Here is a 122,115-nt window from a genome sequence, read left to right as displayed (position 1 = left end):
CAGAATAAAATCCTGTCAATAATAAGAGGCATACAAATCCAAATAAAAATAGAACACATATATTGTAAACCCCAAGCATAAAAGCATTCTTCATATCTTCCTCAAACCAATTGAATGAATTGGTTTTCTCAACCAAGCACTATTGCCCTACCCAATTGAATGAATTGACTAAGAAAAGATATAAACAGGTAACCTCTTTATGTTAACCTAGCACCTAAGTTAACCTTGTGTGGTACTGTGGTTCTATTTTCTTAGTGGTTTTCTTTGTTGAGGTTCTCTGCTCTGTAGGGTTGAGTGATATGCTATAACTAGTAGCAATACCCCGCATATGCACATCACGAGTCCTCTAGTCCACATGATTCTATGCTGTAACACTTATTGAAGCTTTTCTCAACCAGTGCCAGTTATTGAAAGCTATTTTTTTAGTAAAAATAATACATTAAAAATGGCTCTAGTTTACCCTGGTGGCATGGGTTCACAGGTTGCTGGGATAAAACTTGTTCCATGAACAACAAATGAACATGTAGACATGATTCCAATAATACACAAACATGATTTAAAATTCTTGCAATTGCCCAATAATACACAGACATGCATGGTCCAACTATAAAATCACAAAAGATATTTCTCAGACATGAATGAGCAACTACAATGGGATTCCAGGAACTTTTTAGCCAATATTTTGTATCCAATATAGGGTGAATTGTCGGTGCATAGGCTGCCAAATATTTCTCTCTTTTCCAGCATTCATTGAAATAATCTTCAATTTGTTTTCGCTTATGGATCGCCACGGCCATTGCATACTTGCAAGGAGTACCACTAATGTCCCAAACTCGACAACTACAAGAAGAATTTTGTAAGTAAACACTCTCCCATATGTCGTTATATTGCACCTCATACTCCAACTCCCCGGACCTCAAGACTTGGAAATTCCTTCAATTCAGCAATTACACTAATGCGAGTAAACAAGAAAAAAAACCAAGAATCTATATATGAATGAGTACACAAAGATCAATCCATACCTAGCAAGCCGTTTTTTCTTCTCAACCAACCTAGCAACTTTTGGTAAAAGAGTATTTGTGTCTTTCAATACTCTATCATGTTTAGATTTAATTTTAACCATCCACTTACGTCGTATGTATTCTAGGAGAGGAACAATAGCTTTGAACCTGGCATCCATAACCCATTTGTTAAATAATTCTGACATGTTATTAGTCAAATCATCACCTTTTATGTTAGTGTTGAATGCATGTAGGCTCCATGTTTTTGTAGGAATGTCCTTTGCCCAATCCCAAGCAGATTGGCTTAGGGCCTTCATCTTCAGTAATGCATTATTGGAATCGTGTATTGTGTATGCCCTTGCAGCCTCCCAAAACACATTTCTTAAAGCAACACTTGTGTGTATGTTGTGGGCGCGTATTGGGAGCAGCAGTAGCAATGATCCGGTGTTCTCATCATATCCAATTCGGCAGCAATAGTCTTATCCATTCAGCATATTAGATTAGACTATCTTGTTATTCTTATCTTATTAAGTTAGTAGATTAGATTATCTTATCTTATTAGATTATGATTAAGAGAGACTTATCTTATCTTATCAGTCTTATCTTATCAAGATAGAGTTTGAGGTCTCCCTATTCAGCAAGGAGTCTCCCTAAGAGCAGGACTTTTGTAATCTCCTATTTAAGGAGCCACTATTATTGAATAAAGGCATCCAAAATTTCAGTCAAAGAGAAGAGTAAAGGAGAGTTAGGGTGATCTCTTGGACAAATCACCCCTTAGGTCACCACGATAGGGTCAGCACGCAAAGGGAGGGGCAAGGGGAAACTAGAGGTTCTCCCTGTGGACCGACCCGTGACGAGATCCTACACTCGGGCCCATAACATTTTGGTATCAGAGGAAGGCGTCATGGGAGATCTGGAGTAGCTGCCGTCCAGGGTCCACGATCTCAAGCACCAGCTCGTGGAGATCAGCTCAGAAGTACGTGAGATCAAGGACGAAGTCAGAGAGCTTCGACATCTGATGGAGTTATTCCTTGCTAGCAAGGAGAAGAACACAAAAGGGGTGACAACCACTAGTGGCCGCTGACCAGATCTGCCGGAGTCTTCCGGCGAACAACAGTTCGTCAACCAGGGGTCGCAGTCATCCCCAAGTACAGCAAGTTAGAATTCCCATCGTACAACGGCAACAGAGACCCCTTGGGCTGGCTATACTAGTGCGAACAGTTTTTCCAAAACCAACAGACAGATGACCGAGATAAGGTAAACCTATCCGCCTTTCACTTAACGGAAGAAGCGCAACTCTGGTTCTATCGTTTAGAACAGGAAGAACCCGGGCTCAGTTGGCCCCAGTTCAAGCCCTACTGCCTTCTTAGGTTTGGGCCCCCACTGACAAGCAACCCCTTAGGCGAGCTGATTAACCTTAAACAAACAGGCACAGTGGCAGAATACCAACGCCAGTTCTAGACCTTCCTTGCAAGGGCATCTTCAATGCGACTGGACCAATAGGTAGACATGTTCACCGCTGGGTTAGCAGAACCCCTGCGGGTGGACGTGGAAATGCAGAATCCCCCCAACCTGGTTACAACCATGAATATAGCTCGCGCCTTCGAACGCAAACTACAACTCAGCCGCGGAACCTTCAGTATGGGGCGGCCTCCATCAGCATGGGCATCCCCGGAACCACTCGGAATGGCTCCATATTCCGCAGCCAACCAAGAACGGAAGCCATAGACGAGCAACAATTCCAGATCAGCATCCAATGTGGGGAGCAACGTCATTGCACCCCCTATTAAGCACTTGTCCAGGGCTGAGATGGCAGAACACAGGGCGAGGGGACAATGTTTTAATTGCGATGAACTCTACTCAGCAGGGCACAAGTGCAAGAGACTTTTCTGCCTCCTGGTGAAGTAAGAGGAAGATGAGGATGAACCATCTTCATTGGAACCCGATCCAAGAGGGCAAAGTCATTCCACCTATCCGGGATTCCTTTAACGGTGCTTCCTGACACCCATCCCGAATTCGAGCTTGAGGACAAGCTCGTAGTCCAAGAGGGGAGTAATGATGTGGACGCGTATTGGGAGGAGCAGCAGCAATGATCCGGTGTTCTCATCCTATCCAATTCGACAACAACAGTCTTATCCATTCAACAGATTAGATTAGACTATCTTGTTATTCTTATCTTATTAAGTTAGTATATTAGATTATCTTATCTTATTAGATTAGGATTAAGGGAGACTTATCTTATTAGATTATGATTAAGGCGGAACGTAGGGCACGAGGACAATGTTTTAATTGCGATGAACTCTACTCAGCAAGGCACAAGTGCAAGAGACTTTTCTGCCTCCTGGTGAAGCAAGATGAAGATGAGGATGAACCATCTTCATTGGAACCCGATCCAGGAGGGCAAAGTCATTCCACCTATCCGGGATTCCTTTGACGGTGTTTTCCGACACCCATCCTGAATTCAAGCTTGAGGACAAGCTCATAGTCCAAGAGGGGAGTAATGATGTGGACGCATATTGGGAGCAACAGTAGCAATGATCCGATGTTCTCATCCTATCCAATTCGGCAGCAACTGTCTTATCCATTCAGCAAATTAGATTAGACTATCTTATTATTCTTATCTTATTAAGCTAGTATATTAGATTATCTTATCTTATTAGATTAGGATTAAGAGAGACTTATCTTATCTTATCAGTCATATCTTATCAAGATAGAGTTGGAGGTCTCCCTATTCAGCAAGGAGTCTCCCTAAGAGCAGGACTTTTGTAATCTCTTATTTAAGGAGCCACTATTATTGAATAAAGGCATCCAAAATTTCAGTCAAAGAGAAGAGTAAAGGAGAGTTAGGGTGATCTCTTGGACAAATCACCCCTTAGGTCGCCACGATAGGGTCAGCACGCAAAGGGAGGGGCAAGGGGAAATTAGAGGCTCTCCCGTGGACCGACCCATGATGAGATCCTATGCCCGGGCCCATAACAGTGTATTGCTTTAAAATTTGAGTACATGTGACGGACATAGAACCTATGATCTGCATTGGGCATTACATCACGTACAGCTTCAACAAGGCCCTATTCAATCAAACAAAAAGATATATATTAATAAACATATAATCATATCCACAACATAAAACAAATTTGAACAAATTAACCCACTTACTTTTTGCCGGTCTGACATGAAGTACCATCCATGGCCACCATTTGTGATATCAATAGCATCTTCTAGTTGCTGCAAAAGCCAAGGCCAACTGAACCTGTCTACAACCTCAACAATAGCAATTCCAAGTGGAAAAATGTCATTATTGCCATCCAAACAAACAATAACAAGCAAAATTCCCTCATATGGCCCCTTCAAGTGACAACCATCCAAACCCACCAATCTCCTACATCTAAGTAAAGCTCCTCTTTTCATTGTATCATAGTAGACAAGCACTCTTTGAAAGGTGGGAGGTGAGTTAGGAGTGGGCCTATCCACACATATTCTAGCAGTACTTCTCGGATTCTCTTTCAATATTGCTTTGCAGTAGTTTGGTAGCTTAACCATCCATGCTTTGTGGCACCCTTCAACTTGTTTCATTGCTTTAGACATTGCTCTATACACCTTGCTCCTTGGAACTTCTACATCAAACCTCTGTCTTAATTCCACAATTATGGAATCTATCTTCCAAGTGGGATTTTGACGCAACTTTTCTCCAATCTTTTTAGGAATCCAACTATCAATTGCTTGTTTGTTATGATATATACGTGAGCAATTGTGCTCAGTATTAAGTGTCTTAATACAATAAGTGGGACCGTCTTGCAGTGGTGAAGCATGTATACGCCATGGATAGTCTTCCCATGCACATTGAGCTGTGACACAAGACATTTTCATTTTTTATGTACTTGATTTGAAACTCGTTTGTAATAATATGCTCTTTGAGATAGCAGCCCTAAATTCTTTGACACTTGGAAAGCACATACCCACTTGCAAATTAGGCACTCCAATATTGAATTGTACTTTAGGCACATGTCTTGCATTATCATCATCTGAATCTACTAGGCTGTCATATTCTGATACGGGTTCATAGTCTAGTAGGCCATTATCATCCTCTATTTGAATCTTGACATCCTCCTCATTCATCTCAGCATCAAAAATAACATCACCCTCATCATTAACTTCATCTTCACTAAACTTATAATCAAACATTTCATCTTTACGCTCCTCATTAGGCACATTTAGGTCAACATTAGGCACATTCATGTCAACATTGTGAATTATTTCTTGCTCCTCATTATCAACATGATGTCAATATAAGATTCCATTTACCTAGACAACTGAAAACAAGTACAGGTAAATTACTAAACACTAAAAAATGCATACGCATATAACAATAATTTATTAGGGATGTACTGACTTCTAACCACTAAATCTTACCTATATTTGTACCATGCATTACTAAAAGAAGTTTTCTACATTAATTTATTAGGGTATACTGTTCAACCTTGGTATTGACGTAGTGGGGGACCGATTTCAATATTGTAAGATAAAGTATCTGATGTAACCATTCCTGGTCACGTATCAATTTTTTTGTGATGCATCAATTTTTTGGCTAAGTACCTCGTCAATGACGTCTGCTCCCAAGTGGTCTGTGACTCAGAGATTGAAGTGGAGCTCCCTAGTGGCGAGCTGTTTGGTGGAGAGCTACCTAGTGGCGAACTGCTTGGTGGTGAGCTGCCTGGTGGCGAACTGCCTTGTGGTGAGCTACCTTGTGGTGAACTGCCTTGTAGTGAGCTACCATGATGAGCTACTTGGGGTGAGCTACCTAGTGGCGAATTGCCTGGTGGCGAGCTACCTAGTGGTGAACTGCCTGGTAGTGAGCTGCCTGGTGGCAAGCTACCTAGTGGCGAGCTGCCTGGTGGTGAGCTGCCTGGTGGTGAGCTACCTAGTGGTGAGCTGCCTGGTGGTGAGCTGCCTGGTGGCGAGCTACCTTGATGAGCTACTTGGTGGTGAGCTACCTGGTGGCGAACTGGCTTGTGGTGAGCTACCTTGATGAGCTACTTGGTGTCGAGTTGCTTGGTGGCGAGCTGCCTGGGTGCCGAGCTGGGCAAGATAGGTGACGAGCTTCCTTGCTCTTTAGAGTCCTACAAGGAACCAAATGTCAGAGGACCCGGGGTGGCTAACCAGGCGAGGTCGCTCTGATGCTTAAGTCAGTACTCTCATAGTAGACTGCGAGCTAAAAATCATAAAGTATGAGAGCTAGAATATGCTTACTTGCTTACTTGCCCTCTCCATGCCCTTTGGGGTTGGTGCCTTTATAAAGGCATTGTTTGGCGTGGGCTTCACGCACCATATCTGAGATTTCTGTGAGGTCATCTAAGTGGTTTGAGATTCCTGGAGGTAACCGCCATGCACGTTGACCACCCTCCAGATCGTTCGGCACGTGGGCCAACTTCCAAAGATCGTGGGAGTATTAGGATATGCATGTTGAATTCGTCGGCAAGCACGTCTTGTAAGTCGCCAGGTCAGTGCCTGGGCCAGGTTTCCAACTTGTGCTTGTGCTAGGTCGTGCCTGTGCCAAGCCGCGCCTGTGCTAGGTCGCGCTTGTGCCAGGTCACCAGCTTGCGCCTGTGCCAGGCTGCCAGCTCGTGCCTGTGCCAAGCTATCAGCTTGTGCCTGTGCCAGGTCGCGCCTGTGCCAACTCGTGCCTGTGCCAGGTCGCGCCTATGCCAACTCGTGCCTGTGCCAGGTCACCAGCTCGCACCTGTGCCAGGCTGCCAGTTCGTGGCTATGCCAGGCTACCAGTTCGTGCTTGGGCCAGGCCGCCAGGTGGGACTCCATCAACTTGGCTAAGGCAAGTTGTTGCCAAAGTGGTTTTGGGTGTCACCTAGTTGTTCTGAGGTGCCATGTGTCACAATATCATTGGAGGGCCAAATCCGCCATCATCAGTATCTATACAAAACATAAATAGAAAAGAAAAGCGACAAGCACAAAATTGAGTTCCTACAAGAAAACAAGAAGAAGAAAATCGATTTCTATCACTTATATATAAGAAATCAAACTTAAGAAATCAAGGAAACATGGCACAAAATCAAGCTCTTACAAGAAAACAAGAAAATAAGAAAATCAATTTCTATCACTCCTATCTCAGAAATCGAACTTAAGAAATCAAGAAAACATAGCACAAAATCAAACTCCTAATATAAAACGTAGCAAAAAATCAAACTCCTAATAGAAAAGATAGAACAAAATTGATTTCTATCACCCCTAGCAAAGAAATCGAACTCAAGAATAGTCGCCATTCTCTATCACTCCATTATGACCTACTTACAGTAATTATCCAATATTGAAGCACAATCATCGTCTGGTGAAGAATAGTCGTCGAAAATTTTGGAAAGTCATAGATGTCGTTCGGTGAAGAATATTTCGAACACAACCGCTGCAAGATGATGAAAACAAACTATAGTGAAGAAAAAAAAAAACTCTCGTGAAGAAATCGGTCAACAAGATGTAGCATGGCCGTCGTCCGGTGAAGAATCGTCACTGGAAGATGTACAGAATATTCCAGGAAGTGGAATATTATGAGTACTATGTCTGCTTGCAACTATTAGGGTTAGGGTTCGACTGTTTTCTCAAGGGAGTGTAATTTTCGAGTGGAATATTTCGAGTACTATTCCGACTGTTTTGCAAATAGCTCAGATGATGTATAAGAACAAAAATGTAATTTTCAACATTTTTTGTCTAGATCATTGACGAAAGGAAGGTTTTTTGTCGATTTTTTGAAAATACAAGAAAGGTTATTGCTAAAGTTAAACTATAGGAGAGGCTTTTATTATTGTCAAAAATTTCATGGAAGGTTTTTATATTTTACCCTTTAGAAAAAGAAAGAGAAAGACTTTAAATTTGAGAGGATACTTTAAATTCCAAACCTTTGACATGCATTTAGAATTTACGTTAATTCTCGTATTCATGGCACTCTTTAACATATAGGCTGATTTGACTGTGAATATTCCCTTGAGATTGGATCCCTAAATCATTTTGTCTTCAATTAAATTCGTGGGAATAAAAATTGATTTAATTTTCTGCCAAACATACTTAGGGACCATAGCACAAAATTTAACCTTATTATCATTACCGTCCAACAAATATCATGGGTCTCGATACATTCACTTCAATATTCCATGCCTGGTTCACAACCTTGGTGATGTTGGGGTGCATGCACCACATCGATTCAAACATGAATGGCTTAAAGACCATTTTGACATGGGTGCTAATTAAGTATGGAGAAGTAACGGAGAGTGGTCTGACGCTAACACTAGGAAGGGTAAGTTAGCGAGTGTGGCATTTGGGTAAAGTTCCCTCCGATCATCATTAATTTACAAAGATCCAATCAATCCTTTCCATTCTCTCACCTACTTCTAGGTCACCTTCATAATATTAACCTATGCATTATCTGGAGGGGGCGACTTCCTCAGCTTTATCTCTCTCTTTTGAAGATGAGAGGAGTAATATCATTCACTCTTGGAAGGCTGAAACTTTCCTGCTCCATGGGCCTATACTTGTTTCTAAGTGTCTCTTTAGTTTTCATGAAAGCGTCTGTTTGGCATCAATGCAGTTGTTCCAGAAAACGGTGATATATCAGCACCGCACCAGAAAAAAATGGTGTTTCAGGAAATGTCTATTTGTTTAAAATTGTTTTTCCATAAAAAACAGTGCTCTAAGTCACGTCTTAGAAATAAAGCAGGCGTAGTTTGGAGCAATGCTGAATTTGGCATTTTCTCATATTGCAGCTTGTTGCTTCCAGTGAGGACGTGATGTGGCTGTGACATATTTTTATAATGGGTATCAGTGCTGAAAACATACATTGAGTACTGATACCAAACAGAAACTGTTGTTGTTGCTCCAGAAAACGTCATACCTAATAGAAATGTTTCCAAATAGAAAAAAAAAGACACCATTTTTTGAAAAACGGTGTTGTATCAACAACATCGATGCCAAACATATACATAATGAAAGTAGATTTGCAAGTTTTCAATTTTGAAGTTTATGAAGTGGTAAAATTTATTTTTTATTTCTTTCCACTCCCTCTACCGTTCACCTTCCAGCCTGATGGTTTTGTTTAGGAATAAGTAAACGTGCTTTTCCCTAGAAGATTTCTGTTATGATTCTAGGTAAGGGAGTTTCATGTTTGTACTCTCACCCATACATCCTTCGGATGTAGAATTCGACGAGGGGCTGGTTCTTCCTAAGATATCATGCTCTTCCACAGATAGGGTCGATTAGACCCGATACCCTCCTTATCAAAATGATGTTTTCCTTCCATCTGAGCTGGGTGACCTTGCTTAAGAAACATAGTGTTGGCACCCCTAGTTTTTTTTTAGGGTGTTGTCTCTCACATAATAGTTATTTATGAGAAATAATATTTTATCATAATAGTTATATTGAAAACAATAATATTTTATCATAACTATTGCTTCACAACAATAGTTATTAACAACATTATTTTTTCCCATTATTTATGATAACTATTGTTATGATAAAATAGTTATTTATAAATAACTATTGTTTCATAATAATTTTTAATTGGGATAAAATCATAGACCTAATTATATTGAAAACAATAGTTATTTATTCAAATAATAACTTAAAATTTAAGTTTTGATAATATAGCCTTAATAAAAATGAAAAAATACTAAATTATTTTTATGTTAATAAGTTAAACATTTGTAATTAATATTATCTTATTTATTATCTAACAAATTATTAACCGAGACAAAATCATGAAACTAGAACCATTATAATTATGTTCAGTCAATTTAGCTCCATTATAAGTTCTAGACAGGTAAGAAAGACAACGACCCAGTTACTAACCAAGACAAAATCATGAAACTAGAACCATTATAATTATGTTCAGTCAATTTAGCTCCATTGGGTAAACCTAACCCATTGGTTCAACCCTAGTTTTTCTTAAATAAATTAATATTATATAATAATTTATTAAATTGAATAAAATTCATAAATGAATAAATAAAAGTTTATTGAGATGGGACTGGTATAAGCATCTCGAACTAGAATGACTTGTTGACAACCCATATTGGGATGATCAAGGGGAGAGAATAATTTGTTAGTAAATTGTTTCTATATAAATAAATAATTTAGTAATATAAATAAATAAATGCTTATTAAAATTTTTCTCACAATGTCAAACCTCCTTTATTTTACTGATTTATTTTTTAAAGTAATAATTCATTTACTTTTATTATAAACAAATGTTTAGATAATAATAATAAAATAAATGAATGAATAAATAAAAGTTTGAGATAAAGAATAGGAGGAGAGAGAATCAAATAAGAGAGAAGAGGGATGACATTTTATATTTTAGGATGTCATAACCATAATAATTATATGTGGCATTCCTGTAAATTTTGAATGCCATAGAGTCAATTACATGAGGAGGTTTGTCTTATATGTGGCATTCTTGTATTTTCAAATATCATAGCGGTAATTACATAGTGAGGTAAAAATGGTACATTTGTCTTATATGTGGCATTTCTATGAATACTATAGAATCAATTATATAGCGATATTTGTCTTATATGTGGCATTTATGTAATTTTTAAAAAGCATAGAGGCAATTATAGAGGTAAAGAGAGTAAAGAGAGAGTATCTAGAGGTCGAGAGAATTGAGAAGTGAGAGAGAATGTAAAGAAAATGAGAGAGGGAGAAACACATAAATGTTAGCCGCCCAATGCATGCTTTAAGTATATACTTATAGATTTGCAATGTGACGCTTGGGGTACAGCTACCCCCTATTTTGTATAGCTCCTCCTATTATTACCCCCCCAAAAAAGACAAAGTAGTAAATATATAACCTTGGGCTTGGACTAGATTAGAGTTGTCAATGGGTCTGATCAAGTTTGGAACATGTTGCACTAGTTCCGAAAAGATAGACCCTGAAACCAATTGTCAAAATCAACGTTTTAAAAACCAACTTGGAGGTTGAATTGTTTTTGCCTCTGGGTCACAGATCACCGGTTTGATCGGCCAAGTCGAATGGTTCAGATTGTGCCATGTCAGCGCATATATGTATTAAGTATATATATATATATATGTGTGTGTGTGTGTGTAAATATATATTTTAGCAATAAATAATGCATAGATATGTTATATATATTATTTTATATTTATTTTTTTAATTCAGTTTTTAATTTTTTTGCATGCATTGAGTGTGCAACCCACAACTCGACCATCGGGTCGAATGGGTCAATGGTCAAATCGATTGGGTCAAACTGGCTGGGTCAAACGATTCTTAATCCAGTCAAAAGTTTTTGACAGTCTGACGGGTCTCGATTGAATCGGACCCAAAATCCTGGCCGGGTGATGGTTCGAATGGTTCGACTAACTAGGTCAATGACAGGTTGAAAACATTGATAAGAATAATTAGATTTGACCTAATTATACTTGAAATCTATAATTGCCTATGATAATTGACGATGAACGATTTGACAGCTCCCTACTGGAAGGTGGCTAGGATGCCATGGTGGCTAGTTCATCAGGCTAACCTGTAATAGTGTCAGAGTGCCCATATTGCTTTATCCGGGGTGGGCACTTCGATGCTTAAGTTAGCGAATTGGAGATTTTTGAGAGAACTAAAAGTAAGAAAGCTGTGACAAATAAATTGTGCATACCCTCTGAGGTTAGAAATGAGACCTTTATATAGGCATTGTTTGGCGTGTGCTTCATGCACCACGTCTGAGGTCTCTAGGAAGACATGGCTAGCTAGTTTGAAGTCCTTGGAGGTAGTGGCGTACATAGACCAGGCTTTATGCCTTATTCGGTTCCTCTAAAACATTTGGTGTGGGAACTAACTTCTAGATGACCCAGGAGTGGTCGCCACTTGGGCCTCAGTTAGGTTGGCAAGTTTTCATGGAGGTCGCTCCTCACATCAAGGTCTCTTGGACTGGTAATGACGAGGTACCACAGGTCGGCCCTAAACGAGGTGCTGCTAGCCGCTTTGCTGAGGTGCCCGAGTTGTGTATGAGGTCGCCAGTTGGGATTCCATCATTTTGGCTAATGCAAGTCATCGCCTTTGAGGTGTCAAGGTGTTGTCTAGCTGTTTTGAGAAGCCACGTGTCATAATGTTAGTGGAGGGCCAAATCTACCATTGTCAATTGCCCCGCACTCCCGAGCTGAGGTTAGCTCGGCAAAGGGAATAGCTTGCTATAAGTCCTTTGGCCCAGAATGACTAGTTTGATGAACTTGTAGGCGTCAGTCCAGTTTGCTCCCCAGGTCGGAAGAGTCTAAGGGTTGAATGCAGCCTTACACAGAACCGTCGTCTTGATTGTCAAGGCACAGGAGCACACTCATCCACTCGAGGAGAGGTGAAGCAAGCACCCCAAGGACATCTACCTTACTAGGGATGCAACCGTCAAGGAGTTCTGCAATTCGGCCTAATACCTCAACAACGAAATTCGTCTTGCCATCCTCAAGAGCGAAGTTTGGCTACTCCTTTGAGAGCTGGCTTGAGGGTTATTCCGTTGTAATCTACCTAGTGGAGTGAACTAGTTTTCCTTTCCTCCGTTTCTCTTTCCTTCTTTTTTTTTTATGTACAAATTTACTTTCTAGAGGTTCTTCCCAAAAAATCTACTAAGTGTAGGTTCTCCCAAGGTGAATGTGAGCCGAGGCGAATAGGCACGATAGGGTACGTCACCCGAACTTCCTATGTGCTGATAAGGCATAAATATGATGTTCCTAAACTATCCATATGCTTAGAAGCAATTGGGTCTTATTCATAATGGTGCCGAGGTCGTTAGCAGCTTGGCACTAGGGCCCTTAGGCTTAGAGTGATTCGTCGTCCACTCTTTAATGTATGTCTAGCCAACATGCGGCCTAAGCAGTTCGTCGAAGCGGGTGGTCACTTGTACTTGGTAATTTTTTGATGTGGTAGATGCTTGACTCCCAAGCTTATAAGTAGTACTTTTTTAAATTGTCGATGTTCCAGGCGTGGGGCACTTGGCTAAAAAGTGAGGTGGTATTGCCCCTCTTGTGATAGCATTACATGTCACTGCTGGCGCTTGAATGGCGAATCGGTACCACAACTACACTGCATCAGCCCCCAGAAATGCTAGCCGTCTTCTCCTACGATAAGCTGTAGGGGGCTCAGCCTATAGGGGTGGCTCTACTAACTGTAGGTTGCCTACTCGCACGGGAACCTTAAAAGGCTCAACCTGCAAGGGCGACTGCAGAGTCCGTTGGCCGCCGACTCCCGCAGGAGCCATGAAGGGCTTGACCTGTAGAGGCGACCTTGCGAACAGTGCTGATGAAGCTTGTTCGGGCTTATTACTGTTTGAGTGCGAATTTAAAATGAGTTGAGAACCTGGCTTTTAAGTGCGAATTTAAAATGAGTTGAAGTCGGCATGGCGACTCCACAATTTGTTGGCCGTCAACTCCCATGGGAACAATGGAGGGCTCAACCTGCGGGGGTGACCTCCTAGTTTGTTGGAAGTTGTTCGGGCTAATCATTTTGTTGGCAACAGTGTTGGTCATTTTGACAACTATTTTGCTGATTATTCTGTTGGTCGTACTACTGCTGCTGGGCCATGATGGGCCAAGGTGGCAACGAACGCTAGAGTGGCGTTGGACGCCGAGGTGGCGATGGACACTGGAATGGTGTTGGATGCCGAGGTGGCTGCGGTGGCATGAAGGCTCCGAACCTCTCCTCCCATGCGTGCCTCTGGAGATTCATGCTTCGAACATATTGCACGTGCACATAGAACTGCCACGCATCAATCCTTGTGGGAACCATATGGCTCTACCGTAGGGAGAGGGGCGTTCACATGAGGTAGTGGTGCGTTTACTTGGGGTAATGGGAGCGCTGGGTTCGGCCCTATTGCTACTCCAAGAAGAGCTAGGGGCACTATGAACTGTCCGATTGTCATAGAGGGGATCTCAAGGTTCATTGCAGATTGCTCTTGCCCCCTAGTGACTGGTACTTCTTCGTTGTTGACATTGGTGTTACTCGAGGATGCCATTGAGTTGGTGAAAGTGAAAATTACAAGGTGAGAACCTAGATTTTTGTTGCGGTTTCCATAGACAGCGCTAATTGATGATGAGCGATCTGGCAGCTCCCTACTGGAATGTGGCTCGGATGCCGAGTTGGCTAGTTCGTCGGGTTGACTTGTAAAGAGATAGTGTCAAAGTGCCCGGGTTGCTTTACTCGGGTGGGCACTTCGATGCTTAAGTCAGTGAATTGGATATTTTTAAGAGAGCTAAAAGTAAGAGAGTTGTGACAACTAAATTGAGCATACCCTCTGAGTTTAGTAATGAGACATTTATATATGCATTGTTTGGCATGGGCTTCACACACCACATCCGAGGTCTCTAGGAAGACGTGGCTAACTAGTCCGAAGTCCTCGGAGGTAGTGGTGCACGTAGACTAGGCTTCATGCCTTATTCGGTTTCCTTTGAAACATACGATGAGGGAACGAACTTCCGGAAGACCCGGGAGTGATGGGATTCACACAGAGGAGGTCAGCGAGCACGTGTCGTAGGTCACCACCTAGACCTCAGTCAGGTCAGCAAGTCCTCGTGAAGGTCGCTCCTCACATCGAGGTCCCTTGGACTGGTAACGACAAGGTACCATAGGTCGGCCCTAGACGAGGTGCTGCTAGCCGCCCTGCCGAGGTGCCCGAGTTGTGTATGAGGTCGCCAGCTGGGATTTCATCATTTTGGCTAAGGCAAGTCATCGCCTTCGAGGTATCGAGGTGTCGTCCAACTGTTCTGAGAAACCACGTGTCATGATGTTAGTGGAGGGCCAAATCTGCCCTCATCAATAATAATTTTAAAACATTATTTTTATAATACAACCCTATCGAAATGACATTAAAACAATGTTTTCAAACCGTTGTTTACTTGGCCTGTTGAATATTTCTTAAGCCCCATTTTTACTTACCTAGGCAATAAGTACATTTATCCAAGCAAGTGTTTCCGAGGTAAAACTTGCCGGGTTGATGAGGTTTTAGTGTTCTTGTGCGATATAAGTTATCTGGATAAAGAGAGAGCGTTATCAACACACAAGTAAATTGCTTACCCACCTTATAGGAGGGTATTAGTTATTTGGGTAAATGATACTCTTCAGAATCTTCGATTATCAACAAATTGGGCAAATTGACCAACTTACTCCTAGCTAAATACGACAAATGAACAAGGCCTTATTATATCACCTGGCCATGATTCCAGGTATAATAAAGATTGGGAATTGATCAAAATTGTTAATCAGGTCAAAAAGTTGTTTGACTTGAGCGGTTGGATTGTTGAATCATTTGACCTAATGACGAGTCATGAATTGCACACTAAATGTGTATGCAAACTTTTGAAGGTCATAATTTTGCACTCCAATGTCTTGGGATAGTCTTTTTTTTTTTTTTTTTAATTTTTGGGTAACTTTCAAGATCTATGTGTCCCAATACGTCTTGCTCTACTATTTTTGCCAAAAAAAGGGAGAATGACGGTTCAGCCTAGGGTCAAAATTTTTAGGCCCAAAGTACAGTTGGGGTAGGTGCCAGCTCGGAATTGATGCCAATTCACAGGTCGGCACTGGTGTGTTTATAGCTCTGCAATGGAATTCAAAAATCTGCATTGGGCCTGTACGTACTTTTCCAAAAAAAAAAAACATTTTTTAGTTTCAAATCACAATCTTTAATATTGTTTCACAAATAAAAAATAAAAAATGGTGACCCACAAACTGGAGATAAAAATGGTTTGGTTCATGGTTTAAGTTTTAAAACATTGCAATAAAATAGTGAACTGTTTAGCAAAATTATCATATATACTGTAAAATTTCTCCTTTTAAGCATAAAATATAATAGAAAAAAACCAGTAGAGGAAAATCTATGCCGGAAAGACATTGTACGGGAAAAAAATAAAGTAAAAGATTTCGATATTAAGCATATCAATAACATTGTGTTCCATCAATCGAAGAAAAGCTCCACTCCGACAAGGGGAGAGAGAGAGAGAAACCTAGATGTATGAGGAGCTGCTGCTGCAGATTCGGAAGAATAAAGTAAAGTTGGTTGGTTGAGCTTGAGCAGGACGGACCCCACCCCTAGAACATGGTCCAACCTGGTTGGCGTCGATCAACAGATCAAGTACGCAAGCTCGTTGCCATCAGCCCAAGCATGGTCACCACCGACAATCACCATAGCCAAATAGTGAAGCCACAACCGCTACAATTCAACGATAAACGTAAAAGTAAAAGAACAGAACTCTACAAATGGAAGTCGCCAAAACTGGTTTTAGCTTTTTAACCACTTGTCTGTCTTGGGGACTTTGGTAGCAATCGAAAGAAAGTTCATTCTCCACAAATGCATGTCGCCGGAAAGTTAACAGAAGAAAGATTGCGGTTGGTTTCAACACCAGTTGACTCGGTATCGTTATTTATCTTCTAGGTTGTGATTTAATAAGTTGAAAGAATAGATCTCTATTTGAAAAACAATAATGGAAGCATTTTTTATCTCATTCACGACTCACGAGTGAGACAAGGCTACATTAATCAGTATCTTTTTCATCATTTTTACAAGATTTGGAAGCCAAAATTATAACTAGCTTTCATTTTAAACAGCATTCTTCAGAGAAATCAATCAGACCATTATATTTTGGAGCTTTTATCACGTTTCCATCTCTCGGCATTGGGGACGATTAAACAGAGAACCACACAACAGGAACACCAACATACCAAAGAGGCTAACTTGCGATCGAGCACAGAGTTTTATTTTTCTCTTACTTATTCGATCGGTTCATTTCAGGTTTGCCAATTTTGACTAAACCATGTCATGCCATTAATATGCTGAACGATCATGAGCGAAGCTACCGCGGTGAATTGAAAACTCGATGAATAAATAGGGGTATTGTGGTTGTGTTTTGCCGGGATGACACTGGGGGACAGCAGTCGAGCCGTACTACGTACATGGGGCTCGGCCGTGCCATCAACTCCGACGACGGACTGGAACTTAAACAAACAACAGGCGAAATCAACAAACTATAGAAGAGCAGCAGCAGAACAGTCGAGAGTCGACACTAGTATATCACAACAGATAACAGTACTAAAGCGACACGCTCGTATATCCTGTTTTTCTAATACTCGCAGTCAACAATGAACATAGGCTGTAAAAGTACTAAAGACCACTCTGCAGGCTGCATCAGCCAAAGTACTAGCTCCCCGTCAGGGAGATTGTCCCCTTCTAATGGAGCAGTCCACTCCAACGACAAAGCATCCTAAGCCCATTACCAGAGAGGCTGGATGTGCGACCAACACACCTAAGAAACAAGGAGTAACAAAATAAAACAATATTACATTGACAAACAACCATTAGATCCATCAGTTTAGGGTCCATACAAGGGTCGAGAAACCGAGAAGAGGAAATCCAATACAAGGATGAGATATAGATGTTCCCACGTTAGCGGCTCAGGGTTATACCGCAACTACACAACATTTAGTACCTTACAGATGGTCGAGAAAAGATGCACGCCAAAACTAGTAATGTCGGATTGCTGTCTTCACCGTTAAAGGAGTGTAGGTGTGAAGTCCATAGGAAAGGGATTGCTGAGGACGCTGTCCATGTAGTAATGCGGATGAGCTGCATCCATCACCACAAACTGCATCTCTTCTGAAGGTTTCCAGTGGCGCTTCCTCTGATTGATGAACCAGTTGTTTATCTGCTTCTGATCCAGACCGGTAGACTCTGCAAGCGCCAGCTTCTGGGACTCCTGTAGAACAATTAAACTGAACTACTTAAAAACGCATTTGACAGCATCTGACTCTACATGCGCCACCTAATTCCCAAGTAGATTGCATATGAGAAGATTCCAATTCGATCACAATATCAAACGGGGGGATCCAAATAATAAAAAGAAAAATCTATATGCACAAAAGTTAATCAGTCAATGTGCAAGACTGCAAGTAGCTAGCTCTCTGTGGTCTGTATCACTCAAACGCAAAAGATAGGATCAGGGGAGGCACGATCCAAATATAAAAAGAAAAATCTATATGCACAAAAGTTAATCAGTCAATGTGCAAGACTGCAAGTAGCTAGCTCTCTGTGGTCTGTATCACTCAAACACAAAAGATAGGATCAGGGGAGGCACCACAGCAGCATCGTTGAGATGGTACATTCTTCAGTAAGATTCAAACAAGGAAAGTTTGGGATCTCTAATTAGCCACTTGTTCCTTGTATAGAGCATTGGGGTTCACCAGATTATCTGGGACAAAAATTATCTTGAAACATAATTATAACATCTGTGAGTTTTTATGGTTTAAATGGATGTTGCAGAGAGTTCAAATAGCAACTCAGAAAAGCTGAGAAAGAAAATGTATACATCAGATAAGATCAGGTTGATTGGTTTCAGCTGTAGAAAAGTGCCGGCTAATATGTCAACTAAAGAAAAATGTATATTATGAAAATTTCAGGATCCTAATATTTTCATACATTGTTTTTCAACTAGTAATTAAAAAGGACTGCAAGATAAAGATACCGAAGGGTAAGGCCATTTGTAGTGTCTGTTCCACCAATCCAGCAATTGTTGCCTGGCTTCCTTTGGCAACTTCCCCTTCTTCTTCTTCTTCAAAAATTCCTGCTTGAGACTGCCAAGGTATCCACTGTACTTCCGCAAAAGTTGCCCTTTTAGCTCCTTGTCTTCTGCTTGAGGATCTATGTAGTTGTTTCTTGCGTCAACGTCTTCCTCAGATGATCCATTGCGATCAACCTCACCACAACCTGACAATAGAGATCCATGAGCAGTTCACTTACAAACTTTAGATATTTGCATTCATGTAAAAGAGACGGATAACATCCAATGGTGATCCCAACCGGGGGGTGGGGGGTGGGGGAGGGGTGCCAGGCTGGACTGCAAACAGACCCAACCCTGGCATTTTTTTGCACAAAGCATTTGCTCAGACTCTGACCCACATTGTCACTTGTTAGGACAAGATTTTCTCATTGCACAAATCAATAGATCCTACTTTTCTACACCCATGAATAGAAAAAAAGTTTATAAACAGGCAGGGGTTCTTTGGCAAAAGCCCAAGCTCCAGAAAATAGAATAAAAATAAATTAAAAAATTTGGTACTACAAAGGAAACAAGTACTATGTAATTGACCAAAAACAATCTATGTTCTTGATTGTACTGATTAATTTGGGCATCTAGTAGCAAATTAGTGGGCCCAGAACCAAGATGGTTCCATAAGCATGCATTTGAATATAAACCTAAAAAAGATGATGGTAGCAATCAAAGTATGGAGACAGTACAAACTAGTTCCTGATTAACCCATTGAATCTTTCAAATCCTTTCTGAAAATATAACAACAAATTGAGTCCATTTAGTTTAATAATTAAAACAAAATCTTACATCTAGAGGACAAAAGGAAAAAAGTGTTGCAAAAAAAGTTAGAAAAGAGAGAAGTCTTAAGTACTAGTCTCCATATATAATGAATTCAAGGCATGAAACTTTTCAGAATTTCAAGTACAAAGTCAAAACTACCACAAGGCTTTATATCCAATATTATACATTCAAAACTCCTATGTACCAACTGTCTTGTCAAACACCAAAGACAAAGTACTGATTTGTGCAATGAGATCAATTTGTTTGATGCATCCAATAGACTACAAAATCCCATCCACTTATGCTGCTATAAGCACATTCAACAAAGCTGCATTTTATACAGCTTAAGCTAGAAAGTCTTTTGGCCAATGTTGATTTGAAGACCCGAAAAGGACTCAGAATTTACTAATAATAATTTATCATAATTATAGTTTTATATAGATAATTCCTAATTAAGGAAAACCATTTAAGATTAAACTAATTATTGAAATTTAATACTGATCTAAACTGCAGCAATGACAAGCACTTGTACCAATATGGTGAATCTCAAACACATCCAGTTATAACTAAGCTCTATACCCACATTGGGATAAAAGATCACTACATTTTTTGCATTTGCACTCCAAAGAGATTTCCTTTGTGAAAAGAATTTCTGGTGACAAATAATGATGAACAAAACAGATGCAATGATCTTAGAATGTAGACATGATCGACAATGAAAATCATTGATCTAACCAAGTGTAAATACAATGTGAAAACATATGAAAGGCTTCCAAGGATAAACACAACCCTAAGAACTAATGTGAAGCACTGCAATAAGTATTTCTTTTTGGTAGAAAACAAAGAAAATTCACTAATAAAGAAAAGAACTACAAAATACAAACATCCAATAGAACAAGACACAACAACAACTAACCAACATCTCTAATAACAACACTTGAGTTAGTCTGATTACCAAGACTCGAGAACACAGATTCACTATCAACATTTAAAGCTTCCACCAACCAAAACTAGAAGATTAAGACACCAAGTGGTCAAATCAATGAGACACTAGAGAATGAACTACAGCATCACTTAAGCAAGGAGCAAAACAAAATGTTTAGGCCTCAAACTCCCTCCTCTTGTGTCACTCCAAACTTGTCGTCTCTGTTAGGAAATGTGTTATCAACAATGGGAATAACGCTAAACAGAGATGCGACATGCCATCACTTATAGGAATAGGATGAAAGTTAGATATAAAATATACATGAATCTCATTAGAACCGGATAACAATTGCATCCATTTTGTCTGTTTTCTACTTAATGCCCTACTATAATCACAGTTCAAAGACAATGCAACAAATGCTTTCTCTAGATTTAATATGGCATCATAGTGGAAGATATGCCTCTTCTAAGCCCACCCTAATTAACATGTTATCCTTTGGCTAATCTCCATTTTCTTTTCTCATTTATAAAAAAGATGTATCAAACCAAAAGTACTCGTTTTGTTATTCTCTTATTATTATTAATTCATCTCATTTAATTGAAAACTCTCTCACATATACATGCACACTTACATTTTTTGTACTAAATTATAATGAATTTTATATAAGAACATTTATTAGATTGTTCTCTCCTTGCTGTCAGGTTACCTTGCATTTTCCAGTCAATCTTTTTTTTTTTCAGATTTTTATTAGTATTTTTGGATTTTTTTTAAAGAAAGCCTTCTGTAGTCACTGTGCAGATTCTTCTATATGATCAGGTTATTCAGGCCATCAAATTGGTAGAGAAACACCTTCATCAGAATCTTCATCATTTAAGAAAGCCCAAATTGCTTAGCTGCAGGTTTTAGTCTGGTGGTAAAGAAAAGAACATTATTTTGTCTGTATTTGAAAATATACCGATAAAATATCCGGATGGAATTTTAATTAGATTCAAAATTAGGATGACTAGGTGTGCAATTCTAAGAACTTCCCTCTCCTACCCTCATTACTTAATGGATTTCTAAGGCACTGTTTTTCTTTGTGGTCATCTTACAATGATTACTCTTAAAAGCCCTTCAAAAGCAATCTACTCTGACCAAACTAATTTCTCCATAGTGTAGACCAACATGAATGTTTTCCACCACTTGCAGCAGCTTGCAGCCAGCTCCTATGCCTTAGCAAGAGAGAACATACTTCTAGAGGCAGTGCCATCCAAATCTGAGGAGTAAACTAGCCCACTTGCACCATACAACATTCAGTAGAAGACCTTGAGCTAGATAGGAGTAGATTTCCTTCTCTCCCAAATCTGAAGCACAAAACTGAGAACATGCCCTTGAATATGGCAATGCCAATTCATTGGACATTAAGTATACCTCAATTGACCCTTTTTGAGATTCCACATTCCTTCAACAGCTTCTACCATCTTATGTCATCATGTTCCTTTCTTTTCTAAAATATAACGGGAGTACATTTAATTTAGTGACTTGTAGTACCAAAAGATTATCTGTTCAGACCACAATTCAACTCTACCCATATCCCCATATGGCATGGTACAATAATGCATTATAAGAACAGACAGAAAATGCATCTACTGTCTCAAGTAAACATGGACAAGAGTAATGGTCCTTTCAGTTGAATTGACAACTATATGATGATCAACAATGAGCACTTATATTGCATAAGAGACATCTTATATGGAAGGGTGGCTCCAGCTGATTAATGTGTGGGTATTCAACTTAGAAAAGGGTTTTGATCTTTTTACAACAGAAGGATATCAAGGACTTTAGTTCTTTCCTTTCTATTTTCTCAGGAAATACACAAGTCAGAAGCAATAGGCAAGCTTAGCTTCAATCCAGAATTCATAAAAAGCATTCATTGCCCTTAAAAAAGCAAAAGATATATTGCATCTTACTCTTGTTCTCCAACACATACGAATGGTTATACAGATCATCATCATAAAATAAAGGGAAAGAAAACCTAAGACAAAAAAAAAGGGTGAAAAACAACGAGAAGTCCAGCAAAACAATTCATATTAGGATCACATTCAAGCTTTAAACCATTGCAAGAACTAATAATATTTTATTTCTTTTTTTTTTTTTTTTTTGGGGGGGGGGGGGATGGGGCTGGCACCAAAATCTTGTAGAGATTCACTTTATAAATAAGCAGTAGGAAAGAGAAATTTTCCATCTAAATGAACTACATCATCTACACAATATAAGTACATTAATTTTAGGCTACAAACTGATGGGTTCATGATTTTATAGATGGTAGCTTTAAAAAGCTTATTATTAACCAGAGATTAATTTAGGACGTAGTTTTTCATTATAACTCAAAAATAAAGACTGTAGTAAGTTGCTGTGATGCAACATATATTTATCTCGAAAGGATATGAAATTAAACCAAACTTGCACTCAGGGTCGCATATTCTAGGATTTACCCAAAAAATAAAAAATAGCATTCCAGACTGGCACCCAGATCTTCCAGAGAAGTACTCCCTCGCTGTGTGTTTGAGTGCTTTTGCATCACTCATTTCTCCAGACTTCATAGTTTACAATCGTTAAATAGAAAGGATTAAGGAAAGAATACGTTTCACCTGATTCAGATATAAAGAAACACAAACCAAACCTTCAAAAGTATTCACAACCAGCCATTTCCCATCCTATCAACTGCAGAAACATGTCAGATGATAAAGATGCTGCGCCTGAAAATTGTTATATGAAACAAAGCAAGAAAAGACCGACCTCAGATCTCAGAAAACGAGAAGAGAATCAAAATAACCGGTACTTGCCTACCCACATCTATAATCCCGTCTATATGAATGTAATGAGGAAAGAAATGTATGAATCTCTGGTTTTTCATTGAACAAATATGCTTGAAAAATAATAATCACGCAAAGAGAAACAACCTATATTTCTTTGTCAGTTGGCCAATGCATAGGCCAACATGCATGGGCATGGCTTGCTGTAGGACGTTGTTGTACTAATATTTAAGAAACAATTTCAGTGATCAAAACAAAAGAATAGTTAAATAATATAATGGAGGAAGGAGAAAGGGCGTCACCAGAATCTACAGAAGAAACAGTGAGGGCTTTGAACTGGCACTCGATCCTCGAGAGGAACATCATAGCTTCTTTAAAGGGTTTCGTGAGCTCTTGCTCGTACTTGGTGAGCATCTCGCAGTAGGCCTCCATGAACTGATCCAGCGCTGGGTCCTCGCCGATGCAACCCCTTCCGGTGCGGCCCATGGCCTCCTCGGACGCGCATGCTTCCTCCAACTTCGCCACCACTTCAGGAGGTGCTCCGACCTGTTCGGTTTGTTTTATCTTGTAGAAAGATCAGACGATAAGAAAAAGAAATAAACATGACAAGGATTAATGGGTTCTTAGCTTTTGTTCCGTTAATGGGTTCTTAGCTCCTCTAAGGTTAATCTTTTGTTTACTGGAATCAAAACCTTACGATTGAAAGAAGATAGATATGAGATCCCAGTCAATCTTCAGTATTATATTTGCCTTGAGTAAGTTTGTTCTGGTTATATATATATATATATATATATATATATATATATATATATATTGCTAATCATCGTTCACCTTTTGACAATTGACGTAGGCCGAAAGGAGACGAGGATATTGAGGATGCGCCAGGATCCTAGCCCTGATAGAGCTACTACTACTGTTGTCATTGTTGCTGTTTCTGCTGCTGCTGCTGTTGTTCTCCATGAAATAACACCCAGGATTGCTGTTGTTGTTGTTGTTATTATTGTTGCTGCCGTCGTCGAGAATCAGAGAGGAGCCACTGCTGCTGTTATGATTGTTGCTGGAAGGTAGAGGAAGAAAAAGACTATTCGTTTCTGCATTAGGAGGAGAAGTCATGAGAGGCATCATCATCAAGGAAGAAAGTCCATTACTGTTATCTCCAAAACCCATCAAACAAGAATTTCTAGCAGGACTACCCTCCATTCTTTCTCTCTCTCAGTGCCTTGTACTAGATATATATTGATTGCTTTGCCTTGTTAAATAACCATAACTACAACATCTCTATCTGACTCCCACTCATATTTGCTTCCTTTCTCTTTTGGTTGTTATCTCTCCAGAACTCTCCCGGTTTTCATGCTACCGCTTTCAGCCTTTTTACAGAAAATCCTATGTAGTAGTAGTCAGTTTGGGGGGATTTTCTTCTTTGCTGGTCTGTAAAGCAGATTCAGTTTTCAGACTTCCTTTAGAAAATGGATGTTTTTTGTTTCCTGTACATTAACAGCATTAGTTCAGTCCCTCCTTTATTTCTCTTTCTCTCTCTGGGACGAGAACAGTGAGAGAAGGCTGAAGAGAGAGAAAATAGTGAGCGAGAACTGTGAGAAGAGAAGAGAGAGAGAGACTAGTAGCAAGTAGTAACAACACAGAGAGCACGCGAGGTTTTACATATGGTGCAAGAAATAAGAACGGGCGCCCGATGTTATCCTTGGGCCTCTCTGCAGGAAAGCTTTTCCTTCCCGAGATGAAAACCCTCCCCCCCTCGTTTCTTGCACTGCCACTGATCCAACTGCAAATTTACAGGCTAGACCTAAAGCGAAACTAGAGACAAGAGATGGAAAGAGAGAGACATGTAGAAAGAAACGATCAAATCGAGGATAGCCAATAGTACCAGCGGAGATGGAGTGAAAGATTTTTGGGGCACGGTGCTGTTGACGGAAATCCGGCCACTCATTTAATATTCGCTCATGGATTGTCGTGTTCCCCCTCATTTACCTCTCTCTCTCTCTATTTCTTTTCCTTTCATCTTCTCCTGCTCGCACACACACGCTCTCTCTCTTTCTCTCCCCTATTATTAATCTCACCCCATCTAATCTGTAATTATTCACTGTGGGAAAAGTAAAGAGAAGCTACAGAAAAGCTGGCCAAGTTCCTTAGTTGGACAGTCCGAATGTCTCTCCCTCTTTATCCCTGCTCTGCTAACCCTATTCTATTCTATGCACCTCCAACGAGCTCCCTCCCGGCTGCTCTCTCTCCCTCCTTTTTTTTTGCTCTCTCTCTCTCTAACCTTATCTTCTCTTCCAGTCTTCCTCCTCCTCCTCTCTCTGTCATAGTCACGATGGCTCTGTGGATGAATCGGTTGGGCTTTAGAGAGAGAGAGAGAGGAGTGTCCTTGGCTCTGCCTGCCCAATACGAGGCCGAGGAATCTCACCACCAGCTTCTACACAGTAACGTACTCATGCTACCTTTATTTGACGTAATATCTTTATCTTATAGACTAGTCTATTCTTTAATTAGAATAATAAACAAGGATTCAATATTAACTCGTAACGTGTGGGTAAATTTTTTTCCTTCATTGTCTGTCACTCGTTCTCTTCTTCGTCGATTTATGTCAAAGCAGCTGTCAACTTTCAGACAAAATGAGAACTTTTGAACTACTTTGGTGAACTGAATACCACACAAATTGCTACTGCCATACTATTTCCTCTTGTCCTGTGAAAGAAAGAAATTTCAACCTTCCTTGCACCACCATCATTCATACTCTCTCTCTCACACCACTGTATTAACTGTTCTCTTTGGACCCGAAAACCCGTCCGTCCACGTTTCCAATCAACGTTGTCCTATGTAAATTGTAAACCCATCCTCCTCCGATTACTTGTCACCAACCAACTCGATCTCACAAATCTTTTTCCTTCTTGTGAAATCTGAGCCATTGATTGGACGCTACCACAAACAGTTTAGAGACCCACCAGTACTTTTTGCTTGCAAGAATATATATGAAATGAAATTAAACATGCCCACATGGTTGGATCCAACGTCCTAATTAAAATAATAATTCTGTAATAGCAGGAAGAAGAATAAGGTAGAGTTGTAGAGAGATAGGTCCATCAATAGACAACTTTTCTCTACAACCGGAGGTGTTTACTATTTGACGGCAAATCGGCACCGGCGAGAACCCAAATGCGCCACGTCAACCTAAACCTCTTTTTGCTACGACATTGACGAAGGAAATCAAAGACTGTTTTGCCATTGGCCCCACCTTGAAGTAGATGATGTGACGTCTTGGTGGGGCCGTAGCAATACATCTAAGGCCACGATTCTCCTTTTTTAGCTGATAATGGTGTATCCTTATTGGCCTAGTAAATATTATATTTGTTCGATCTATCCAATTCGGGCAAATAATTTGACCATTTCTGAACGCGTTCAGAGCTCTCAGAATCCCAACGGGTTCAACTATGGCAGGGGAGACACATGATACCGAAAAAAAAACTTAAAACCAATCAACCGGTATCATAAGAGTAATCATCAATCAGATGTCATCGATCAAAATTCACCGGGGGAGACGGGTGGTTTTGATTGGCGAAATCTTTTCGGGGTATCATGTGTTTTCGGCATCAAAGATTTTCCCTTAATACTATAAATAGATAAATTTAAGAGTTGCCTAGTGTAAAAGATGAAATATCTGCACTGCATGACCGAAAAATCAGTCGTGGCAGTAAACAGCTTTTCTGCCACGTCATGGTACGAAAGCTGACATCGCATTTTACGGAAGGATAACATTTTTGACGGGCGGTTTAGAATTTTGATTGGATGCCGGCTGCACTCTTCATGCTCCATCCACATGACCACATTGACCAAGAGAAGAGAAGAATAACTTATAGCTCGTCCAGAGGAAAGAAGAAAACCCGTCCAGAAAACTCTCTCTTAATCAAAATTAAGTATGCAGGGATTTGATTTGGGCACGTCCAAAATTTTGAATACAGAAGACTGGGTGCGGGTGGGATGGAATGATTAAAGTAAAGTTTATTAAAAGACAAAAATACCCCCAAAATCACATCTCACTCACAGTGAAAAGGAGAAAAAGAAGTAGAAAAATGGGTTTAGGGTTTGGAGGAAGCAAAGAGGGTAGGGTTTTAGGGTTAGGGTATACGATGGGAATCCGTCAAAAGACGGGGCTGCTGCGTGAGAAAAGAAAAGAAGGGAAAGTTGGGAGAGACGTCACTGCTGCAAGGGTGGAGGAGGGACATGGGAAGTGAAGGCTGTGAAGCCAGCCCAAGCTACCTTTAAGTCTTATCCATGATCATGAGAGAATAAAAATAAGCAAGAAGGAATCAATAACAGGTACTATTTGCAACCAGCAGTGTCATAAAAGTTAAGAACACATCCAAACAAAACAAAACAAACCCTCAAATCAAACAGCAGAAACCCCTCAAAAACTCTCTCCTAACCACCATACAGTGTGACCTAAATCACTGTGATTGCAGTTTTTTTAATCACTTGATATTGACTAGCTTCTTGGGATTAAATAACAATATATTAAGATATTTCCAATCACAAATTCACAATCCTGTTTGTAATTAAGCATTGTTTGGTATATTTTATTGCACCAAGCAACCAATATTTCTTATTTCTCCATTGTTTGGTGCAGTTTTTTATTGCACCAAACAATCCTGGTAATTAAGCAATGTTTTAGGAATCAAACAACCTTACCAAACAGTATAGTATTGCTCACTGCCTACACTATGTTGGTTGGTTCCAAAAAACGTTCATGCTTCTAAACACCATGTTAGTTGATTCCTAAAACTGAGTTTGAAAAGAGTACAAACACAAATATATAGAATACAAAATCTTATATTTTGTATTATTTTATATGTATTTATTTCGTATATATTTGCTTTGTATTCTTTCCAAACTGAGCTTAAGAGGTGCCTTGTGATTGAAGAGGATGCGAACTGCTTACCAGACACTCGTTTTCAGGATATAACGTTTCTTGTTTGTAGTACTCTGTTGCATTGTTATCACATGAATTCGTGGCTTAAAAGTTTTATTTATCGAAAAAAAAAAGGTTTTAAGTTTTAACCAAGGAAGGAGAGAGAGAGATTTGATTTTGAATAAAATAAACAAATCCCATCACTTCACACATGGATCGGGTACAGCTAGTACATTTGTAAGTCATCCGCAAGCTTCCAACCGCAACAGCTTGATTTGTTTCTTTAACAAAATGACAACTTGATTTGTTTGAGAATAGGGTTTGTTCTCTTTTTCACCTTTGCTATGTTCTTGTTATGCTTTAACGGTTGAACCCACAAATACAAATGGTAAAAGTTGAAGTAAATTCCATTAACTGAGGTGTATATATTTGAGAGGTTCAAATAGAAAATAAAAACAAAAAAAATAAATAAATACTTATTTACGTGACAATAATATTTTGAAAATAGTGAGTTTCAACCGTTTAGGTAGTGTTCGGTTCAGGGTATTAAAAAACGGGTGGTATGGCCATAACCATAAGTGCCATGCCAATAACTTTTGAAAATGTTCCTGTTATTTTAACAATAAGTGCAAAAGGAGCCCCGGAAATGTAAAAATACATCCATCCTTATTTCAGGAATATCTCTTGTGCATATATATTAAATTCATGGAGAGATATTACCAATGTGTGGCTAGATGTTGTATACTCTCATAATATTTCACTTTGCATCACAGTTTTTGTTTTCAGGAAATCCCATATCATGCAAAAGAGGATGTTGTATAAACGAACCATGATGCGTAATTAAGCATTGATTGAATATTTGTATGATTAATTTTTTCAACCATTCAAGAATTCTTGAATGTTAGATGCAATGTTCAGATATCACGACAAAAAAAGGCCACTTTGCTGGTTTTGAAACTACTGATTGCCAACAACCACAGACAACTAGCATACATAAGTTGCTTGTGTGGTGAATAGATGATACACAAAAATCAGAGGTGATCAACAAAAATTGAACTGAACCAATGAGATCAAATCGAAAATTCCGATTAATCGAATTGATCAGTTGAGTTTCAATTAACCAATATAAAAAATTGGTGGTTAACTGAACCAATTGGTATATTATATATATTATAAATAAATATATGTATTATATATGCAAATATATATATATATATATAATATTATTTATTATTTATAATATAGTATTTTTATATGTATTTCTAATTTTTTTATTATATATTTATTTCTAATATATATTATAAAATAAAATAACCAAAAAACTAATGAACCAAATTAGTGGTTAATCAAACCAATCAACCAGTTAATCGGCTTGGGTTTGATTTTAGTTAATGGTCGATCAGTGGAACTGTGAGCACTCCTAACAAAAACAAGTATGAAGTTATTTGAATAACAAAGTGTCTCCTAATACCTTAGCCCTGGGAGAATTCTCTAGAAGATTTACAGTTGTTTGGTAACGACTAAGAGGCCGACTTGAATGATTTATTAATTCAGCTTTAGTCATTATGGAGCTCAGAACATCCTAAATGGATTCTTGCTTTTTTGGGTGAAAAAGTAGAGAATAACAAATTATTATTATTATTATTATTATTATTATTATTATTATTATTATTTGCTCTAAGGGGCTGCACTGGAGGACCTAAGTGTAGGCAGGATTTGATTCTACGTCTCCTCAACAACCAATAGGAGATTTTACCAACCAACCAATTCGCACATTGCACAGCAAATTAATTAGCATCTTTAAGAAGGTAATTTATCTACTTTCAAGAAATTTAAATAGAAATTTATTTAAAACCTCATTTCACTTGGCAATGACTTGAAATTTCGATGCCTCCATGGAACTCATTGTCGAAAGGTTTTGTAAATCACTAGTGTAAGGGCATGTGAAAGTAAAGATAAAAGGGTAAAGATAGAAATATTAACCTTACAGATAAAATACTTTGATTTAACTTTTGTATGACCATAAAAACCTAGGCAAATTTCTTAATTATATACATATATAGATATAATAGTTCAACTATAATGCATTTATTAATATTGAATACACATTAAATCCAAATCTTAATAAATCAAGTTCAAGTTTGTTCATCACTTTTCATTGGTTCACATTTCATATTTAAAAAGATATACTTAACATCATGTTTAACCAATCAGCAGTCTCTTGGTGTAGGGTGAAGTGGATGCATGGATCATAGATTTTGCCTAGATAAAAATGCAGATAGACATAGCTTCCCTTATGTCAAATTTTCTCACGGTCACATAAAAAGCAAAGTTAAAATGATGAAAATCGATTCTAAGGGTCTGCTCGTTTACTCTGAAGTCTCACATCTAAAAGTGTAATAACTCACTTGATATCATCTCATCTATCTTTTGCTGTGACAAAGAAACCCTAGCACACTGTAATAGCTAACCATCCCCTCTCTTTTTTTTTTTTTTTTCTCTCCAAATACATTGATTTAATTGTCTATTTGTATGCCCAAACATCCAACCATTAAACTGAATTTTATAATAATGGCAAAAATCTAAATGTTGATCATGATCATCCAGCTGACATCGTCATGTCCTCATGCCCATACAATGGGTCCCTCTCTGCAAGTCGGTGCAATTTAATTTGTTCATTTATAGAAAGGAGCCATTGTTTAAGGATATATTATTGTAATATACATATCTACATACTGTACATCAGGTGTGATAGATAGAGTGGTAATCTTGTATTCTTTCGCTTGCCATTTAATGGAAAATCACTGTTAAGGCATTGCTGGGAGGTATTAATATTCGAGAATTAGGCCCCGTTTGATTCACGGGAATAAAGATTTGGAATTGGAATAGATGATTCTGATTCCAATTATTTGGTTGGACAGAATTAAAATCTCATTTTTTATTTGAAGGGATGGCCATTTCTTAGGGTCTTATAAAATCTCATCTTTATTGATTTTAATTCTCATTCTTAAATTATGGGAATAGATCATTCTAATTTCAATTCTAAAAGATTTTAATCCCGATTTCAACTATAAACCAAACGGATCCTTAGAGATAATAAGAAGATTAAAATATTATCAAGGGCACACAACAGATTAAAATATTATCCAACGCCTTAAACAAATTTAAACTCTTCATTAATTCCATTTGTCTTTTAGCAACCGCATCTACACAAGCACCTTGTTTATGACGCAATGGACCCCATAGTTCCATAACTGAGACAACTCTTGACGATGAATTATTACTGCTACCACATTTAACGTTTTGATCGGGTGCCGGCCCCCTGTTCGGTAGAATGCGCAGGAGAAACAGTGGTCGTAGTACGCGACAGACAGGTAGCCCACTCTCAGCTGTCATTACAAAGTCCTCATCACTATAGCAACTGGGATTGTGCGGTTTGGCTTCATTCCATATTCTTTATTCTGAGGTGATTGTTGATGCAATAAGATGATGAACAAGGTGATAGAGAATCAAAGATATTTAAAGATTTAAGCATCTCAACAACGTTCATCCGGAAAACTTTTCTGGCAAATGTGTAAGATTTCAATGAATGTCCATAGGTAAATAGCCAGTGTTAGCGATAAGCACGACCAGCAGCAGCTTTCTCAACAACCAAAATCCACCTGAAATTTCACGTGATGTATACTTTAATACTTGTGTTCTGTTTACTCTAGAACAACAAATGATGGAGATTGGAGACACCTTTACAGCAAGTTCTATCTCCTGTAAAAGCATCAACTTGCAATATACAATACAGAACAATGCTCTCAGTACGGTTAACACCAAGTACTTGTTCATGTGGTACTTAAATTTTATATCAGATCGTCTTCAGACCAACGTCTTCTTCAACAAACAATCATGGCGAACAAAGATACCAACACTTCATTCTCAGCTACTGCAATTGCCTCTACTCTCTTTCCAATATATTATGACTCCTGTTCCACTGTTAATTCCATTCTATTTAGTGTCATATTCATTGTTAAATTGTGGGTTGCATTATTTGAGTCAATGCCATTTTTGTTTTGTCCCCATCTCTTTTATACCTTTCGGCTTCAAATGGGTCTCTTTCTCCTCGGTATTGCATTCATCCATTTTATCACCTATCAGGGTTACTTATAAGTCCCTATGAATATGTTTTTTATCCTAACTTTTTCAGCTTTTCCATTCATCTATTCAAATGTTCACATTTTCACTGCATTCATTTTCTTTGTAATATCATTCTTAACTGCCTAATGCTCTACTTTACATAACATTGCTCGCTTTTTAACTGTTCCATAAAATCGACATAAGTTGGTCGAAAATCATCATAAAACTCTATCACCACAACTATATGTTATAGCATGCTCAGCTCAAGGTTCAAGTATTGATATGCATGATTGCGTATCATGAATTTCAAATGGGTGATACATTTAGAGGGCGTTCTATAAGGTGAATTGTTTTTCTTGTTGTCAGTTTTAAAAATAAATCAAAACTCGATTGAAAGCAGATTGTTTCTTAAAATTAAATTATAAAAACATAAAAAATTAAACATGTTCTTGATTGTATGTGCGTTTTCTATTTTCAAAACCGAAACTAAAAACATGTTCTTAAATCTAATTTCAAAAAACATGTTTTCATCTGATTATTCAACATCATGTTCCATCAATCATACAACTTCTATACTAAAAATTTTGTTTTTGTTTTAAAAACCAATATTTTGTTGGTTCCAAAAACAGAGTTCAATAACATGTTTTTATTTTTTTGCTAACGGCGATTCTAAAATCAAATGAAAACATAAACATTCATATTGTAAAATGCCCCGTCCCCTTAAATAAGCAAACAATAATTAGGTTTCTGGAATTGAGCTAAGACAACTCTAGAAATGGTATTAACGTCCATGTATTTAGTGTTTCAGTGACCCCAAGATATGATACGAATCAATACATTGAACCTCAGCTCAGCTGTTAACCCTTCTCATTGGCAATCAACTTTTAGTCGATATAGATGGGTCCTTCAAAAGTTCAAATACCAACTGCAGTTGGTCGTTCCATAAAAACAATATTATAGCATTGCTGATGCCTCTTCCCATGTCACAAATTTAGTATTCACTTCTTCGCACAAGCAGGACCACTGGCTACTTGGGAGGACTTTTATCTTCAATCAAAAGGAGCGTGTCTTGGCTCAGGTAGCTAGTCAGCTATCACATAACTATATGCATCATGGTTTTAAAAATCGGAGTGGATCGGAAAAATTGGGAAGTGGTTAGGTGACCGGTTTCCATTTTTCATTAAAACTGGACTTTTGTCAAAAAATGTTGATTTGGTCAATAAACCGCTGACTCAGGCAGTTAAACCATTCAACGGTTTTGACTGCTTTTTTATTTTTTAAAATTTTTAAATTTTTTTATTTTTTTGTCAGAACATGCCAACCATTTGATTCGAATGGTCAGACCATTCGACCCGGGAACTGGACCCCTGACCAATTCGTTATCCGGGTCGGTTTTAAAATCCTTGATATGCATCCTCATCTCATGCTCAAGTGATGCAACTCAAGTTTTAGTTGCTGATTCATTTGAAGAAAATCTCCCCCTCAAACTACCTTCAAAAAAGTGAAATCTCTTGCAGTGATTGGACACACTCTGTCCACCCAAGATCTAAGTTCTCCTTAGTCTAGGACAAAAGTATCCAAACTATGAGTCTTTGAGAGGGACTTAGGTGATGTCAAAGTTCAAAGTTGGGCCATATCCGTCAATACATATTGTATCGAGGGTTTTCCAATACATCTTCACAGTGGGTGTTTAGGGTCTGACCATGGTTCACGGGTAGATGGGGTCGCCTTAAACTAACCTCTCTGAACTAGATTGAAAAAAAAAACTAAAAAAAAAGGAAAATGAGCCTTGATACAGGTTGATACACCCCTACCGGCATATCAGCTGTATCGATATTTTAAACCTTGGGTGATGTTTCGCATTGATGCCAATTTCCCGGAAATCACTGTCATATCAGAGCTACATCAGCGTTAGAGGAATCAGCATTGAAATTTTTGGGATCATCATTTTTCCAACTGATCTTGTTATCTTTTTTGAGGATGATATGGCATCCGACCTGACATGGAATAATAATTCTAATGCAAAAATAATTAGTGTTTGAGAATAGTACCAAACAAACTCAAGGTCAACTTCTCAAAAATTTGTTTACATGACAAAACTGATACCAAGTAATAAAATTCATTGATTTTTGAAAAATCACCGATTTTTGAAAACTCAATAAGGAAGAATCAGCATCGATGCCAAAGATTACCTTAATCAATCAAAATCATTTGTTTGTCAAGTTTGTGAGAAACCAAACCATCCTGCCTTTGTCTTTTCATTTCGCTCAATATCAACCGGCAAGCAAATGCCCCAACTTTTGGGCCAATGTAGCTAGAATCTCAAACTCTATTGTCAGCTCCTACGGTACAATGTAATACCCAGACTCAGGGCCATGAATAATCAGCAATCCATTTTCATTATCACAGGCAACAAAATCAACGTTAGCAATGGTCAAGATTTGTCATTACATCATATTTTATCTACTCTTCTAAACTCGCCGAATGGCTCATCTAAACTAAATAATAATGTTCTCCATGTACCCCACCATATCATCAAGAATCTTCTCCCATTGAATCAATTCTTTTTAGATATTGATGTCATGTGGTTAATCAGGGGGGACCTCTAGTTCAAGTGTAAACTATAAAGTAATAATGGTGGATTATATCATCTAGGCATCAGTAGGAAACCTGATGCGAATAAGGACTTTTTGCTTTTATATATAGGGGAGCATATTTCTACCAAATTACCAATACATGGCACAAACAGTTGGATCACCCATTAATGTAACTTAAGTCCATTTTAATTAGGTTCTGTTCATTTTTCGGTAAGTTATTTATCCGGATAAGTGTTTTTCAGAAGAGACTTATTCAGGTAAATGCATTTATCCATATTCTTTTATTTTCTATATAAATAAGGAAATGACCATTTTAATCATAAAAAACCATTATTAAAAGGGGCATTTTTGTCCTATTCAAGTGTTAGCAACTTTCCCCCCAAGTGAAAAAGTTATTTACCCACCTAGGAGATGGATAGGAAAATAAACTTTCCCTGATCACCACATAAATCTGAAAAAAGAACATGGGATTCTTGGTCAATGGGAATCAAAATCCCAAAATCCAGAAAAAAACCCCCCTTAGGCTTCATTCGCTTTTTGATAAGTTACTTATCCGGGTAAATGCACTTACCCGGGTAAGTGTTTCCCATTCAAGTGTTAACAACTTTTCTCCTAAGTGAGAAAGTTATTTACCCACCTAGGAGATACCCAGGAAAATAAACTTTCCCTGCTCCCCACATTAATCTGAAAATTGAACATGGGATTCTTAGTCAATGAAAACCAAAATTCTATTGACCAACTTTCCCCCTTTCAAAATCTAGAAAAAGAACGCCTCCTTGGTAAGAATTTGTTGGTTACTTATAATACCCTTTGATTCTATCATATCTACTTCTCAACCATTGCAGTTAATATTCAGATATTTGGATCCCAACTCCCATTAAAAGCTCTATCCATAGATATTGCAGATTTGTTTGGTTCCTTTATTTTACAAATCAAAAGCTCTATCTATCTTCATGACGTTTAAATTAAAACTACTATTAAGAATGTCTTCAACTGCAAAATTAGACTACTTCAAACTGATAAAAGAGGACAATACAAGAAATTTAAATCATTCATAGGAGTCTCAAAGCATTGTTCACTACTTCATACACATGTACAAAATGGAGCAATGGAGCAATGAAGCACAATCATTTTCATATGTGGATGAAATAAACCTCGCTCTCTCTTGACTCCTGCAACTCTACCAAGATCTTATTGGCACAAAGCATTTCCCACTGGCATTATTCCCCATTGGAAAAGCTACTTGGTACCAAATTTGATCTACAGCCGTATGATTAACAGGAACAAATTTGATCTACACTCTCTGTTGAACTTTCATGGGTACAAAGAATCTCACAAAAAGGTACCATTATCTTCATGTGCCCATTGGGTGTAACATTGTCTCTCTAATGTTATTTTCAGTGAAGATTCATTAATTAATTGTCCTTATCAACAAACATGGCCTCTTATACTGCCCCAGTTGCTACTTTATCCATAATTAGATCATCTTTAGGATGTGTTTGGTTTGACAGAAAATAAGAGAGAAACAGAAAATTGAGGAAAAGTTTTGTTAAAGGAATTTCACAAAATTTGTTAAAAAATTTCCCTCAACTCTCTTTTTCTCTCTTGTTTTCTTTCATGAACACATCAGTATTTCCTACATCTTCAGGCTGCTTCATGAAGAATCACCGCCTTCACCATCTCCATCTCTGCCTCAATTATTGGCTTCTATCATAGCAAAAAAAATTCTAACATTGTTTTGCCATTACATTCATGACTGGGATAATCTCCCTTCCTCACCTTCTATTGTGCCCACATTTACACCTACAATCCTACCACCTCCATCTTCACATACTGCAGTGACACACTCCGAAGCTAGAACCCATAGGTTGAACCTCAAGTATGCTCCCCATGTTCGACTATCTAATAATGTTGAACCTTCATTCTTTGCAATTACAAAGATTATAGGCCTAGCCATGCTAGATGAATTCAACACTCTACTTCATCATCATAATGGAATATTTACTAATGTCCCATCTCCAATGGAAGAGCAACAAATTATCATGATTTCTACTCTTAATGGGCCAATCACGGCCACCACATCAACTCCTTACAAATGGGTCCCGGCTGAGGTGTCGTATCCTGATTGGCCCAGAGAGGACTTATTGGCGAAGTGCAACTATAACCCAACTTGAAAACCCTGCATACATTAATACCTCGTATTAATTTGTTTATGACAATAACAAACAAGTTCAAAGTTCCTCTATTTCTTTGACCATTGACCACTAGGTGAAACTGCACATTTGATGATGGATGCAAAACTGCAGACAATCTTTTCGTATGTCATTTCTCATTTGCACCACATTATGGATTAGGGAAAGTCCACTCCTACCCTATTCCTATCCCCTCTCTGGTGGTATTCTTAAGTATTTAAAAAGAAATGATTCAACAAGGCAAGCACAAAGGTGAGGTCTTCCTACTGTTGGATTTGGATTGGAGGGTTTTCATAAAGAAAGTAGTGGGGTTTGATATGAACTTTTGCTGGAATCCGATCAGATGGGTGACAGAAAGTAATAATATTTTCCACCATGAAATAACCTTTTTTTTTTTGTAGTTGGATGCTTTGCTTCCATCTTTTGGTGAGTTTGGGTTCACGCTGGTTTTTGAGCCACAGGTTTGTAAACTATGAAAGGATACTTTCTGGCATCACCAGCAGTTTATTGTTTATTCCATGAGTTGGAAATAAAAAGAGGAGAACAAGTAGGCTACTCCCGTTTATTCTGTTTCTTGACCTGACAACACCCCAACCCAGAGGAAGGAGACTAGTATGTGAGAGTGATGACTGACTTATCCATATCACAATCGTGAAACTCTAGAAGAGACACTCTCTACACACACAAACGAGTTTTAAAACAACTTTCACTGTGGTGGGTGCGTTATGTATACATATAGCTATAGGTCCCTCATCAAAGAATAGAGAGAGAGAGAGAGAGAGAGAGCTGTGAAGGTTGCATGCTTTAGTAGGCTCTTCTGGCAGACAAGATCTCCTTTTTCTTGTCCAATCCAAGACCTGTCGTTTTGAAGAAGAACTTGAAATTAGATGTCTCACTTTTCTGTCCTAAAGCATTCTTAGCCATCATAAATATTACCATATATAAGCATTATGTTGGTTATTAAGTCTGCATTTTGTAGGAGTGTGGTAGTCATTAATGATAATTAGTATCAAGATGCATGGTTTGATTTATTTTGACCTTTTTTATGGGGGCTTCGCATAGTAAACATGATGGATACAGTCATTCAATGAATCTGAACTCTAAAGCATAACAATTTTGAGGTGCAGTAGTGTATGAACCGTCTGTTAGGCCTGACATGACTGTAGGGCAAATTCCAATTCAAGTCTGCAATAGGCCTTTTAGGCAAGAATCGATCCCAGGTCTCACCTACAGCCAGCCAGATATCTTATTTGGTAAGCTAGCTGGGCACCTTCAAGTCTGCACTAGGCCTAATGAGTTCTTTTATACACTGTGCGGAGGCATCTCTTTGATGATCTATACTGTCCATCAAATCGGGGACCTACTGGATTTGTCATATGTTCAACTCTGGAGTCTATATCAGTTATATCCCCTGCCTTGAATTAAAGGTTCAAAATTTTGATAAAATACGTCTCTCTCTATTGGGTCGTATCGCATCTTATCATAGCTTTCCGCAACCTCAAATAAGGAGTTTCAGAATTTGGGCACTTTCATGGCTTAAAACCGACCCCCTGAAACATTTTTCAAAAATCAAATAAAAAAAGTTATCAAGTATCAAAACACCCGATAATTGATACTTTAAACGTTACTTAAATTGGGTTTCACAATTAATAATTTTAATATAGATCATTCAAAGTTTTAATTCTTTAATATTTATCTCCCAAAGGTTTAGGCTCACTTATTTGCACACATAAAAAGATTTTTGAACCCAAGTTTTTCTGTTAATTGACGCTCAATTTTAATTTTCAGGTATCCAAATAATCATAATTACACATATTAAAACAAAGTCCTCAAATCAAATGGGAGGATTTCCTTCAGATAAAGTGGCTAATCCTCTATTGTTTATACCAACTCTAAGGTCAGAACTCAGAAGTTGCCAAATCTCTTCAAGAAATACATTTATCCCAATGTCTATACCTAAGTATAATATAGATAAATGCCGAATGGATTATCAAAAAAACAAGAAAAAAAAAAAAGAGACTAATGCTGAATGAATCTATTGGCAACCACATGAATGATAATAGGTCCTAATGCTAAAATGGGTTCAAAGACAAAGGTAATAGATTATTTTCTGCAATTTTCAGTCTTCTCAAACTTCTTTTGACAAATTCATAAATTGACTTATAAAAATAAAAACATCATAGTTCATCAGTTCCACCAAGAGGTTAACGTTTTAGGCATTTTGGTTTCATTCATTTTTTTTTTTTTATTTCCAAAGTAATAGTAGGCTGATGAAGGAAGATTTGGCCCGACCTCGTAACCACTCAACACGTGGCAAAGGCAACAGCTCGACACAACAGCTCGCCAAGGCACGAGCTCCAAAAGGAGGAACCAGCGGTCCGAACTCCCTGCAAGGAGCCCGAACTCCCAGTATGGAGCCCGAGCTCTCCCTTAGGCCCCGAGCCTTATGAACACAAAGGGCAACAACCCGAACTGGCCTACCCCATGGCAGTTTGGGTCACACCACTCCAGCACTTCGCCCCCAGGACACCGAACTGAACAAACCGTACCTGACACCGAAGGAGTCCGTATCCAGGGGCGGCGCACCTGACTGACTTGGGATCTGACGCTTGACAGCCGCATTCCAACGGTCACCTGCCACCGCCACCTGCCACCGCCATCTCCAGTTACAGAGACGGCTCCGACAAGGAGTAGTGGCGGTTCTGTCCCAGCAGAGGTGATGACACCCGAACTGGCGGAAGCACAGAAGTAATCATACCCGACCTGACATAAGCCTCGGAGTGAGTGCGCGAAGTGGTTATAAAAGGCTCTCTACCCCCCGAGGGCAAGGTATGTGAACTTTGCGCCATTTGGTTTTATCTTTCCTTTGAGAGAATACTAACTTGAGCTTCGAAGTGATCTTGCCAGGTTCCTCCCCGGAGATTCCCCACTTTCTTCTCCGTTTCAGGCCCCCTTGTTGCTCCAGTCAGAGGCAATGTCATTGACAGCTAGGACCGGCCGGATTGCGCACCATCAATTGGCGTCGTCTGTGGGAAACGCTTCTAAAAGCCTCCCTCTAAAACTCTCATAACCTCTTTTCTCCAAAAACCCAACACTCATGGCTTCTTCCAGCAATGCCGGACGTGGCACGGAGATGAACACCACCGGGGAACAACTTCAAGTCCCCGTTGTGTGCGTCGGACAGTTCACCATCCCCCTTTCGGTGGATGGGATCCCCAGCTTGAATGCGCCACAAATAGTGGCACTCGTAAACCTTCCTGCCATGAGCATCCCCTTTCCTCACCCTATCGAAACAACCTTTACTGAACCAACTGTTGTCCCCCTGGCGACCAGCCAGAACCAGTTGGACGACCTGATGCAATGCATGCGGGCAATGCAAGCCCAAATGCAACAATTCCAGCAACATCAGCTCCAGCAGCACCTAGTACTGCACCACATCTCCCAGTATCACTATCAACAGCAGTTCCCCCAACTGCCTCTGAACCAACCACTGCTTCCACCTCGGCACCCTGCTCCAAAGCTAGTTAAGCCCTCCCCTCAGGGTGGACGCCGTCACCGAGGAGAGGCCTCCCAACCTCAGAACCCCCACAAAAACCAGGCCTCATCCCTGGGCCGAGGGCAAAGAAAGATCACCCTCGCCTCACAGCTCGCCAGCGGGTCGGGCACCTCGCCCGCCAAGTCAGTATCCCGACACTCCAAGTCTGAGCTCCCGCTGATAGAGAATCGGTTCAGTGTCCTGGCGGCAGACTACCAACAGCCCGGGCCCATCGAGCTCGGCAACACAGAGGCCAGCAGCGCCAGCATCAGGCCCACTCAGCAACGAAGGCGCCGGGGAAGCTGCCGAACTGCCACCGGTGTCCTGCCCAAGCTCAAAGGTAAAGAAGAGACGAGCTCGAACGAGGTAAAAGCTGCCCCAATTCTCTCAGTTCCTTCCCCCCTCGCATTAGAACTTCTGGCAGTCCCCATGCCCAGAGACTTCAAGCTCCCACCTTTGGACAAGTATGATGGGTCCTTTGACCCCAACGACCACGTCGATGCTTTCTAGTGCTAAATGCACATCGCTAGGGCCAGTGAATCGTGCATGTGCGTGGCCTTCACCACCACCTTCAGGGGGGTAGCCCGCACTTGGTACAGGAACCTGGCCCCCAGGTCGATAAGATGTTGGGCCCAATTCGTGCAGGTCTTCACCGCACACTTTGTCACCAGCAAGCGGTGCCCCAGAACCGAGGAAAGCATCTTCGGAGTAGTCTAGAGAGAAGGAGAATCCATCTGGGGCTACATCAAGCGGTTCAATGAAGCGTGCTTGCAGATACCGCGATTAGACCCTGCGGTGCAACTCGAGGTGGCCAAGAGAGGAGTAACGCACAAGGAGTTCAAATGGCACATGGTAGCTAACCAGCCCGCAACCGTGGCCGAATTCCTCAAGCTCGTGGATAAGTTCATGAGAACAGAGGAAGAAATCAACCAAAGGACCGAAAGCGGGAACGAGAAAAGAAAGAGGGAAGGCGAGCCCTCCAACCTAGTTGACAGAAAAAACCCAGCCCGGGAGCCGAAGCCGAACCAGTCGTTCCGAGCTCCCTTAGCAGTTCGGGCAGATTACACACCGTTAAACACGAGGCGGACCGAGATCTTGATGACGATCAAAGACGCCCCATACGTAAAGTGGCCACCTCACCTAAAAGGGAATCCAAACAAGAGAAATAAAAATTTGTACTGTAATTTCCATAGAAACCACGGTCATAGTACCGAACAGTGTAATAATCTCCGGGACGAGATAGAGGGACTCATCCGTCGCAGATACTTGAGGAATTTTGTACAGCATGATAATAATAATAACAATAAGGCAGGTCGGCAAGGGGAGCACGGAAAGGATGCCCCCGAATCTAACAACAGGCCAACCGAACTGTTGCAGCGATAGCCTCCGGAAGAGAGGCCAGTTCGGGGAACCATCCATGTAATAGTGGGAGGATCGGTGGTAGAAGGGTTTACTTCGGCAGCGGCCCGGACGTTAGTTCGCGAAGCAGCCCGAGAAGAACAGAACCCTCCAAAGAGGCCGAAGACCGAAGAACCGATCTTCTTCACGGAAGACGATGCGTGAAGGGTCCACTACCCCCACAATGACGCGCTTGTCATAAAACTAAGGATCAACGACTTCGAGGTCAGGTGCGTACTCGTGGATTCGGCCAGCTCGGCAGACATCCTCTTTAAGCCAGCATTTGACTAGCTACAGTTGTAGAGAAGTGAGCTGAAGCCCGTGAACTCTTCTTTGGTGGGCTTCAGCGGAGAGAAAGTCAGGCCCCTCGGGAAAATAACAGTACCTGTGGAAGTCGGCACATGGCCTTGTGCGGTCAGACTCAACCACGATTTCCTGGTGGTCGTGACCCCCTGCGGGCAGTGGTCTCCACATACTATTTGGCAATGAAGTTCCCTACAGACTTCGGTGTGGGGGTAGTGCGGGGCGACCAACTTGAGTCTCGCAAGTGTTATGTTGCCGCCCTGAAGGGAAAAACCAAGGCGGCCGACGACCTTGAACTGGAGCGGCCTACGGAGCAAGGCGAGGAACGAGCTTCGCCCACAGAGGAAACGGTCACAATCTCGACTTTGGCTACAAACCCAACTCGCACGCTACAGATCGGTGCTTCCGTCAAGGAACCTCTACGAACCAAACTGGTGAGTTTTTTACTTCAAAATTTAGATATTTTTGCCTGGTCCGTGGCCGATATGCCCGGTATTGACCCCAACCTTATAACTCACAAACTTAATACAGACCCTGTAGTCAAACCCATTAGATAGAAGAAACGCAACTTAGCCCAGAGCGCCGGAGGGCGGTCGACGAGGAGGTCGAAAAGCTCCTCGCAGCAGACTTCATAAGGGAAGTTCATTACCCGAGCTGGGTAGCCAACCCAGTGCTGGTGAAAAAGGCAAACGGCAAGTGGCGCATGTGCGTCGACTACACCGACCTGAACCGAGCTTGCCCGAAAGATTGCTTCCCCCTCCCCAGAATTGACCGCCTAGTGGACACGACCTCGGGACATGAGTTGCTAAGCTTCTTGGACAACTACTCGGGCTACAACCAAATCAGGATGGACTAGTCCGATGAGGAAAAAACCAGCTTTATAACCGAGTTCGGCCTGTACTGCTACAAGGTCATGCCCTTCGGATTAAAAAATGCTGGGGCGACCTTCCAAAGACTTGTAAATAGCCTGTTTCAACCATTAATTGGCACGGAAATAGAATGTTATATAGACGACATGGTCGTCAAGACACAATTTTCACAGGAATTAATACAAGACTTAGATTCTGTCTTCCAAATTCTGCGTCAATTTAGCATGAAACTGAACCCTAACAAGTGTGTCTTCGGTGTCACCTCGGGTAAGTTCCTAGGGTACATTGTCAACCAGCGCGGTATTGAGGCCAACCTGGACAAGATAAAGGCCATCCTAGATATGAGACCACCCAAAAAAGTAAAAGAGGTTGAGAGGATAAGGCTGCATAGCCGCTTCATGTCCAAATCAGCAGACCGCTGCCTGCCTTTCTTCAAAACAATCAAAGGCAAAGGGTTCGAATGGACCCGAGACTGCCAACTCGCGTTCGACGAGCTGAAAAACTACCTCGCTAGTGTGCCGATCTTAGCCCGGCCCGAGGAGGACGAGGTCTTGGAACTGTACCTCTCGGCAAGCGACGAGGTGGTCAGTTCGGTACTAATAAAAGAAGTAGATCGGGTCCAACGACCCATCTATTATGTTAGTAAAATTTTGCAGGGAGCAGAGACAAGGTACCCGCAGAAAGAAAAGCTAGCATACGCACTGGTGATAGTAGCTCGGAAACTTCGCCCATACTTCCAGGCTCACACTGTCATCATCTTGACTGACAAACCTCTGAGGCAAGTCTTACTCAAGCCTGAGGTTTTCGGTCGACTGACGAAATGGGCCATCGAACTCAGCGAGTATGACCTCCAGTACAAGCCACGAACTGCTATTAAGGCCCAAGCCTTAGCAGATTTTATCGCCGAATGCACGTTCAGCCTCAAAGTTCCCAAGCCGGTCGAGCCCGAGATCCCCAGTTCGGGTGAGCACGGAGCTCCCAAGCCAACAGAGTCTGAACCCCGTGAAGTAGCAGCCAGTGTGGCATCTCTCCTGGTTAGGACAAATGCGAACTGGGATGAGGAGCCCTGAATCCTTCACATAGATGGCTCCTCGAACCAACAGGGCAGTGGGGCTGGAATAGTACTACACGGCCTAGGTGGCACGAAACTGGAATATGCGCTACGCTTTGAGTTCACGGCATCCAACAACGAAGCGGAGAATGAGGCACTGATAGCCAGACTGAACCTAGCGCAAAGAGTAAGGGCAAAACACATAGTTATCTGCAGCGATTCCCAGCTTGTAGTCAACCAAGTTACGGGCGAATATGAAGCACGCGAGTTGACTATGATCGCCTACTTGGCAAAAGTAAAGGAGGCTCTGCTCAACTTCCAGTCACAGTTCATTAGGCAAATACCGAGGTCAGAGAACACTGAGGCCGACGCCCTGTCCCGATTAGCCAGCACGAGTCACAACACTATGAGAACCGTGTACATAGAGGACTTACCTCGGCCTAACATTCTCGGTGGGGTAGAGGAGGTCACTCCCGTCCTTGAAGCAGAGCCGAGCTGGATCGACCCACTCGCAAGCTTCTTGCTAGATGGAACCCTCCCTGCGGACCGCAATGCAGCCAAGAGGGTGCAGCGCCAAGCAGCCAAATACGTCATAATAGACGAACGGCTGTACCGACGGTCCTACACGCTGCCCTACCTGCGCTGCTTGTGACCTACTGAAGCCGAGCTCGTGCTCAGCGACACTCATGAAGGTCTGTGCGGCGGACACTTGGGAGGTAGGGCCCTCGCTCAAAAGGCATTTCGACAAGGATACTACTGGCCAACAATGAAGGCAGAGGCCATCGAGCTCGTCAGAAAATGTGACAAGTGTCAGAAGCATGCCAACATCCACCATTAGCCTGCTACCGACCTCAAGTACCTCACCAGTCCATGGCCCTTTGCACAATGGGGCATCGACCTCCTGGGGCCAATCCCGCCAGCAACAGGTGGGAGGAAATTCCTAGTGGTGGCAGTAGATTACTTCACAAAGTGGATAGAAGCTGAACCTCTAGCAACAGTTACAGCCCGAAACATACATAACTTCTTTTGGAAGAACATAGTATGTCGCTTCGGGCTACCTCGGGTACTGATCTCCGACAACGGCAAGCAGTTCGAGGATATCAAGTTCCCAGAATGGTGCCAAGATATGGGAATTCGTCAGAACTTCACATCGGTCGCACACCCGCAGGCAAACGGTCATACAAAAGTAATGAACAGAGCCATCCTCCGCGGACTGAAAGCTCGTCTAGACCGAGCTAAAGGGTTGTGGGCGGACGAGCTACCAAGTGTTCTATGGACTCACCGAACTACGGAAAAAGCTGCCACGGGAGAGACCCCCTTTAACCTCACCTACAACACTGAAGCGGTAATCCCGGCGGAGATCGAAATACATACACTACGACTAGAAGCATATGACGATCAGACAAACGGAGACGAGTTACGCACCAACATCGACCTACTGGACGAGGTAAGAGACCTCGCACACATCCGAACAGCAGCCTACCAGCAAAACGTAGCTCGGTACTACAATGCCAGAGTAAAGAAGCGGAGCTTTCGCGTCGGTGACCTGGTTCTCCGTAAGATCATGGTACCCGAACCCGGTGTGGGCAAACTTGGACCAAATTGGGAAGGGCCCTACAGAGTAAATAGAGCACTCGGGGGGGCATACGAGCTCAAAACCTTAGAGGGCAAACAAGTACCCCGAGCATGGAACATCGTCAACTTAAGGCGATACTACCTATAGACCACCAAGCGAAGTGGACGAAATCACTACCAGAGCCTAAGGGTTAGGATGCCGAGTTAATGAAGAAACCTCGGCTTAGGCAAGCAAAGAAAAGTGTCGACCAAAGGCTCAAGCGAAGTGGAGACAATGAACTAATAGGGACATCGGCATCTCAGAGACTAAGCATTAACACCAAAACAGGCCGCGCGTGTGCAGTAACCCGGGTAAGAAATAGATCGGGCATATGGTCAGTTCGGCAAATACGGTCAGTTCGGGAGAAAAAAAAAACAACCAACACTTAACCAAAAGAGTCATTCCATTTCAAAATAAGGGAGTGTACATTTCAAAAAAAAAAAATACATATCGAGCTCACAGGCCCAAAGGTGCTTATTCTTCATCAGAAGGCACTTCGACAACACTCGAAGGTCCTGCCTCACCCTCGGAATCTGGCTCACCATCAGCGGCGTCGGCCATCTCCTGAGTAATCCACGAGGTGGATATCGTACTAATATCAAGCTCGGGGTATGTATTCCGGATCATCCACCGGCTTAGTTTAAAGCCCTTTCTGTATGAGTCCACCATCAGGTCATCAAAGCGCGGCAAGGCGATGTACTCATCAATGGCTTTCTTCTTGGCGTCCTCAATGCCTTGGCTACGTCCTCTCCCTGATATCCTCTTGAAGATATTCTACTTGATGCTGCAAGTCCAGCCTTAGGTCCACCATATGCTTCACCACAACTCCCATGGCCTCAGCATCTCTCTGAGACCTCGCCTGCCTGGCCTGTGCAGCGCGAGCAGTCGCCTCAGCAGCTCGAGAAGCCACCTCGGCAGCACGGAAAGCCTCTTCGGCAGCTCGCGCCTGCCTCAAGCTCCTTTCCACTTGGGCCGCCAAGGCATGGATTGAAGAATTCACCTACCAAAAGGGAAGAACAAAATGATCAAAGGAACGACAGCAAGAAGGATAAAAGCAAAGAGCCGGACAAGAAATCTGACTTACCACCATGGCATGAGTGGCAACACGACAAGCTACCTGGTTCAAAGGAAGCTCGAACCATGCCGCGACCTCCTCAGGATAGATGGCCTCCCTACTCTTCTGCAAAGCGTGGTTCGGTGAAAACACGCTCCTGAACTCGCCTTGGGCCCCCGAGCCTGAGGGCCCAGCTCGCGTGTAAGCGGACTCAGAGTAAGCAGGAGCCCCATATACGTAGCTTCGGCATAAGGAGCCCCTACCGCCTCATGGACTGGAGGGGCCATCTCGGGCTCCCTAGGCGGATCCACAGACGGGTAGTCTGGTACTTCGGGCTCCGCATCTCGGGGCACCTCGGCACGAGTTCGTTTGGCGACCCGCTTCCTCCTCTTCATGCCGTGAAATAGGTGCCCACCGCGAGTCCTCTCTAAGTCCATCACACCTGCAAAATGAACTCGGCATCAGGAAAAAGCGAAAGAATAAAGCAAAACAGAAGAAAAACCTGAGTAAGGAACCTACCCGAACTCAAACCGGCCTCAATGAGCTTGGCCTCCGACAGATAATGATGGCATTTTAGCCCAAGCCGTGCCCATTGCCGGAGGCCCTTCGCCGTCTCTTTATCAAGCGTAACACCGGAGTCAGGGGCGGCCATCCCCCACTCGGTTTGAAACGGCCACCCCAATACACTTCGCACCCCGAAGTAGTCCCGCTTCCACGCCGGGACCTTGTTGGGAAGTTCATGTAAAAGCTTAAAACCCGGGCGGGGAGACAGGTAATACGCCCGCCTACGCCCGGGAAGGGAACCCGCTTGCTTCTTAAGCATTAAGATGGAAGAGAAGATCTCCAAGTCTAAAGGAAAGCCCTGTTCGCAAAATAGGGAGATTGTCCCCACCAAGTTACGGATGGAGTTCGAGTGAAGCTGGCCGACAGTAACGCCAAAGTGGTTCATGACCTCGACAAAGAGGGGGTGGAAAGGCAGTCGCCGCCCCGCAGCGAGCTGCTCCCGGAATATCACGATCTCTTCAGGACCATGTTCCCAAGGAAAGCTACCCGAAGGTATGAAGTAGGCATACTCCCCAAGCAAGTTGTAATAGGTAATAAGGGATTGAAGCCCCTCAGGTGTCATGGTCGAGGGACCAAACTTATCTAACGTCCGACCTCGACGAGAGGTGGATGCCAAACTACCCAAGGCGACTCGGCCTACGGGTTCGAACTCTTCCTCGAGCTCTACCTCCGGTTCGCTAGGACCATCAGGGGATGCAACTTGGTTCGTAGAACCTGCATCTGACCCCCTTGAAGAACCGTCTGAGCTATCCGAGCTAGACATCGAGGAGAGAAGATGGATTCTAGGAAAGTACTCACCCGGAAAAAGGCTTGAACGGACTACGGGAACTTGAACACAAGCAAAAGACCTTGAATGCGAACTAAAGGCTTGGACGCGAGCTGAAACTTGGATGCGAGCTCAAGAAGCAAAGCATAGAAGTGACAAAGGGACTGGGGTCCCCCACTATTTATACCCACAGTGATCGAGAATCAACGGCTCAGATCAAAGCCAATCCGATGGCCCGCAGTCGCGCTGACCGCACGTCTCCTGAGACCAAGACGTGACTGGCCACACGTCTCTCGAAACTGACCGCATGTCTCCTCACATTAAAGGCGGCAGCGGCACGTTTTCAAATTTGAAAAGACGTCCGCTGTCGCATCTCCCAGCGGCACGCTTTTTGAATTTTGAAATTAGGCGTGCGCTGTCACGTCTCCCAGCGGCGCGCTTTTTGAATTTTGAGATAAGGCGCACGCTGTCACGTCTATCAGCATTTGTAGGCAGATCGACGCGTTTCCCGTCTTTTGGGCACTCGAGAAACCCGAAAGAATCCTGGCGACGCACCTCGCACTATCAGTCAACCGATTCGAAATACGGGACAAATCCACCCGCCACCTCGCGAGCTCCCCGCGCCAAGGCAAGACCCTTAGTACGAGGAGTGGGGGGCAATTGATGAAGGAAGATTTGGCCCGACCTCGTAACCACTCAACACGTGGCAAAGGCAACAGCTCGACAAGGCGCGAGCTCCTAAAGGAGGAACCAACGGTCTGAACTCCCTGCAAGGAGCCTGAACTCCCAGTGCGAAGCCCGAGCTCTCCCTTAGGCCCCGGGCCTTATGAACACAAAGGGCAACAACCCGAACTGGCCTGCCCCATGGCAGTTCGGGCCACACCTCTGTCCGAACTCAAGACTTCGCCTTGCACACCACTCCAGCACTTCGCCCCCAAGACACCGAACTGAACAAACCGTACCTGACACCGAAGGAGTCCGTATCCAGGGGCGGCGCACCTGACTGACTTGGGATCTGATGCTTGACAGCCGCATTCCAACGGCCACCTGCCACCGCCACCTACCACCGCCATCTCCAGTTACAGAGACAGCTCCGACAAGGAGCAATGGCAGTTCTGTCCCAACAGAGGTGATGACACCCGAACTGGCGGAAGCACAGAAGTAATCATACCCGACCTGACAAAAGCCTCGGAGTAAGTGCGCAAAGTGGTTATAAAAGGCTCTCTACCCCCCAAGGGCAAGGTACGTGAACTTTACGCCATCTGGTTTTATCTTGCCTTTGAGAGAATACTAACTTGAGCTTCGGAGTGATCTCGTCGGGTTCCTCCCCAGAGATTTTCCACTTTCTTCTCCATTTCAGGCCCCCTGTTACTCCAATCAGAGGTAAGGTCGTTGACAGTTAGGACCGACCGGATTGCGCACCATCATAGACCTTTAGTCATTTCGTTGTTAGAGCTTTCCCACCAAGTTTACAGCCAAATGGATAAAGGTTTAATAAGATTTGATTGCATTTCTTGGGTTCAAGTCAAATAAGAAAAGCATTCAAACCAAGGTTCAAAGTATCGATATATATCGGCCTGTATCGGCTGATACGTATCGTTCCGACACCCCACTAATACACCCTTACAATAGGTGTATCGGTGGTCTAACTGGTTCAGGGTGTGGCAAAGACCTAAATTGGCTCCCCTAAACCAATTGGCAAAAAAAAAAAAAACCACCAAAAGAAATATCGATTCACCCGATACTCCCACCTTGATTTGAACATATTAATGCACATCGATGAGTATCGGTGGGTACCAAATTTTGGTAAAGTGGACTAGTATCCATCTATACAATAATACAATGGATATGAATATGCTAATACAAACCCCCGATGCCCAACAATGCACACATCAGCAGCTCTCAATCCGTATCATCTGGTATGTATCCTGTAGTTCAAATCAGCCCCCACAAGACTGTGCCCCATAATATCTCACGGCACATCCCCGCCGTGTATTGGAAACATCTCTAGATGGGACGTTGTGGGGGCTGATTTGATCTCAGTATCCTGGGGAAGTCGGTTAGGAAAAGAACAGGGTGCTGCAGTGCTGCTTGGAATTGGATAGACCAAAAGAACCGTAACTGGAACCTGTCCTGAGGATGTAGGATGTCCCAGCTTAATTGCTGGGAACTGGGAATTAACTCCAAATGATGCTTCTCTCACCGTTGGAGAATTTTCCAAATAAAAAATGCCCTTGTAGAAAGAATGAAGTTGTTAGACGAATGCCAAGAAACAGAACTGGCCTCTCGTACTGGCAACTAAACCACAGTGGGATGATGAGCTAACAAAATCTGTCATCCACCATCAGGTCAAATCTAAGTAAAAAAATCAATGGAAGCAATCTATTGAAATCTTGTCAATGGAACTTTTCCCAAAAATGAAATGCAAAAGCTTATCTCCTTATTAAACTAATATCTGCGCATGTTGTTCTATATTCAAGTGTTTGAGCATCACCTGACTAGAACAAAACAATCAGGTACGAAGCATGTTCCAGCATCCTCACCCTATGCAGGTTTCACTTGTAAAATCATATTGTGCAAAAGAAATGCCTTCAGAGTGAAGCACAATGATTCTTTACATACAACGTCTCGTTAAAGACAAGATAAAAATGGCTCTGTTGATATGGTTGACCACAGGTTGGGATGCATCAAAACCTGGAGGGACAAGAATGTATCAGCTTCAAACTGTGGGTTTCCCTGCAAAGCAACTCACTGATGTAACCCAGACAATAGATCCGGCTGGCCTTGCTAACTCAGTTGTTATCCAGAAGTTTTTAGGGCAGAGCCGATCTGAGATGAATTGAGGTCGATGGCAATGTTTCATCCAAAACCAGTCCCTAAATGGGGGATGGAGCAGATGCAGTGACAGTGGGTTCAGGGGCTGTTGTAGAACTGGAGCTGCCACCTAAAGTTCTTCCTACACCCTGAAATGGAATATGGCACTTCTCTGGTTCCTGCAGTTAAAATAAGGATGAGGAGGAAGAATAATAAGAGGAAACAGTCAAGTCTGGACGAAGAGCAGTTAAAGGACTCACAGGACATTTCTCTCCCCTCCTTTTGAGATTGACTTGAACTGGAGACCTCCTATCTTCTGGCTCAAATTCCTTGGGACATTCAGATTTCCTGATGCTCTGCATTGTTACGAGTAACCAATTGTTATATGCTGACTATCAACTATGCCGAGTATTATTGATTATACTTGGCCCAACTTCAAAGCATATTTGTGATACTACCAGAGTACAAAAGTCCCGAAGAAAAGTGACACTCATATGTTGCAATGATTTCTATTATCTGTTGCACCTTCCCAAATGGAATGGTTTCCTGTATTCACTGCTTAAAAAATCCAAAATAACAAAAGAATAGGTAGCCTGATAATAGAAAGAAGTCGAGGGCATTCCCTTCCACTCTATTAATGCCCACCAGAACACTTTCAGGACTGGAGCCACACTTCAAGGTTTCTTTGTTAGTAATATTTCACCTTCTAAAAGCATTGAATTGTAAGAACTCAGTCAATAACCGACATTTTCCCTTTTTTCCTTTCCTTTTTTTTTTGTGCAGGGGGGAGATAGGACACTGCAGATTTTGAACTTCATAGCATAAGCAATATATTGTCAAAAAACATAAAATTAAGAATAATCATTCCACGTCCAGAATAGAACCTAATTCAGTATAACCTCCAAGAAAGATGCATTTTCAGGGTCATCCAACCTCCTCAAAGGGCATCATTTACAGTAAAGCCATTACTCTAAAATATAATGTTGTGAGTTATAGCCTCAGGCGGTTGAGGAGCAGATGACAGTCTCACCATAGAGTAGTCACCCAGTTCCAGTGAAGCTTCTTGAGCTTGAAGATGGATGGAGGTTTTCAAAAGGTCCCTCCATGGCTCCCATTTTCCTAGCTTGATTAAATATTGCATCCACATCATTACCTGTAGAAGGATCTTGGACGAGCATACAACTGCAGAATATTAGCAATATCAATGACACCAGTCAGACATTAATCATTCTTAGATAAATGAATTCCAAATATAGTATTTGCATCTTGTTCAGAAGAGAGCTACAGAAAAAAGAGCCACATAATAATTTTGAAATAAGAAAGCATATGAACAAAGTTGACAGTATGATTTTGTAAGTTGGAATTAGGGTGTTTATAGTACTCCCAAATATAACATGATATTATTAGTACATGTTTTGATGTAAACAATAAGAGAGTATTGGTAATTGGTAAAATACTAGGGTTATTGGTAATTCTAGGGTTAACCAAAGCTATCAAACAATAAGAGAAATTTAAAGATATAATTGGTAAAATACTCACCTTCGTGCACAGGAAATATTGATATACTTAATTAAGATTTTGGAAAGTATATCATGGTATGTATATTTTCAATTGGTTGCAATCTATCTGACTCAACATTACCAGAGGTGAGTTACATACACAGACATTTTAACCAAGACAATTTAAACACCGGTTTCCCCACTTCATGCTTTGTAATTCTAAATAGATAATGACTTCAGAATGAGAGAATAGCGAAGTCATAGATAGAGGCTGAGTACAATATTACGGCACAACCCGATATCTCACAAACCCCAAGATTCATGGAAAGAAAGCTAATGTGAATAAAACATAAAAGAACGAGGAGAAAAATGCAAATAAAGGTCTCGTAATAAAAAGTTCTTCAAATTCATAATTTTGATAGATATATAGTGCTAAAAGAGTATAGAATACAACTCAAGATAGCCCTAAAGAACTTTCACCTCAATCTACTACTTGGGATAAAATGGAGCAAGATAGCATGCCAATACATTAGTGATCTCCAGATCCAAATCAACAGCCATATTCTGGTAATCGTCTATAAAATTTGTTGCTTTCATTCAAAAACAAAACTTCCCATATTCCACCGTAGCCACCACTACTGTTATAGAATGAAGAACAACAAACATGAGGGTTCTTTCATGGTTACCATCTGTATCCCATTTTCCTCCTCTCTACACTCATTCTGAGATTTGGCAAATGCTATGACTATTCCAAACTCAAATCAAGTTAAGTTCAGGCATAGAATAATACAATTAAATGGGACATAGCTAATATTAGGCCTGATCTGGATTCCAGGCTAGAGAGTTATGCTATGGTATGAGATCAGCTAGCCACTGTAACAACCAACCTTGTGTACGGAAACCCAATTTAGCATTTCCTATTTGCTGGGTATAGACAAGAAGTCGAAATAGAGTAAGACTTGGGGGATTTCAACCGCTGAAGGTTGGACTGGTTGAGTAGAAATTTAAAGGGGAAGTTAAAACAGAGTAAGACTTGAGGGATTTGAAAGGCTGAAGATTGGAATGGTTGAGTAGCAATTCTAAGGGCTCGAGAAGGGTATGTAGAGTGTGGACTAACCAAATATGATTACTCAGAGCATGCTCTAAGAAACTCTAACTCGTTAGGGTTGAATGGGTCCTAAACTTGCATGCATTTTGGGAATTCAGGCACAGAAGCTAGAATCTAGAATTGGTATTATAAAAATTAAAGGAATTCTAAAGGTTAAAGTTAGGCTACTCGAGTAGGGAATCGATGAGCTAAATACACAAGCATTGTGATAATTGGATTGAATCTGAGAGCAACCACTTCGTGCAAAAACTGCCACCAAAGGTCAGTAACATATCCTGCCTACCCTTCCCAAGACACCAGATAGCTGGGCCAGCATTTAACATTGGGTAATGGCCTTTCTTCATAACCGGATTGAATGGTGGCACAACAGAAAGTAGAAGCAATATGGTAGACTAGCAAAGTGTAATTCAGGTTCCAGTTTTCAAGGTTCAAAAATGGTTATTGATTGAGAATACAACTGTTGGTCAAGAATAGAACTTACCCAATAATCTCAGTTCCATGAGGGTTGTTTCGCACGTAAAAAACATGCAAAGTTGCAAACGGGTAACACATGCACGGGATTTCAGAGCCAAAGTTTGAAAGAAAACATGGTCTGAGAAAGAAAGGAAATGCCAATTTCTTGCGTACATCCGCTTAATTCCCCTAATAGAACAGAATCGAAATTCGTCAACGAGAGAACCATCAAAGAAATGAACACAAAATCTTTTGCCGGGATTTCAACGTCCACCAAAATAATCATAGAAACCATGATCAATAATAGTTCAATACCAATTAATTAATTGGAAGAAAAAGAAGAATAAGAGAATCCTAAACTTCTCTAGGGCTCTTGAAATCGATTCAAATTCCAAATTGTTTTCAACCTCAATTGGAAAAAAGCAAGGGCGGGAAGTCACGCGGGTACCTTCTTTCACCGCCGGTATAGTATTCCTGTGGGGCATCAGAGTCGTCATCGGAGCCGGGACTAGACGCACGGTTCAAATCAGAGAGGGTACGGATGCCTCCAGTGCGACTGCTGGACGGCTTGGAGGACTTCTTGTCTCGGGAAGACATGGCTGCCGTATATTGAAATCGGACGGAACCAAGGGAGATGGAGATTCGTTTGAATTGATGGGGAGTTGATGTTGTGGTGGCTGCAGGTTTGCAGCTGTTATTGCGGCTATTCAGAAGAAGAGAACCTCGTCTCTCGAGGTCGACGTGACCTCTTTTTGGTATACGTCTCAGTTTGCAGTTTGCATTAGCAATTGCTTTCCTCTCCAACAAGTCTCCCAGGCACAGCCTGACTGTTCTCTTCTCTGACGGATGGACGTGTGGCATTCTCTTTCATTTATCAAACAAAGGCAAAAGACACAGGCACAGACCAACTCGACCGGGTTGGGTCGGGTTGAAGGCCAACCCAGCATAACCCGAAAGGTATAAACTTAGGCTTGGGCATAGCCCAATGTGAGATTAAGCCAAGTTTATCAACCCATGCCCTACCCGAGGTTAACCCAACACAATTTGGGTTGAGCTTAGGTTCAAGCTAGGCCGAGCCAGATTAGTTAAGCTTGAATTATTGACAATTTGAACAAATTCCATTTACAAATGTATATATACATATTTTATGTATTTATGAATGTATATATAATTAGAGAAAACATATATTTTTATATAAATATAATACATATAGGTATGTTTTTTGTTTAGACGAGCTTAGATTGGGTTAGATCTGGGTTGGGTCGAGTCGGGCATGGGTTGGACTTGGGCTACCCGAAATCTCAACCCAAGCCTTAACGCCGAGATTTCTGGCCCAGGCTCAGCCCACAACCCCAAAACCCAGACCCAATCCAAATTTTTCGCATGGGCTGGGTCTTCCTAAGGCTGCATTTGATTGTGATGTAAATACAAATATCTATTTTATATAAATATTTTCTTTCTGGTTCATGAATTTAAAAGGTAAACCGTTTTTTGTATTTTTCCTGTTTGTTTGAAATCAGTGCAAAATGTGAGTTTCATTATTAAATTTTTTGTCAAATACACCATTTATCAGAAGAGCACAAATTTGTATCCAAAAAAATGTGTACAGTAATTGCTCCTCATGATATAAAGATATCGGAAAGAACATTTTTTACATCTTAATCATTATATTTTTGTATGGCAATCATACGCTCGCAGCCTAAGTTGCACCTCTTCCCCTTGTGTTATTCACCCAATAGACAAGATGGGACCTTTGCAGTGGGACATGGGAAAAGAGTTGCATAATCAAATTATTTACTTAGGCTATGTTTGGTCTGAAAGAAAAGGTAGGGAAAGAAAGAATCTTGTATAGGTTTCTTTGCCTTTTCCTTCCTTTCCCTACCTTTTCCTTTAAACCAAACATAAAGATTGCATTTCAATTTCATTTGGTACTCGGAGAATGTTAAGGAGATTTGTAGCGTTGCTCTGTTTCATTGGTCACTAGGAAGGCGATTAGCATAGAGAGAATAAAAGAAATAGGGAATAATATGTAGAGAGAGAATAAAAAAATAGGGAAGAATACGTAGAGAGAGAGAATAAAAAAGTAAAAGAAGATGAAAAATGGAGAAGGGGTGGTTGCTCTAGCTCGATCGGTGGTAATGGTGCTTTATTATAGTCAATTGTAGTGGTATAAAGAGGGGGGAGGGGATCCATTGTACTCTTGTTCACCATCTCAACGAAGACAATGAACAATTATGTTGCCTAGGAGGACATTTCCATGACAAACAAACGTTGTAAAACCAAAGCAGAGCACGTTAGTGTACCAATCCAGTGTCTATATCCTAAACAAATTTAGCCTTACTGATGCTCTTCTCATGTATTCAATGACAATGTTATACATGTTGATGTTGATGTGTATGGTTTTGATAGGTCAAGACCAACCACCAATTAGAAACTGCCAAGTGGCAGAATGTTAGGGCAAAGCTGTTAATTGACCAAACTCACCTAGGGGCTAGGGCAGGCTGACCTAGCTGAGCTGACCACACCTAACATGGCTGAGTTGACCTAACCTGGACGAGCTGATTAGACTTGGCCGAGCTGACCTGATTTCAACGAGCTAACTTGGTACTAGTGTACCAACTCATAACATGCACAAGCAAAACGTGGCTAAGCATATCAGAGCATCAAGTCCACTACTTACCACTACACCTGTTCATGGGCCGGGTAGCCCGACGGCCCGGCCCAGCCCGGCCCGCACCCCGATCAGGCTTGGTCATATAATTAGGCCCGCGGGCCTGACCTCGGACTTAACACAGTAAGCCCGACTGTGTTTCGGGCCGGGCTCGGGATTTGTCAAAAAAGCCCGGCCCGGCCCGACTCAGTATTATATATTTTATAAAATATATAAATAATGTAATATTTATTAAAATATATATTTATAATTTAATATATATATATATATATATATATATATATATATATATTATTCTTTTCTTTATAATTTCAATCTATCTCTCTCTTTATTCAGCTGCTTCAACATTAATAATAATAATAATATAGGCTAAATTTCGGGCCCGGGCCCAGGCTCCGGGCTTCGGGCTTTTTATGAGGGCCGGGCTCGGGCTCGGGCCTTAAAAAAATTTGTTAATACACAGTAAAAGCCCGGCCCGAGCCCGGCCCGGACCGGCCCATGAACAGGTCTACTTACCACATGCATACAACATGTACACAACGTGTCAACAAGGACGTGACAAGTGGAGAGAGTTCCGACCACGTGTGAGAAACATGTCAGTTCTTGGATGAAACCCCTCTCCTACAATAGGTGAGACCCCTCATTCATTTGCAAACACAGCATAACATTGCATTATGCTACTATGCACAAAACATGTTGGACACCTCGGCACACATCTCACCATATCTCACTGATCTCCCCAGTTATCTCACCAAGCTCTCACCTCATCTCACTAAGCCTCCACGGTTCACCTTCTCTTCCCTTAGCATTATTAACTTAATAGTTGGAGTCCACACCCCTATGATATTACCTCAAGGCCTCTAACGCCTCTTCTGATTGCATGTCTCCCTTAGTAGTTGAGGTTCCGAGCCAAGGTGACACCCTACTCTAACAACTTGGTGACATCAACAAAATGGCATTGTCTATGGGATTTTGAGCCAAAAGCCCATTTTATCACCTCAACTAGCAACTCCCTTGCCAAGCCAAAGATACGGTAAAATTGACATGGGGCAATGGCTAAACTGTGCTAACTCAACCAAACACATCTCAAAGCTAACTTATCGGTCTGAAGACACAAGTAACCAAACTGGTACTTCCTTCGGATGAACTGATCTAGACGCTATCTCATCCTTAGAAGGGGGGGGGGTATCTAATATGACAAAAACCGATCACCAATCAAAAACCACTAAGTGGCAGCATTCTAGGGGCAAAGTTATTAATTGACTAGGCTCACCTAGGGTAGGCTGACCTAACCTGGACGAGCTGACCTAACTTGGCCAAGGTGACCTAGTACCAGCTCATAATGTGGACAAACAACACGTGGCCAAGCAGATCATAGCATCAATGCCGATACATTCCATGCAATCCCAACGCCTACCACTGCATACAACATGCACACAATGTGTCAACAAGGGTGCGATAAGTTGACCAATCTCTAACCATGTGTGAGAGACGTATTGGTTCTTGGATGAAGCCCCTCTCATATAAATAGATGAGCCCCCTCATTCATTTGAATACATGCATACACACACAACACACAATGTGTACACAACATGTCAACAAAGGTATGACAAGTGGACCGAGCTCCAACCATGTACGAGAGATGTGTTGGTTCTTGGATGAAGCCCTTCTCCTATAAATAGGTGAGCCCCTTCATTATTTTGAACACACACACACACACACATAGCATAGCACTGCATCATGCTAATATGCACAAGACACACTGGATACCTCGGCACATGTCTCACCACATCTTATTGAGCTCTTCAGCTCTCTCATAGAGTTCTCCAACTCTCTTACGGAGCTCTCAAGATCTCTCACCAAGCTCTCCAACTCTCTCATGGAGCTCTCCATCTCTCTCATGGAGTTCTCTAGCTCTCCAAATCTCTCATGGAGCTCTTCAGCTCTCTCACCGAGCTCTCCAACTCTCTCACCAAGCTCTCACATCATCTCACTAAGTTCTCCATCACACCTTCTCTTCCCTTGGCGTTATTAACTTAACCATTTGATTCCACGCCCCTGGGGTATCACCCTAGGGCCTCTGACATATCTTCTTATTGCAGGTCTCCCTTAGCAACCGAGGTGTCGAGCTGAGGTGACACTCCGAGCTAAGGTGGCGCCCTATTCCAGCAACTTTCCATCTTTGTGGCCAATTTCAACTTCAACAGGTTTCTTTTTAATAACCCACCAAATCATGCCATGTGTTCCACAAGGCTTAAAATTGACAAAACTATACTGGATCATTAAGTAGGAAAACAACAGGTTCAGGATCAAGAATGATAGAACATCAAGGCATGAGCCTAAGATCAAGTCTAGTTGGCACAAGTCAGTACTTACCACATGAATGACAAGGGCAATTGAACAAAATGACCACACTGACACTTCATAATGAAGATTTAACATTGCGAGAGATGGATTATTTGAATACACATGCATTTACTAGAGGTGTAAAGGGACACGACACGATTTTGTGGGCTGCCCATGCTTTAAAGGGTCGTGTTGTGTCAGCACACGGGCTTGGGTGGGTCATGCTTGCCTAGCCCTAAACCCTTAAGAGGTCAGGCCAGACATGGCCTACGGCATGAGCCCAAGTGGTTTTGGATTTTAATCTCATAAGAGATTAAATCCAATGGGTTTGATTGGTCAATTACATGAGAAATTGCACCTACACACTTGATTGGAATATTAGCTTTTCTCTTACAAAACCCAGTTTTGAACTTGTCCCACATTGGAAAATTATAAGCTTTGTTTTCAGTATTTTAATAGGAGCTGATTTACACTCCTTAGAAATAGTAGAGGAGAGTATGGAGGTTTGATACCACGCAACATGCGCTCACGCGTGTGTGCGGTGCAATGAGGCACTTTAGAGGCGCACTTTGCTCGCACTTCGCGCACCCGCGTGGCTCGCGAATGGCGGCTTTGGCTTTAGTGCGATGTTGACCGTTGATCACCGTTGATGAGATCAACGGTCACGATTCGATCGTGTGTGATCAAGAGGCACAATTCAAAGTTAACAGTCATTAACTGTTAACTACCTTTTAAATAGTCACATTGTTTGAAATTATGACTGTTCAAGGTGCCTTCTCTGAACCAGCACCTACATTTTCTTCATACCTCTTCATAAACTATTTAAATAGCAGGAATTAGACTTCAAAAACACACATTTTCGAAATCCACTTTCTCTCTCTCTCTCTCTCTCTTAGTCCGGTCTGCTATAGTCTCATAGAAGGTTTCTTCGGAGATTCTTCAACTTTGCTGATTGCAGATTCTCGCCCAAGGCTTTGTTGTATCTTGAGAACGGATTTGCTTGTAACCCAACAGCAAACTCAGTGAAACTGAGTGGGGAAAAATAACGTTCTAAAGACAGTGTATTCAGACACGCCTCAAAGCTTATCCTCTAAAGTTACAGTGACCCCATTTCCCAACAAGTGGCCCTAGGCTATGGGCCAGGCCATGAGAGGCATGCTTTTTTTTAATTTTAAAAAAATGAAAAAAGTTAAAATAAATTAAAAAATAGAAAAGAAATTGAAAAAAATTACAATTAAATTGAAATAAAATAGTATAATGAAATTGAAAATAAAAAAAAAATATATGTAAAAAAGAGCAAGCTAAGTTACAGAGATGATAGACAATTACACAATCTGAGGGTCCCACCTGGATGTAAGACTATTAAAAAATGGCTATTTATACCCTTTAACCACCAACATTGAAGATAGATTGATCTCTGCACTCTATCCTCTCCCTCAGACCTTACCCTACTTGCCTATAGACCTGTTCATGGGTTGGATCCAGCTTTGTCTCTATAGACCCTACTTGCCTCAGAGCTTACCAGGCCCATGAATAGTTCTACTCGTCCATCAATCCATCTAATCCAACTTCAAGCTCCTATAGAAACTTGCTCGGACATTCTTCCAATCAACCAGGTTAGTTTGCATTGGCTAGGGTTGCAAATAAGTTGGATCAAATTCGATTCAAATCTGAATTCGATTTAGTAAGAGACGGATTCAAATACCTCCTTTGATCCTAATAAATCAGATCGGACTGGAAAACTCTATCCATTTAGGTCTTGTTTGGCATTGTTCCTACTTATTCCTATTCTCAGGGAAATTCCTATTCCGAAACAAGTATTCTGTTTTTGGTTCCTAAGGAATAACTAAGGCATTTGGCAATATGTTCCTTAGGAATAGAGTTTTGTTCTACAAAAAATAGAAACAACGTATGGATAACACTATTGATTCTTAAGATTAAATATTCAAATCCATACACAGAGATCATTGTTACAAGTTTACAAACCTAAAATTAATAAAAAAAAAATGACCACACAACAATGGCATGTTGAAGCAGTAACATTGATAAGCCATAATGGCTAAGAATCAATCCTTGTTTAATGCATCTGGCAGTTGTACTTAAAAAATGCATAAATGCATCTATATTTGTCTATTTTAAAATTATATGGTTTTCTGTGGAGTTAATGGTCCAAAGTAGATAAATCACATTGGGTTTTTGCCTTGAAACTAGCTTTCTTAGCATTTTGGAAATCAGAATTAATTTGTAAGTAGCAAACTTATTTTGTACTTCAGACATCTTTATTATGAAAGCTCTCTTATGTCTTGTTGAAAGCAAAGTTTTAGTTTGAATTGTTTAAAGCAAAATTTTATTTTGTACTAGCTTTCCGTAGTTTCATTTTGAATTGTCCAAAGCAATGTTTTATTTTAATTTTTTATCGGCAAAAAAATAAAAAATGTATATTTTCAAATGTCACTTTTTACAAAATGTTGGAATTCTATCTTTCTCATTCTATTTAGCTTGGAGTTAATGATACAGTGAAGGTGTGGCTAAATGTGATGATTTCCATCTTCCTATCATGAAAGGTTTTAAATTGGTAGCTCCATGCTCATCCATGAATGCCACGTTTGTCATACTAAGATGGATACATGGAAGATGATTTCATTCTGTACTTGTACATTTGTCATACCAGCATGGAAGATGGTTTTACCAAATATTTAACCGGTCAAACTGTCATGCCTGGGATGGTTATCTCAAACCATCCCATAAACATCAAGGAGCTCTGAAATTATATCTCATAATCACTTGAAGATGGTTGGTTATCAAAGCCCACAACTTCCATTACCAAAGATGATCAGAAGATCACTACAATCAAATTTTTAATTCAGAGATAGATAAAAGATAGTTGGGGCCTCGAGCAGGAAAGCAAAATGGGGGATATATGGATCAGTGAATTACAACCACCATTGGAGATGCAAATTAGACTCAAAATCCTATTAATATAGCCAGAAAGCCACTCAGCACAATCCACGTCATTTGATAGGGCTTAACAGCACTGCTCTGTGTTTTAGCAATCACAGCCATTGTTCAAAAATCCAAGAAATTGCTTTTAGGAAGACCATATAAGCAGTAATGCGGGCATTGAACCTCTGTTTCAAGATTGATTAATCGATTTTTTGGGGGGAAGAAATGAGAGACAATTGCATAAATAGTATTTGCATGGCAAATGGTTTCTGCGTTTGTGCAAGTGTATGTCACAGAGACACACAAAATAAATTAAAAAAGAATAACAAAAAGAAATACAGAAGAAACATTGGACTTTTATATATGATCAAATAATGAATACAAAGAAATTGAAGAATTGCCAGAAAGACTTACATGTGCGGTGGTAGGAAACCCTATGAAGAAACAATTATAAGAAAAAAGTTGTCGGTTGAAAGCTCTATGCAGTGGTAGCAAGCTCTCTTCTACGGTGGGAAAAAGAACGAAGAAAAGCTAGTTGAGTTTGATTAGGACTTTCTTTTTATTTATTTTACTCATAATTACTAAGTTACCCTTGCTTTTACGTGGATAACTGCCAAATGTATTGTTCTTGTGCTTGTGGAGTATCCATATTCATCAGTCGAAAAAACACATTTCCCGTACAGCATTCCCACTCTAGAAAAACATGTTCCCAACGTAAATATGGCACCAAATGTATTTCTATTCCACAAGAATGCCAGGAATGTGAGAATCTTTCTCACGGAATGATACCAAACAGAGAATTAGTTAATGGATCGAATTCAGATATACACCGATTTTATGCACCACAACCCAATTTGATCTATTATTTATATAAATTATATTATTATTATATTATCAAGTTTTTTATTACAATTCTAATTGAATTGGGTTCAAATTAGATATCCAATATGATATTCAAATTCAAATCAGACTCTTAAAAATCTGGCAGATTCTTATTAGATTCGAATCAATCAGATTTCTTATCGAATTAGATTGGATAAGATATACCCTGTACCGATTCTAATATGATCCATTTGCAGCGCTAGCACTGTTCTCCCAAATTGCATCAAGTGACATAAAAAAAAAGAACCCCAACAGTGTGGTTCATAATGGAAGAAATGCTAGAATTTGCTTGAGTGTTATGTTATGTACCATTCATAATGGATTAGATGCCTTTCTTCAAGATTAAGATGGCGTTTAATAATACTTTTTAGATGCAGATCGCTAAAATATTTGTGTATGCGTCTTATTTCATCATTTAAAATCAATATTTTAAAAACTGATTCGGAAATGGAACTATTTTGGTCACCGGTTTTTCGGTCAATGGTTCGAACGGATGGTTCGTTCTGACAGGAAAATTTAAAAAATAAATAATAATAATAATTAAAAAATAAAAAAAACAATCAAAAACCATTGAACGGGTCGACAGTTCAACCGCCCGGATCAACATTTTGTTGACTTTTTCAACGGTTTTTTATCAGATTCCGGGTTTATACAAAAACGGAACCGATTGCCTAGACGATTCCTACGCCAAACGGTCTGACAGTCTGAGTCAACAGCGGTTCAAAAACACTGTTTAAAATTATAAATACAAGCAGCTGATTTTGTACGACATATCGTGGGCACTTAATGTGATCAAACACATTTAAAACATGTATTAAATTTCTAAAATACCCCAATTAATTTCAAAATGACAAGCAATCCCACTTTATGAGATATTTCGAAACCTTAAAGCTCGAATGTTCTTCTTGAGCTCTCTCTATGTTGCCTCTTCTTCGATAAACATTGCGAGCATCAACAACGGTGGTAAGTGATTTTTAACTCATTCCCCTTTCTGTTTTTTTTTTTTTCATTTTCTCCTATTTGGTTCTACTCCTCCACATCACTTTCCTATTGAATGATGGTTGCAAACCACTTTCTTCTATGCCTCTAGTGATCACTGATTTTGTTTGTTTATGTTTAACTTCAATACTCATTTCCTTCAAATAACAAGTAAAAAGAAGTGAAGAATGATATATATTCATGGCAGCTGGACGAGGATGACCATTGATGTGCATCGACAACTTGGAACCTACCCACTTCAACCCAATGATCAAAATGTGTTGAAAGGAAAGGGGTTTGATTCATTTGTATTAATTCTAGCTTTTGATAAGCAAAAGGCTAAAAAAGAGGAGTTTCACAATAGTGATTAGTTAACTGGCAACCCAAAGACCAAGGCTATGTTTGGTTTGAAGGAAAAGGTAAGGAAAGAAAGAGAAAGAGAGGAAAACTAAAGATTTTCCTACATTTTCCTTCTAATCAAACATAGCCCAAAGAAAAGGGGCTTGACAGTAGCAAACCGACAACCAAAAATAGGGGCTTGGATGGTAATTGCTCTAGTGTGCAAAGCAAAATCCAACAAAATGGTTTCACTTCCATTCTTTAGTTTTTCTAAAATCTATATCCAATTAGTTTTTGGTTCCCCTTACTATAAAAGAATTTTCAATCATAATTATATCTCTATTCTATGATCTTCTTATTATTTTAGGTGTTATTGTTATTACATTTCTTTGTTGAAATTTTGGTAGAATGGTTTATTCTTGGGGCCACGTCAAAGCTAAAGGAATCGGTGCTGAAATTTCTGTTTGATTGGCCAATTTGGTGATTTTCAAGAAATCACCAAAAATTGATTCTTAAAATTGTCTATTTTTTTAGGGATCACCGTTTTTTTAGTGATTCTCATTTTTTTCCAATTGATTCCAATATTTTTAAAGATGACATGGCATCCGATGTGGCATTGTATAATAACTCCAATGCAAAAAATAATCAGCCCTTAAGAATAAGTGCCAAATGGACTTGAAGCAGATCTGTCAAAAATCGACTTACATGGAACAAATGATATCAAACAACTAAATTCATCAATTTTTGAAAAATCACCAATTTTTAAAAAAATTGGTAAAGAAGGCCCCATTTAGCATCATTCCAAAGAATCACTTTTGATGTTTTTTTGGATTCTTAGGATGAGAATGGTATTTAAACGGATCATTTTATTGTTTATTATTCGAAATGGGATGAGAAACTGGTTCGAGAAGAATGATTCTACGAAGTGAAAAATAAGACATAATGAATCAGCACCATGCCAAAAATCACTAAATTACCTCAAAACCAAGGTTTTAAAAACTGACCCAAAAACAGAACCACTTTGGCCTTTGGTTTTTGGGTCAGCAGTTCAACTTCCGGTTTGAGCGAGTCAAACTAGTAAGATTTAAAATAGTACAAAAGATTTGTATTCTGACTGTCAAATTAGGATATAGGTTAAAGTAGATTATATATACACTATTATTAGAGGGGGAGTGTGAGACTTTCAGAAGGGCAGCTGGTTAAAGTTGAGAAAGGAGGAGGAGGAGGAGGAGAGGAAGTGTCGGTGGTGTGCCGTGTTCACTATTAGTAGTTATTGCACTGTTTTCCTAAGGAGAAGAAGAAGAAGAAGAAGAAGAAGAAGAAGAAGAAGAAGAAGAAGAAGAAGAAGAAGAAGAAGAAGCTAATGGTATTTGTCATCATATTCATCATTACTACCACTGTAACACGGTTTACCCTCTTAGATCTCTTTCATCTCTCTAAATTTCTCTTAGATCCCAGATTAGTGTCTAATCTCTCATCTCTTGCATCGATGATTGATCAGTGTCTTAGGTGGCGTTTGATAAATCTGAAAAGTTAAAAGATATTAAAAGTGTCTGAAATTTGAAAAGAGGCATAGATGCTTTTCCACTTTTTAAAGGATCTGAACATATAATGTTGTTTGTGTTGGATCAATTGTGCAACATTTGAAATTGCTTTGTTTTACTATTTTACCCTTGAAATAGGCTATTTTGTAATTTTGAATGCAGTTAGCACTATTTCATATAAAATAATTTATCAAATTCATACAAAAAAATTAATAAAAATAATTAATAACTAATAATAAATATATTAAAAAAATAAAAATTAATAAAAATTAAAATAATCAATAAATAATTATTTAATTATTTAATTATTAATAATATTGAAATAACATGAATAAAAATAATAAAATAAATAATTGATAATAATTACTAAAAATAATTAATAATTATAAATAACATAATAAAAATAATTAATCACTGATAACAAAAATATTAATATGATTAAAATTTAATAAAATACAAATAATTGATAATTAATTAATTGTTATTAATATTTAATTATTTAGTTTTGTTTAATTCATTTTTTAGGAGAGAGAGAGAGAGAGAGAACTGCCACTGCAAGTTGCAACGGCGGTGATGAGAGACAAGGGGAGAGAGAGAGAACCACCTTGCAGTGGCGATGGTGGGAAGCGAGAAGACAAGGAGAGGGTGAGTGAGAGAAAGAGAGAGAGAACCACTTTGCAACAACAATGGTGGGAAGCGAGAAGACAAGGAGATAGAGATAGATAGATAGATAGATAGATAGATAGATAGATAGATAGATAGATAGATAGATAGATAGAGAGAGAGAGAGAGAGAGAGAGAGACCAAAAGAGTCTGAGTGCGCGAGAAGATAGGGGTAACGCACGTCATTTCCAAAATATTGGAGGGGTAACTTTGACTATGCACCGGCTCTGAAACGCGTCTGAGCGCATTAAGAGCCAGCCTAATCTCTAAAGTTTTCAGATCTGGAAACAAAATTCAGATCATGTTTAAGAGGAGAAACCAAACGAGTGTGAGGATTTGGAAAGCAACATTTTCAGATTCAAACCTCTAAAAAGTGCAATCAAACGCCTCCTTAGATTTGCAATTTTTTTGTTGTTTACAACTTAAAAAACTCAAAATCAAAATGGAAAACTAAAAACCCTAATTAATTTTAAGTATTGGAAATAATTGAACAAGTAAATGATATAAAAGGTTTTTTTTTCAATTTTTTTTTTTTATTTTAAAATAAATAAAAATTAGAATTAGTTTGAAAGCAAACCGAAAACCTGATCGGGTTGAACTGTTTAATGGTTAAACTGTTCGGGTCAGTGGTTTTTTTACCATTTCAACGTTTTTTGCAAAATAATGGTTCAAGGCCAAAACGGAACCAGTTCCCAGGCCAAACGGTTGGACCATCTGGTCCGGTCCGATTTTCAAAACAATTTTCGAAACACTCAACACTTGCGAGTTTCGAGTTAGTTTGGTAACTTGGTTTGCGATTTGACCTATGCCGACGTAAACCGGACCGAGTTGCATTGCTACACAGACCGGAGCAGTACCAGCTCAACATTCGGAAAGGGTAGAGACGGAAATTTCATTTTTGGGCTTACCCGCGAATCAGCGTTGGTGCGCTGTGCTCTTCCCGGCATGAGTATCGTATCGGTAGTTAAGAAAGAGTAAAGTGATCGCAGTTTTCCAAATCCGAGATGGCCGAATTGAACAATCGAACCGACGCTGTCGAAGAACGAGAAACGCAACCGCACGATAACCGCTTGAAGCACGCCTTTGACGCCGGCTTCTTATCGGGATCACATCCTCCCGACACCCCCCGTACCGTCGATGTCCATGAGGAGGAAGACCCAATTATTCGAGCGATTTCGGACTCGGAGAGTAGTGATTCTATCGGCGAGTCGAAATGGTGGGCCGACTTGGCTGCGAGCGTTCATGTGTTCACTGGATCTATGCTGAGGATGGAGCTTGCGGAGATGGAGATGATCAAGGCAAGGGAGGCTTGGCGGGTTGAAGCAGAGAGGCGCTTAATTGAATCGGAAGCCGAGATGACTCAGATGTTGCTGGAGACACAATTGCAGGTCGCCTCGTTTCTTTCGCAAAAGAATCGGAAGCGGAAGCGAAAGCGAGTCGAAGATGAAGACAGGTAGAACTCCAATCGCCTCCTTGTCATTGTGTTCTTTATTTTTAAATTAAACGATGACTTGGTCGATTTTTTCTTTTCCAATTCTAAACTTTCTGAAACCAGTATAAATATATAGCCTTGCCACGACTCGGAGTTTTCCAATGTCACAGGACCTCACTCCGTCTATACTCCTTTCAAGAGGATAGAAGTTCATGGCCAGCATGAACCATTACAAATTTTTCCAAAGATTTCTTTTTGGTATTTACGTTGTGCTTTTTCCCTAACTCTAGATTACACGTAATGTATAAATTATTGAACCACAAGTAATGCCTAGGAATAATTTGATTAATCTCTGAGCATGCAATAATAGAGTCGATTGTCATGACTGTAACATTACCATAAGTTCGAATTGTCAAAACTTGATAATCATCTTCTTTATGGTGCAAGAATATTTGGACCAGACCCTTTTTTGTGGTTTTGGACTAGTTTAAGAGCTAGTTCAAGTCTCTCTTTATGGGTTGGTCGTTCTAGTGACTACTTAATGAAGATAATGAATGCAGATGTGCAGTGTGACCTGGCTTACCTAGCTTAGCTTTATTGAAATTGAATTTTTAAGTTGCCTCACTGCATAATATTAAATCTAGCAGTTGAATTAGGTTACATGGTATCAATTGTCTCATTAATTTCCAATTAAGTAGCCGATATCTTCATAGAAGAGCGTTTTCTTTGAGTAAGTCCGCGTATATAGAGGAAGTAGGCTTGCTTTGGGTTCTTGTATGCATATGTTTTTAATCTGGATTTCCTGGCTTCCTGAAGCCAGAGCCTTTCTATTTTCTTGGCCTTGTTTTATTTTTGTTTAGCTTGAAAACCAATTGAAAGTCTTGTGTTTTGCTATCACGAAATTACTCCTTGATTAATAATAATATTGTCTTTGCTAATATAAAGCTGAAGTTGGAAACCTCATGTTTTATTCGGAAATGAAAAATCACATGTGTCATTGTTAAACCAGAAGACATACTAATCTCATAAATCAGAGGGTATTTAACAAGGGCAATATTTTCAGACATCAAATTTTCGTCTTACATAGTCAGAAGAACCTCTTAAGCAATGCAAATTGGTGTATCTATGGGAATCTTGGGGTGGTACTTGGCAATAAGAAAACTAAACTAAGATAGTTTGCTTGTGCACTTTTAGCATAATACTGTACCAATAACCAACAAGGACGAAGTTCAGAAAAGACAAGAGTTCACAAATAAACAGAAGATATGGTCCTCGATATTGTGGAAGGGTAAAACAGGGGTAACCAAACCCAAACAACTAGGATTACACTTTGTAAAATTGGAATGCAAATTAACAATAAAAAAAAAAAAAAAACTTGAAATGCACATTTACTTCAATCTTATTTGGGGGCAAAACACTGAGTATGTATATTTTCAAATTTATAAACAATTTCTTAAAAATAGATCTAGGCAGAACAACCCAAATGATCTTGGGTTTACCCATATAGGTTGTATCTATGCATTTTAACATGATATTTTATCAGTTACGTTTTAAGTTTTTTAACATGGTTTGTTGTACTTAACTACTCATATGAATTATTCCTAAATTCGGTTATTAGCTGATTAAGGATACTACTTAAAAAAAGTAAAGCAGTTTAGGAGGGAAAAACGACTTCAGCTTATGGATAACCTGATATCCTGGCCAAACAAACGCACTTATTGAACGTCATTATAGACTATGCATGTTACTGATTTGGCCCATAGTTGTACTTCCATATAAGTTATAATGTGATTATTTTTTCTTTTCATTATGAAAATGTTTATTATCATCATCATCTTTTGTGGTTAAGTTTGTTGTTTTGCCTTACTGTGATGACTCATGCATGTTATGAATTTTAGTTTGGATTGTCTATAAACGTACCAGCCTGCCAAGATGTAGCTTCCATGAACACAAGTTCTGTGCTGCTTATTCAACTTTTTCTCTTAGTTCCAGTCTGCGGTCGGTCCATCCTTTTTGAAATTCACAAATGACCCTTGGATATTCTTGATGCAGGCGTGATATTTGGCTGCTAGGGTTATTATGCAATTTGAACTATTGAAGTTCATGAAATTGACAATTTTACAAGTCAAATCATGCACAATTTTCATGAATGGATGCATGACTCAAGGGAACCTTGAATTGTTGCATATGCAAGGTATGCATCTGTATCAATAATTGGTTACTTTTGTGTTTGTGTTATTAGACACTCTGTAACTTTTGCCTTAGCATCGACCAAGAAACAAGGCATCAAAGTACAAAAACATTATCTGAAGTTCGAAATTGTGCAACTTCGTGATTAGTATCCTGTCTGTGGTAAACGTGAGAATTTACTCATGTAGGCCTAAAAGTTACAGCAGATTTGATTGACTTGCTTTAATATCATAAAATGACAGTTTTCTTTTCTTTTCTTTTCTTTTTTTTGTTGTTGTTTACTACAATCATTAATTATAGATGTTCTTAGAAAAATGAAATTAAAGTATACAAATTCCTCCGCTAGATATTGATGAATTTGTTATTTGTTATTGTTGATGCTCGGTTGGCCGAAGACAACATTGTAAATTCACTCCCTAAGTCCGAGGATGACCGAGATGCCCAAGGTCTGAGGTGTTTAGTATCCGAGGTAGGCAAGGATTATGGGTTTGATTCTGCAAGAAGAACAACGTCAGAGGCCTCGGGCCTTTTCGGACGGTCAAGTTAGTTGAGAGGTGAGATGGATGAGGTTTGAGGTGTAAGCATCCAGACGAGGTCACAAGAGGGCAAGTGATTCCAACAGTAAGAGAACTTGAGTATTGATCCTTTACCTGAAAGGGGGATATTTATATTTGCAATCGCTTGGAGGTAAGTGAGCTCAGACGGCGGGGATTGAGTCCATACGTGGGGTGCGTGGCCATCCTAGGCCTGCCACATACCCCCACGCCATTGGTTCCTTGATTCCGTCGAGCTGGGCAGTGTGCGCTCGCTGATTGGTTCAGCTCTGGCGTGCGCTGCCCAACACGTGGAAGTCCCGTGATTGGACGGCCATCTGCGCTTACATCAGTTATAATATCGATATTCATTTCATATAAAACCGATTATATTGAGCTGGTTGCATGCTAAAATTACGAATATCACATTTCAAATGCAAAACTCGTTAATTTTTATTAAAAAAGTGGTGGTACTTAGTTTAACGAAGCAAGAGACCATTAAATTTAATTCCTTATTATATGGCTGGTTAGATATGGTAGTATTTTTTTTCGGTAGTCAGGCATGGTATTTTTTAATGATGTCAAAAGCCATATCCTACTGCATGAGAAGCAGGATATCAATCTATTCACGATGAATTTTCTGCCCAAGGGAAATCAATCCATTACTCGCTGGTACCAATTCAGCTTCACCCCTTCTACCTCAAAGTGCCTTTAGCCTGCACCATGTCACCCTGTGAATCCTGATGAACAAAACTCCTATTAAGGTTCTTAGGGGCTGCTGACGCTCTTGAATCCCAGATAAAAAGTTTTGGCACTGTTGCACGTCTCATAATCAGAAGAAAGTTCCAGGCTTGATGCTAAATTGCTAACGAGGCCTTCAATCAGTGGTGGATTATATGTCATCGTAGCACATAAAAATAACATGGTGTTTCCAGGAGGTATAACTGCAAAGATCTTTCATGGCTCCATGGGATACTTGTAATTTGACAAATTGAGATCTGCTCGTCATCTCACACCAACCTCACAGGCACATCCCATTGTACATTAGGAACATTTCCAATGAATAATAACACAAAAGTATGAGAGATGTTTTTGATACATCATGGGATGTGCATGTGAGATTGGCATGAGGAGCACAGCTGAGCAGATCTGAACTCCAATTTGGCGGTCTTAAGAATTTTATTTTATTAATTTTTGATAATGGGCTACACGAGGGGTAACCCACTAGCCCTCCTCCAAACCCCTAGACCCCCCAGCCCAGGTGAAGGCGGGACTCAGATCCCATGCCTCCTCTACAACCAGATGGAGACTTTACCAGCAGACGAGCTGGTACCCTAAGAGATTACAGATTATTCATTCACTTTCAGTCTCAAGGATAGGAGAGGAAATTAGAACTCTTAAGATTTTTGTGGATATGAATTAAGCATTCTTATACGATACATGCAAAATCAATACGCTGGTAATGACGTACCAGAAAGTATTGATAGCTTTTTTTATTTCTTTGTTTTTTTTCAAATCTGGTTCAGAGAGGCCAGGCCGGTTTAAGGTTCATTCACCCTCTGAACTGGTCAAGACCCTGAACACTATCCAAGTATCAAAAAGCCTCCAATACAATACGTATCAACTGATATAGCCCGATATATATATATATCAATATTTTGAGCCTTGCTCTGGACTCTGAAAGTCGAACTCTTATTCCTTGTCACCGCTTAGGAGTTAATAGTATAAACTTAAGATGCCTTGACTCACGTCAATTTATCGAATCCCCACTTTCCCAGCACCGGCCTGTACTTTCAACAAGGTATTCGATGAACGGACACTTATCCGCACAATGGATAAGCCAAGTGACTTCTGCAACATCGCATAATAAACAATATAGAAGAAATTTATGAAGCTTCGTTTGTTTCAAGGGGTGGGGATTCGAAATTTTTTAATCTGAAAATATTTCATTCTCATCTTTTACCACCTTAAAGATGTTTTCTGCCCATTTTACAAGGAAACAATCACTGAAATCTGGAAATGAAACAATAGACCAACCGAAAAAAAATAAATAAATGATAACAGGTGATCTTAAAATAAAGGAGATCGACCATTTGCATAATCAAAAAAATTATCAGATAGATTGATCATAATATGATCTTGAACGAGAGGATTTATACAGGTTAGGCCTGTATAATCTGTATAATCTCTACAGCCAAATTCGACATCCAATACGATTTTCTCAGATTCAGATGAGTCATATACGATTTTCTTGATCGAATAATCTACTGGTTACTTCAAATGAATACGTCAATATATCTACAATGTTTTATTTTTTTAGTCAATGCAAACAAACCTCTAAAGAGTATCCAAAACTGATGGCCCCCAGAAAACCTAGATCCAGGGTCCATCCTACCTTCAGTTGAATGAAGCTTGTATTCCAAGTTTTCAACCTTTGTTGTAGACCTCCAGTTGCTGGCAAATCTAATAAGAATAAAATAAGAGACTGGACAATTTTTTTCCTCAATAATGTAGTAGGAATAGGAACTGAAAATAACAATTTTTTTTAAAAAACATGTTGGGTGATCTTACCTTTTTAACCTCGTATAATTTGTTTATGTACCACCTCTGTCAAAGAAATTCTAAGGGACTCTTTTTTGAGCGAGGGTTGGGGGTTTGGCTTTTCTTATCTGCAATACTAAGTAAAGCCTTCCGGCGGTTCAATGCACTCTCAATGTATTCCTGGACCGGTGGAAGACGCCCTTGCTGTGCATCACTTGGTACTTGGCCTCGAATTATCTATAAATCAAGCACGGTTTATTGATCAAGCCACAGAAGAAAGAAACAAAGTAAAAGTGATGAACAAAATTTATACCTTTGAAGCCCAATGTCTCTCTGCTTGTTGGCAAATATCCCTGATGTCTCTTCCTGACATTCTAAAAGTGGGAGGCATTGATTGCCATCAGAGATTGTGTTTTTTTTTTTTTCTTTTTGTCAGCAATATGAGTGCATTTAACAAGGGCCCATGATATAAAGATTCTATTCTCACCAAAGATACATTATCCATTTTACAATCAAGGTAACAGAAAAAATTACTAGCATTTTCAGACATATGGGATTGGATGCAAAGGAAACCTTGTCAACACCAAGGACCTTAGAGGAAGTAAAAAAATTGACCTATCATAACCCATCTGATTCCTAGATTAATCACCAGATACTTTTTAATTTACAAGGATCAACAAACAAATGTGAAGTACTGATTCATGGTCTCCCACTGCAAGTAGGACGAATTCAGTTCAGGCAGGTTATCAGTTGAGTTTAAAAGCCACACCACCCTAGGCCCACTACTTGGTGGGAGAATTTATTTGTAGAAAAAGGGGCCATTGCCCAAGGTTGGTCCTGCCTACCTGGGGTCTTTGGAGGGGAGGACCCAATTTGTCATTTCCTAGCACAAAGTGGTGATTTTCAAATATAAACCGGCATTATCACTATTGTCAGGCTGAGAGTCGCTGCTCAACCAAGCAATGGCCCCTTGAATGTATTTGTAGAGATATTTATTTTTTCCTCAAGGGGAGGTCACATGGTCAGGAAAAGGCTTTGCAAGCCCACAATTCCTAGATGCTTCTATTCAGAATATAGGTAAAGGGTATTCCAAAAGCTTACTCTTCTGTAACTGAAGCAAATTCAATCAACTCAGACTTTTTAAGGTGTTTTGCATACTGTGCTGCTATTGCCTCACGGTTATGTTGATCAGGTAGGCCGAAAGTAATCATGGAATCAAACCGACTGAGAAATCATATTAAGAGACATAATTAGTTACACAATATTAGTTTAGGTACAAACAAAATAAAGAACGAAGAAAGAAAATGCAAAGTTACCAATTTACCTTATCAGAGCAGGATCAAGGTCTTGCTTTCTATTCGTTGCAGCAATTACCACCACTCTCCTCTCCTGCTCAAATCCATCGATCTTCCCCCACAAAAATAAACAATGCATCAAGGACACCATAGAAATATCTCTGTGCCAGATTCATATAAATACTGCCTAAATGTGTTAACTGGATCTAATGTCACTTTATAAAGGTATTATAAAATTCTTGCCACCTTTTAAGATGGGAGAAATGAATGTTAGGTTTTTAAATAAAAAAAAAACCTGAATAATTACATTATCACATTCTGGCATCTGTGCAATACTGATAAAAAAGCCTAGCATTAAAGCAATGAAAGATATATCATCATACCTGTCGTAGTAATACTGATAATATCCTACGTGTAGCTTCATGCATTTCATTATCACGAGCAGCAGCAAAAGAATCTACCTATAGAATTGTGAACAAAAGTAAGAGGAAACAAATATATTTGAGGTCTCAATTACTATGCATAATACAAAATAACAAAAAAGGAATGTGAATGGTCTAACCGTAAGTGGAAATACCTCATCTAAAAAAATGATTGCACCATTAGGAAGGCCATTAGCAAGCGAAAAGACGGTCCCTAATAAGCGTTCACTTTCACCATAATATTTTGACATAACAACCTCAAGTGGCACATATAGCAAGGCGACACCCTGACATAGAAATTTGTTACTGAGAGTTGATTAAATTGCCTCATAAAATTGCACCATCCTGCTGCTTTAGGAAGAATAACTACACTGCAATAGCTTCTTCATTGTTTATTTAGGTCAACAAAACACATCCTCTATGCAAACAGATGAAGAATAGATAATACAGTATAGTTGTTTATTATTCTGTACTGTTTCATGATATACAGTTATTTACATTCTTTTTCGTTTAGTTCCTGAAGGGGCTATGTTGTACTTGTAAATACTTTTCCTTTTAATATAAATAGAACTTTCTGAGTGGGGTTTGACTCGCTTAGACACCCCATGCAACCTTCATTCCATATTGGACCTAGACGTATCTAAATGCAAATACACATGACATGCAATTAAACTCTACAAGGTTTGAATATAACCACATGCTATCTAAGATTTTATTTTTGTAGATTATGTCACAATGAGGACAAAATTAAATAAAAAGGTCAGAAATAAAACACTTAATCTGCATCACATCAGACAAGAGAGGAGATATCAAGGATAGCAGCTTGATAAGAGATCAACTGTGAAAGTACACCATTAAACTATGATCACCCAGTATTTTTTTTCTTCTCTTTTCTTTCACTTTTTTCTTTTCTTATTATTATTATCATTTTCTTTTTGCCGGGGGGAGGGGGGTGTCCAAGGGGAGGGAGGTTAATAAAAGCTTACCCACAAGGGAATAATATACTTGTCTTCAACCATTCCTTGCACAAAAAAATCCTCATAAAATTTTCATCAAGGGTATGCGGTTATTCTTAACTAATCCTAAGCAGTCAAAACCACTCATTTTAATATTCTTAACTAATCCTAATGGACACGATCATTAAAAATCAACAGAAGTAGTTTTCTGAAGCAAGGAAGTTTATCTAAATAAAATACTTCACATATTTGATTTAGATTGATAGTGAAAAAGAGATTGGAAATTATTATGGTCCAATAGGACTAAAGCTCTAAAATTTTCCATTAACGAGAGGAAAAAGAGAAAATCAGATTGCATGAAAGCTTCACATTCCATGTTCTGGGGAAAACTTTCCCTACACCCTCACATTAAAATGGGAAATAAAAGAAAGAATATGAAATATGAAATTCTAAATTCTCTTAAGCAGATTATTTTTACAAGAAGTTACAACTCCAATACAAGAATCAATATGGCCCCAAAACATTATGACCTATCAAAAATATAGACACGGCCAACAGCCAGACAAATACATGGGAAGATATTAGATTTTTTTGTGACAGATTGAACATTCTGAGTTGGTAACAAGTTTTAGTAAGAAGCATTAAATAAGATTAACATCATATAGGTATCTGAGTTTTTATGTGAGCAACATTGAACAGAAGCATAGGAAAAACAATGTGAAACACAGAAACAAACAAAACTAGTAGTTCAGCTGACTGAGAAGATCAAATATGAAGTGCAAAATGCTTACCGCTTGGTTAGCAATTACCCGAGCACAAGATGTCTTCCCTGTCCCTGAAAGTCATAGCACATTATGTATAAATTTGTTTGTCGTGCTGCAGCACTTAAAAGGCTATCAATCATAAACCAAAGTGTTCTACACTTTGGTCCTTCTCAAAAGAGTAGAAGTGTAGAACACCTGGATATGCTTAAATGCACTTGTACCAACAAGTTTTCATATTTGCAACTAATAGCAAGTTTGTGTATTACTACATCCAATTTTTTATTTCTCTACTGATAATAAGATAAATTCAGAATATATGGAACACAAAAACACTAAGAAATTTTGATGGCAGTAATAGGGAAAATCCAGGGCCCTCAGGAGTGGGAGGCATTTTCAGGAATGAAGCCCACGTAATTGCATTGTTCTCGGCTCCTATTGCCATTGGTGATTCTTTAAGGGCAGAGATAATGGCTATATTGAAAGGTGTGCAAAGAGCAAGGATATGAACGTGAATAAAATGATTATTGAAGGAAACTCACAACTGGTAATAGGGTAGCTGCAATTTATTATTATTATTATTTTTTATCAATAACAATTTCATTAATTCACCAAAGAAGTTACATAAGGAAGACAAACACACTTATCTTCCAAGTACAATCAAGAAAACAAAAGAATAGGTAGAGACAAAAAAATACAACTTAGCCCAAAACATTGAATCCCTTTCTGCCCCTTGTTTAGCTAAACCATCAGCTAGAAAATTGGTTGATCTTTTGATCCAGCACATTTTAACTTCCATCTCCTGCACCAGCCACTTAAATTTCCTCCTCTGATTACTGTACCTCCATAAACCATTGCTGTCTGCATTCAGCCACCCTATCACCACCTCCGAATCCCCTTCAATTAAGATTTTTCTGATGTTCATTTCCTTGGCTTTCTGGACTCCTTCCATAACTGCAAAGATCTCAGCACTAAGGGAGTCACCCATTCCAATTGGGCCAGAGAACAAGGCAAAAATGACCCCATTCTCATCCCTAAAGACACCCCCAATCCCTGATTGTCCAGGGTTCCCCCTACTACTACATCAAAATTTAATTTCATGAACCCAGCAGGTGGAGGTGTCCAAGACACACTCTTTACTGACTTGGTCTGTGTGCATTTTGCTATTTCACCCCACTTCCTCAACATGTCATCCACTGTGTAACTTGTGAATAGTTCCAAAGATTTCAGCCACTGTACAGCCCTAAAATGAATGATAGCCTTTAGTTCTTCCACCCCTCTCTCAGCCGCTGAGAATATCCTGAAGTTTCTTTCTTCCCATATTGTCCAACATACTACAGCCCCCAGACCTCTCCACATAGTCCTTCCCCTTTTCCTACGCCACCTGAAGACAGAAGGGGGAAAAAGGCCCTGCAGATCTGATGGAGGGTTCCATCTACACCCAAAGAGGGAAAAAGCCCAGTCCCAAATTGACCTCACAAAATGGCAAAACACCATTAGGTGAAAACTAGTCTCCCCATCCGCTTTACATAGAACACACCAACGAGGTGACAAGTGTGGCGAAATATAGAGAGAGGAAAGAAGAAAATTTTCTTTATTGATGACTAAAACATATTGAGCATACAACTTAAATAAGAAAATATAGGAAAGGCAAACCCCTAGAATCTCTCACAATCAGGGATAGACTAAATCTTTCCCTTAATCCTAGGATATGACTTTCCTAAATTTATACAAATCTAATCCTTCCTAAATTTATTCAAATCTCTTAATCAATCAAAGCATATCTTTCTTAATTTGCCGCAAATCCTATCTTTCTTAATTTGCCAACACTCCCCCTCAAGTTGGTGCAAAGATATCTATCATGCCCAACTTGCTAACTTGAAGCTCAAATGGCTGTCTCAACAAGCCCTTAGTCAAAACATCTGCAACTTGCTGCGTGATTGGTACAAACGGAGTGCAAATTATTCCTTCTTCAAGCTTCTCCTTTATAAAGTGTCTGTCAATCTCAACATGTTTAGTTCTGTCATGTAGAACCGGATTATGAGCAATGCTGATAGCTGCCTTGTTATCACAATACAGTTATATAGAAAACTCACTGGTCTCTTAAGATCTGCACCCTCTTTAGCCAAAGAACCTCACACACTCCTTGAACCATTGATCTGAATTCAGCCTTAGCACTACTTCTAGCAACTACACTTTCCTTCTTGCTTCTCCAAGTAACTAAATTGCCCCAAAGAAATGTGCAGTACCCTGAAGTTGACCTTCTATCAGTGATCGAACCTGCCCAATCCGCATCTGTATACACCTCAACCCCTCTCTTCTCATTTTTCTTGAAGAAGAGTCCTTTTCCTGGTGTGCCTTTTAGATACTTAAGAATTCGATACACAGCTTCAAGATGTTCATACGGGGAGTGCATAAATTGACTCACCATGCTCACAACAAAGGCAATCTCAGGACGTGTATGTGACAAGTAAATCAATCTTCCTACCAGCCTTTGGTATCTACCCGTATCTACCGGAACCCCATCTTTAACTTCTCCAAGCTTAGTATTAACTTCTATCGGAGTGTCTGAAGGTTTGCATCCACTCATTCCAGTTTCTTTCAAGAGATCTAGAATATATTTTCGTTGCGAAACCACAATGCCCTTCTTTGATCTTGCCACTTCCATTCCAAGAAAGTACCTTAGCTGGCCTAAGTCTTTAATCTCGAATTCCTTGGTTAAGCTCTGCTTCAGTCTGCTCATCTCTTCAATATCATCTCCAGTCAAGATTATGTCATCAACATAGACAATCAGAACCGAAACCTTGCCTTTGGTGGATCTCTTTGTGAAAAGAGTATGATCAGATTATCCTTGACTATATCCTTGACTTTTAATGAACCTTGTGAATCTTTCAAACCAGGCTCTGGGAGACTGTTTAAGTCCATATAGAGACTTTTTTAGCTTGCATACCTTAGTTCCAAACTTCTCAGTGAAACCAGGTGGAGGCTCCATATATACTTCTTCTTCCAAGTCTCCATTCAAAAAGGCATTCTTCACATCCAGCTGATTCAGTGGCCAGTCAAGATTAGCTACAACAGATAAGAGTACTCGAACTGTAGCTTCGCCATTGGAGAAAAAGTCTCAAAGTAGTCCACTCCATATGTCCGAGTAAAGCCTTTAGCTACTAGGCGAGCCTTGTATCTTTCCAAGGATCCATCTGAGTTGTACTTCAGAGTAAACACCCATTTACAACCAACAACTGTCTTTCCATCCGACAGATCCACTTTCTCCCAAGTAGCATTCTTTTCCAAAGCTCTCATCTCCTCAAAAACAACTTCTTTCCACTCAAGAACATTTAGAACCTCCTGGATACTGTTAGGATGGATACACTAGACACTTGTGAAATAAAGTTACAATATGAAGGTGAAATATTTTTGTAAGATACAAAATTTGACAAAAGATGTTTTGTACAAGACCTAACACCTTTCCTAAGAGCAATGGGAAGATCAAGCTAACTAGAAGAATCAGAATTACCTAGAGGAATGTTTTTAGGAATTTTTGGAGAATTATCATGAATTTCATGATCCAACCTCTGATCAGATTCTTGTTGATGCTGCGGAATAGTGCCTCTCCTTTTCTGTGCTAGATATTCCCTTGAATAAACAAAGCCTTTATACTGTTTCGCACGTATCTCTACTGTTTCAGCTTTTTCATTTTGAAATGGCATCACCAAAGGTTGTTCATTGGTAGACTCAACATTTTCAATATTTAATTCATTTGTTTCCACTAATTTTGTATTTTTTGCCTCACTTTCTTTCGGTGACCAGTTGTGAGGAACATCATTATGGACAAATTCAAACATTAAATCAGAACCATCTAAAAAGCCATCTTTACTAGTGTTGCTCTCCCCCTGAAGATGGGAGTTGTAGTACGAGGTTCCTTCAAAGAATGTGACATCCATAGACACAAACATCCTTTTCAAAACTGGATCAAAGCATTTGTAACCTCTCTGATTAGTGGGATAGCCTACAAAAATACATTTATGTGCTTTTGGATCATGTTTTGAACGTTTAGGATCATGGTTATGAACGAAGGCCACACTTCCAAAAATTTTTAAGGGAATATTTGTCACTAGCCGAGAGTTTGGAAAACAGTCAGTGAAAACCTGTATGGGTGTTTTAAAATCCAAAATTCGTGTAGGCAGTCTGTTAATCAAATAAGTGGCTGTTAAAACGACTTCCCCCCAAAGATACTTAGGAACCTTAGTTTTAAAACTTAGAGCTCTAACAACTTCAAGGAGATGTTTGTTTTTCCTTTCAGACACCCCATTTTGTTGAGGTGTATTATTACACGAACTTTGGTGTACAATTCCTTTCTCAGCAAAAAAATTTCCCTAACACATTGTTAAAAAACTCCTTTCCATTATCACTTCGAAAAATTTTAATCCGAGTCTGAAATTGTGTTTGAACCATGTTGTAGAAATTTTTGAACACAGTTTCAGCATCAAATTTCTCTTCTAAAAGGAAAACCCAAGTGACCCTAGTATGATCATCAATAAAAGTAATGAACCAATTTTCCAGAAAGAGTTGTTACTCTAGAAGGACCCTAATCGATAATGCCATAACAAAACTTCATTGTCACTAGAAATAGAGATAGAACTGAAACAAGTATGTCGGTCTTGCCTTCCAAAGGTTGATCCTTTATTAAAGAGGTAGAGGCCACCATCCTGTTTAGCACCCCCAATCATCTTCCCTGAGGTTAAATCTTGAAATTCACAATGAGAAGACCAAAAATTAACTCGACAATTATGATCAAGGGTTAGTTTACTGACAGACAAGAGATTGTATGATAGGTTAGGAACATGCAGAACATCTTTAAGGTTTAGAGAAGGAGAAATAGACACAGTTCCTTTCCCAGCAACAGTAGCAAAGGAACCATCTGCAATTTTAACCTTTTGATTCCCTGCACAGGGTGTATATGAAGAAAAGAATTGCGAAGTGCCGGTCATATGATCAGTGGCACCTGAATCTAATATCCAGGATCCATTAGATTTGGTACAAGCAATGGCTGCAGTGAAAAAATTACCTGACTGAGCTAGAGAACAGGATGGGTTAGAGTTTCCTAACGATTGAGATTGAAACATTTTATATAAGTGCTCTATTTGTTCCTTTGTGAAAGGAAGAGACTTTGAGGATGATTGCTGCCCTGGATCCGAATTGCTTACTTGAAGCGCGCGGACATCTCCCCCTGACTTGTTGTCACTGCCTGATTTTTTCTTCCAACCCGCCGGTTTCCCGTGCAGCTTCCAGCAGGTTTACCGAGTATGCCATGGCTTTCTACAATGATCACACCAAGGCCTCTGCTTTCCTCCTCGTCTATCTCCGTCTAAGTCTGCACCTTGGGCCACAAGAGTGGACCCTTCATTCTCTGTTTTTGTTTCACTAACATTCTTCAACATCACTTGCAGCCGTGCTTCTTCTCTATGCACTTCTAAAAAAACTTCTCTTATAGTAGGCAAGGACTTTCGCCCTAAGATACGTCCCCAAACCTCATCGAGTTCTTTATTCAAACCAGCCAAGAAGACAAAAACCCGACCTCTCTCTATCTTCTTTTGGTACCGAGCACTGTCACTCGGACTTTCCCATTCTTCTTCTTCAAATAAATCCAACTCCTGCCAAACAGCCATCATCTCATTATAATAAGCAGTTACTTCACGTTCACCTTGCTGCATCTTCCACATTCGGGTATTCAGTTCGAACAGTTGTGAATGATTGTCCAAATCTGAATAGGGTTCCCTAACAGCTTCCCACACATCGTGAGCCGTCGGCAAGAACATGAATGGTTTTCCAACCACCGGATCCATAGAGTTGATCAACCAGGCGGTAACCATCGAATTTTCAAAACGCCACTGCCTGTACTTTGGATCATCAGTGGCTGGCGGTTTCACTTCGCCGTTCAAATAGCCGAGTTTCCCTTTGCCGTCGATCACCAACCGCACGGACTGAGACCATTCAAGATAATTTTTTCCATTCAATTTGTGAATGGTAATTTGAAGAGAATTCTCAGAAAGAGAAAAAGTCGCTGACTGAATACCTCCCTCCGAAGACGTCACACCACTGGTAGCATCCGAAGAGGCTGAACCAGAGCCAACCATGGCGGCCTTAAAATTCAAGATCGAACCCTAAAGCTCTGATACCATGTGGCGAAATATAGAGGGAGGAAAGAAGAAAATTTTCTTTATTGATGACTAAAACATATTGAGCATACAACTTAAATAAAGAAAAGATAGGAAAGGCAAACCCCTAGAATCTCTCACAATCAGGGATAGACTAAATCTTTCCCTTAATCCTAGGATATGGCTTTCCTAAATTTATTCAAATCTAATCCTTCCTAAATTTATTCAAATCTCTTAATCAATCAAAATCATATCTTCTTAATTTGCCGCAAATCCTATCTTTCTTAATTTGCTGACAACAAGCAAGTATTGGGTCTCTTCTTTTGGAGTAGATCACCCAAAGAGAGAGATGCTTTATCTATGAAGAAGAAATTGTATATATGTACTCTTCCATGTTTGGAAGCTATCAATCAAAAAAAAACTAAGAAATTGGCATCATCATTATCTAGTATTGCTTCCCAAGTTGTCAATGTCATCATCAACATATCACCATTGTTGCACTGAACTGTAGAACAAATCCTTTTTGTGAAAACCATAATTACATGATGGATTACAGGGTGACATTTCTACAGTAGACACTTCCCCTAGATGAATAGATGATCAACATCAATGTACTCAATTCAAGCATGATAAACAGGATTCTCTAACAGCTGGATCACAATTTGCACTCACAAGTCACACCTGCCACTCAATTATAGGGTCTGCTTCACAAACACTTGCCATATTCAGTGTCCAATGTGCCAGTCCCTGGATTCAGGATCCATCATTTATCTCAAGCCTTATTCTGAACCAACTGCCAAGTACCAAATAAACATACCTCTCCAAATATTGAAACTCAAGAAGGGAAGTAAATCTATGATCTTCCTGATTTTAATTGCACTCACTCTTATATTTGTCATTTTTTAAGTCATACTTTATCTTTTTTCTGGAAAACATATCAATTTTCATATTCCCAATTAGTACCGATTACTTGTGGGTCAAGGATGGAACCCCTTATATCATACTTGGACCTGTGCCTGACAAGACCCAGAACCAATGTATGTATAGGCCAGTCCTTGCCAAAATGGTTCAAACCCCCTACCCAAAACTCATGCAACAGCAAGAGTTGTCATCTGCAGTGCATTTAATATCTCTACAGTCCACTTGCATAATCTACAGTTCAATCTCTATCAGATAAACTACTCCATCTTCACATTGTAAAATAAATATTCAATGCAGTAATTATCAAAACATTAATATATTAAATGCCCTCCTTCACAAATCAATTAACACATCATCTTGAGATATCCAATAATGTTGATAGGAAAAGTCAACAAGATAAAGAAATTTTTGAAGATTGCCCCAGTTTATATTATATTATTCCAGGATTGACAGTCTCTCAACAACAGGACGTTATAAGCTCCCCCTAGATTCAACTTTTTTTATCCTTATGGGAAGCAATTTAATACGAAAACAAATGGATAATCATCAATGATGTGCAATACAAAAAGAATTCAAAGGTTGAAATGCTGATATAAATTCTTTTTTGTGTACTCGTGATACTGCTTAACAATTTTGCTATGTTCTCTATAAGATGGCAAGTTAAAACTTTCTTGGTGTATACTTCATAATGGGCTTTAAATAACATTTTTTGGGTAAGTAAATAAAAATGTCTTACTAAATAGAAATGAAGAGGTGCTCCCAAGGAATAAGAATGATAAATTAATGGGCCTCTCTCACAGTATTCAATTCCTACACCTATCCCACGGTCATTTAGGGAGCATTTAGTTTACTACAGATAAGTACTTTTGGAAACCAAACTATTGAATAACTTTGACAAGCAACTTAATGTGATAAGTTACCTTTTGAAAAGTAACTTATCATAAATCTACTACGAAGATGGCCCATTTTTTTCACTTAGTAGCTTATTTTGGTTAGAAGGCAAACCTGGTGGGCCTTCAAAAAGTACAGCTCGAGGCCTGTTTGTCTCAAATTTGCACCTAGTACCACGGGCAATGTCATCATATACTTCAGGACTATGTAGAGCCAATAGTATGGTATCCTCTATTTCTCTGTACAGTAATAGACAAAAAAATGATTTTCTACAAAAGAGTTTATTCCAAGTTGAAAAATAACTAATTTGACCATGCACATAATGAAAGTATTTGCAAATTGCTTGAGTGTCAAATGGAAAATTGAGGGGCAGTTCAAATTTATGCATGTTAACAATATACTAATTCTAGAAGGAAAAATTACAAGATTGAAAAGCACTGTATCATCTAAAACAATGTAGGATGGCTATCTAACCCTTTTTCATCTTTAACCAAATCTTAGAAATTGCCATGCTCCCTAATTGTTTGCTAAATTATCACCCATAGTTGTCAAGGTGTCACCTAGGCGCCCGCCTAGGCGACAAAAATGACAAGGTGGGTGCCTTTTATAATATCATTTATATTGTTGTATCTTATTAATGTATGTGTTAATACATTTTATCATATGCTATATATATATATATATATCAATTATACTTTGTTTTAATGTTTTACTATTGAAATTTAAAAGATCAAAGGGTTTTGAGAAGAGAAAAAGAAAGAAAGAAAGAAAAGAAAGAGGAAAGAAAGAATAGAATAATAAAGTTCTTTTTTTCTATTCTATCTCTAATTAAATAAAACAGAAACTCCATCCTTGTTTTTTTTTTCTATTTTACTTTCCATCTTAAATATTTATCATATAAAGTTAATGAACTTCTTTAGCTGCTAATTAATATGAATTTGCTCTATTAAATACTTATTATAGTAGTATTATTTTTGAAAATAATGAAATCAATATATGTAAAAGACTTTTATCTTTTAGATGTGATGATTTTTCCACATTTTTAGAGGAAATTTAATGTTCTTAATAAAAGGAATTGCTATTTTTTAATTAACATACATGCTGAATGGTATAGAAAACTAGGAAACAAGCCAAAAGTCCACTTTTTCTATTATAAAATTTGTATCGCCTAGGCCAGTAGGCACCCCAGTGTCGCCCAGAATCGCCTAGACGCCTTGAAAACTATGTTATCAATCATCTTTTTCCTGTTATTTGAAACTTATGGGTTATGGCAACAGAAACTTAAGATATATTACCACACAAGGAAACCTTGATATATACGGAATTGTTTCTAACTCAAGGCAATGGTATGCAGACAAGTACTCACGATTATGGATGAGTAAACTAAGCATCTAGAAGAAGACATCTATTGGAGTCTATTGCAAATTGCTTAGAGTGTTCCATCCCGTCTTGGCCCTTGACCTATTTAGGATTCCCCCTAGGTGCTAACCCAAAGGACAGCCGGTTTTGGAATATAGTTATGGAAAGTTTGAAAAAAGATTGGCGGCTTGGAAAAAGAACTACATTTCCTTGGAGAGTAGAGTGACTTTGATCAGGGCCACACTTGGCAACCTACCAATTTACTTTCTATTTGTTTTTTGGGTTCTTTCTAAGGAAGCTAAGAAGATAGAATTATAGAAAAGCTGATAGGGACACTTTTTGTGGGAGCTAGGGGGTAAGAGAAGAAGGATCATTTGATTAGGTGGGAGGTGGTTAGTCAAAGGAAAAGGGGGTTTGGAGTTAGCGAACCTTACTCATAAGAATGAAGCTCTCCTAGGGAAAAGGTTCTAGAGACGATCTTTAGAGAGGGAGAGATTGTGGCACAATTTGGCCGCTAGTATTCATGGTGTTCTGAAAATGTTGGAATGTTGGGGTATCTCAACGAGCTACTCCAGCAACACCTTGGAAGACAATACATGGTATTGCCTCTAGAAATCATGTTCTCTTTCAGGAAGACATTTGGGTGGCCAATCAACCTCTCAAAGATCTATTTCCCTCTCTTTTTTCTATTTCCCTTTATAAAAAAAAGTGTCTATTTATGGTTTTGTTTCTAATAAAGTTACTTTACCTTTTCAAAAAAAAAAAATTCTCTCCTCCCCAATTCCTCTATCTTTAAATTGGGATTTTGGATTCTGAAGAGGGTTCAAGGATGATGAATCCGATTGTGTTTTTGAGATTTTACTTTAATTTGACTCTGTTTGTTTGGACCTTCTCAAACTTGATAGAAGGATTTGGACCTTGACCTCAAAAGGTTCTTTTTCTTGCACTTCTTTTTTTCAAATCCCTTTGCTCTAACTATGTTCCTTGGGCATTCCCAGTCAAAGAAGTTTGGTCTATGCCTATTCCCCCTAAATTAGTTGTTTTTTATTGGGAAGTTTGCTATGGTAAGATTAATAGATTGGAAACTTGCAAAAGAAGAGACTCTTTGTGTTTCTCCCCAAATTGGTGTACTCTTTGCAAAGCACAAAACGGGGATTGTTACCATTTATTGATATCTTGTTCCTTTGCTACAACTATTTGGAATTGGGTTTTTGTTTTGTTTGGGTATAGGTGGAACCTGCCATCTAAAGTAAATATGTTGTTTAATCCATCTACCTTTGGGTGGCCCATGAAAAGAGGAAGAATTATGTTGAAATGTATTAGAGCAGCTCTCTTGTGGACTATTTGGGAAGAAAGGAATTCAAGAATATTCCAAGAAAAAGAATGCATATTGACAAGGGTATTTCTTTGGCTGAAATCTTTAAAACTCTTTAAGAGTTTCTCCTTTGATGCTGTAGAGAAACTGATGTGGGCCACTCTGTCCGTAGGGTAGAATATACCTAGTCTATCTGTTATTCTAGTTCTAATATTTACTTTTCAGGTTTTTATATTGTTAAGTGTTATGATGTAAATACCAAGGGCAAATGTGTCCTTTCATGTAACTAGCATAACATATAAATATTAAATTGAAGTGGCGGCGGCAGATGATTCAAAATCTGTCCTTCCTTTCAAACCTGTGTTCTACTGCTCTCTCACTAATCTTTCTCCTCTTTCTTCTTCACTTTCTCTTCTGTTCGAACCTGAAATTCCTTAGTGTCCAAGACTGATAGCAGTCTTGATCATCTTCATGGTATCAGAGCCAAGTTAGGGTTTCTTATGTGAGTCTAATACCAGCCGACCACATGAGAATCTCCTAAGACTAGAAGCTGAAAAGGTGGAGTTCGCAGACTGATTCTTGGAGATCGCCAGAAGTGCTAGCAGCTGTTGGAAGTTTTGTTATGGTTGCAGAGTATTGGTGGTCAGGAAGGATCAGAGAAGACTAGGGTTCGGGTAACCCTAGAAGGCAGCAAAAAATTCTTTTCTTGTAAGTCATCCACTTTTCTAAGAAAAGATAGGTTGGACCTATCTGGAGAGGAAGGCTGAACCGTTCTAGGTTTTTCATCTCTTTGATTCACTAGGGTTTTACAGCAAACCCTACTGTTCTGCTGTGATTAAAACCCTACTGTTTTACACTTCGATTCACTAGGGTTTTACAGCAAACCCTACCGTTCTGCTGTGATTAAAACCCTACTGTTTTACACCGAACTGTCTCAGCCTTGTTTCTTTCTGCACTAGAGTTTGAAAGTGATCTTGCGGCAAGCCCTAGTGCTGGACTGAATCTTGTGATCTATATCTAGAGCTGTCCTCAAGTTTATTATTAGCATTGATCAGATTCTAGGGTTTCATATTAACCCTACTGCAAGTCTATCTATACAGTACTGATTAGATTGTGCAACTGAATTGATCACTTTAAGGACTGATTAAAACCCTAATTCTGCAAAGGAAAATCAGACCTCCTTCTAAAGCTGTTTTTCAGAGTTTTTTGGGGTTTTCGAACTCTCTTAAAGGGGTGAGAGCTCTACGGACAGCCACTGTTGTGTTTGTTAGTTGATTTCAGATCAGAGTTATCCCAGTTTTGTGCACATACACTGTGAATACAGATCAGGCCTATACTATTTTTTATTGTGATTGGTAGTCCAAATGCTGTTTTAAGACTTGACCGAGATGGAGTTTAAAAATCAGGCAGAAGGCAGCTTTGGAGGCATCAGTTATGGCAGTGTTTCTGAGATGGGTGGTCAGATTACAACCGTAAATTCAGGTACTCTAGCTTCAGCCTACCATGCCTCAGCTTCAGGTACTACTGAACCTTGTTGGGTAATAGATTCAGGTGCATCCGACCACATGACTAGCTTGCCTTCACTGTTTACCTCTTACCATTTGTCATCTGGTAGGGATAAAGTATCTATTGCCGATGGCTCCCTGGTTCCTATTTCTGGGAAGGGGGACATTAAGTTATCAGATACGATCTCTTTGTCTTCTGTCTTACATGTTCCTAAGCTTGATACTAACCTCCTTTCAGTCAGTAGTATTACCAAACACATGAACTGCTCAGTAACTTTCTTCCCTGACCGGTGTGTTTTTCAGGACCTGGAGACGAAGAAGGTGATTGGGACTGGCCGTAAGACGAATGGGATCTATCTGCTCAGGGAGAGTTCTCGTCGGGAAGAGTCAGTGGGTAAGAGGTCACTTGTTTCCCAGAGTGTGAGTTCGGTTATGCCAAAGCATAACCGATTGGGTCATCTGTCTTTTCGGTCCTTAAAGAGTCTGTTTCCTACTTTGTTTGAGTTGTCCCAGTTGCAATGTGAAAGCTGTGAGTTTGCTAAACATTGTAGAAACTTTTATTCATTGAGTAATAAAAGGAGTAATCGTCCTTTTGATCTTGTGCATACGAATGTTTGGGGGCCATATCACATTCCTTCTATGGGTGGGTACAGATATTTTTTGTTATTTGTTGATGACCATACCCGGTTTTCTTGGGTTTATCTTATGCGTTCACGAGACGAGGTTCCCACCCTGACCCAAAACTTTCACCAAATGATCCTAACCCAGTTTGATGTCAAGATTAAAATTCTTAGATCTGATAATGCAAAAGAATACTTTGCTAAGTCATTGGCATCTTACTTTCTTACTCATGGGGTTATCCATCAGAGCTCTTGCCCTCATACACCTCAGCAGAATGGGGTTGCAGAAAGGAAGAATAGGCACATCTTGGAGGTGGCTAGAAGTCTTATGTTTACCTCCAATGTCCCTATTCGCTTCTGGGGTGATGCTATCCTCACGACGGTATATCTTATTAATCGGATTCCTTCCCAGGTTCTTGATTTGTGATCTCCTTTTTCCCTTCTATACCCACATGAGGAGTTGTTTTCTATTCCCCTTAAAACATTTGGCTGTACCTGCTTTGTTCAACTTCTCGGACCCCATCACTCCAAGTTTGAACCCAAGGCCTCCAAATGCATTTACCTTGGTTATGCACAAACTCAAAAGGGGTATTGCTGCTATGATCTTGTCACAGGGAAGAAGTTTGTCTCCATGGATGTCACTTTCTTTGAGGAGACACCCTATTATCCTCGGGTTTCTCCTCAGGGGGAGAGCAGTGAGAGTAGGGGTTTAAGTCCTTGTCTTCAGGGGGAGAGCAGTGAGAGTGGGGTAGTTCCTTTACCTATTCCATTGGGTGATGGGAGCTGCAATGGTGAGGGTGGCCAGAGGGATCAGGAGTTGAGGGGGAGCTGCAATGGTGAGGGTGGTCAGAGGGATCAGGAGTTAAGGGTCTATCACAAGCGGTGCAGGCAGGTTGATCCCGATCATCAGCAGTCCAGGCCAGCTCCAATCTCATCTACGGCTCCAGGTCTAGACATTACAGTCCCAGGACCCACAGAGACTTCTTCTATTGTTGCCATTTCACCTCCTACAGATGACCTTGATCTTCCGATTGCAGTCCGTAAAGGGAAACGACATTGTACCACATCTACAGCCCACTGTATTTCCCATTTTTTATCCTATGATCGCCTATCTCCTACCTACAGGTCCTACCTTAGTTCCATTTCCAATGTCCCTATTCCAAGAACAATACAAGAGGCCCTATCAGTCCCGGAGTGGAGAGGTGCAATGCAAGTTGAAATGGATGCCCTGTTGAAAAATAATACCTGGGAGCTAGTTGACTTGCCCAAAGGAAAGAAACCAATTGGATGCAGATGGGTATTTACTGTGAAGCACAATGCGGATGGATCCATTGAGAGGTACAAAGCTCGGCTAGTTGCAAAAGGGTTCACTCAGACTTGTGGTATAGATTACTTGGAGACATTTGCCCCGGTAGCCAAGATGACCACCATTCGGGTTCTATTATCTCTTGCAGCAAGCCACACTTGGCCTTTGTACCAAATGGATGTTAAAAATGCCTTCCTGAATGAGGACTTGCAGGAAGAGGTTTACATGCAGTTGCCTCCTGGATACTATGATACAGAGACAGGTAAGAAGGTCTGCCGGCTCAATAAGGCATTGTATGGTTTGAAGTAGTCACCTAGAGCTTGGTTCGACAGATTCAGACTAGCTCTTGGAAAGTTCGGTTATGTACAGACCCAGTCAGATCATACACTGTTCATCAAGAGGGTGGAGTCTTCAGTGACACTACTTGCAGTATATGTTGATGATATTGTGGTGACAGGAAATGACAGCCATGAGATTGAGTCCCTCAAACAGCTCCTTCATCAAGAGTTTGAGGTGAAAGATCTGGGTACACTACGGTATTTTTTGAGCATTGAGGTTGCTAGATCTAAACAGGGGATCTTTGTCTCTCAAAGGAAATATGTTTTAGATCTGTTGGCTGAAACTGGAAAGCTGGGTGTCAAACCTGCAGATACACCCATTCAACAGAACCACAGGATTAGTGCAGAGAGTGGGGAGCTGCTTGAAGACAAAGTTATGTTCCATCAGTTGGTAGGAAAGCTCCTATATCTCTGCCTCACTCGGCCGGATATTACTTATGCTGTTAGTGTTGTCAGCCAGTACATGCATTCTCCTAGAACCACACATTTTGCGGCAGAAAGAATTTTAGCCTACTTGAAGAGATGCCCGGGTAGGGGTATACTGTTCAAGAACAATAACCACATGAAGGTGGAGGTCTATACAGATGCCGATTGGGCTGGGAGTGTTGATGACAGACGGTCTACCTCAGGATATTGTGCCCTTGTGGGAGGAAACATTGTCTTCTGGAAAAGTAAGAAACAAAGTGTTGTCTCCTGGTCTAGTGCTGAAGCAGAATACAGGTCCATGGCCAACGGAGTGGCTGAAATCCTATGGCTAAGATCTCTACTTGAGGAGTTGGGTATTGAGTATGAGAAGCCTCTGATGTTGTATTGTGATAATCAAGCAGCCATTAATATAGCACATAATCCAGTGCAGCATGACAGAACCAAACACATTGAAATTGACCCACATTTTGTACGAGAGAGGGTCTCATCTCAAGAAATATGCCTCCCTTACATCACATCCAGTATGCAACTAGTAGATATCCTCACTAAAGCTGTATCAAGAAAGAAGCTAGAAGCGGATCTATCCAAGTTGGGAATGATAAACATTTACTCCCAACTTGAGGGGGAGTGTAGAGAAACTGATGTGAGCCCCACAGCTGTGGGGCCACTCTGTCCGTAGGGTAGAATATACCTAGTCTATCTGTTATGTTATTCTGTTATTTACTGTGGGGCCACTCTGTCCGTAGGGTAGAATATACCTAGTCTATCTGTTATGTTATTCTGTTATTCTAGTTTTGTTATTTACTTTTCAGGTTTTTATATTGTTAAATGTTATGATGTAAACACCAAGGGCAAATGTGTCTTTTCATGTAACTAGCATAACATATAAATATTAAATTGAAGTGGCGGCGGCAGATGATTCAGAATCTGTCCTTCCTTCAAACCTGTGTTCTACTGCTCTCTCACTAATCTTTCTCCTCTTTCTTCTTCACTTTCTCTTCTGTTCGAACCTGAAATTCCTTAGTGTCCAAGACTGATAGCAGTCTTGATCATCTTCAGATGCTATACAGAGGAGTTGGTCAGCAGTGGCTATTACTTTTTCTAAGAAGATTAGAATTTAAACAAGATGGACACCTCCTAATGGAGGGTTTTGTAAAGCTAAATTTTGATAGGAGTAGTTAGGGCAATCCAGGACCTTCAAGCATAGGAGGTGTTCTGAGAAATGAGGACAGCAACATTCTCACTTTATTTTCAAGCTCAATGGATATAGGAGACTCTACAAGGGCTGAGCTTTTCTAGCTGTTGTACAAGGGACACAGATTGCAAACCATCTTGGAGTGGAGAATTTACTAATTGAAGGAGATGCTGAGGTTGTTGCGGGGTGGTTGTCGAACCCAAATACTGTCACTTGGGGCTATAGGAACCAAAAAAGTTAAGGGAAAATCTCTTAAACTACCCCTACTGTTCACAATATCCCTTACATTACCCTTGAGTTTTCTGACAATTGGCATCGCCATTAAACATTAACAGAAATATTGAAAATGTCTATTTTGCCCTTCATTATTCTTCAAATTTTCAAATACATGTCACACCTTTGACAGTGTTAGAGCAGCAAATCTAAATGAAAACCTTCAAAATTTTCAAATACATGCCCTCAAAATTTTAGGGCAAAAATGGGTTCAACTTGATTCCCCTGCCTTCAAGATTTCTTGCTACCAATTCCCTCGTTCATTATCAAAACCTGTCAAACAAAGTTCCTTTCTGAGTAATAGGTCCACAGTTGCACCCATCCCACACCATATTGAAGCAAATTAAACGGAAATATACCCTGCCCCTAGTATAAGAGCTCATTTGGGTAATTCATCCAAGCTCAAAGCCTCATTAGAAGTGATAGTCAATTCCTGCCCAGGGATGTGTATGCTGGGCTATGCCATGCCGGTGGCAATCAGTATATGCTTTGTAGAATAAGACAGTTCAGTGCCATCTATTTGTATCACCTCAACTTCATGAGGGCCAATCCCTTACCTTCAAACAATTTAACCCCGGAATTTGGTATTAACCTCTTGTATATTCCATTTACTCTTGGTATCTCCCTCTGAAGTTCACCTTCATAAGATGCTCCATATACCAATATCTTTTTAAAAACACAACCATGAATAACGCACGTTCCACCAATTCCACCTTTTCCCTTCTGAGCTGATTGAGTTAAATGGAAGCTCACAAATTGAAACCTTAGCTCTGAATCCAACAGAAGTTCTAGTGGTGTGCACTCCACCGCTTCCAGTGCTGATTACAGACAGAGCAAAATCGTATTGTGCATCTTCTTCATTAGAGTTGCAGACCTCTTCATCAATAAGCATCGTCCTCGACATGGTTCCACAACCAAATAAACTGAACAGAATCCATCCAAATTTGCTTTTCTTTGTTTACTTTTACAAAGAGAATCAAATGAAATAGTGTTTGATTGGTCAATCACAAGTTCTAAACCCACCATTGGAAACAAAAAAAACAAAACAAAGGACAAACAAAATGTAGCAGTCATTGATATGTGAAAACCTATTTCCAATGAGCACATAAAATCAAATTCTAAATAGATTATTTAAAGTGGACCAAATCAGCCAACCACAGGAGCAATTGTAAGTAACTTTTCTGCAGCCATTTGGAGGAAATGATGGAGACCCAAGAATAATCATATGAGGAAACCCAAAAAAAAACTATGCAGGGATACAGAATTGGGTAGCACCTTGACACTACTGGGTATTCTTGAAAATATTTTCTTAGACCCTACAAAGGAAAATAGCAGAATTTTGACTCCTTCGGGTTTCTTCTCTTGTGCCTCATTTTTTAAAACCTTAACTCAACCAGTTGCTTCTCCTGGCTTGTCTTTCCCTATTAAAGAGGTTTGGTGTACACCTATTCCTCCACAGGTTGGGAGTTTTTGTTGGGAAGTTTTCCTGGAAAGAATCAACACAAGTGATCTGCTTCAAAGAAAGAGACCCAAAAGTTGTTTATCCCCACATAGGGGTATTCTCTGCAAGTCTAATGAGGAAACTGGTTATCACCTATTTGTATCCTACCATCTTGCTAAAACTATTTAGGAATGGGTTTTCTCTCTTTTTGGGTGTAGCTGGAAACCCCCACTAAATGTGCAAAGCTTGTTTACACCTTCTTACTTCAGTTGGTCAATGAAAAGAGGAAGGATTATGTGGAGGTGTGTAAGGGTTGTTGTATGTTGGCCTTTATGGGAAGAAAGAAATTCAAGAACCTTCTCAGGCAAGGAGAGAATCCTTGAGAATATCATATAGCTAATCCACATAAGAGTGGCATATTGGCTGAAATCTTTGGACTTGTTCACAAATTTCACTTTGGATGAATTACTAAGAAACTGGAAAGAGATTGCAAGTCAATGGATTTATAAAACTAAACTTCGATGGTAGTAGCATCAGGAATCCAGGGCAATCTGGTATTGAGGGGGTTTTCAGGAATGAGGATGGGAATGTATTAACTATTTTCTCAGGCCCAATTGGAGAAGGTGACTCTCTTAGGGTTGAGATCCTAGCAGCCTTGGAAGGAATTCAAAGAGCTAAAGAATTGAATATTAGTAAGTTGGTAATTGGAGGTGACTCAGAGGTGGTAATAGGTTGGTTAAAAGAAGACAAGAACAAATTGTGGAGTTACAACAAGGAAAAGAAGAAACTTAAATGGCTCACTAAGGACATTGAGGTAAAGTGCAGTTAGGCAAAGAGAAGTGCCAAGTCATTTGCTAATGGTTAGCCAAGCAAGGGGTGAATAGAGAATCCTTGTTCTGGGCTCACTTCTAATTGTTTTTTTTTCTTTTTCTTTTGGTGGTCTCAACCTCTCCTGGGGGAGTTAAGATTGTTTATCTCCCCCTTCTTGTACTTAAAGCTTTTGATTAATTATTTGTTATTGATCAAAAAAAAAAGAGAGAAAATGGAGATTATCTTTAGAATCCACTACCTTACTAGGAGTATCAAGAAATACAAAGGTAGCCTAACATGTGGAACAATGACCTCACATAAACATGATACTTTCTTGTCGTTAAAAAAACAAGACATGCTTAAGTCAAAGGATAAACAATATCACCCAATGAGTGCATGCCCGGGTGAAGGCATGTCTGTTGTTGTTACACCAAAAGATACAAGAATAACCCACTATATATAAAATAGAGGCTACCTCTAGGATATATTACCAAACTTAACTATGACAATCAAGTAATACCAAGGTAGCTTAATGTGTAGAGTGATGCCTAGGCAACAAGGCACTCATGGAGGGTTGCCTTAATCACTAAAATGTTTTTTACACGGTGCTGCTGGATACTTTTGTTTTCTTAACTTTCAGAGATTATGATAATAAACCAGACATTATTAAACTGATTTATTTAATTTGAGTTAAAATACTAGTTTATTATTATTTTTCTTATTTGCTAAGATTCAATGAAGACTTCAAAACCTGAATTAACAAGCATGGAAGAACTCAAAATCTTGTCCAATCAACAAATAGTGATTTTCTTGTTTCATCCTTTCTTTTTTCTCTTCTTTTCTTTTCTTTTTTTCCTAGTACAAAAGTAGAGATGGTTGTTGTTTGCTGTGCAACAAGAGGAATTACATTAGGATTCATAGTTCTTATTCAAAAAAATCCCATCACCTAGGCAATCAGGTGACAAGGCACCCTCTATTGCCTAGATTTGCCTTGGTGCCTTGAATGCTATGGGCATGACACAAAGTGTTCCATTACCTAGGCATGTAAGGTGTAGTTCATAAATGCAAGAAGCATAAGCCTCCTCAAGAGGAAGAAGAGTTCTTGCTTTTCTTGTTTCTTTTTAATGAAATATGCCTTGTATTAAAAAGAATGAGGATGCATAACACTAGAAGAAAGGGTGCTAAGCCCAGACTTGCGCATGATCATCCCTACCCAATGTCCACCGAAACAAGAGGAAGTCACGTCTTTGGTTTGATCTTGTGGGTTAAAGATTAGCAACTTAATTTGTAGAAAAGTGCAAGTTTGCTGCTCAGAGAAAGGGAAAAGGAAGAACAAAAGAGTCATATGGAAAGAGAGGTCAAATATTAAGAACTTGTGATTTAACAAAAGCTATGGCCCTAGATAGGATTGAATGGCAACTCGGGTTCTAAGCATATGATTGTCAAAAGGTAAAGTTTCTGACAACTACGTTTCAGTGCATATGGCATTTCATTAATTTCTTGTAGTGATATTATTGGAAGTAATATATTATTCATGACAACTTTTCCCTTTAATGAAATATTTATTTCACTATAAAAACCCATGTCAACTATGGTTGCAAAGAAAATTAATCCTACTAAAGTTTGCATCTTCAATTCTGTCCCAAGACCCTATCATATAGTGCACTGACATCTTAATATAAAGGAAAGTACAATCTAAAAGGAATACTGCATTCAGGAGCAACTCGAGTTGTAGTAAAAATATCATAAATATTTCTTTCTTTACAATACCGTTTTTGCTCATCATATCCTGCAATGTTGTCCCATGATATCCCATCATTTGGGGAGCCAGCAAGGGGTTCTGTAAGTCCAAAAATTCTCACTCCCATGGCCTCAAGAGTAGCCATAGATTTCTCTGTAGAAGGTAACTGTGCAGTATCTGCTTTCTCCCGTTTATCCACATATCCCCTTGGCCTTCTTTCCAAAGGTTTCCTTGCACCTGCTCTTACGCCAGCTAATTTTAATGCAGAAACTAAAGCATCAAGTTCCTTTGCACTAAAACTCCCCTTCTTGATGAATTCAATTTCCTGAAACAACTCATATTATTTATTATCTTTTCTTTTAGGTAAATAACATAATCCAGTATCAGAAACTAAAACATAACAAAGTTCATAATCATGTAAGGATTCAACCTGAAAAAAGGGAAAACTGCTTCAAAATATATTGCTCCTGAAAATATTAGAAAAAAAATATATGAACTAACCGCATTGTCAGCGCTAATGAGCGACTGAAACACAAGAATGCATAGATCTCCCCCACATTCATCATTGGCATCTATAAATCCCCCATCTCTTCCAACCTCCTGCTTTTTGGGCTGACGAAGTGTTAGCTGCCATGCAACTGCACTGAAATATGTAAAAGAAAAGGGGGAAAAACTTTTTATCAGTTCATAGAATCAAACTTATTTTTTATGAGACATATAATTTCAGTTTTAAATTAAAAAAAATATCAGCCATGTTTAACTAGTAAAGAGTGAAAAAACAAAAGAATCAAAAATTGCTTCAGGGAATTTTAGGCCGACTCTCTTTCAAGAGAGTAGTGTATTATCGTGTTCTCTTGCCAACTACACTTTGTGATTGCTCCTTAGTGGGCATTGACTCTCTGATATTGAACTCAAACCAATGTCAGCAAAAGCTGTGCTGCATCTTGTGTTAGGGACCATTGGTTTGGTGATACCAGTGATTTAAAAGGCACGCCTAGGCGCAGAGACGAGGCGCATTTTGAGGTATGTGCATCGCCCAGCTCCTTGGTGCACCCCTTTGAAAAGGCGCACCAGACATGCGCCGGATGTGCCTTGCACCTCAGCCCAGGTGTGCGCTTTTTGCTTTTTTTTAGTCTAACAGCTGGGTACAAAGGCAACCCATAGAATCAAGAATGCAATATGTTTTACATCACATTAGCAACTTGAAGCAAATAGGTTTTTTAAAACATTTATTTTAAAATTTATGTTTATATTTTTTACTAACATTATGTTTAATATTTTTTGAATTTTTTGCATTTTTTTATTTTTGGCATTTTTTTGAATTTTCTGACTTTTTTCATTTTTTAGCTTTTTTTTTGTAATTTTGCACCTTGCTTAAAAAGGCGTGTGCCTCGCCTTGCACCTTGCACCTCAGGCGCAAATTGGCCCTTGTACTTTTAAAACACTGGGTGATACAATCAGATATAATCATGCATCCCCTCTAATCCTTTTCAATAGACTTTGAGAGGATCAAGGCATTGATCTTTGTTTTCAGAAGAACATTACTGAGGGAAACACATAGATTTCCATTGGTTGGATGACAGATTTATCTTCAAGAACATAAAGGCTTGGCCTCAGCTGTGGTGTCCAGACTTAACCCCTCATTCCAATGGGTTCCAAAATCCAATAACTTAGTTATGGATAATCTTGCTTGAGAGGATGTGGAAGAGTGTTGTGGGGGACTAATATTGCTGATTTAGAAACTTTGGGTTAGATAGGGCATTGTAGATCATAAGGGCTTTCTACCTTCCTTTCTTCTTCTTAATGCAAGACTTCTCTATTTGCCTTAGAAATTCCTTTATTTTGGTATTTCTTTTTTTTTTTTTTGATAAGTGTGAAAGTATTTCATTCAATAAAAGAGAGGGTGAACCATCCTCAAAATCATGTACAAAAAGATCCTTTACAGATATATCTTTAACCTCCAGCTATACAAAGGATAACTACATCAAAATCATGATAGAATCCCATCTGTTTAAGAAACCATCCAACGGGTGTCTCTGAAAGGAGCTAAAACCTGCACCAACAGCCACTCTAATTTGCTGATAACACCATTGATGAGAGCAGCCTTATTTTAAAAAATGTGGCTGTTGCTCTCCTTCCAGACCCCCCAGCAGAGAGTAAAAAGGAAGAAGACCCCATAAAACTTTTTTCCTCTAGTAGAAAAACCTGCTGAGGGCCAAGAGGCCAAAAGAGATGGCAAATCAAGGGGAAGCACCCAACTTCTGGAGAACATCTGGAGAAAATGTGCCCACACTGAATAGGTAAATGAACAGTGAAGGCAGATGATTCACTGACTCTTGCTTAGAACCACATAAACAGCACAAACCCTCTAGCATGCCTCTATTTAGGAGATGATCAGATGTTAAAGCCTTGGCCCTTGCTGCAGTTCACAAGAACACCACATTGCGTGGAGCTTGGACTTTCCATAACCAGGCCCAAGGGACAGTGGGAAGTGAAGGTGATAACACCACATTGTAGCAAGACTTGGTTGAAAAAAGACCAGATCTGTCCCCAATCCAAAGTCTACAATCTGCCTCCTCAGGAAAGATGCGGAAGGCTTGTAACCTGGCCAGTAAAGCACTAAGATCCTCCACCGAGGGGAACCAAACCAGCCAAGGGTCGGTGTTGTTGGACTTGGTCCTTTGCAGTTTGACATCACATTGAGAAACCAGGTTTTTTCTTTTTTTTTTTTTTGTGGAGAAAAGGTAATGTAACTTTATTAAACTCTAGAAAGAGCAGAAGTACAACAACAACAACCCCCCAATACAAGATTAGAATTCAATTAAGCTCCTTGACCTCAACAGAGACCCTAGGCCAGAGGTTTGAAGCCCTTTTACAACTGAACCCCAAAAAACCAGCTTTCCAAAAGAAAAGGAAATTAAAACATCCAAATCTTTAGAAACATTATGGAACAACCATCTATTCCTTTCAGACCTGTTAGTGTCGAGTATGTAGGGGTATTTCTCTCTTTGTGCTTGTGTTTAAGTGCTGATGTGTAAGTTTATGTTAGATTTAATGTCCCTAACTTAAGTAGGGGCATATGTGACTTTTCCACATTATTTTAGTAATATAAAATACATTTGGCCGAATGGGAGAGTGTGCTTTTTCTCTCATTCAAACCAGAATCTTTTCTCCTCGTTTCTCTTCTGCTCTTCTCCTTTCTCTCTTTCTCTCTTTCTCTCCTCTCTTCTCTCTCTCTCTTCCTTGACTGTTATCAGTCTAACAGGCAGACCAAACACTAACATGGTATCGGAGCTGAACTGAGCAAATCGGATCTGCCCAGAATTCTGTTATCTGCACACCCAGCCTAGGGTTTTCTCTTGTTTTCTTCGCCATCAACTAGAGATAAGGGAAAGGGCTGAAAATGAGTGATCGCTCTCTTCCCTTGGAGGTTTCTATGCCTCCAGTTGTGGTGTTTGTGGTCGGTTGCTGCAGTTTCTAAGAAGCCCTCCCCTAATCGATGAAGAGAAGAGGGCTGATTTGTGTGATGCGGTGGGCGTCTTGTGTGGTCTGATTTTCGGGTGATAAGGTAAGAGGCTTTATGCACTTTTTCTTGGTGTGAATCAAATGAGAAGTCTATTTCAGACTGTATGGTGGGATTTCAGATTGTAGTGTGCTAGGGTTTGTGCACCCTTCAGTGTCATTCGAAGGGGGGGGGGTGTTTCTCAAACAATGTTGTGAAGTTTCAGGCAGTCGTGGAGTTGGGTTTGTAGTGTAAAGAGCGCAATTTGCAGCAGTAGTAAGTGCTCAAATCAGTGTGTAGTGTGATCTAGTGTGCAGTTTAACGAATTCAGCCATGGGAGACAACAGTGATAGCAAGACTAGTGTGATGGTCCCTACTGACTACCTAAATGTTCAAATGACCTCCATTAAGCTGAATGGAGAAAATTATGTACCTTGGGCCAAATCTGTAGAAGTCTTTCTTAAGGCAAAGAAGAAGGTGAAGCACATAGGGGACGAAAAACCTTCCACCGATTCTCATGAGTGATGATTGGGAGCAGGCAGCACATGGTTATGGAATAGTATGGAACCCAAGATTAGTGTAAATTTCATGTTCCTTGATACTGCCAAAGAAGTGTGGGACCATGCTAAGAAGCTGTATTCGGGTCAAGACAACACAACCAAAGTATATCAGTTGTACCAGGAATACTTTAATCTACAACAGGGTAATCAAAGTCTTGAGGAGTACTATGCTAGTATGAGAAACATTCGTAATGAATTGAATGTTTATCACCCCCTCACTTCTGATGTCAAAATTCAGCAACAACAAAGAGAACAGCTTGATGTGACTCGGTTTTTAGTGGGGCTGAAATCTGAATATGAACCAGTGCGGGCTCAAATACTAGGAGGGTCAGCTCTCCCTTCCTTAGAAAAGGTGTTTGCTCGACTCAGGAGGATTTCCATTGGATCTACCGAGAACCCTAATATTTCCGATAGATCAGCCCTAGCAGTATCCAGAGGCCATGGTGTTAGAGGTGGAGCTCGGGGAGCTCAGTCTGGCCGTAGTGGTAGTAGTGGACCGGCATATGGCCGGAGTGGTGGTAGTGGACCTACATATAACCGTGGTGGTGGTCGTACTGGAGGTTGAGATTCAAAGGGAGCCCGTGCCAGAAGACGTAGTTCGGGTCCAAGGAGGTGTACACACTATGGTATGGATGGACATACCATTAATTATTGCTATGGCTTGCATGGTCCACCTTCAACTTGGGCCAATCATGCCGTGACCAGTGACAATAGCTTCAGACAGGAGAGCCATTCAGCCGATCAGGTACCTCCTACATCCACAGATGTTACTGGGAAGGAGATGATGAGTATTCCCCGTGATGAGTATGAGAAGTTAGTGCAGGCCACATCTCAGCATATGTTAGGGACTCTTTCGAGGGAGCCTGCCTCCTGAATGAGAGAGAGAGAGAGAGAGAGAGAGAAAGGGAGATTGTATTCCCAAATCGATAATCCCCTCCTAGCTTCCTTTCCTTATTTATATACTGATGTTACAATTCTGTTATACCCGCCTCTCCACTTGTCCAGTTTGTTAGTTAGTTTGTTCTAGTGGTTGGTTGTTAGTTACATTCTTTAAAGGCTGGCATGGCCTTTTCTTGTACACTTGTATTCCCTTTATTTGTGTCTCAACAGTCCCTCCTCCCTTGAAAGCGACCTTGCCCTCAAGGTCAAGATGTGGAAATCTATTCTATAAATCCAAGTAAGGTTCCCAAGTTGCATCCTCAATTGGGAGACCTGACATACCACCAATGCCTCTGGCTCGATGTGATTCCCTTTGTGTATCCACCTGAAATCTATTCCTTATGTTCTTGGAAGATCATTGAGAACTTCTGAAGTAGCTGCTATAGTTGTGTGCGGCCTTCTTCGGATCTGCTTCCTTGGGCTAGGATGGGGCCGTTCCCGTGGAAGTCTATCTGCATTAATATGATGTGGGATGGGTCTGCTGCCTGTTTCCTTAGGGAGGCGAGACTAATGGGTCCTGGACCCTTGGACAGCTGCCCTTGAATATGCACCTGAGAGCTGCCCACTTGAAAATCCATGGTGAGACGGGCCCAATCACATATCACCTGAGAGCTGCTTGTCTAGCATCCACACCCCATCCTTGGATTATTGATTCTGGAGCCTCCGATCACATGACTGGAACTCCATGTGTGTTTTCTTCCCTCTCTCATTGCCCAACATCACAATCTGTTACCCTTGCTAATGGTTCCACATCCTCCATTTGTGGTATTGGTAATGTTGACCTGGACCCTATATCTCTATCATCAGTTTTGTATGTCCCTAAATTTCCTTTTAATCTTATGTCTGTTAGTAAGTTGACCAAGTCTCTTAATTGCTCCATTACCTTTTACCCCTCTTCATGTGTTTTTCAGGATCTCAAGACGGGGATGAAGATTGGTGGAGGGCATGAAGCTGGTGGATTGTATTATCTTGATGGTGGTGGAAGTACATCAACCACTCTCCAATCGTCCCTCCCTCCTCTCCAGTGGCATTGTCAATTTGGTCATCCTTCACTGAAAGTTTTGAAGTCTTTGGTTCCTTCATTAAGTCATCTTTCTGTTTTGGATTGTGAGTCATGTCAGTTGGGGAAACATCATCGTGTTCCCTTTAGTCCTAGAGTTGATAATTATGTATCGAGTGTCTTTTCTTTGGTTCATTCAGATGTTTGGGGTCCTTATAAAGTGATGTCATACAATGGATATAAATATTTTGTCATTTTTGTTGATGATTATTCAAGGATGGCGTGACTCTATTTAATGAAAGAAAGAAGTGAATTGTTTACCATTTTCAAAAAGTTTTATGCTGAGATTTGCAACCAATTTGGTGTTCACATTAAAATTTTCCGTTCTGATAATGGCCGTGAATATCTCTCTTCATCATTTCAAGACTGCCTAGGCCAACATGGCATTATCCATTAGACTTCATGTACCTACACCCCACAACAAAACGGGGTGGCTGAGAGATAGAATCGTCACCTCTTGGAAACAGCTCAGTCCCTCATGCATCACATGAATGTTCCCAAATCCTTTGGAGTGATGCAGTGCCTACTTCCTACTTCTTGGTTAACCGGATGCCCACGTCTATCCTTGATGATCATTCCCCATTTACCACATTGTTTCCTACCTTGTCTCTGTTTCCTCTCTCTCCTTGGGTTTTTAAATGTGTTTGCTTTGTTCATAATCCAGGGCCAGGAATGGACAAGTTAGATGCACGGTCTATTAAGTGCATCTTCCTTGGCTATTCTCGGACTCAGAAAGGGTATAAGTGTTATCACCCTAACTCTCGACGTTCCTTTGTATGTGCTGATGTTACTTTCTTTGAGTCTACTCCATTCTTCTTAGGATCCGATGATGTTTCTTCCTCCTCATCACCTCCTCCCCTTCCTCTTCCAGTTGTGGACTCTGTTCCCCTTGTTCCCACAGTGACCAAGTCTTTGCCTCTGGTGCCACCCCCTATTGAACGACCACCGATCCATCATGTGTATACACATCGCCCACGTGTACCGGCTCCTCCTCCAGCTTCATCATCGTCAACAGATCCGGCAGCTGTTACCACACCAGCCCTGACCCCAGTATCTGATCTTGATCTTCCCATTGCCTTGCGGAAAGGTAAGCGCAATTGTACCCTTCATCCTATTTCTAATTATGTTTCACTGACTCACCTTTCCACTTCCCATCGCCAGTTTATCTCTTTGTATCCTCTGTTGTTATACCTAAGGATGTCCAGGAAGCCCTTGCCTCTCCAGGATGGTGTCGTGCGATGGAAGAACTCTCAACTCTGGCTCATAATCATACATGGGAACTCACCACTTTTCCTCCTAGTAAGCAGGTCGTTGGTTGTAAGTGGGTTTATGCAGTTAAGTACTTACCTAATGCTAGTGTAGAGCAGCTGAAAGCTAGATTGGTTGCCAAAGGGTATTCTCAAACCTATGGTATTGATTACACAGAGGCTTTCTCCCTAGTTACTAAGATCGGTTCAGTCCATGTTGTGATTTCTCTTGCTGTGATGTATGATTGGTCCCTCTATCAGCTTGATATCAAGAATGCCTTCTTGCATGGTGATATGCTCGAGGAGGTCTATATGGAGCAACCATCGGGGTTTGTTGCTCAAGGGAGGATGGTAAAGTGTGCCGACTACTGAAGGTCATTTATGGGCTTAAACAGTCTCCTTGAGCATGGTTTGGCAGATTTAGTGAGGTAGTAAAGAAGTTTGGTATGAAACAGTGCCAAGTTGACCATTCTGTCTTCAGTCATGACTCTTAGGCAGGGAAGATCCTATTAGTGGTGTATGTAGATGATATTGTCATTACCGGGAATGATAAAATGGGCATTGACAGGTTGAAGATCTTTTTGCAGGAACATTTTCAAACAAAGGACCTTGGTAAATTGAAGTATTTCTTGGGGATAGAAATAGCAAGGTCCAAGCATGGTATTAACTTGTGTCAGAGGAAATATGTTCTTGATTTGCTTGAAGAAACAGGTTTGTTAGGTGCTAAACCAACTGAAACTCCTATGGAAACAAACACTAAGCTGGGCAGTGATATGGGTGAAGTGTTTGAAGACCCTGGCAGATACCAGCGGCTGGTAGGTAAACTGAACTACGTAACCATCACTCAGCCAGACATTTCATTCGCAGTTAGTGTGGTAAGTCAGTTCATGCAGAAACCTCTGGTTCCACATTGGGATGCAGTTATAAAGATTGTGAGGTATTTAAAGGGGGCTCCTGGTCACGGTTTGATATACAAAAGTGGTGAAAAACTTGAAATAGAAGGATATACTGATGCTGATTGGGCCGATTCTGTATCTGATAGGAGATCTACTACAGGCTATTGCACTTTTCTTGGGGGTAATCTGGTGACATCGAAAAGCAAGAAGCAGACGGTTGTGGCAAGAAGCAATGCAGAGGCAGAATATAGAGCTTGGCACATACTACTTGTGAATTAGTGCGGCTAAGGAACCTTCCACAGGAAATGGGATACACTGTTGATACTCCAATGAAGCTCTACTGTGACAATCAGGCTACAGTTCACATTTCCTCTAATCCAGTGTTTCATGAGAGAATCAAACACATAGAGGTTGGTTGTCACTTTGTTAGAGAGAAGGTGTTGAGTGGAGTGATAGACACTGCATATGTCAACACAGGGAACCAGTGGACAGATTTGTTTACTAAAGGGTTGAGTCGGGGGAGAGTGGACTTCATATGTAACAAGCTGAGATTATATGATACATACTCTCCAGCTTGAGAGGGAGTGTTAGTATCGAGTATGTAGGGGTATTTCTATCTTTGTGCTTGTGTTTAGGTGCTGATGTGTAAGTTTGTGTTAGATTTAATGTCCCTAACTTAAGTAGGGGCATATGTGACTTTTACACATTATTTTAGTAATATAAAATACATCTGGCCGAATGAGAGAGTGCTTTTTCTCTCATTCGAACCAGAATCTTTTCTCCTTGTTTCTCTTCTGCTCTTTCTCTCTTTCTCTCTTTCTCTCTTTCTCTCTTTCTCTCCTCTCTTCTCTCTCTCTTCCTTGACTGTTATCAGTCTAACAGGCAGACCGAACACTAACAAGACCAAATGGTGCTTATCACTGCATCCCGAATAGACATCCACACACTACTTGCAAGATTTGAAAGACCTTGAAGTTCTCAACACCACAGCATCTCCAACACTTTTCAGGCATGACCCAAGCTAACCCCAGGGCTGAGAAATAGTGCCACAAATAGAGGAAGACACAGGGCAATGGAGGACCAGGTGATTATTGTCCTCGCAAGCTTGACCACAAAGCACACATAACTGATCCTGGACCTGCACCCCTCTTTTAGCCAGGTTAACTTTAGCTAAACACCTGTCCAGCACAGCTGCCCAGACCAGAGCATTGACTTTTGAGGGGGAAATCAGATTCCAAATTTTGGAGGCAGGCACATCAGCTAAGTTTCTTTCTGAAAGCTCAAGGACAAAGGATTTGACTGAAAAAAGGCCATCTGCAATCCAAATCCAGCTCCAACTATCTTTCGATACTCAGGTCCAAGGTCTGAAGAGAGAGCAGCTCCGCAACCTTGTCAATTTCCCAATCCTGGTAGTGTCTTCAGAAGGAAGGGCACCAGGAAACAGAGCTGCCACTTACTTCATACAATCAGCCACAGCAGCATTCTGGTTATCAGCAATCTGATATAATTGTGGAAATAGTTTGATAAAGGCCTGCTGCTACACGACGGATCTTTCCAAAAAGTCAGCCTTTGACTATTGCCCAGTTTAGGACTTAACCCTCTGCTGAATATTGGAAGAGTGTCCATGGTTTTCCTCCATATTGAGCAACCCAAGGAGGGCAAAGATGAGATGGTTAACCAGTCACCTCTATCTGTATTGTATTTGGCTGCAATTAAGTTTCTCCACCAACTTCCTCTTTCCTTCTCGAATCTCCAAATCCATTTACCCAACAGAATGTTATTAAACATCTTCATTCTCCTGACCAAATGAATCTTTTTTTTCCTCCTCCCACCCTTTCCACAGAAAATCCCTTTGAAAGAAGGCAAGTTAGAAAGGGAACTTTTTTAAGAGGGTCATTCTACCTCCCAGGGATAGATATTTGGCTTTCCAAGAGGTGAGCTTCTTTCCAGGCACTCCAAGACTGGGTCGCAAACCAATGATGAGGTGCATTTAGCTCCCAGAGGAAGACCCAGATATTAGATGCTAGTATGAATTCATTTAATTGAACGATTAGATTAGTAAATAGAACTTGTGCTGAGGAAGAAGTTGGCACATCTTGCCAATTAGAACTGTTTATTGTATTTTTGAGGTCTCTATATCCTGGAGGAGTGTAGGACAGGGGTTAACACTCATGTTGCAGTTGGAGTATTTGATGACTCCCATTCTTTCTGTAGTTAACTTATTCCTGATTATTTCTTTCATTGTCATATCCATTGTTAAATTATGAACACTTAAATCATTTCTTACTACTTTGACCCATGTCCATTTTGGTTTACCCCTAGCCCTTTTAGCCCCTTCAAATTGCAACAGATAACTTCTTACAGATGCTGTCAATGGTCCTCTATACACGTGACGAAACCATCTTTTTCTTTCACTTTCTCTCATTTTATCACCTATTACCCCAAGGTTCCTTTCAATGACTCTATTTCTGACCATAGCCTTTTTAGTTTTTTTTTTTTTTTATCAATAAGCCTTTTTAGTTTTTTCCACACTCATCCATCTCAGCCTACACATTTCTGCAACTCAGTTTCTAGATATGTTGTTTCTTGACCACCCAGCACTCTGCTCAATACAGCAATAATTGGCCTTACAGCTGTTTTATAGAATTTTCCTTTTAATCTTAGCATTTGCCTATCACATAAGATTCTGGATGCACCCCTCCATTTTTCCCGTCTGACTCAAATTCTAGGAGCAACATCCTCTTCAATCTCTCCCTTTTTTTGAATTGTCAAACCAAGGTACCAGAAAAGGTCACATTGAGTCATCTCTAGGTCTCCAATCCGAAGTGACCTTGGTTTGTACTCCTGTTATTATTAAATTTACATGTCATACATTCTATTCTAGTCCCACTTATTTTCAAACCTCTTGTTTCTAAGGCATTTGTCCATAACTGATCAGGATTATTTACCAATTAAAAAAAATGTCATTTTTCTTGCCCTTTTAGTTCTTGGGAAATAATGGATTGATCCATGCCTGATGGTTCTCTATGCTATTTTCTATATAAAAAGAAAGAAACAAAAGAATTTTGTATAGCTGCAAGAAATGTTTGGTGTGCATATTTTCAGATGTTGGGTTTTTTTATAGATTGCAATTTGGTTCTTGATGATTTCAAAATTCTCAATTATAAAGACCTCATTTCCAATCAGCAATATGTTTAGGATGAAGAGGGTGGCAAACTGCAAGGTCATCATTTTGGCTACAAGCCTTTCTACATTTTCACAATTATAAATCAATAAATTTCTTCAACTACTCATAAGAAAACAAGACGTTTTCTATTATCAAAATTAAAAAGGCACCAAAACTGAGGCTTTTCAACAACCTGTCCCAAGCACGCAAAATCATATCTGAACCACTACCATGCTCATCAGCTTTCAGTCCTAAATGTGACACAAGATCCACAATTAGATGTGATACTTCACACGTTGGAGGAATTTGGAATTTGACAGTGACCTACAGTGTAGGACAAAAATGAGGTATATCAGAACATCAACAGATTAAAGAAGTAATTTGATTCATATAAATCTAGTGTCTAAGGATTCAGTCCCTTTTTAATTAAATGCTGAGACTTTGCACGGTACATTTCCCTTGGAGAGAACTCCAAAGTCCAATACAAGATGGAGTATAGAATATAGAGCTGATGTTGACTAGGGAAGGGAAAAAGTGTGGCAGATCCAGCTCCCCCCCTCCCCCATCAATATCCAGAGGCCTCCTGGCAGCTGGCTCCTATAAATGAATAGTAAACCTTTTTTCCAACATATACAGCCTGATAATTACTTCATAGCAAGGAACAAGCAATTGCTGGAACAAAGGTTTACCTCCCATGGAATTTCAAAATAAAGCAGAACAATATTTGTGAAGTTAACTATGGAGTAAAAGTGTATCAACACCCTTGATTCAATTCAAAACTATCCAACCATTTTCAAGATTGCTTAATAGCTATTATACAACTTCTAAATCTCAGCATACACTTTCTTTCACATTGATCAAAATAAAAAATGCATGCACTTTCTTACACCTTAATTCCTTAAATGGTTCAACCCTATGACTAACTTAGCTTTCTTCTTATCTTTTTCTTTCCACTCACAATGGGCTATATGCAAATTCTACAGAACACCATAAAACTATAGAAAGATATGAAACTTGCAAAGCATTGTATTTGTATGGATTTTTACTTTCATTGTTCTCATTCTCAAGCATTTCTGCTTTCTCCAATGGCTTTTCATGTGATCAAAACAAAGAAAAATAAGCCCTAATTTCCACTTTCCAGGAAATGCTTGCCAAGTGAAACATTTCCAACCAATATATTTTGGCATTCTGAGATGGAGCAGAATCAAAAGCAAGTTACTGGGTAATTCATGAGTCATGCTTCACAATGCTACCTTTTCTCCTTTCACAGCAACAGTAAATGGAGGATAAGAGCCATAATGCATTCCTTTACTTCTGAGCAATTCCTCTAGCCGACTCCTCTCTTGCTTAATAAATTTCTCTGAATCAGCATAGGTAGATGGAGCTTGTGAGGATGAAGGAGCTTTAGAATCCACCTAGAGAAAACTAAGTCAACAATAAAATCAGCTTAAAATAAACACATAATGAGAATACATGTTGCATACAATTCATACAATCCATGATTCAAGGAAATATTGGTATTAAACTAATAAGTTACCTGTATTATCAATGAAAAAGAAAGGACAAAACTAGAAAGATAATATAATGAACTGAAAAACTAAAGACAAGAATGATACAATAAATTCAACATTACACAAAACTACTTCCTAGAAATAACACCATGCAAACCTGATTGGCATCAGCATGAGTTTCTTGCAATCCCACTCCAAGGATACCAACTAGGACAGCTGGCAATATTGAAAGGAATCCATGAAACTCACATGTTGATTTAAAACGTGGTCCTTCAGATGTTTTGGGATGGATGAAGTATTCAAAAGGCCCTGCATGAGTCAATAGAGAATATAATTAATCCATCTCAGAAGCACATCAACTTGCACAAACTTACAAGTGTAAAGAGAATGTACTCAACTAATATTGAATAATTATTATGAAACTTTAAAGCTCGAGCAGTATTTCCGAAGAGGCAATAATTATTAAAATGAAATAAGGAATAAGAAATAAGAAAAAATGAAGGTAAGCAATTGATACTGTAACTATTGTTTCTTTTTTTACTTTTCATCATACTATAATTGTTGGGGTTTTTTTTCAAAAAAAAAGGTAACATATTGAATAGTGTTATGAACAAAGGGTTACAACCTAAAGCTATACACAACCACATCACAATGGGACCATATGAAAACAGTTAGAAAGAAGTTGACATATAAACAAAATGTCCCTATCAAAAAATCTGGAATAGTCTAAGTTCCTGAAATCCCTATGTACTGACAGCCACAAGCAAAATTTCCTTTCAATGTAGCCCAAAACTTCTTGATCTTCTCAGAAACTGCTCTCAAAAGTCCGGTCATTCCTCTCTCCCATACACGCCTAAATAGAGCCATAGGAAGAATACCCCACACCACCTTGTCCCTTTTGCTCAGGCCTCCCATCCACCTACTCTTGATTCTTTTAGTGCCAAATTTTACATGGAAATTCTTGTGCTGGTGTCTAACTCAAGTTCCCCTCATGATCTTCTTCACAATTGTCACCTTTTAGTGCCAAATTTTACATGGCAATTCTTGCGTTGTAACATCTCAGTATCTTAAATGTAATGATCATTTAGTGCAGTACCTTCCGAAGTGTGGCTCTTAATCTTGGCAACACGGTACCAAAGCATACAATTCCAACCATTCTATTATGAACTTACTAAGTTATGACTTTCTCTCCAAGCATACTACAACTAATAATGACCTCAATGAGCCTAAAACATCAATATGTCTGCAATAGTCTGCAATAGTAATTCAATTTAGTAATGCATCCCATTCCCAAAACACCACTCTCAGGTGAAAATACAGTAAAATGCAGTTAATGTAACCAAGATTATTGTATACGCATTAATTCCCAGGCAAAATATATAAAACAACGAAGTGTTTCCAAAAAGGTCCTCTTTTCTCTTTTTTTTTCTATTTTCCTCCCCAACTCAAAAAAGAAAATGGATTATGGATCATGTGAGATGAGACATAACCGACAACTTCGATTGACCAAAACAAAAATCATGTAGAAACTCTTGTTCTTAGATTCATCCCGCCGGGGAAAAAGTAACAAGATTTCCAATACTTACAACGGTATTGTCGGTGTAGAGAGTTTCGAGTTGCAGGAGACGAAGAGGTTAGGGATTTAAGGGAGTTGATCGTCCACCATGCCTGGCCTGGTTTCATAAGCCGCCTCAGAGATGCCATGTTGCCCCCTTCCTTCCCTATGACTCTATTAACAGACTTCGAAGCGCTTCAAATTTGATGATTCCTTTATTTCTGTGATTTGTGGTTCATAAAGCTTTATAGCATAGGGCGGGACTGGAATGTTCGAAGTACGAACTTCAAATATAAATAGCAAATGAGAACAAAGGTCGCAAGTCCCAAGTCGCAACCCGCAAGCTATGAGCTGCATATCGAAGTGGAGGTAGGGCCATATAAACAGTTCGGATTCGGATCACATGCCCTAGTTTTGAATTCGATTCTATTAATATTCCAATTCGAGTCAAATCTTGCCCGTCGGATTTTTTAATCATATTTCTTTTGAATAGGTTATTATATGTCATTAGGTATGTTTGGTTTGAAGGAAAAAGGTAGGAAAACTTGTACCAACCTTGTATGAATTCCTATCTTTTCCTATTTTTTCCTTCAAACCTCTAAAAAAAATTATGATGCGAGAAAGACATTATATCAAAAAGGCTTTGACCAATTACAACCCCTCGTGAATTTTGGTGAAAAACCACCTGATTGATTCCTACTTTTATGATGTCAGCAATATCATTAAGGATGTTCATAAAAAATCCAAAAACCAAAAAACTAAATCAAACCAAAAATGTGGTTAATTGAACCAATCGGTTCGATTGTGGTTCAGTATTTCTGAAAAACCAAAGGACCAATTCAATTTTCAGTTAACCTATAAAATAAATCAAAATAAATCGACCGAACCAACTGGTAAATATATTTATATGTATACTATATATTTTTAATATATATTACATATTATCTATATATAAATATATATGCATTATACATAAAAATATATACATATATTATATTTATAATATATAATACATTAGCATATATTATATATCACTTATTATTTATAATATAATATATATTATAAATATAAAAAAAATTGATGAATCGAATTGATAAAAATTGAAACAAGTCAACCAATTAACCAGTGGTACTAATTTGGTTTTGGTTTGAAGAACTGCAAAAAAATCAGCAGGACTGGTTCAATTTCAAAAATTGCTCACAATTTGGTTAACCAAACCGTGATCACCCCCACATATCATTAATAAATTAAATTAAAAAAACTAAAATACTATTTTTTGTTAAAAATAAATTAATGATAGAATATATCAAAAATTACTTTCTTGAACTTCCTAGCTTTAAAAAAAATATATTATCAATCTTATTGATTTTTCTGAAAGCTTTCAAAAAAATAATATTAATGGTAAATATATATGTTAGGTTTATATAGGTAGATATATTACTAATATTATCTAACATACACACATATTACAAGTGCAGCACTAATTGCAGGTGGTGACTGATATGTGGAAGAGATGTAAATTGGTAGTCATGGACTGGGCCTAATATTGCCACCCGAACCCTACTCCTTTCACTCCCATTCTATCAAACCAAACACAGCTGGTATCAGGCCCATTTAATAAACTGGCCAAATCGATCAATAATACAAGGGACCAAGGGTAGACGATAATTAAAAGAAAAATATGGAAATAAGAAGTAGAAAATGGAAGGGGCACCACGTGGATGGCCTCCTCGGTCGCAAATGGGAATCACATAGTAACTTGTCGACCTTTTTGACTGTTTGACCGATGCCTTTTGTGAGTTAACTTGGGCTATTGGGGATGAGAGCGGTTTTAGATTGGACATGTTACCAATTTACGTCCACGTGTCTATGTTTATGGTTAAAGAGAAATAGGGAGCGATTGGGTTAACTTTGTCTGTTGGGGCCAACAGCTGTTGAAAGAGTTCCTGGGTTGGGCTTCACCAATTCACATGCATGCTTTGGTTTTTTTGTCAAAAAAATAATTAAAATGCAGTTATTAATTTGCCCACTCTCATGCTAACATGCTCAAGCCAATAACTCTCTCAATAGGAAAGGCTGTTGGGCCCAACAGCCAAAGTTTTTCTGCCTTTTGATGTTTTTATGGGCTTTGCCATTGTTCTGCCTGTGACACAATATGGTAGAGTGCAAATCCATGTATTTCGTATTATTTAGTATGCATTTGCAATGTATATTATTTGTATTTGTACCTTTAGCTCAGTTTGAAAAGAGTGCAAATGTCCATTTAGTGTATATTTTCACTTTGGTTCAGTATTGCTAGTGTTTGATAAGAATGTATTTAACCATTTACCAATGATTTAAAAAATGACTCGGAACCAGAATTATTATGGGCACCGGTTTTTAAGTCGGTGGTTCGACCATCTAGTTCAATCGGACAGCTTGTTCTAATAAAAAAATAAAAATTTAAAAAAAATAATTTAAATAAAAAATGGCCAAAAATCGTTTAACAGGTCGGCGATTCAGCCACCCAAGTCAACGAGCCATTGACTGATTCAACGGTTTTTGGCCAAGGACCAAGTTTGGGGTAAAACGGAACCAATTTCCTAGACGGTTCCCTGTTCAAATGGTCTAACCGTCCGGATCAATGGTGGTTCGAAAAACATGCCATTTACTATTATCATCATCTCATGTTTGATAAGAATGGATTTACTACAATGTTTTCAACCCGCCATTGACTCAACCGGTTGAACCGTTTGAACTGTCACCCCATCAAGATTCTAGGTCTGGTTTACTCAAGACCTGCTAGACGGCCAAAATTGTTGATTTGGTCAAGAATCGTCCGACCTAGTCGGTTCAACCAGTGACCCATTCGACCCAGTGACCGGATCACAGGGTTGCACACTCAATGCATGTAAACTTTCGGAGGCCATAACTTTGCACTCTGATATCCGATTGAGGTGATTATTTTATTTTGAGTAATTTTTTTATTTTTTATAAATAAAAAATTAAATACAAAAATACATATAACATATCTAAAACATATTTATACATTATTTATTAATAACATATATATTTATACACATATTATACATACACACACAATACTTTAAATACAAGTGGAACGATCGAACTAGTGAACCGCTACTTGGAGGCAAAAACGGTTTGGCCTCCGGATTGGTGTTTAAAACATTGATTTACTATTCTCTCCATTGTGGTAGAGAGAGATTATGCCTTCCCCTTTTTATGTCTATCGGGTTGTGTACCATGTATTTTATTCAAGGTTCAAAATTTCACAACGTATCGGGTCGTATCGACTGATATGTATCATTCTGACAAGAGCCTGATACACAAAACGTGTAGAAACCATCCGTTCTGTTTCTTTTCGTATATATCGCACCAATACAGGCTCGAATTGGGTTGTTTCATCTCTATAATGGCCTATATGGGCTCGAAACAATCTGATACAACCTAATACACTTGATTATTTTTGGGTGCCCTTCATTCATTAATCTCTTTAATTACTTCTAATTCTATATTTAATTCTAACTTCCCTTTCATTAATTAATCAGTTACTCCTACTTTAAATTTAAATTTGAATTTTAGCACCTAATTTGAATTATATTCTCTTTTATTAATTCCACTAATTAAGGATACTCCCTCATTAATTCCACTAATTAATTATCATGTCTCATTAATTTCATTTTTTTAGTATAAAAACTACGACTTAAACAATTGTTTGCTATGGTCATATGCATTATTATTTTAAAGTAAAGTTTCCCTTTGTTTAATGGATATTTATTAATAAATGTTAAAATTAATTATTAAAATTTATATGCCAATAAATATTAATATAAATTGATGTACATACATAAAATTATACTGGTTATTTGAAAATTTATGTATACACATTCATATTTTAGTTTTTTTTTTGTTTTCTCACATTTTATTTATTCCATCATTTTTCAACAGTTATTAATTATAATTATTTACAATTAAATGATTGTAAATATGGACTTTTACATTTAAATAACTTATTTAAAATCATCTAAAACTTATAATTATTGTTAGTAATATATTTTTAGGATATATTTGAATTTCCTAACATATTTATACGTATCTTAATTTTTCATCAGTATCTATGCATATCCAAAACATATCTCGACACATCTCTTAAAATTGTATTTTCAATATACCTTGCGTTTCTGATACTTTGAACCATGATTGATTTTTTTTTTTAATTTGTTGCATAGGACAAATTTGCCTAACTAGAAATGGCGTTCATCCATTTTGTCTTTTTATTATTAGTCCGTAGGCACCAAATCTTCCAACAATAATACAGGTGTACGAAAGGAGAGAGCATATCAAACCTGCATGGGTATAAATTCTCTTAACACGTAAAAGCACCAAAGAAGAAGAAGAGCAACTTGATTGCCATCATGGTGAATAGGGAGATTGAAGAAGAAAAAGAGCAACTTCAATGATCTACAGAGTATCTTGTGTAAAATGCAATGCTCTCATTATATGTCTATCAATTAGGTATTTTGAATGATTCCAAGGAGACAAAAGTTTCCACTCATCACACTAGTTCCTTCCAATAGGAGTGCAATTTTAGTTACATTGGATTAAGAGTTTGTTAAATTCTCAATAGATACAAAACCTAGCTCGAGTCTTATGTGGTTGAAATTCTTCAAATCGAGCAACTCGACTTGAAACCCTACCTTCCCGTTTGAACTAAAATTGATACAATTTTGGACTGGCCCCATCTGCTCAAAATATGATTTTATTTTCACTTTTACTCCTTCTCCCCATCCTCTTGAGCACAAGAGGCTTACCGGTGTTAGAGGTGTGTTTAAAAAATGAACCCCTCCACCTCCAGTTGAAGGGAATTGCTTTAATGGGCAAAACAATAGCGACGGGTGTTTGAGTTGTGTGATCCTTCCCTATGTCGAATGCGGCAAAGGGGTGTGTAAACATGGAGCCTACAGTAGTAAACGTTATTGCCATGTCAGGTGCTGAAGTGGCAAATCCATACCAATCATCTTAAGGGTAATCTTGAAGATTAGCCAGTAATAGTACCTTGCTTTTCTTTCAAACTTTGAAGATTAATTAGCCAGTACTCAGTAGTAGTACCTTTCTTTTCTTTTTTTAAAGAAAATTTTAGTAAGCTTTCGTGTACTCTTTTGATCTTTTCTCTTGCAAGGATGACGTCAATCCTTTAGAACTAGCAATTAGGACATACCTCATCCCATAGACCATTTACTCCAGATACAATCATACAACTACTATACAAGCCAATTTGTGCACTATACTTTACACTTGTATATAGTTTAATGAGTTCAATATACTATACTGCATTTACAAATAAATCTAAATTTCAATCAAAGAAGTTAATCAAAATTTCAATCAATTACATTTTCACAATGTGCATTTACCCTCAAGACTTTAAAACAATATTAAAGAGGTTATTTGTGTGGTGTCAAAATAAAATGTTAATTGTGACATTTCATCTGCTAATTAGTTTCCTTTTCTATTTCATTTATAGTTCATGCACCATAGATTTTGCCAAGTTTTAATAACTACTAATTAAAGAGAGGGAAATGTTCTTTTTTTTTGTTTATTGACCAAAAAAAAAATAGAAAGAAAGAACAGGTTACTTTTGCACAAGCTTCTAACCATACAAGGGAAATGGATTATCGAGCAACACCCCCGTCCGACTGTCCCTGATCCAAGGACATAAATTTTGTGTTGGGTTCTATTGGCATTTATATGGATGCTTTTTATTTAAAAAAATGTCACTTTAAATGTTTATTGGTTTTGGTTGGTTGGCCAGAGGTTTCTAGTAACACCTCATAAAAGGCATCTAAAATCTAAGCACAATAAATGTTTTTTTTTTTTCCTTTTTGGCTTTTTGGTGGGGTGTTTCAAGAAACAAAACCATAAACAATCCAGTGTGACATCTAACTTATATACTTAAAGCATTTGGGGGGGGGGGGTAGGGTAACCTCCTTGTGCTCAACACGTGTAGCATTTGACTTATTCCAATAAGCCTCCAACTTTCGATTCATCATTCTTGTTTTCTACTCACAGTCCAAAGGAAATAAGCAGAGTGGAATCACAACTTACAAGTTACGACAGACACAATGTCGAATCACAGCAGGGCCTTTTTCTTACAACTCAACACTGTCCCCTTCCTTCCTCCCCCTGCAAGCCCCGATTTGGCACTATGTCTAACAAACACAGAGACGTGAGCCCCGATTTCGCCTCTCCCAATCTCTCCCCCTTCTCTCTTGCAATTTTGCAAACCTCTTAGGCTCTTACTCTTCTCTCTCGCAACTCTCTCGCACTCTCACTTCTCGTCTCTAACAGACACAGAGATGTGAGCCCCGATTTTGCCTCTCTCAATCTCTCCCAGTCTCGGCTTTCCCCCTCTCTCTTGCAAACCTCTTAGGCTCTTACTCTTCTCTCTCGCACCTCTCTCGCGCTCTCTCTCTCTCTCCCTCCCTTTCTCATGATTTCGGTTTTCTCCTGGCGGTAGTGACAATGTGGGTGAAACCCCCCTCTCTCTTTCCCCCCTCTCTACTCTCTCACGATTTTCTCTCTCCTCCCTCCCTCTATCTGTTTCTTCCGGCGGTAGCAGTGTGTTGCGTATCCTACACTACTTTAACGGCATCCAACTGTGGTAGTAGTGACAGTAACCGTTTCGCAGGTAACATCTTGGCTAATAAATGCTGCGAGGTAACATCTCTCCATTTTTTCACCTTCTTCTTCCTAACATTTAATCTGTTTTTATTTTAGGAATTCTTTCAGCTTCTTGTTCCTAACGTTTAATCTATTTCTATTTTAGGATAACCAATTTCTGCCATTTAGCTAACTTGATAATGCCTTTTGAGGTTGTTTAATATTTATAGTGGAATTATAATAATCTCTTTCTTGACACTGCACTACATTCATTTAATGATTGTTTGTCTTTACATGCCATTTATCTCCTATCTATATCCCCTTCGGTTATTTTGAATGCATGCTCTAATTTCTTCTTTCCTTCTGTTTCTACTTCTTCAACTCTCCTTTCTATTGTAAGTACTTTCTGATTTCCTAATGCTATTTGTAGTGCTAACACTTTGTAGAATTATTGGTTCTTGGTATACATAGGTTTTCCCTTGGTGTTGTTATTACTCTTACAATAGCTTTTGCTTCCATGTGTTTAATGTCTTTTCTTTAGTTTTGGTAGTTGTTGATGCATTTATTTCCTTATGCTATTTGTAGTGCTAACACTTTATAGAATTATTGGTTTTTTGTATTCATAGGTTTTCCCTTGGTGTTATTATTATTCTTACAATAGCCTTTACTTCCATGTGTTTAATGTCTTTTCTTTAATGTTGGTAGTTGTTAATGCATTTATTTCTTGTAGTTGTTCTTGTTTTTTTTTGTTGTCTTTTATTTTATTTTTGGTTGTGTTTTATTTTATTTTGTTTTCTATTACATGGGAGCAATGATGCAAAACTCTATTTTTTTTCTTTTGAGTTCTAAGTGTTTATTGTCTTTTCTAACATGTATTACATGCTACAAAATGTTTTTTTTTTCTTTTACTTGAACTACCTTCTACTAATTCTTGTTTCATAATCTTTTTGCACTATCATGTTCTCTTTTCCTTCATGTAACTATATTTGCATTTCTTTGTTTTAGTTTACTTTTTTTTGTTCATTTCTTCCTAAGATTTTTTGCATATTTTCTCATGCTTTGGGAGCAATGATGCATTTTTTTTTTAGGGAGAGCATTTAAAATTTGATTTCTTTCTTAAATTTTTTTTTGAGTTTTTTGGGTCTTACTTTCCCCACTTTACTTGTGTTTGCATTTGTTTGTTTTCCTCTGTATTCTTCAATTATTTTCATTTTTTTGGGGGGAATTTGTTGAATATCATCCTTTTGTATTCGACCTGAGCTCCAATACTTCTATTTACTAGGACTATATGTTAGCAGTGCAAATCAAACTTATAGTTTGATAGTCCAAGTTGTAAAAAGAAAGTTAGTTTTACATTTGGAGTTATCTTTCCCATTTAATTTGATAATCTAAAGGTACTTCTTTCTTGGGATTTGTATGCCCTGGAGAAAGTAGAACTTAGTCTTTTTTATCCTCTCTAATTTTTTTTTTAAATTCACCTGCTATTTCGGGTTTCATTGGACTTCGGTAAATTCAAACATTGGTTGAACTGTGTATTTTTCCAACTGTTTAAGATTTAAAAGCATGTCTGAACTTGATCTAAACTGTGTATTCTAAATGATTATTTATCTTGTAAAAAGAGAGTATAGAAATCTAGAATTAAGAAAAAAGATATGATTGCAAATCTGGTTTCAAGTTGTCGAGCAAATGTAGACCTAAATCCAGGTCTTAAGTGTCACTTCTAAATGACTTCTATCCTTGAGTTCTAAGTTTGAAAAAGAATGGTAGGTTTTAGGTTTGTTTCAGATCTGGTTTGGGATTGACAGGAATTGAGACCTAAAGGGCATATCCATAAAGGAGAAGCCTGAGTTTGAAAAGGTGTACACAATTCCACCAAATAATGGTTAAGGGAAAAAACGATTATATCTAATAACTAACTGAATTTTACACCTTGTACATGATTAAAACCACATATTCTAAATGATTATTTATCTTGTAAAAAGAGAGAATGGAAATCTCAAGAGAAATCTAGAAATAAGTAAAAGAAAACAACATGGTAAACCTGATTTCAGGTTAGTTTTTGCTCTCAAAGCTATTAAATTTTGGGTTTTGAACTTCAAAGAAAGATACGATTACATATATAGTTTCAAGCTGTTGAGCAAATGTAGACCTAAATCCAGGTCTAAAGTGTTCTAAATGACTTCTATCCTTGAGTTCTAAGTTTGAAAAAGATGGTAGGTTTTAGGTTTGGTTTCAGATCTGGTTTGGGATTGATAGGAATTGAGACCTAAAGGGATGCATATCCATAAAAGAGATGCATGAGTTTGAAAAGGTGTACATAGTTCCACCAAAGGTGTACACACTTCTGTGATTTAAGACATTGATTAAGCTAAGTCATCAACTGCTGTACCTGCACCCCTCACTGTATTTTTGTTGCATATAATTTATAAGATTAAATTAATTAATAAGATTAAAAAACATATACAAGAAGAATTTGTGGGCAGAAGGAAAGGCCTAAAAAAAGAAAACCACTAATAAAAAACCAGCCTAGAACATAGATTGTCTTTGAAGCATTTTGTGTTGGTTATGGTATTTTTTATGCTTATTTTACCTGTGCCACTAATTAGAAACCTTAATGAATGGTGTCATTAAGGTTTAACATACTAAAAAAAATTGGTTTTTAACTCCGTAGGCATGGAATTTCCTAACAAACCATCATACTCAATTAATTTCAGAAAGTTGTTAGAACGTTTAATTTCCAAGATGCATTTGGCAATCCCATAATGGATTTTATACAGGGACAATAGAGGTGTATATGTTGAGGTTTCTTTTGATCAGTATGGTGAGGATTGGGTATTTGTGGGTGTATCAGGTCATTCTGAGCAAAAGGCAAGAGAAAGGGCTGCAAGATAGGCAGTATACAAGACCATAGATTCCTCTAATTTTGTTGAATACCAGTACTACTTATGGAAATCTAAATCTCTTGACATAGAAATCTATCGCTTAGAAAAACGAGTCGCAGAACTAGAGGAGGATCTAGATAATCGCCCAACTAAAGAATACGTCCACAACTTAGAGGACCAACTGAAAGCTCTAAGGAGCATTTTCTTGTTACCCCATCCGATGCTGAATCTAAGATAATATAAGAACGGTATTGGAACTGAGATCCATATATTTTGTTTTTTGAGGTGTCACTATTGGATCTTCTTTTTTTATGTTACCAATGCCAATATATCATGGCAGTTATGTTTTTTTTATTTTTTTGGATTAACACCTTTTGTTGATCGGTGTGTGGTGTTGCATGAAGGAGTGCTTCTTATGTCATAAATGCTTTTTGTATGAATAGATTTTTGAAGGTCCGAAATGTTTTTTTGAGGTGGAATGTTGTCTGAAATGTTTATTTATTTTTTATTTTTTGAGGTGGGATGTTATGTATGGATTGAACGACTATTTTTTGAAGGTCTGAAATGTTTTATCCATTGCTTATTTTAATAAACATTAAATTTTTGTTTTCTCCTCTTACTGATAGAATAAAAAAAAATCAGTCATTCAATCTCTGTAAGCAACACTCAAGCACAGTAGCTCCATCAGGTACTTTTTTATCTTGATTCTTTACAAAATTCTAGGTTTATAACATAACCAAAAATCTTATTTCTTTCCTAGTTTAATTGGGATGATGTTGATATTACCATCAGTTCCACTGTAATTTAGTAAACTGTGAGTATATATATATATATACAAGACATTGAAAACATAATACTGGAAACGGAGACTTTTTTATTTGTCTAGAAATAGAGAACTCTTTCCAAGGTAGCAGCCATGAAAATTTAATCCAAGTATCTCTTCAGTGATAGATAGTTCAACTTCACTTCCACCATACCAGATAGGTTGTATAATCTTACCAGTCTCACATACTTTGATCTTAGAATGGATAGTTTTCAAGGTACAATTTCAAATGCCATTGGTAACCTTGGATCACTCAGACATGTCTACTTGGACGTCAATGACCTCCATGGCAGCATCCAATTCAATGGTGAGTAGAGGAATGCAGATGGTTGATACAAGTTGTTCTTTATTCTAGATGCCTTAGAGACTGTTAACAATTTGCTCCATTATAGTTTCTCCCCCAGTGTATGGGCAAGGATGCTAGCTTTATTTGTACTAAGGCACTGCTTTCCTAATTCAATAATTGAGATGTTGAAGAGTTGGCAATTGAGAAGTTTGAACAGAGGAAAGTAGCATGGGATGTGATTCTGGCAACTGTTTTGTGTTCAATTTGAAAGGAAAGAAATTCTAGAATTTTTAAAATCAAGGGAAG

The 122,115-nt window shown here is 39.3% G+C and overlaps 4 protein-coding genes across 13 annotated transcripts; 1 reads left to right on the top strand and 3 right to left on the bottom strand.

Moving 5' to 3' along the window:
* Positions 1-17,303: 17,303 nt before the first annotated feature.
* Positions 17,304-25,501, bottom strand: LOC104594088 (homeobox protein knotted-1-like LET6). 4 transcript variants are annotated; one of them, XM_010254226.3, is made up of 5 exons: positions 24,952-25,501; positions 23,901-24,160; positions 23,372-23,633; positions 18,504-18,745; positions 17,304-17,738 (listed from the first exon to the last, which is right to left on the bottom strand). In XM_010254226.3, exons 1-5 carry the CDS (start codon positions 25,049-25,051, stop codon positions 17,535-17,537), a joined length of 1,068 nt encoding a protein of 355 aa, XP_010252528.1. In that variant the 5' UTR covers positions 25,052-25,501; the 3' UTR covers positions 17,304-17,534. The 4 variants fall into 4 exon arrangements, with proteins under 4 accessions (XP_010252528.1, XP_088758475.1, XP_010252527.1 ...); XM_088902349.1 differs by having other exon boundaries at positions 23,372-23,615; positions 24,952-25,498; XM_010254225.2 differs by having other exon boundaries at positions 23,901-25,498.
* A 20,595-nt stretch (positions 25,502-46,096) lies between these two features.
* On the bottom strand, positions 46,097-54,780 carry LOC104594090 (plant UBX domain-containing protein 4). Of its 4 annotated transcripts, none has more exons than XM_088902347.1 (7): positions 54,382-54,780; positions 51,332-52,055; positions 51,134-51,229; positions 50,554-51,052; positions 47,249-50,390; positions 46,760-47,171; positions 46,097-46,675 (listed from the first exon to the last, which is right to left on the bottom strand). In XM_088902347.1, the coding sequence occupies exons 5-6, from the start codon at positions 48,054-48,056 to the stop codon at positions 46,798-46,800; spliced, it is 1,182 nt and encodes a 393-aa protein (XP_088758473.1). In that variant the 5' UTR covers positions 48,057-50,390; positions 50,554-51,052; positions 51,134-51,229; positions 51,332-52,055; positions 54,382-54,780; the 3' UTR covers positions 46,097-46,675; positions 46,760-46,797. The 4 variants fall into 4 exon arrangements, with proteins under 4 accessions (XP_088758473.1, XP_088758474.1, XP_088758472.1 ...); XM_088902348.1 differs by having other exon boundaries at positions 51,904-52,055; XM_088902346.1 differs by having other exon boundaries at positions 51,134-52,055.
* Positions 54,781-67,215: 12,435 nt separating this feature from the next.
* LOC104594091 (uncharacterized protein At4g22160) lies at positions 67,216-70,173 on the top strand. Its single transcript, XM_010254229.3, has 2 exons — positions 67,216-67,752; positions 69,784-70,173. The coding sequence occupies exons 1-2, from the start codon at positions 67,304-67,306 to the stop codon at positions 69,827-69,829; spliced, it is 495 nt and encodes a 164-aa protein (XP_010252531.1). The 5' UTR covers positions 67,216-67,303; the 3' UTR covers positions 69,830-70,173.
* Positions 70,174-72,549: 2,376 nt separating this feature from the next.
* On the bottom strand, positions 72,550-111,513 carry LOC104594092 (P-loop containing nucleoside triphosphate hydrolases superfamily protein). Of its 4 annotated transcripts, none has more exons than XM_010254230.3 (15): positions 111,193-111,513; positions 109,764-109,915; positions 109,349-109,510; positions 108,289-108,419; positions 97,227-97,368; positions 96,755-97,050; positions 84,511-84,635; positions 76,460-76,503; positions 74,868-74,999; positions 74,674-74,751; positions 74,320-74,402; positions 74,097-74,219; positions 73,309-73,369; positions 73,026-73,232; positions 72,550-72,917 (listed from the first exon to the last, which is right to left on the bottom strand). In XM_010254230.3, the coding sequence occupies exons 1-14, from the start codon at positions 111,308-111,310 to the stop codon at positions 73,065-73,067; spliced, it is 1,815 nt and encodes a 604-aa protein (XP_010252532.1). In that variant the 5' UTR covers positions 111,311-111,513; the 3' UTR covers positions 72,550-72,917; positions 73,026-73,064. The 4 variants fall into 4 exon arrangements, with proteins under 4 accessions (XP_010252532.1, XP_010252533.1, XP_088758456.1 ...); XM_010254231.3 differs by having other exon boundaries at positions 72,550-72,908; XM_088902330.1 differs by lacking the exon at positions 111,193-111,513 and having other exon boundaries at positions 109,349-109,520.
* Positions 111,514-122,115: the final 10,602 nt, after the last annotated feature.

Source organism: Nelumbo nucifera, chromosome 1, assembly GCF_055504915.1.
Source record: "Nelumbo nucifera cultivar China Antique chromosome 1, China Antique-T2T, whole genome shotgun sequence".
In the NCBI taxonomy this organism is placed as follows: domain Eukaryota; kingdom Viridiplantae; phylum Streptophyta; class Magnoliopsida; order Proteales; family Nelumbonaceae; genus Nelumbo; species Nelumbo nucifera.
This window is presented reverse-complemented; position numbering and strand designations above follow the sequence as displayed.

Coding starts and splice junctions, on each gene's coding strand:
- LOC104594088 (XM_010254225.2), bottom strand. CDS start 24,269: ATGGAGGGTAGTCCTGCTAGAAATTCTTGTTTGATGGGTTTTGGAGAT. Junction 23,634..23,900: donor CCTACGTCAATTGTCAAAAG/GTGAACGATGAT, acceptor TCTTTCTACAAG/ATAAAACAAACCGAACAGGT. Junction 18,746..23,371: donor TGTTTCTTCTGTAGATTCTG/GTGACGCCCTTT, acceptor CTCTATTGTCAG/GTTGTGGTGAGGTTGATCGC.
- LOC104594090 (XM_088902346.1), bottom strand. CDS start 48,056: ATGTCTAGCTCGGATAGCTCAGACGGTTCTTCAAGGGGGTCAGATGCA. Junction 47,172..47,248: donor TGAGGCCGGTTTGAGTTCGG/GTAGGTTCCTTA, acceptor TTCATTTTGCAG/GTGTGATGGACTTAGAGAGG.
- LOC104594091 (XM_010254229.3), top strand. CDS start 67,304: ATGGCCGAATTGAACAATCGAACCGACGCTGTCGAAGAACGAGAAACG. Junction 67,753..69,783: donor CGAGTCGAAGATGAAGACAG/GTAGAACTCCAA, acceptor TTCTTGATGCAG/GCGTGATATTTGGCTGCTAG.
- LOC104594092 (XM_010254230.3), bottom strand. CDS start 111,310: ATGGCATCTCTGAGGCGGCTTATGAAACCAGGCCAGGCATGGTGGACG. Junction 76,504..84,510: donor ACTTTTTGAAGGCCCACCAG/GTTTGCCTTCTA, acceptor TATGACTTTCAG/GGACAGGGAAGACATCTTGT. Junction 74,752..74,867: donor CAATCATTTTTTTAGATGAG/GTATTTCCACTT, acceptor ACAATTCTATAG/GTAGATTCTTTTGCTGCTGC.